This window comes from Hyla sarda, chromosome 6, assembly GCF_029499605.1.
Source record: "Hyla sarda isolate aHylSar1 chromosome 6, aHylSar1.hap1, whole genome shotgun sequence".
NCBI classification, from domain to species: Eukaryota; Metazoa; Chordata; class Amphibia; order Anura; family Hylidae; genus Hyla; species Hyla sarda.
Window position 1 is genome coordinate 117,886,127 of NC_079194.1, and position 135,405 is coordinate 118,021,531.

At 45.5% G+C, this 135,405-nt stretch overlaps 1 protein-coding gene and 1 long non-coding RNA gene across 2 annotated transcripts; one reads left to right on the plus strand and one right to left on the minus strand.

Annotated features, from left to right (window-relative positions):
• Positions 1-47,446: 47,446 nt before the first annotated feature.
• On the minus strand, positions 47,447-77,206 carry SLC25A20 (solute carrier family 25 member 20). The gene is made up of 9 exons (XM_056524814.1): positions 76,960-77,206; positions 73,550-73,642; positions 69,240-69,367; positions 62,872-62,962; positions 62,159-62,276; positions 57,946-58,018; positions 53,653-53,762; positions 51,038-51,162; positions 47,447-49,682 (listed from the first exon to the last, which is right to left on the minus strand). The coding sequence occupies exons 1-9, from the start codon at positions 77,065-77,067 to the stop codon at positions 49,620-49,622; spliced, it is 909 nt and encodes a 302-aa protein (XP_056380789.1). The 5' UTR covers positions 77,068-77,206; the 3' UTR covers positions 47,447-49,619.
• A 111-nt stretch (positions 77,207-77,317) lies between these two features.
• On the plus strand, positions 77,318-106,004 carry LOC130276021 (uncharacterized). Its single transcript, XR_008844989.1, has 3 exons — positions 77,318-77,549; positions 91,265-91,353; positions 100,410-106,004. It is a non-coding gene; the product is annotated as an uncharacterized LOC130276021 (long non-coding RNA).
• Positions 106,005-135,405: the final 29,401 nt, after the last annotated feature.

The window sequence follows — 135,405 nt, forward strand, 5'->3', positions numbered from 1 at the left end:
CAAACAGGCAATAGGGTATGCTTTCTTTCAGACAATAAGCTCTGAAGATCTGGCAGGGGGGTGTGGGAGGTGCAGGAACTTATAATGTGGTGTTCAGGTGCAAGACTAATTATGGGCGCACTGGCCCTTTAAATTTCAGAGCTCCACCGCGCGCGTGCCCTAGGAGACGGGGACAAGCGTGGCGGAGCTGTGTTACAGTGGCAGCAGAGCGGGGTAAGTGACGGGCTGGGATTCGCATGCAGGCGCATCCCGCGATGCGAATCCCCGCCGACAGACGGGGACCCCGGGACACTGCGCTCATGGCCGGCCGGAGCGCAGCGCGTGACAGTACCCCCCCCCCCCCTTTTTGGTCTCCCCTCTTCTTAGGGCTCAGAAACCTTTTAAGAAGATCTTGGTCCAGAATATTGTCTTGAGGCTCCCAAGACCTCTCCTCAGGACCGAATCCTTCCCAATCCACAAGGAAGTAGCATTTCCCTCTGACCAGCTTGGAGCCAAGAATTTCCTTTACAGCAAAGACATCAGAGGTACCAGAGATGGAGGAAGGTGTGATGTCTTTTTGAGAAAAACGGTTGTGAATGACAGGTTTCAATAGGGAGACATGGAAGGAATTTGGGATCCGGAGAGAGGCGGGAAGATGGAGGGAATACGTTTTTTTTACTTTAGAGCACGGGAGCTCAGTGCACAGGCTGGTGTAGACCTGGGCATTGTACGGCCGACATTCAGCGCGAGCCGGTCAGAGCCAATCAAAGGGCCGTATGTGGCCCGCGGGCCGTACAATGCCCAGGTCTGCTTTAGAGGGACCCAGAAAACGCGGACCTAGTTTATAAGAGGTTACCTGAAAACAGATGTACTTGGAGGACAACCACACCTTGTCCCCAGCAGAGAACTCGGGAGAAGGACGTCTTTTTCTGTCCGCTTGCGACTTCATACGATTCGTAGCAAGAAGAAGGGAGTAACGGGTCTTCTGCCAGATGGAGGCAAAATTCCGAACCAGATCGCCAGCCATAGGTACTCCGGAGGAAGAGGAAGACAAGGGAAGAGGTGGACGAGGATGAAGGGCGAAGACCACAAAGAAGGGGAAGTTCCAGTGGATTCAGAATTCCTATGGTTATAAGAAAATTCGGCCCAGGGTAGTAAATTGGTCCAGTCGTCTTGACGGACGGAGACAAAATGGCGAAGACAGTCCCCCAGGACCTGATTCCCCCTTTCGACTTCACCATTGGATTGAGAGTGGTAAGCCGAGGAGAAGTCCAATTTTACTTGGAGACGGGAACAGAGGGCCCTCCAGAACTTGGAGATGAATTGGACCCCCCGATCAGAGACAATATGGGTTGGTAATCCATGGAGACAGAAGATGTGAGCGAAGAATAGCTTGGCAAGCTGCGGTGCAGATGGCAAACCTGGCAAGGGCACAAAATGGGCCATTTTAGAAAACTGGTCAATCACAACCCAGATGACCGTGTTGCCACTGGAAGATGGAAGGTCGTGATGAAGTCCATTGTTATGTTGGTCCAGGGCAACTCAGGAACTGGCAAAGTTTATAGTAGACCAAGCGTTGGCACAAGGGGTCTTGTCCCAGGCACAGACTAAACAAGAGCGGACAAAGTCAACAACATCTTTTCTCAGAGTTGGCCACCAATAATGTCGGGAGATGAGTTGCAAGGACTTACATATAACGGCATGGCCGGCCAAAAGAGAGGAATGACCCCGTTTCAAGACAGGCTGGGATTCGCAGGGATTCGGGGACCCCGGGACACAGCGGTCACGGCCGGAGCACAGCGTGTGACAATATGGTAACACCATATAAAGAAGTTGTCATGTTTATACAAGTTCATACATTTCCAGGAGGAATAACAGTGGGACAGTATTTGCTATAGTAGACATGTCAGGCGAGCTGTGTGTTCCTCTTTAGATAACAAGCCAGCTCAGGAATACACTTTGCCATAAATTATGAAGTTCCTTCCTTGTCTACATCTTATCAAAGGAACACCCTTGCAGCTAAAGGAAGAGTATAGTATGACAGCATGTCATCCAATAATCCAGAAAGTATGAGCATTTGGTGTTGGATTCCTGCTAAATAGACTAAAAACATGGGACAGAGCAAAAAAAACTAAGAAGAAAATGAATAATAACTTCCTTTATGTTGCCATTTTGGTGTCCTACCCTTACACGCCTATTTTTTTTTTTTTACTTTTTAATGACTAATAATCCAGAATATTAGATAATCTCGCACCTATCAGGATTTTTTGATGCTGGAATAAGAACATTTTACTATAGTAAATGTAATTCTTCCTTTTTGAATTGTATAATTCGAAGTTTTGAATTGGTCAGAAAGCCCCAGCATGAGGGTTATTATCTATTAGTCATGGTAAAATATTAACAAATTCTTGGAAATGTTTTTAAGACTCTTTGAAGAAGCTAAAATCTTTACAGGATTAAGACAAGCAGTAAAACTATTACCTCTTGATCTAACAGAATTAAAGTGCACCTTTAGTTGGAAACTTTTTATATAATGTATGGTCCATATTTATCAATTAGCCTGAAACCCTAATTGTCTGTTTTTACCATAGCATCCACTCACAGCTCAACTTTCACTATACAAGAGCTCATTAATAGAGATGTCGCGAATTGTTCGCCGGCGAACAGTTCCCGGCGAATTTCGCATGTTTGCATTCACATCGCCGGGCGAACATATGTGAAGTTCGATCTGCCCCCTATACTTTAACATTGCAGTAAACTTTGACCCTGTGAGTCAGAGTCAGCAGACACATTACAGCCAATCAGCAGCCGTCCCTCCCTTCCAGACCCTCCTACCTCTTGCACGGATGCCATTTTAGCCTCATTCAGCATGCTGCAGGCTTAGGAAGTGGAGGGTTAGAGATGCTGCTCCTGCAGTATAGGGAAAGCGATAGCTAGGTTGCTGCTAGGTGGTGTATTCAGGGCCCAGTTTACTCCTAAAGCACTAGTGTAACATCTGCTTTAAGGACAGCACCCAAAAAAGCCCTTTTTAGGGCTGAAAGATGTCAGTCCTGGTTGGGAGGGAACCGCTGGTTAAAAGGGGTACTCCAGAATCAAACTTAAGTTCCTTCAAGCAACTATCTACTACAGTATTCAAAGGGCTGAAAGATATCAGTCCGTGAGTCATGCAACAGCTGGAGGCACTCTGGTTGGGAGGGAACCGCTGGTTAAAAAGGGTACTCCAGAATCAAACTTAAGTTCCTTCAAGCAACTAACTACTACAGTAGTCAAAGGGCTGAAAGATATCAGTCCGTGTGTTTTGCAACAGCTGTAGGTACCCTGGTTGGGGACCACTGCTTAAAAGGGGAACTCCGCTAGCAAGCTTTTTTTCTTTAAAGCAACTAACTACTACAGTATTCAAAGTGCTGAAATATATCAGTCCGTGTGTTTTGCAACAGCTGGAGGCACCCTGGTTGGGGACCACTGCATAAAAGGGGAACTCCGCTGGCAAGTTTTTTTGCTCATTGTCACACTAGTGCAAATCACATTAGGTGTGACAGTTGTGCAAATAAAAAAAAAGACCTTTTTTGTCTGTTAAATAAAATCAGTCGTCACTGTTAGTTCATGTCACAGTTGCCATTTTTCTTGCCTGCAGGGCAAATTGTGTCATCCTAGTGCAAATCACATTAGGTGTGACAGTTGTGCAAATTAAAAAAAAATACCTTTTTTGGCTGTTAAATAAAATCAGACGTCACTGTTAGTTCACGTCACAGTTGCCATTTTTCCTGCCTGCAGGGCAAATTGTGTCACCCTAGTGCAAATCACATTAGGTGTGACAGTTGTGCAAATTTAAAAAAAAAACTTTTTTGGCTGTTAAATAAAATCAGTCGTCACTCTTAGTTCACGTCACAGTTGCCATTTTTCTTGCCTGCAGAGCAAATTGTGTCACCCTAGTGCAAATCACATTAGGTGTGACAGTTGTGCAAATTAAAAAAAAATACCTTTTTTGGCTGTTAAATAAAATCAGTCGTCACTGTTAGTTCACGTCACAGTTTCCATTTTTCTTGCCTGCAGGGCAAATTGTGTCACCCTAGTGCAAATCACATTAGGTGTGACACTTGTGCAAATTTAACCAAAAAAATGACAGGCAGAGGAAGGCCACCCCGCAGGGGCCATCGTGGTGCTGGGATTCCCTTTGGCCCTAGAATGGCCAGTGTTCAGAGGCCACGTACCCTGAACCCCCAAAGTTCTGAGGACTTAGTTGACTGGCTATCACAAGACACCCAATCTACTACTAAAGCTTCCGCTCGGAACCTTGACACACCGTCCTTCTCCTCCTCTAGCTTTGCTTCGGGCACCTCTCATGTTACCACTTGCCCGCCTGCCGCCACCACCAACACTAGCACCACAGCAGCTTTACTTGATCCGTCAGAGAAGTTATTTACACATCAGTTTGAAGACATGAGTGATGCACAACCATTATTGCCAGAGGATGTAGTTAAGAGGGATATGTCTCAGTCAGGCAGCATTACACACATGGACGTATGGTGTGATGATGATGTTGTACCTGCTGCTGCTTCCTTTCTTGAGGTGTCAGATAGCGGTGAAGGTGTTGATGATGATGATGTGTCCGTGGATGCCACGTGGGTGCCCACTAGAAGAGAAGAAGAGGGGGAAAGTTTAGATGGGGAGACAGAGAGGAGGAGGAGACGAGTTGGAAGCAGGGGGAGGTCGTCGCAAGGAGCTAGTGGCACAGTCAGACAGCATGCATCGGCACCCGGGGTCAGCCAGACGGGACGCCAATCAATGCATGCTGTTGCCACCACCAGAATGCCGTCATCGCAGAGCTCAGCAGTGTGGCATTTTTTTGTGTGTCTGCCTCTGACAACAGCGAGGCCATGTGCAATCTGTGCCAGAAGAAACTGAGTCGTGGGAAGTCCAACACCCACCTAGGCACAACTGCTTTGCGAAGGCACATGATGTCACATCACAAACGCCTATGGAATCAACACGACAGTACAAGCAGCACACAAAAGTCAAAGCCGCCATCCTCCTCCTGGTCCAGCATCTTCAGCCAGGTCAACCACTGCTGCCCTTCTTGCCCCCTCTCAACCATCCGCCTCTCCGTCTCTCGCCTTGAGCAGTTCCTGCTCATCTGCCCACAGTCAGGTGTCTGTCAAGGAGATGTTTGAGCGCAAGAAGAAAATGTCTCAAAGTCACCCCCTAGCCCGGCGTCTGACAGCTGGCTTGTCGTAACTGCTAGCCCACCAGCTTTTACCATACAAGCTGGTGGAATCTGAGGCCTTTAAAAAATTTGTAGCCATTGGGACACCGCGGTGGAAGGTACCCGGACGAAATTTTTTTGCACAAAAAGGCAATCCCCAACCTTTACTCCATTGTGCAAAAGGAAATGATGGCATGTCTGGCACACAGTGTAGGGGCAAGGGTCCATCTGAAGACTGATAACTGGTCTGCAAAGCATGGTCAGGGCAGGTATATAACCTATACTGCTCATTGGGTAAACCTGGTGACGGCTGTCAAGCATGGAATGCGTGGCTCTGCAGAGGAGTTGGTGACACCACCACGACTTGCAGGCAGGTCTACTGCCACCTCCTCTACTCCTCCTACTCCATCCTCTTCCATAACATCCTCGGCCGAGTCCTCTTCCACTGCTGCGTCTTGCTCCACATCACCGGCACCCCCCCAGCTCCCCAGGTGCTATTCCACAATCCGGATACGGCAGTGTCACGCCATCTTGGGGATGACTTGCCTCAAAGCAGAGAGTCACACCGCACCAGCGCTCCTGTCCGCTCTGAACGCACAGGTGGACCAGTGGCTGACTCCGCACCAACTGGAGATCGGCAAGGTGGTTTGTGACAATGAAACAAATTTGTTGGCGGCATTGAGGTTGGGCAAGCTGACACATGTGCGGTGCATGGCACATGTGTGTAATCTGATTGTACAACGCTTTGTGCTCAAGTACCCAGGCTTACAGGATGTCCTGAAGCAGTCCAGGAAGGTGTGTGGCCATTTCAAGTATTCCTACACGGCCATGGCGCACTTGTCAGATATCCAGCGGGGAAACAACATGCCAGTGAGGCGCTTGATTTGCGACAGTCCGACACATTGGAATTCAACACTCCTAATGTTCGACCCTCTGCTCCAACAAGAAAAAGCCATCAACGAATATTTGTATGACCGGGGTGCTAGGACATCATCTGCGGAGCTGGGAATTTTTTTGCCACGTTACTGGAGGCTCACGCGCAATGCCTGTAGGCTCATGCGTCCTTTTGAGGAGGTGACAAACCTGGTCAGTCGCACCGAAGGCATCATCAGCGACATCATACCGTTTGTTTTCTTCCTGGAGCGTGCCCTGCGAAGAGTGCTGGATGAGGCAGTAGATGAGTGTGAAGAGGAAGAGTTGTGGACACCATCACCACCAGAAACAGCCTTATCAGCATCGCTTGCTGGACCTGCGGCAACGCTGGAAGAGGATTGTGAGGAAGAGGAGTCAGAGGAGGAATGTGGCTTTGAAGATGAGGAGGAAGACCAACCACAGCAGGCATCCCAGGGTGCTCCTTGTCACCTATCTGGTTCCCGTGGTGTTGTACGTGGCTGGGGGGAAGAAGATTATACCTTCCCTGACATCACCGAGGACGAGGAAAGGGACATGAGTAGCTCGGCATCCGTCCTTGTGCAAATGGGGTCTTTCATGCTGTCGTGCCTGTTGAAGGACCCTCGTATAAAAAGGATGAAGGAGAACGACCTGTACTGGGTGTCCACGCTAATAGACCCCCGGTATAAGCATAAAGTGCCTGACATGTTACCGCATTGCAGCAAGGCGGAAAGGATTCAGCAGGTCCAAAATAAATTAAGAAGTATGCTCTACACAGCGTATAAGGGTCATGTCACAGCACAACAGGGATCTAACAGGGGAAGAGGTGAAAGTAATCCTCCTCCTCCCACGAACACGCCGGCAAGGACAGGAAGCTGTACAGACATGCTGTTGATGGAGGACATGCAGAGCTTTTTAAGTCCTTCGGTGTCCACCATCAGAGAACGACTTGACCGACAGGTAGCAGACTACCTGGCCTTAACCGTAGATATCGACACTCTGAGGAGCGATGAACCCCTTGACTACTGGGTGTGCCGGCTTGACCTGTGCTATCCCAATTTGCACTCAAACTTCTGGCCTGTCCCGCTTCAAGTGTCCTGTCAGAAAGGACCTTCAGTGCAGCAGGAGGTATTGTCACTGAGAAGAGGAGTCGCCTTGGTCAAAAAAGTCTGGATTACCTCACCTTTCTTAAGATGAATGAGGGATAGATCCCGAAGGGACTGACACTGGGCGATACATTTGACTGAACAAGGCCTGATCAGATGAGCTGCCTTGGCCTAAAAATGGTCCACACGCTGCTGTATTTGAACTCTGAATGCCGGATGACTTGCGTGACTTATCCGCCACCAACTAGGGTTCAAGCCGCAATGTTTTAGGGCACTTTCTGCCTGGCAAAACAAACAGAAATTTTTCAGGCTGCTGCTACAGCGGCTGCGACAATACCAAATTTTCCAGACAGGTGTACATGCCTAATTTTTCTGGCCTCTGCTGCTGCACTTGTTATGGTGCTGCAATTTTTATGGCCGCTGCTACAGCTGCGGCTGCGACAATACCCAATTTTTCATCCATGTGTACATGCCTAATTTTTATGGCCTCTGCTGCTGCAATTGTTATGGTGCTGCAATTTTTATGGCCGCTGCTACAGCTGCGACAATACCAAATTTTCCAGCCAGGTGTACATGCCTAATTTTTCTGAGGACAAGCAGGGCTCTGTACACTGAGGACAAGCAGGGCTCCGTCCACTGAGGAAAAACAGGACTCCGTACACTGAGGACAAGCAGGGCTCCGTTCACTGAGGACAAGCAGGGCTCTGTACACTGAGGACAAGCAGAGCTCTGTACACTGAGGACAAGCAGAGCTCTGTACACTGAGGACAAGCAGGGCTCTGTACACTGAGGACAAGCAGGGCTCTGTACACTGAGGACAAGCAGGGCTCTTTACACTGAGGACAAGCAGGGCTCTGTACACTGAGGACAAGCAGGGCTCTGTACACTGAGGACAAGCAGGGCTCTGTACACTGAGGACAAGCAGGGCTCTGTACACTGAGGACAAGCAGGGCTCTGTACACTGAGGACAAGCAGGGCTCTGTACACTGAGGACAAGCAGGGCTCTGTACACTGAGGACAAGCAGGGCTCTATACACTGAGGACAAGCAGGGCTCTGTGCACTGAGGACAAGCAGGGCTCTGTGCACTGAGGACAAGCAGGGCTCTGTTCACTAAGGACAAGCAGGGCTCTGTACACTGAGAACAAGCAGGGCTATGTGCACTGAGGACAAGCAGGGCTCTGTACACTGAGGACAAGTAGGGCTCTCTACACTGAGGACAAGCAGGGCTCTGTGTACTGGGGACAAGCAGGGCTCTTTGACATGTTCCTGGCTCACACATCAGGATGATTGACAAGCCAGGAGCCTGCACAGAGCCCTGCTTGTCCTGCCCTCACTTCCTGTACTTCATCTCCCCACAGAGACACACAGGCAATAGCTGCAGAGACATTTTTTTCTCCCAAAAATATACAAATTTTTAACCAATGTATTTACATATAATGGGGGACATTTATCATTATGTGTCTATTGTAGACACAGATCTACCCCTTCACACTGCTTGTCTAATTTACACTCTTGCTCAAAATTTACAAAAGTTGCGCATGTCCTTTGATAAATTTTGTGCAAATATAGAAACGCCCCCCCCCCCCTCGCTCTACCGTGCGCTCCTTCTCTACCTCACACTTCATAAAGCTGTGGCATTTTTCCGCGGTACACTGCTCACATAGCTAGAAGTGCTGGAGCAGCTGTGTGTTCCGAACAAAACTCTGCACTATAGTAATATCTTTAATCTTTATAAAGTACACAGAATATCTGGGTTTAAAAAAAATATGTAATTTTGCTAAACAATCTGTCCCCTTACCTCTATATCAGTGTTTACCAACGAGAATGCCTCCAAGTGTTGCAAAACTTGGTATGCTGTGAGTTGCACTTTTGCAACAGCTGGAGGCACCCTTGTTTGTAAATACTGTGTATATGTACTAGAGCTGAGTGTGTGATCATGTACATGTAGCAGAAATAAGTGTGCGGCATGTGTATGGAGCAGAGCTAAATGTGTGATTATGTGTATGAATGACCATGCACACACTCAGCTCTGCTGCATACACACAATCACACACTCAGCTCTGCTGCATACACAGTCATACACTCAGCTCTGCTGCATACACATAGTCACACACTCAGCTCTGCTGTATACACACAATCACACACTCACCTCTGCTGCATATACATGATCATATACTCAGCTCTGCAGCTTACACATGACCACACACTCAGCTCTGCTGCATACACACAGTCACACACTCAGCTCTGCTGCATTCCCAGTCACACACTCAGCTCTGCTGCATACACATGATCACACATATACATAGACCTAACAGCCCTACCTTCTTCTCCCTCCCTGCCCATACAGTGCTATTCTTAGCTGTACGGTCACCATGGTGCAATCTCCTGCATTCATCAAGAACATTGCAAGTTTGAATTTAACACAGTTCTACAGATCTACAGTCTGTACAGATCAGAGTCTAATCTAAAGATGTATTACATATTGCTGGACTTATTCTTATAACATTTTGAGTGTCCTCCTTGATGGTGTATATTTGAGCAATAAAATCAGGACTTGCGTGTAAAGAGAAAAGACGCAGTTGATAAAACGATGTCCACCACATAATCAGTTCTACTGTACACCGTGATTTCGAATTCCACTTATAAAGTTCTATACAAAATTACGCAAAAAACATGCAAAAATCAGAATTGCACAAAAAAGATTGCACAATATAGACAGTGAAAACGATGTATATATAATGATAAATGCCCCCCCAATGGTATTATCTACATTATATAAAATGTTTTTGCTAATGACAGGTATGATTTAAGATTTCAGATTTGGCACAAAATGTTTACATCATTTAAAAAAAAGTGTTCAAATTGGACAAGTTGTGTCCCTCCCAAACCTATGTAAGACTACAAAGTTTTAAACATTTGCTCTCATAACCTGTTCATTCTATGCTAGGCTTTCTAGTTTGAGAGGTTATCGAGGATGAGGAAAAACCTAGCTGCTTTCATCCAGAAACCGCACCACCAGGAAAGGGATATTGTCACGATGCCGGCTGGCAGGTAGTGGATCCTCTGTGCCAGAGAGGGATTGGCGTGGACCGTGCTAGTGGATCGGTTCTAAGTCACTACTGGTTTTCACCAGAGCCCGCCGCAAAGCGGGATGGTCTTGCTGCGGCGGTAGTGACCAGGTCGTATCCACTAGCAACGGCTCAACCTCTCTGGCTGCTGAAGATAGGCGCGGTACAAGGGAGTAGACAGAAGCAAGGTCGGACGTAGCAGAAGGTCGGGGCAGGCAGCAAGGATCGTAGTCAGGGGCAACGGCAGGAGGTCTGGAACACAGGCTAGGAACATACAAGGAACGCTTTCACTGGCACAATGGCAACAAGATCCGGCAGGGAAGTGCAGGGGAAGTGAGGTGATATAGGGAAGTGCACAGGTGAAGACACTAATTGGAATCACTGCGCCAATCAGCGGCGCAGTGGCCCTTTAAATCGCAAAGACCCGGCGCGCGCGCGCCCTAGGGAGCGGGGCCGCGCGCGCCGGGACAGGACCGAGGGAGAGCGAGTCAGGTACGGGAGCCGGGGTGCGCATCGCGAGCGGGCGCTACCCGCATCGCGAATCGCATCCCGGCTGGCAGCAGAATCGCAGCGCCCCGGGTCAGTGGATCTGACCGGAGCGCTGCAGCGGAGAGAGTGTAGCGAGCGCTCCGGGGAGGAGCGGGGACCCGGAGCGCTCGGCGTAACAGATATAAAATAACATGGAGGATATGCGGCCTTACTATAAAGCCTGGGGTTACCAGTGCTGTATATATGTATGTCTGTGGCATTACTTTGGCCACTAATGCTGTGTTGTGACATTATCACATTATTCTTGTACTATGACATCATGTTTGCATTATTTAAAAAGTACCTGTCACCAAATAAACTTTTGTTAACTAATTCAGGCTATGTTCCCTAACTACTCTTAACACCCCTCCCACGCTTAAAATTTCAGAGTTTTAAAAAGCTCTGTATAATACCTTCATTCTTGCTCACATAGTGCAATTTCCCAGCAGGAGAAAGTGGGCGTTTCTCAGCAGGCATGACATCACTGAAGCCTGCTGGGGGACTACTTCCGCCCTCACATTGTTGCAGTGCTGTGATGAATAGAAGACCTCAAGCTCTGTGCATCTTTCAGTGATGCTCTATTCATGATTCAGTGAGGCTCTTTGCAGCTTTAAGTGAGGCTATGTGCAGTTGTCAATCAAGCTCAGAGCAGAGAAACACTTCCTGAGTTTGGACTCCTGCCAGGCCGGGAGGAGACCAAACTCACTGTATTAATTGCAGCAGGGAATAGAACAGAGCCACCTAGTGGCCATTTTTTCTATTACATTTTAAACACATCTATGTTGATAATTTTAAAAGCAAGTGAATGGGAAAGTGTCTGCTAATTACACAAGGAACACTATATTAAAAGTTTTATTTGGTGGCAGGTACTCTTTAAGCATATGGCATCACTGTGTATATCTTTCCTGTGTAGTAACATCACCCAGCTGCTTATGCTTATACTGCTATGCTTATATCATTGTGTTTATTATCTCTGTACTGTGACAAAACTTTGTAGATTATACTACTTGTACTGCAATATTACTGTGTGCATTTTGCCAGTAGACTGTGACTTGACTGTCTGCACTATCCTTGTGGGCAGAACATGTTACTGTGCACACCATGCCACTATTGGGGGGAGGGGGGTGATTACATACCTTTTTACAGTTTGTCAATTCACCCCCATTAACTCCCCTCGTTCCCCGGTCTGGAGTTATAAGATGTTTAATTTCCAACTGACAGATTCCAGAATCGGTCAAATGGGCGTGTTTAATTATGATACACTGTGGTGCTAGAAGGTATGGGCGGGCTTATCGGGCTTGGGGGTTGTGAATACCTTACATCCCTGCAGTACATGTTCCCATCGCTTTCGTCTGACATTGTCAGTATCGCAAAATCCTGATGACTACATCAGAAGAAAGCAATGGGAGCACGTACTGCACAGATGTAAGTTATTCTCGACCTGGCTTAGTTAAGCTCACCCATACCTGCTAGCACCACATTGCTTAATAGTTATGCATGGCCATCTTATGGATTCAGGAACCTGACAAATGGAAATAAAACACCCCATAACTCTAGAACAGAGGGAAGGGGGACTTTGGGAATTTTTTAACTGTATATAGGTATTTGATCAGGAGCTTATACATACCGCTACATTGTGTTTTTAGAAATGAGCACAGGCCCTCTTAAAGGGGTACTCCGCACCCCTAGACATCTTATCCCCTATCCAAAGTATAGGGGATAAGATGTCAGATCGCCGGGGTCCCGCAGCTGTGGGCCCCCGGGATCTCGGCTTCTGCACCCACCTGTACGGTTGCCACCTCACACCGGGAACGCTGGAGGCTTCGGAGACCGACCACAATGGCGGACGAGCGTGACGTCACGACTCCGCCCCTTGTGATGCCGCGCCCCGCCCCCTCAATGCAAGTCTATGGGAGGGGGCGTGACCGACCTCCCATAGACTTGCATTGAGGGAGCGGGGCGTGACATCACACTGGGCAGAGTCGTGACGTCACGCTCGTCCGCCATTGTGGTCGGTCTCCGAAGCATCCAGCATTCCCGCTGTGAGGTGGCAGCCGTACAGGTGGGTGCAGAAGCCGAGATCCCGGGGGCCCACAGCTGCGGGACCCTGGCGATCTGACATCTTATCCCCTATACTTTGGATAGGGGATAAGATGTCTAGGGGTGCGGAGTACCCCTTTAAGGCTAAGTTTGGAAAACTGTTACTGCAGCTTTTGAGCCAAAGTCAGAAGTGGATACATAAGGGAGGAGAAGTATAAGTCCTTCCTTTATATGTCCTATTCCTTTTGAATACACTTCTGACTTTGGCTCAAAAACTGCAGTAACAGTTTTCCAAAAACTGACAGAAAAAAAAACAAGTGGAAACTTAGCCTTAAGCAGATCACTATAGGCTTCTCTGAACATGCTGCTAAAGGTTGACATAGGAGGGGGCCCCACGCAGGGGCGGACTGACCGGCCTGTCGGATCGGACGTTGTCCCGGGGCCCGGCCGGGTACAGGGCCCGCCACTGCCCCCGGCAGACAGCGCTGCCTTCTCCTGTATGTGCAGTACACACATACAGGAGAAGGCGTCCCCTCTGTGTGAGCCACATCTGCCCCCAAACAGAGGAGACGTGACCTCTGCCCCCACTGCACAGTGCAGGCACCGATGACGTCACTCACCTGCGCCTGCACTTTGGAGGAACGAAGATGCGGGCCCCTGCTGGGCTCCGGAGGAGAAGATAGCTGCATGGGACATCAGGTTAGCATAATTTTTTTTTTACCTGGGATTGGGGGGGGAGGAGGGGGCGTGGGGTTATAACTCTGCTGCCGACACCTACTGTGGGGGGATGCTGCTGCTTACATCTACTGTGGGGGGACCCCGCTTCCTACACCTACTGTGGGGGGACCCTGCTGCCTACATCTACTGTGGGGGGACCCCTGCTGCCTACACCTACTGTGTGGGGGGACCCCCCGCTACCTACACCTACTGAGGGGGGACCCCGCTGCCTACATCTACTGTGGAGGGGGACCCTGCTGTCTACACCCACTGTGGGGGGACCACGCTGCCTACACCTACTTAGGGGGGAACCCTGCTGCCTACACCTACTGTGGGGGGATCCCGCTGCCTACACCTACTGTGGGGGGGACCTCGCTGCCTACACCTACTGTGGAGGGAGGGACCTCGCCGCTGCCTACACATACTGAGGGGGGACCTCGCCGCTGCCCACATCTACTGTGGTGGGACCTCGCTGCCTACACCCACTGTGGGGGGAACTCTGCTGCCTACACCCACTGCAGGGGAACTCTGCTGCCTACACCCACTATGGGGGAACTCTACTGCCTACACCTAATGTGAGGGAACTCTGCTGCCTACACCTACTGTGGGGGAAATCTGCTACCTACACCTAATGTGAGGGACTACCTAATATGGGGACAAACTACCAAACTAATAGGAGGGCTACCTACTAACTATATAGGGGGTTTTCATACAGGGGCAGCTATCTTGGGGACTTACCAACAGGGGGCATAACTACCTACCTGGGGGACAATAGCTACCTACATTACCTACCTGTAACTTCTGTAAGCAACACCTTATTTCCTGTCTGCTAACACAAAATACTCTGATAGTTTCCGTCTCGAGACTAGACTCTGGATTCGCCACTGGGTGGAGGGGGTGCTGTCTACATACTTGATTAACTACCTGGCTACCAAACTTTATACCTGGATGCCAAACTACTGACCTACATATCTGGCTATCTAACTACCTATGTACCTGGCTGCCTAACTACCTACCTACATATCTTACTACCTACCTACATACCTGGCTACCTAACTATGTACATACCTGGCCTTCATACATAGCTGCCTAGCAAGTCACCTACCTACATATCTGGCTTTCTGATCTACCTACCTAGTTTCTTACCTACCTGGCTACCTACCTACCTGCCCTTTTACTGTGCAGTACACCAAGGAGGGCATTATTACAGTTTGTGGGCCTATAGATGGGGAGATTGTGTAGAGGAGGGCACTGAAAAATGCAGAGTCTTAAATGTTTGTCCTGCAGATGAAATCGACATGGTGGTCTGATCCAGACGGAGAAGAAAAGGAAAGAGGACGCCGCCAATCAGAAAAGACGTAATTGTGAGTTCCTTTATGTAACTGTAATCACTTATATGGTATACAGATCCTGTGTACAGCTGGTATCTACTGCCATACGGTCCTGTATATAATCACTTATATTGTATACAGATCTCTGTACAGCTGGTATCCACCACTATGTATGCAATCACTTATATAGTATACAGACCCTGTATAGTATACTGGTCTGTGTATAGTGGTTTTATTTAGAATAGTTTTGTGGTATTATCCAGTTATTGTGTGGTGGTATATATATATATTTACTCATTGTATACTGGTATTATTGGTCAGGAAACGCTAGCAGAATGCTTGGATGTATAGGGAGAGGTATAAGCAGTAGAAAGAGAGAAGTGCTCATGCCGCTGTACAGAACACTGGTGAGACCTCACTTGGAGTATTGTGCACAGTACTGGAGGCCGTATCTCCAAAAGGATATAGATGCTCTAGAGAGGGTTCAAAGAAGAGCTACTAAACTAGTACATGGATTGCAGGATAAAACGTACCAGGAAAGGTTAAAGGACCTTAACATGTATAGCTTGGAAGAAAGAAGTGACAGAGGGGATATGATAGAGACTTTTAAATACATAAAGGGAATCAACACGGTAAAGGGGGAGAGCATATTTAAAAGAAGAAAAACTACCACAAGAGGGCATAGTTTTATATTAGAGGGGCAAAGGTTTATGCAGTAATATCAGGAAGTATTACTTTACTGAGAGAGTAGTGGATGCATGGAATAGCCTTCCTGCAGAAGTGGTAGCTGCAAATACAGTGAAGGAGTTTAAACATGCATGGGATAAGCATAAGGCTATCCTTCATATAAGATGGGATCAGGGACTATTGATAGTATTCAGATTATTGGGCAGACTAGATGGGCCAAATGGTTCTTATCTGCCGACACATTCTATGTTTCTATGGTCATGGAAAATTATTTTACCTACGTTAAAGTGTTTCTTATATATAAAATGTAGTTTATTTTGTGTGTAGGAGTGGTGAATTGAAAAATACACATGAAAAAAAAAACACATCAAAATCATCACCAAATTCCACGTTGATATTGAGGTGTTTTCTTTTCCAGATGGCTTTATGCTGGTGTGAACATACCCTTCCTGCTCAGATTTTTCTCTGGTCACGTGCACCCATATACACTAGGCCACAGGGTTGTTACATTCATAGTGAGAGAATGTCAATGACCATGACGTGTGCCTGGTCAAGGTATACTGTATGTACACGCTATTGTATGCCATGCATGAACAGAGCTGTTCTAGCGGAGTTTAAAAAAAAAGACTATTTTTTTTTAAAATTTACTACAGAATGTAAAAAATATATTTTTTCGAATACTTTTATTTATAAAAAAAAAAAAAAAAATTCCCTTGAAATATCCCCAGTCTTGTCTTCCTACCTCTCTACATTTTATTGGGATACCCTAGTAGAAAATCTAGGCCTAATTATTAAGACTTCATGTGCAGTGACATTTTCCTGGTTGCCATAGCAACTCCGTGTCATCATGTCTTAATATGGGCTCATGATATACTCTCAGCTTCAGCAGAACATAAAGAATACAACAGGATAACAATATGAATAAGACAAGGCAGATGTATAAGATGTATGCATGGACGCTACATGAGAAAATGTCGTGTCTAAAGGCAGCTGCTCCAGGCTGGATGTCAGAATGACTGTGGCATGCAGGCAGTGTCATACGTGAACTATAAGATACCATAAATAACAATAAAAAATGTTAAATAGATATTAAGATGGCACCAGAAGACACATTTTGTGATCTAAGATATGAAATTTATACTCCAACAATTATAAATGCATATTTCATTTTAAAATTATCACCCCCAAGATATATGCTGCAGCATATGATTGCTTGAAAAACCCCTGACAAGAAGTTGTGTAGTTTTTTCATTGTCAGTGTGGTGTTTTCTCAGCAGCTCCTTGACTCCTCCCTCTATCCCAATGTTTCCCAAGCAGGGTGACTCCAGCGGTTGCAGGACTACAACTCCCAGCATGCCCGGACAGCCATCAGGACTACAACTCCCGGCATGCCGGGAGTTGTAGTTTTACAAAAGCTGGAAGCACCCTGCTTGGGAAACATTGCTCTATTCCATGATGACGCATCCTCTGCTGTCGCAGGAGTTGTGGCTGGATCATGTCTCTGATCTGAAGCCCCGCCTCCTAAGTGATGTCACCATCTGTGACCAGCTCCTACATCACTGTCTCCCGGTCATATACACAGATACATATACACTGCTCAAAAAAAATAAAGAGAACACTAAGATAACACATCCTAGATCTGAATGAATGAACTAATCGTATTAAATACTTTCGTCTTTACCTAGTTGAATGTGCTGACAATAACATCACACAAAAATTATCAATGGAAATCAAATGTATCAACTCATGGAGGTCTGGATATGGAGTCACACTCAAAATCAAAGTTGAAAACCACACTACAGGCTGATCCAACTTTGAGGTAATGTCCTTAAAACAAGTCAAAATGAGGCTCAGTAGTGTGTGTGGCCTCCACGTGCCCGTATGACCTCCATACAATGCCTAGGCATGCTCCTGATGTGGTGGGGGATGGTCTCCTGAGGGATGTCCTCCCAGACCTGGACTAAAGCATCCGTCAACTCCTGGACAGTCTGTGGTGCAATGTGGTGTTGGTGTATGGAGAGAGACATGATGTCCTAGATGTGCTCGGATTCAGGTCTGGGGAACAGGCGGGCCAGTCCATAGCATCAATGCCTTCCTCTTGCAGGAACTGCTGACACACTCCAGCCACACGAGGTCTAGCATTGTCTTGCATTAGGAGGAACCCAGGGCCAACTGCACCAGCATATGTTCTCACAAGGGGTCTGAGGTGTTAGGGGTTGCGCTGCGGCCATGCTGGCCGAGAGCGCACCCTTGTTTTGTCCCCTGATGCTGGCGGAGCCACTGTTCGCATGTCGGGATGCAGTCGCAGGCATCCGATGGATCGTAACCTTACCTCTCCACGTTCCTGCTCCCTCTGTCTGCTGGCACGCGCATGGCCGCATCCTAGGGCGCCGCGTTCCGGCTCTCTGAGATTTAAAGGGCCAGTATGCCCTTAATTGGTTTATGCTGCTCGCTGACCTTATAAGGGTCAGCACTTCCTCTTTTACCTTGCCGGAATTTGCGCTCCTTAGCCTGAGAGAAAGCGTTCCCTAGTGTTTAGTCATGCCGTGTACCTGACCTCTTGCTGTGTGACCTGACCTTGCTCCTGTGCCACCTGCCCTCTGACTTCCTTGTTAAGTTCCAGACCATGCTCCTGTGCCGCCTGCCCTGACCTTTGCCTGTCCTGACTACGAGATGTCTCATCCTTCCTGCGTCACGTTACATCTCGGCAGCCTGTGTGGACGAGTCATATCAGGGGTAGCGACCTGGGTGCCGCCTGCCGCAGCAAGTCCATCCCGCTTCGCGGCGGGCTCTGGTGAATACCAGCAGCACCTTAGACTCCGCTCCCTGGTACAGCCCACGCCATCATCCACACAGGTCCAGCGGATCCACTTCTCCACCTCCAGTCGTTACATGAGGATCTCATCTCGGTACCTAATGGCAGTCAGGCTACCTCTGGCAAGCACATGGAGGACTGTGCGGCCCCCCCAAAGAAATGCCACCCCACACCATTATTGACCCACCATCAAACCTGTCATGCTGGAGGATGTTGCAGGCAGCAGAACGTTCTCCACGGTATATCCAGACTCTGTCACGTTTGTCACATGTGCTCAGTGTGAACCTGCTTTCATCTGTGAAGTGCACAGGCACCAGTGGTGAATTTTCCAATCTTGGGGTTCTCTGGCAAATGCAAAATGTCCTGCACGGTGTTGGGCTGTAAGCACAACCCCCACCTGTGGACATCGCGCGCTCATACCACCCTCATGGACTCTGTTTCTGACTTTTTGAGTGGACACATGCACAATTGTTGCCTGCTGGAGGTCATTTTGCAGGGCTCTGGCAGTGCTCCTCCTGCTCCTCCTTGCACAAAGGTGGAGGTAGTGGTCCTGCTGCTGGGTTGTTGTCCTCCTACGGCCTCCTCCACGTCTCCTGGTAGCACCTCCATGCTCTGGACACTACGTTGACAGAAACAGCAAACCTTCTTGCCACAGCTGGCATTGATGTGCCATCCTGGATGAGCTGCACTACCTGAGCCACTTGTGTGGGTTGTAGACTCCGTCTAGTGCTACCACTAGAGTGAAACCCCCGCCAGCATTCAAAAGTGACCAAAACATCAGCCAGGAAGCATAGGAACTTAAAAGTGGTCTGTGGTCACTACCTGCAGAACCACTCCTTTATTCAGGGTGTCTTGCTAATTGCCTATAATTTCCACCTGTTGTCTGTTCCATTTGCACAACAGCATGTGAAATTGATTGTCAATCAGTGTTGCTTCCTGAGTGGACAGTGTGATTTCACAGAAGTGTGATTGACTTGGAGTTACATTGTGTTGTTCAAGTGTTCCCTTTATTATTTTGAGCAGTGTATATCTTTATTGGGAAATGTAAAAGAGAAGATTAAGGTTCGTTTTTACAATGCTGCCTTGTGATAAACAATGCAAGAGGCAGAGGAGCAGAAAGAATTAATCCAGTAGATTACTGAAGTACCAGTTATGCTTGTTATTGAAGTTAACTACACCTTTGTCCTATTTAAATGAAAAGGACTGAGCTGCAATACCAGGCACAGCCAGGACACGTGGCATGCCAACCCCTTCAAAAATTTATGTACATGGGTGCCGGGTGTTAGATTCTTACTGATTTAATACTGATTGTAACACCTGTGCTCCGGCCGGACATGCCAGCCGTGAGCGCTCTCTGCTTATGTCCCCGCTGCCAGCGGGGCTGGGATTCACATCGCGGGACGCGCCCGCATGCGAATCCCAGTCCATCACTTATCTCCCTCATCTTCCGCCTCTCCATGTCCTCGCAACCCCGTCGCGCGTGCCTCGCCTCCTAGGGTGCGCGCACGCCGGAGCTCTTTCACTTAAAGGGCCAGTGCTCTGGTAATCAATGGTCTACACCTGTCCCCTGTCCTTAAATATCAGCTCCTCCCTTGTTTCCCTGCCGGATCTTTGGTTACCTTGTGCCATAGTGAAAGTCCTGTGTCCCTGTTACCGTGTAGCTGTTCTTTGCTACCTTACCTCCCCTGCACCTGTGTTACCTGCCCTGACCTACTGCCATCTTGCCACATCCTGCCAGTCTCCTTCTGTGTCACGCCACCTCCCAGCTACCTGTGTGGACGAGTTGTGCCAGGGGTAGCGACCTCTAACGTCATCATCCACACAGGCCCAGAGGATCCACCACCTGCTGTGATCAGTTACAGTAAGATCAGGCCATGGATCCCGCTGGGGTGCCTTTGCCAGATGTCTTGGATCTTCCCACCATCGTGGCTTAACAGTCGCAGCAGTTAGTCCGTCAGGCGCAACAACTGAACCAACTCTCAGTCATGGTGCAACAGCTTCTTAACGCTCAGCAGCAACAAAAAAACAGCAGCAGCCACCTGTTCCTGAGCCTCCTCCTTAGTTTGCAGCTTCTCCCGGGACCAAGCTCCATTGTCCTTGCCTTCTAAGTATGATGGAGATCCCAAGCTGTGTTGAGGCTTTGTGACACAGTGTTCTATCCATCTTGAACTCATGGCAGATCTTTTCCCGACGGAGCGTGCTAAAGTGGCGTTTGTGTTCAGTCTAATGTCTGGAAAAGCTTTGGCCTGGGCTACTCCTCTATGGGATCATAGAGATCCGGTCTCCTTGAACCTGTCGGCCTTCCTTGCAGAATTCCGCAATGCATTTCAAGAACCCGTGCCTCTGCCAAGATAGCTCTACTGAACCTCTGCCAAGGGAACTCCTCCGTTTGCGACTACGCGGTTCAGTTCCGCACTCTTGCCTCTGAACTTTCTTGAAGGACTTTCCCCTCGAATCAAGGATGCTCTCGCTGCATGAGATTCTCCTGCTAACCTAAGCGAACTTATCCATTTAGCCACTCGAATTGATGTGCGCTTTGCCGAGAGGCAGGAGGAACTTCCTTCCTCGTCTGGCCCCCGTGTTCCAACATCCACCTCTACTGTCTACTTTGCCTATTGCTGAAGATGCTATGGAAGTGGGCTGTTTTCATTTAACGCAGCAGGAAAAATCCCGTCGACGCAATGAGAATTTGTGCCTATATTGTGCCAGTCCAGAGCACTTTCTCAAAGACTGTTCTATACATCCTCCGTGTCCAGGAGAATGCTCTCAACTTGGACAAGTAGGAGTGGCTTCCCTAGATGTTAATATTACCTCTCCTCGCTTGACCACCCCGATTCAAGTATTTCCCCGATTCAAGCTTTTATCGCTTCTGCTCTTTTGGACTCCAGTTCCGCTGGTAACTTCATTGGTGTCTCCCAGGTCCATAAACACAGTCTTCCAGTGTCTTGTCTTGCCAAGTCCTTCTACATCTCTTTTGTTAATTGACAAAATCTGAACTGTAAGGTGCAATTTCGCACGGAACCCCTCATTATGCAAGTAGGAAATTTGCATAAGGAAAACATTTTGTTCTATGTTCTTCTTGTTCTTCTTGGCTTCAACGTCATTCTCCACAACTTGACTGGAAATCTGGTGAAATCACTTGTTGGGGAGAATATTGCCAAGATCACTGTCTTGTTCTCCCTGTGATATATTCTGTGCCTGTTAAACTCAGATGTAAAGTCTTGAATTGGGAACATTCTTCCTTGTCAGTTGGTCACCTTAGAAGACGGAAGACTCTACAACAGAAGCCTGCAAATTCCTTACAGCCTTTGCCCATTCCAGAAATCCCTTGGTCTCATGTAGTGAGGAACTCTCTGACTTCCAAAGAAGGGGAGACCAAAGGGGGGAGAGTACTGTAACACCTGCCGGCCGTGAGCGCTCTCTGCTTATGTCCTCGCTGCCGGCAGGGCTGGGATTCGCATCGCGGGACGCCCCTGCATGCGAATAACAGCCTGTCACTCACCTCCCTCATCTTCTGCCTCTCCGTGTCCTTGCAGCCCCAGCGCGCATGCCCCCACCTCCAAGGGCGCGCACGCCGTAGCTCTTACACCTGTCCCCTGTCCTTAAATATCAGCTCCTCCCTTTTTTCCCCTCCCTCCTCCCTTGTTTGGTTACCATGTGCCATAGTGAAATTCCTGTGTCCCTGTTACTGTTTACCTGTTCCTCCCCTGCACCTGTATTACCTGCCCTGACCTACTGCCATCTTGCCACGTCCTGCCAGTCTCCTTCTGTGCCATGCCACCTCCCAGCTACCTGTGTGGACGAGTCGTGCCAGGGGTAGCGACCTGGGTGCTGCCTGCCACAGCAAGACCATCCCGCTTTGCGGCGGGCTCTGGTGAAAACCAGTGGCACCTTAGACTCCGCTCCCTGGCACGGCTCACGTCATCATCCACACAGGCCCAGAGGATCCACCACCTGCAGTGACCCGTTACACTGATGGTCTATCCTAAGAAAAAACATTAATTTTAATGAATTGGATAACCCGTTTAATACCGGCATGGGTAATGTTTTTTAAGGGTGAATACCTCTATAATCCAGCATCTATTGCTGGGCATGCAGGAAGCTGTTGTTCTGCCACATTTGGAGGTCCACAGTTTGGAGACCACTGCCCTATACTGATGACAGATAACAAGTCTGTTCTGAATACAAATCCATATTACCTGGATCTACCACAAAAGCCTTAAATAGGCACTGTTATTTGAACAAACATTTCATAAATCAATAGTACAATTGCATATAAGAAACATTGTAATATATCTTACTAGACAAAAAATGTTCTTTCTCCTGTTATCAAGTTTCCTACCTCCCCCAACTTCCTGCTTAAATCTTCTTTGAAAATCAGCTCAGCTTTGTTCTGTGTCTACAAGACAGGCCAATACAAGTCTATGGAGGGGGTGCTCTTCCCACCAGCTCTGGAAGAACTGCAAATTGGAGATGAAGCCTGCGGAATCAGAAATCTGTTGAAAAATACCATATACTAGTTATATAACGGCCATAAATAGTGCTGCTCCTTGTGTGTACACACAGGGCAGCTTATCCTGAAAAGTCATCTGAACTGACAAGTACGCTTTAACCTTTCATGAAGATTTATTTTACTCTTGCATATTTTTTACTGTCTATTTTTCCTATGACGTCTGTTGAATTTAAACTGTAAGCGAGAACAATGTGCGGATTCATCTTCCTGCACCTAATTCAGCCCAGACTCACAGGCTTAATGTATGTAATTTTTTTTCTTTCTCTTTCGTATTTTTCCTCTCTTTGAATGAATTGTATTTCATCTGGCAATGAGCTTACGCTATAGGAGTAAGGTTTCCATGGAGACCCCGGAAAGGAACAGGGGCTCTTAACTAAATTGAATGAAGAACAAAGGTGTAGATGGGGTGATAGATCGCATTCCAGGCACTTCACACACTGGAGCCTCTTATGCGCTGCATGGCGGACAAATAAGTGACGCTCATTCAGAAAATGTCCTTTAATAGGAGGTTGATGTGTGAAGGCTGGAATTGTAAACCATGATATCGGCCCCATATAGCACATAGAATGAGGCTGGGGTCACACAGGGTGATGGTGAGGTGGTACATACATGCAAAATATATGTGCCGGGTATTGAGGTCCGGGATAGAAAAACTTCTGATTATCTGCCCGGGCCGGCTCCTGTGTACGGCTGCAGGCGGGGGCCGGCCAGAGCAAGTAAAAACTAATACTGTATACTAAAAACTAGGGTGCCTTCAGCTGTTGTGAAACTACAACTCCCAGCACGGCAAAGGCTGTCCGGGCATGCTGGGAGTTGTGGTTTTACAACAGCTGGAGGCCCCCTGGTTTTAAGTATACAATATTAGTTTTTACTTGCTCTGGCCGGCCCCCACCTGCAGCCACACACGGGAGCCGGCCCAGGCAGATAATCATAGGTATTCCTATGCCGGACATCCCTGTGTCCCGAAAAATCTTTTCGGGACATAAGGATGTCCGCCGGTCACTTACCATTCCCCGGCGTCCTCCTGCGATCCTCCTTCGGTCCTCCTGTGGTCCGGTCCTCCGTCTCTATGGTTGTACGCACGGGACGTTAGTGACGTCACGTGCCTACAACCATAGAGGCAGAGGAGCGCAGGACCAGGAGGACCGCAGGAGGACACGCCGGCCGGGGCCTGGTGAGTGACCGGCCGTGCTATCTTAAGTGATCCGGTCACCGCTCCCCGGTCCCGACACCTACTGCTATGGTCCATAGGCCATAGCAGTAGATGGTGACCCGGGCCAGAGGAGTGGTGATCGGAACACTGTGGGGGCAGACCAGTACAGACATGCAGCCTGCAGCCATACACTTTATATGACTGGAAGCTGTATGTCTGTTGGGGGGAGCTACCAATCTAATGTGGGAGAGCTGCCTACTATTGTGGGGGAACTGCTGACCTAATGTGGGGGGAGCTGCCTACAAATGTGGGGGGAGCTGCCTACTATTGTGGGGGAACTGCCTACTATTGTGGGGGAAATGCTGACCTAATGTGGGGGAATTGCCTACAAATGTGGGGGGAGCTGCCTACTATTGTGGGGGAACTGCTGACCTAATGTGGGGGGAGCTGCCTACAAATGTGGGGGGAGCTGCCTACAAATGTGGGGGGAGCTGCCTACTATTGTGGGGGAACTGCCTACTATTGTGGGGGAAATGCTGACCTAATGTGGGGGAATTGCCTACAAATGTGGGGGGAGCTGCCTACTATTGTGGGGGAACTGCTGACCTAATGTGGGGGGAGCTGCCTACAAATGTGGGGGGAGCTGCCTACAAATGTGGGGGGAGCTGCCTACTATTGTGGGGGAATTGCCTACAAATGTGGGGGAGCTGCCTACTATTGTGGGGGAACTGCTGACCTAATGTGGGGGGAGCTGCCTACAAATGTGGGGGAACTGCTACTAATGTGGAGGAGCTGCCTACTAATGTGGGGTAACTGCTGACCTAATGTGGGGAACTCCCGACCTAATGTGGGGGAGCTGCCTACTATTGTGGGGGAACTATACTGCCTACCTAATGTGGGGGAACATGATGCCTACCTAATGTGGGGGGGAACTACAAGGTACCGTACATCGCGGTAGGAGGGGTAGTCTTATATGGCGAGTATATCCCAAACTCTATATTTTAACTGTAAAAGTTGGGGGTCGTCCTTTCCGCCAAGTCGTCTTATACGCCGGCATATACGGTATACAAATATAGTGTCTGCTGGAATAATTTAGGTAAAAAAAACAAAACCCTATTGTAGGGTAAGGAGATGAACGGGTTAGCAAAATGTGGCCTGACCCTTTAGTCATTGTGTGAGATAGTTCCTGGAAGTGACCTCCATTACTCCACATTCCCAACCACCCTTTCTCTGCCTATCTGTCACAGCATTTCCCTTATATTCATGAACTAGGTAGATCTGGATGGACAGTTACTTACAAACATGGAAAAGGTGGTAAAACATAAAATAGCAGAAGATGTTGAAATGAATAAAACTGCGGGCTTAGATAAGATGTGGGTCATATGTGGCAACCTTGAAGGGGTTAATCACTGGGGGACGTTTCCTTACAAGGCGCCATTCTTAGCAGACAGCACGTGGCTTTCACAATTCATACACTGGAGACAAATATTTGCTGTCATGAAAGCAAACCACCATTGTCAGCTGTCTCCCCAGGACTGAGCATGACATAAAACATAACCAAAGAGGGATATATTACTAACAGGCAGGGCTGCCCCCCACTTCCTCAACGGCAAAGGGGGATGGGCTATGCAAAGTGCAAGGCTAACTTTGCAGAGCCATTTCAGGGGTCTTAGTATATTGCTCAATAATGTATAAAGGCGACATAAACTGATTTGATATTCTTTTAGTTGTACATTATTAGTAATCCTTATGTAATTTACACATTTAAAAAATCAGGAAAATTCTAATTAGCTGTTACTCAGTCATCTCAGTCTTTGGTAAAGCTGCGTGACAAGTCATACGACTATTTCTGTGCTGCTATATGATAGGTCACCCAACTTTTCCAGAGTCCTGAAAAGCTGTGTAGCAAGGGCCTACTAAAAGAAATGATTCCACTTTCCAGTCATTCAGAGAACTCTGGTGTGGGTGTGGGGAGGGCGATAAAATCATCTACTGATAGACAACAGTGTCAGCACATACAGTCCTAGCATCTGGACCCAGTTTACTTTAAAGGGGTACTCCGGTGGGGAAAAAAATCAACAGGCTCTATAAAGTTAAACAGATTTGTAAATTACTTCTATTAAAAGTAGCTGCTGTATACTACAGAGAAAGTTGAATTGTTCTTTTTCTGTCTGACACCAGTGCTCTCCGCTGACACCTCTGTTTGGGTCAGGAACTGTCCAGAGTAGGTGCAAATTCAAAACCAACCAAAATAGCTAAAATTTAACAACTTTTATTTAATCCAGTTAAAACCTATATTGACTATAAAATGGATACAGAGTCATCGGTCTACAGTATATAAAGACTCAAAACAGGGTAAATTCCCTCCAGGGTCAATCCCCTATTTAACACCCTTGTCAAAACCCAACGCGTTTCCCCGTGGGTTAGATAAGTCCACGGTTCATCAGGGGTTATACTTAAACCCCGGATACACAGTGGAGAAATATATCTTATTCTATTCAATGTGTAACAGACAGGATAGGCACATAAAACATATAGCATATAGCAAGCAGGGTTAGTTAGTGTGCAATATAGTTTCTGTGGGATTCCTCTTCGTATCTAGTCTCCAAAGATGTATTTGATAAACAATAGAGCCAAGGTCCTTGATATGACCTCCAGATTTAGTTCCACTTCCTGAATATCAAAATACAGCAAGGAATACCCATATGATATGAAGTGGGCTAATAAATACAATTATCTTCTTCCTCAACGATGGCCCCTTTTAACTCCGTGTGTATACATTGATGATAGCCATGGTACTGTTATGGTTCCCACAAAATCCACACTTTAAAGATAGGTTTCCTCCATGTGAGGGACTAAATAGCCCATAATAATTCTCACACTTCCTATCCTTCACTGCAGAAAGGCTCAATATATCCCTGACTGCCACAAATCCACACAGGTCAAACTCCTCTGCTTACTTGGGGTCTACCCTGTCTCCACTATGATCCGGGTGCAGATAATGACCATACCAGACTCCGATCCAGGCCGCCAGCCTGGATCGGAGTCTGGTATGGTCATTATCTGCACCCGGATCATAGTGGAGACAGGGTAGACCCCAAGTAAGCAGAGGAGTTTGACCTGTGTGGATTTGTGGCAGTCCGGGATATATTGAGCCTTTCTGCAGTGAAGGATAGGAAGTGTGAGAATTATTATGGGCTATTTAGTCCCTCACATGGAGGAAACCTATCTTTAAAGTGTGGATTTTGTGGGAACCATAACAGTACCATGGCTATCATCAATGTATACACACGGAGTTAAAAGGGGCCATCGTTGAGGAAGAAGATAATTGTATTTATTAGCCCACTTCATATCATATGGGTATTCCTTGCTGTATTTTGATATTCAGGAAGTGGAACTAAATCTGGAGGTCATATCAAGGACCTTGGCTCTATTGTTTATCAAATACATCTTTGGAGACTAGATACGAAGAGGAATCCCACAGAAACTATATTGCACACTAACTAACCCTGCTTGCTATATGCTATATGTTTTATGTGCCTATCCTGTCTGTTACACATTGAATAGAATAAGATATATTTCTCCACTGTGTATCCGGGGTTTAAGTATAACCCCTGATGAACCGTGGACTTATCTAATCCACGGGGAAACGCGTTGGGTTTTGACAAGGGTGTTAAATAGGGGATTGACCCTGGAGGGAATTTACCCTGTTTTGAGTCTTTATATACTGTAGACCGATGACTCTGTATCCATTTTATAGTCAATATAGGTTTTAACTGGATTAAATAAAAGTTGTTAAATTTTAGCTATTTTGGTTGGTTTTGAGTTAGTAATTAGCTAAATTGGATTCATGTTCCATATATCAGTGATTTGTTAGGTGCAAATTCCCATAGCAAACATCTCCTGCTCTGGACAGTTCCTGATACGGACAGAGATGTCAGCAGAGAGCACTGTGGTCAGGCAGTAAAGAACTACACAACTTCCTCTGGAGCATACAGCAGCTGATAAGTACTGGAAGTATTAAAATTATTTAATAAAAGTAATTTACAAATCTGTATAACTGTCTGGCACCAGTTGATTTAAAAAAAATTTTTTCCACCGGAGTACCCATTTAAACGGAACTTGTCACCGTTATTCTGCCCAAACCATGGGCAGCATAAAACTGGTGCAGGCAGGGTGATCCCGACACACTTTGATCAACTCTGGAACACTAGAGCGTTTCAGAGAAATCATAGTTTAAAGAAGCTTCTCTCCATTCTGCAAGCGTGGGGGTGACGCATCTCTACCTGTCTTTTATAGAGAAAGAAATGTCACTCAGCGATTGCAGGACAGAGAGCGCAGTCGCTGGGACCCTCCACAATGACTAGCTACTGGATCCCAGCACTATTATTTTACTATGATTTCCCTTAAAAGCATGAGCCTTTAAGAGTGAATCAAAGTGTGTCGGGATTGTGCTGCCTGCATCAGTTTTATGCTGCCTGTGGTTTGAGCAACTTAAAACAGGTGACAGGTTCCCGTTAATAGGGTTACCCAGGGATAGAAACACAGAGCTAACTTCTTTAAAAAAACAGCACCACCTTTGTCCTCAGGTAGTGTGTGGTATTGCAGCTTCGTTCTATTGAGGTGAAAAGAGCAAAGTTGTAATACCACATACACAGCCTGAGGACAGACATGATGCTGTTTTTGGAAGAAATTAGCTCTAGTGTTTCTATCCGTGAATAACCCCTTTATCTACAGAGAAGCTGAGAGTGGAGAGAAGAAGGTACTTACCAGTTCTGATAAGAAGTCTGAAGTAATGTGGAGGATCTAGAGTTCTGTAGTAATGAAAATTGTAGACCAAACTATCAGCAAACCACCAAAATGATGGGAATGTAAAAAAACTATTATGTTGGTGCTTATTTAAAGCAGTTTCGGCATCCATTTAGCATTTTGTATGGACTAGCAAACGACAAAGGATAACTAAATAAATTATGCTGGCCCCTATGGCCCTATTCACACGGAAGAATTTCTGAGTGGAATCGGCAGAAAACCTCTGCTTGGAAATGTTGTTCCAACAGAGTACCATTGTTTCCAAAGGGATTCTGCTGCACTGTGCACACAGCAGACACTGCGCAAACATCTGGTGCGAAAATAAAAATCCTGGGCTCCATAGAAAGAATAAACATGTCAATTATTTCCGCGGAATCCGCTTGGAAAAGCATTGCCGCCTATGGAGATGACGCATTTCCAAGTGGTCCTAGTGCAGGCTTGTTCTACTGGAGACTACCGCCTGTGGAATGGCACTGCCGGATGTCCTAAAGTACTACTGGGCTGCTCATTTACAGCATATACCTGCTTTGTCCATGCTACCTGCCTATCAAAATGGATGAAGGTGGAAAAATTGTGGCTTGCATCTGTCTATCCGAACTCCCTCTTGTGGCCAACATACTAGATAGAATTAGAATTTGTCCCCCAGGGACTCATTCCCTTTACTAGGGATGTATGGCAAATTTACTTTAAAAAATTCCCCATGTCGTCCAGGTTTTCTCCTATAACTTACTGGTCACGGACCTAAAGGTGTCAGCAGAGAGCACTGTGGTCAGACAGAAAAGAATAACTAAACTTCCTGTGGAGTATACAGCAGCTGATAAGTACTGGAAGGATTAAGATTTTTTTATAGAAGTAATTTACAAATCTGTTTAACTTTCTGGAACCAGTTGATTGGAAAAATATTTTTTCCCCCGGAGTACCCCTTTAATCCTGGTTTGACAGCTAAATATTTTTTTTGTACTGAGGAAGAGACTCCCCCACATACTTTATAGTTTTGCCCAATCGCTTCTTTCTAGGGAATGGGACAGTCCAATATATACGTCCTCTTGACCTCTTGACGTCTCTGAGGATCGCTTGGGACACAAAATTTTAAAACTGCTTTTGCAACTTCTTACAGATGTTCATTGCTTACCATTGGAAGCAATATATTCCTGCAGATTTCTATTTATGTATGAAAGATGTCCACAGCATGGAATATTTGTCTGCTTTGGTAAATGCGTCTGCAGCAATGCGAGTGTGGTCATGTGGTTGTCCAGGCTGCAGAGAGACCCATAGAGCAGTGCACACACTCACATCTTAAAGGAGTATTCCAGGCCAAAACTTTTTTTATATATCAACTGGCTCCGGAAAGTTAAACAGATTTGTAAATTACTTCTATTAAAAAATCTTAATCCTTCCAATAGTTATTAGCTTCTGAAGTTGAGTTGTTGTTTTCTGTCTAAGTGCTCTCTGATGACTCACGTTCCGGTAGCTGTGCAGTTACTATGGGGATATTCTCCCATCATGCACAGCTCCCGGGACGTGACATCATCATTGAGCAGTTAGAGAGAAAACCTCAGAAGCTAATAACTATTGGAAGGATTAAGATTTTTTAATAGAAGTAATTTACAAATCTGTTTAACTTTCCGGAGCCAGTTGATATATATTAAAAAAGGTTTTGCCTGGAATAACCCGATTTTTTACTTCCCTAGTTATTTATGAATGTGTCGCATTTCAATGTCGCATGTGCATTTTTTTGTCGCACGAGCGTAATAATGTCGCAGGTGCGTTTCGGCAGCCTAGGGGTTAAATTTTGTGTTAAAGTTTGTGAGGTGATTTGGTTGTCCATTAGTGATGAAATCTTCGTGACGAAATCCAGATTAATTTGGAACAGAACTTTGCAGCTGACAATGCAGGTCAGCTTTTGAGGCAACAGCTCACCAATCAATTTTTTGGATGTCATTAAGTAGTTTGTTTGATATTTCAGAAATTTGTGAATGTGACAAAGTTGTAAATGTAGTTTAATTAATTTCAAAATGTTAATTTGCAATTACATTTTGAAGTCATTGTTATTTTAATTTACAGTAAAAAAAATGTGAAAACAGCATAAATTTGGTTCTGTCTTCTATATAAGAGCCTACATTGTGAAAAAAATAAAAATAAAAAAAAAATAAAAATAAATAAATAAAAAATATCCTACTGCTGCAAGCTGTAGGGAAAATAGACACTGAAAACCCAATTTTTCGGGTCGGGAAACCTGTTAAATCATGGGGAAAAGACCATTTTGTCGGGTTACGCCCCTTTTCGGGTTTCTGGAAAGCCGAGTCGGGTTATTAGCGAAAAAATGTTGCAGACTGTCGCACATGCGCCACAAAACCCCCAGAAAAGCAGTCGGGTTTACAATAGTAAATGAGGGCCACAGTGTACAGAGGAGGTAATAGGGAAAAGCATGGGAAGGAGGGCTGTAAGGAAGGTGAAGAGACCAGGGTATGTGAGGGGTTGGGGTGCTTAGTATCAGTAAATGAGATAGGGGGCCATAGAGAACAGTATATGTGAGATATTGGGCCATAGGGAACAGTATATGTGAGATAGGGGGCCATAGGGATCAGTATATGTGAGATAGGGGGCCATAGAGACCAGTATATGTGAGATAGGGGGCCATAGAGACCAGTATATGTGAGATAGGGGGCCATAGAGACCAGTATATGTGAGATAGGGGGCCATAGAGACCAGTATATGTGAGATAGGTGGCCATAGGGAACAGTATATGTGAGATAGGGGGCCATAGAGACCAGTATATGTGAGATAGGGGGCCATAGAGACCAGTATATGTGAGATAGGGGGCCATAGAGACCAGTATATGTGAGATAGGTGGCCATAGGGAACAGTATATGTGAGATAGGGGGCCATAGAGACCAGTATATGTGAGATAGGGGGCCATAGAGACCAGTATATGGGAGATAGGGGGCCATAGAGACCAGTATATGGGAGATAGGGGGCCATAGAGACCAGTGGGTGGAGAAGAGGTGGTGGTCTTTTGATCTGATCTGTGGACTCTACACCAAGATTCAAACTCATCCTCTTCACATGGCACAGATGATAAGTATCATTAGAACAGGTCTTGTGTCGTCAACAAGGTGAATGCTCCCTTCATTCTATATGGGACCTATGGACACTGAACTCATAAATGTAAGGAGATCCCATGGAGAATTTTTGGAGACGTGATCTGCTGCTCAATTCACCTTGTGAACAAGGGGCCTCCATTCTTATGATCGGTGGAGTCCTAGTGGTTGGCTTCCACTATTCAGATATTTTCATCTTCACCTAGGCATGATGTAAGCATGGAAATGGGGGCACATGGGGCGGCAGCAGGCACAATATTAGTGGTAATAGGTACTGTATAAGTGGCAGCAGAATGGCAATGTAAAGGATGGGGGTTGGTTGCTATAGAGTTTGGGGATGGTTGCAGAAGTGAGGGGCCACAGATGTCTTGGTATAGTCTAAAATTATCAGAAGACATTGTCATATTGGTCTGGGCCACGTGGAGAAGAGAAGAGAACATCTACAAGACGCTCCTTGTCAGTCATCGGATGCAATAGTCATGTATTCAGCAATTGCCTAAGAACCACTCTAAATTTGTACCCTTTTGTGTTATGGCCTTAGATGCATTTCTCATCATTGGGGCATTAGGCTGTATTCACATGGTTGGATGAACATTAACTGAGTGCTGTATATTCTGTATCACATAATAGTTCCCATGAGAGAAAACCATGAAAAGGTTGTCTTGCTGATGGTGTTTGATCATTTTTTTTCCCCATAAAGTATACAGCACACAGGTTGAGAACAAAACTGTAGTATGAATACAGGCGTAAAGAGGAGTCAGGTGTAGGGGGCAATATAATGCTGTAAGAGGCTGTGCGAGTTTCCGGCTGCAGGTTTAGGCCATGGTGGATTTTCCCCATCTGAATATCCGCACTAGATTACATTGACTTCAATAGGGTCTGCTGCTGAAAACTTGCCGCAGCTTAAATCTGCAGAGGGGAAACTCACAGAAGATCATGATGTGTAAATGTACCCTTTAGGCTATGAAGGAATTTATGAGAAAAACCGCCGGAAAAATTCAGCTCTGAAATTCTGATGCAGCAGAGTCCCATTGTGCACAGGAGGGAACAAGGTCAATGTATCATGGATTCTGATTGGAAAATGCATTGCTGACTATTAAGATGGCATGTTTCCCATTGCGAGGTTAAATGGGGATGGGCTTTCCCTGGCAAATTTTCGGTAGGTTTCGAGGTTTTAGCTCCCCCCAGCCGTATGCGCTCCCGTATGGGAGAAAACGTGATGTGAACCCAGCCTGATGCAGAAATCCAAACCAATTACATCTGAGTAAAACTATCCTATGGCTTGGTTCACACTATAATAATAAGGTCATATTCTGCATTTGTAGTAGGGCCACAAGTCCAAGCCTACTGACAGCCACTGGGTCATCAGACCCACAGTCAGGCAAGAATGCAACCTTACTATCTTAAAGGGGTTATCCTCAGCCACCAATTGTGCAAGTTCTCCCACTTAAAAAGAGGAGAAGCCTGTAATTTTCATCATAGTTATACCTCAACTATGAGAGACATAATGAGAAAAAAAAATCCATAAAATCACATTGTCTGATTTTTAAAGAATGTATTAGCAAATTATGGTGGAAAATAAGTATTTGGTCACCTACAAACAAGCAAGATTTCTGCCTCTCACAGACCTGTAACTTCTTTAAGAGTCTCCTCTGTCGTCCACTCGTTACCTGTATTAATGGCACCTGTTTGAACTTATTATTAGTGTAAAAGACACCTGTCCACAACCTCAAACAGTCATACTCCAAACTCCACTATGGCCAAGACCAAAGAGCTGTCGAAGGACACCAGAAACTAAATTGTAGACCTCCACTAGGCGGGGAAGACTGAATGCTTGGTGTGAAGAAATCAACTGTGGGAGCAATTATTAGAAAATGGTAGACACATAAGACCACTGATAATCTCCCTTGATAAGTTTTTATCGGTATGATTTTTGTTTTGATCACTTTTTATTCATTTTTTAAATGGTATAAAAAGTGACCAAAAATACGCTTTTTATGACTTTGGAATTTTTTTGCGCGTATGCCATTGACCGTGCGGTTTAATTAATGATATATTTTTATAGTTCGGACACTTACGCACGCGGCGATACCACATATGTTTCTTTATTTTTTTTTATTTACACTGTTTTATTTTTTTTTATGGGAAAAGGGGGCTTGACAATCCGGTTCTAAACGAACACTGGGTGCTGCACATAGATCACGGGGGTTCCAGCAGTGGGACCCCCCCGGTCAGACATCTTATCCCCTACCTGCTGCAGACAGTATTGTCAGGGGGTATACAAAAGAGACTGCAGTATCAGACTGCACTCAGGGTAACCATAGAGGAAAAGAGTTCTGTTGCTGCGTACAGAAAACAGTTGGACACTTTTAATCAAAACTAGTTGTAAATTTCCTACATTTTTAATTAACATGCATTAAAGTAAGAAGTAAAACTGTTAGCAAAAGTATTCTTACTCTTTATGCATTCCTTAGTGAAGCCAATAGAGTATATTCAGCAGGTCAGGTAGGTGTCAGGGTCTGACGTTTTCGGTACACCTCATTGTGTGCACAGCTGGCAACTTTGCAGCCAAACTGGCCTTGAAATAGTTTTCTATTTGTGTCCTTTAATGAACACATATTGATTCAAGGAATCTTGACCATAGATTGTCCTCCCCCTCGACAATAATGGCAACTAATAAGGTCCTAGAGATACAGCACAACTTGTGACGTCACGAGTTCATTCCATAGCTGTCTCTCCATGTTATTTCTACAGAAGGAGATAAGCGGTTACCAGACACATATGGCAACACACATTATAATTCAATGAATTCATCTTTTTATGTTTGATTTACAGCAGTGCTCTCCAGCCTATAACGGTTCAGTTGCTGCAAAACTACAATTCCCAGCATGCCATGACATATGGAGAGGCAGGAGTCAGAGTCACTGCTTTTCAGGATCCTGAAAGCTACATCTGCATCTTGAGTATCATATTTTATACTCACAACTCATTGAGTCAATGGGTTTCCATTTTTAACTCTCGCCCTACTAATCCCATGCTCCAAACACCCTCTTAAGCTATTAATCGCCTTTACTCCACGTATTTTACCCTCCGTAATCCAGACCTCAGTCCAAAAAGGCTACACAGTGAAGAACTACATTAAATGAACACTGTCATTAGGATAGGACAGTTATTTCCAAATTGTGGTGGTTGAAAATTTGCTGAACTAACAACCTTTTATTTCAGTCCTTTGGCCCCTCAAATAGCATAGGTCTGGAGGCATAACTATAGGGTGTGCACTCCAAAGGTCTTCTGTCCCGGAAGAGATTAGTATTAAAGGGGTACTCCGGTGGAAAACTTTTTTTTTTTTTTTTAAATCAACTGGTGCCAGAAAGTTAAACAGATTTGTAAATTACTTCTATTCAAAAAAAAATCTTAATCCTTCTAGTACTTATTAGCTGCTGAATACTACTGCCTGAGGAAGCGGGTAACCGTAAATCGCGTTGCATGATGGGAAATAAACCATTTTAACTTCTATCTTGTCTCAGCGCTCCTATCCATCCCGCCTTGCTGTCTGGAGATTGTTTGTTTTTATTGTGTCTTTACCCCAGCGGGAAGAAGCTGCAGAAATACCTTGATGAAATCCCATGTTCCATTGTTGTACTTGGCTGTAGTACAACTTCATGCGGTAAGCGCAGTTTACATTTAGCGTTACCGATCACACATTGGTGTTACACTACGGAGCGCATCCGTTTGTGCTTTTTTATTTCATTTTAGGAACTGTCCAGAGCAGCATATGTTTGCTATGGGAATTTTTTTTCCTACTCTGGATAGTTCCTAAAATGGACAGAGATGTCAGCAGAGAGCACTGTGGTAAATGACCCCCAAGTAAATGACTTTCATTACCTGTCTGATTATACAGCCATAAACATTTATAGCTGTAGTATCGTACAGTTCTCTATCGCTGCACAGCTGTATGAGCGTCCTGACTAGGGATCGACCGATATCGATTTTTTAGGGCCAATACCGATAATCTGTGACCTTTCAGGCCGATAGCTTATCGGTATAAGTTATCGGCTATTTCAACCCCCCCCGGCGGGGCAGAAGCCGTTGCAGATCAATGATTTAAAGCGGGCGCTTTAAATCAATGAACTGCAGCGGCTTTTGCGGTGCCAGAGACCGCCACCACTGCCCGCTTCTCTCCCCCTGCCTGTCCTGAATCTAACCACCACAGTTGCCCCATTGCCTCCCCCCGATCCTCTGCCCATATGCTGCTGCCCCATCGCCCGCCCCCCCCCCCCCCCCATCCTCTGCCCACGTACCGCTGCCCCATTGTCTCCCCCCATCCTCTGGCAACATGCCGATGCCCCATTGCCTCCCCCCCATCCTCTGCCCACATACCGCCACTGCCCCATTGCCTCCCCCCCATCCCCGTTGTTATAATTACCTTACCTGTTCCCGGGGGTCCGCGATCCTTCTGGCTCAGTCGGCGTCCTGCGCTGCCATTGTGTGTACTGATGGTGACGTCGCGTTGGGGACGTCACTAGTCATTACGCAGCACACAGCAACAGCGCAGGAGACAGAAGGATCACTGACCCCCGGGAACAGGTAATTATAACACCGGGGATGGGGAGAGCCCATGGGGCAGTGGCGGTATGTGGGCAGAGGATGGGGGGAGGCAATGGGGCAGCGGCGGCGATGGTCGGGGCATTATCGGCAAGGTAATTACCGATACCGATAATGTCCAAAATCGCGATTATCGGCCAAACCAATAATCGGTCGATCCCTAGTACTGACACTAATTTTCATCCTGTGGAAGTAAACAATAAAAATGTCCTTTCAATGACTACAAAGATCTTGGAAACCATATTGAACTGATGAACTAGTGTACCAGTATATTAGAAAATAGTATAATATTTCCACAGGTTACGAGCATGTCTGTTGGATCGCTATTACATAAATACTGGAGCACCTTCTCGTACAATGCTGCATTGTATTCTGCTTTTTGGAAATGCGTAAATATCTTGACAAGTAGATGTTACCATTCTTTGTCAATAATAAGCATAAACTGTGCTTGACATCTCCACTAGATCAGAACTGGCAGAGAAATTAGGGAAAGCACACAGCCTGAGGCACAGGGATTTATGTAGTGCCGCACGCCTCTTCATTAATCCTGCGAGCTTGTGCACTTGCAGGACATTCATTTAGACCGGCAGCAGAGATGCCATTCTTAATAAATGCCCGCCTAGAATTTAGACTAAAGAGGTAAAAAAGATCCTCTTTAACACCTTAATAGAGGAGCTCCAAAACTCTTCTTCTTAAACCCTATTCACAGGATAGGGGATAAGTGTCTGATCGCTCACGTATCTCTGGCTCTGCCATAGACAATGCATAGAGGGAGTGTGTCTACCACTGCCGATCTGTGCACAAGGATACCTGGGGTTCTAAACATAAATCTTCAGAACACCAGGGTGCCAGGCAGGAGATTGTGGGGCGTCTCAGCAGTTGGAACCCCCATGATCAAACATTTATCCCCTAAGTCGTGAATAAGGGAGAAGTAAGGGAGTTCTCCTTTAACCCCTTAAGGACTCAGACCATTTTGGCCTCAAGCATAATTTTACTTTAGCATTTTCGTTTTTTTCCTCCTCTCCTTCTAACTTTTTAAGATTTTTATCCACAGACAAAGTATGAGTGTTTGTTTTTTGCACGACCAGTTGTCCTTTGTAATGACATCACTCATTTTACCATAAAATGTATGGCACAACCAAAAAATACTATTTTTTGGGGGTAATTTATAAGGAAACCGCACTTTAGCAAATTTTGGAAGGTTTCATTTTCACACTGTACAATTTACGGTAAAAATGAAATGTTTTCTTTATTCTGTGGGTCAATATAATTAAAATGATACCCATAATAACATACTTTTCTATTATTGTACTGATCTAAAAAAATCTCAAACTTTTTAACCAAATTAGTACATTTAAAATCCCTTTATTTTTTTCCATATAAGGGCTAATTTTTTGCACCGTGATCTGTACTTTTTATTGCTACCACATTTGCGAATATAAAACTTTTAGTAAAAATGTTTGACTTTTTTTTATTTACATTTACACCATTCACCGTACAGGATCATTAACATTATATTTTGATATATTTTGATTTACCCACGTGGCGATACCAAATAGGTTTTTGAATTATAATTTTTTTAAATTTATTTATGACACTTTTTGGGGTAAAATGGGAAAAAGGGACAATTTACATTTTTATTGGGGAGGGGATTTTTCGAATTTTTTTCCTTTTATTTTTAACTTTCTTTTTAATATTTTATTTTTATTTATTTATTTTTTTATACTTTTTATTTCCCCATAGGGGACTATTTCTTGCAATCACTTGATTGCAGATACTGAACAGTGCTATGCATAGGGCATAGCACTGATCAGTGTTATTGGTCGTCATCTGCTCTGGTCTGCTCGATCGCAGACCAGAAGACCCAAGGAAAGCAGCGGAGGCAGATGAGGGGACCTCCTTCTGCTCTTCTGGATGACCGGATCCTCGCGGTAGCGCTGCGGGTGATCCGATCATCTATTTCAGTGACCGCACTGGCGCAGATGCCGTGATCTATATTGATCACGGCATCTGAGGGGTTAATGGCACACATCTACGCGATCGCCGATGTGCGCCGTTACCGGGCTGATAGTAGCCGGGACCTGTCGCGCATGAGGAGAGCATCCCCCCGCTGCTCGCAGTCATGTACAGGATGTAAATGTACGTCCTGGTGAGTTAAGTACCAATGCACCAGGATGTACATTTGCGTTCTATGCTATTAAGTGGTTAAAGGGGTACTCCCACCCTAGACATCTTATCCCCTATCCAAATGATAGGGGATAAGATGTCTGATCGTGGGGGTCCCGCCGCTGGGGACCCTGCATTATTGCATGCAGCACCCACCTCTTTTTACACAGGAACCGCTGGAGGCTCTGCGTCGAGAGTCCGGGACGGAAGTCCGTGACGTCAGGACTCCGCCCCCGTGTGACGTCACGCCCGTCCCCTCAATGCAAGTCTATGGGACTCGCGACTCAGAGCCTCCAGCGGTTCCAGTGTAAAAAAAGAGTTGGGTGCGGCGGGACCCCCGCGATCAGACAGCTTATCCCCTATCCTTTGGATAGGGGATAAGATGTCTAGGGTGGGAGTACCCCTTTAAGGACCTTGGACGTCCTGGTGCCCTGGTACTTAAAGCACCAGAACGTACATTTATGGCTGGCATCACTAACCCTTTACTTCAAAATTTTGGTTATTTTTTATTCTGAATGATTTTGCTTGGTACTAGTTAAAATTTGTGCACAATTTCTCATTTGGAATTCAATTTAGATTTATGTTTTTTTCAGTTAGTGCTTAAAAATCCAGTGTGCACCAAAATTGCACCAAGAAACCCACGCAAATGCAAAGAATAGTAAATAAATGGAAAACAACATGTGCAATATTAAACCTACAACGAACACCGTTAGTAAATGAGGATCAATGTGTATGATTCCATACAGTGAATGGCATACATGTAAAAAATATATCAGATAAAAAGTAATCAAAGTCCCAAATAAACAAATATGAAAACAGATAAAAACTACGAATCACAGTGCAAAAAAATGTGCCCTCAAATAGCCCTGTATACTAAAAAAAATGTATTAAGAAAGTCAGAATAGGGCATTTTAAGCATGCTTGCTTTGTTAAAACAGTAACTTTTTTTTTAAAGCTACATAAATATAGGTATTGATCCACAGAAAATAGATAACATGTCAGTTTTACTGTTAAATGCACTGTGCAATAACAACCCCTGCCCACCCAAAAAGGCAAAGTTGCGTTTTTTTTTTCTCATTTCACAAAAAGGAGATTTTTTTTGTATTCACCATAAACTCTTTCTCCTAGCCTTCATTGAGGAACACCTATACTGATGGGTATATGCTCTTGCCATTAGGGGAAAAAAAAAAAAGTCGGCTCCTCCCTGGCATGATATATCCACCCACTGGAAGTAAGGTAACCAGTTTTGACACAAAGCAGCAGGAGAAGCCCACAAAGAAATATGTCCGAAGGACCCTAGAAAAGAATCCTGGATAAAAACAACAACAAGAATGGGAAAAGATTATCCATACAAAAAATATGAATAATTGGGTGGGTGCAGTGTCCCCAAATGAAGGCTACGAGAAAGAGATTTTACGGAGAGTACAAAAAAAAAAATCTCCTTTTCTCGATCGCTCTTCATTGAGGTACACCTATACTGATGGGATGTACAAAAGCAGTCCCTGGGGTGGGAAAGAACCACCACCAGAGGAAGGGAATCAGCCCGGAGACTGAACCTCAGACTCCATAAGGCTCACAGACGAGACCCTGGGCCAAAAGGCAACCGAGGCCTGGAACTGCGGGTCCGGCAGTTCCCACCAGCCATGGAGATGGACTAGGATGCCAAAGGAAGGGACAGTCCTCCAAACAAATATGCCACATGGAGAGATAAGAAAGTGTTGCTTTCGTAACATGATGGGCCGTAAACAACCTGGAATGAGGTAGCAAACCAACTCCAAGAAGCACAGAACCAGCCAGAGGGTGAGCCCTGCTGATAAACAAAGGAAATAGGAATGACAAGAGAACCCCATACATATAACCAACCGAAACCAGAGAACAAGGCGAGAAAACACTAGGGAGAGCTGCGGACGTCTGGGTCGAAGGCGGGCACAATCAAGGTAAAGACCAGCACCTCAGGATGAAAAAAAAAAAAAAGAAGAGAGATGAGAACCATCTCCGGAGAGGCATGGTGCAGAAGATCGAAGACCTGAAGCAAAAATCTGTAGGCTCCAAAAAAAATAAATAAAAGGAGTGGAAAGCCCCGAGAAGGATCATCCTGGCAAAACGGAGCAGCCGACCTGGGAACATCGTAGGAAAAGCCACCCCAACATCCGCTAAACACTCCGGGAGACATACGTCTATGAAAAGAATAAGAGTGGTACAGAAAGACCACCCCACAAAAGGGATCACCGAGAACTCTGGGCAGGCTCACCACATATGCTCGAGACCGCAACCATATGTGGTGAGTGCCCAAGACAAGGAGACTAACCAGTCTTGGACCCAGTGGTCCGAATGGAGCAAAGTACTCTGAAGCAACATCTCAACAGGACGGGAACGGAGGGAGAGAAAGAGGGAATCCAGCTGTGTCCCCCGGATCCTGGCCACATGAAGGTTACCCAGAAAACTGTTGCATCAGCCTAGCACAACTGATCTTGACAAAGGGAAGGATGAACACACCCCGTCAGGGAGACTGCGCCAAGGAAAGAGGAAAGCAATGTCAGTACCAAGACAACAGATGGTGGCCAAATTGGCTGTCGCTGAGTCATACATGAATGCATAAACTCCTCCAGCAGAGGAGAGAGCCCAGGCAGCATGAGCAGCAGAAATTAACTAAGAAACGGGGGAGTGCCAGGCCACAAGAGTGGGCAGAGCACACAGGCAAAGCAGGCGAACGTTCTTCTGATTGCGTTCAGCAAACCAAAGCACCCAACCTATGTAGGGGGGGGAGAGATGGCTCCAGCTTGGTCGTAAAAAAATGCTCCGCAAAATAGACCCACTACTGGAGGGGGAAAAAACAGGGGCAGTCTAGATGGAAAACACATTCACAGACTGTTCCAAGCCCCCTGATTACTGTACCCCCTGAGGAAGGGGGCTTGCCAAGTACGCCAGGTACTGTAGGAGCCTGAAAACACTGCCTGTGGTGAAGCAAACACAGCCCTGCGGCATGGGTTAAAGAACTGGGTGAACATAGCAACCGAGGAATCCTGTGACAACAAAACGAAGCATGGAGGAGCTATCTGTAGCCTCGGAGGGATCAGAGCCCTGGACACTGGTGCTGGGTAAAGAAACAAAAATGTGAGCAGGAATGCAAGTAAGGAGCATATGTATCAACATACAACCTTGGTAGGTACGCCCCAATTGGGGCGAAACCCTGGACCCTGTGAATAAAAAGGCCTAAAGCTGTGGTAACTGAGCCATCCTGGCCACAGTCTAAGGCAGTAGAGCAGACAACTGAGGCACCCTGCATAGGAAAATCAGGTAGGAGACCTGAAGGCATGGGGGGGGGGGGGGGTTGCAGAACATACCGAGTTGCCCCATTAGGCCCCATGGTGGGACAGAGGTGCTAGACCGCAGGAGACCTGTGGAAACAGGACCACAGGAAGGCCCGAGGTACACCCCAATGAAGGAAGCGAGTCTAACATATTTAGGGACACAAGACTGCTACCTCACAATAGTAGTGAGGTACCAAGCCCGCGGCCACGAAAAAACAGACATAGCAAGAAGTCTGACGGTATGGAAATTAGGCATAGCACCTATGGTGAGCCATAACCATGCCCCTAGCAGACTAACATCACGCCCTTAGAAAGGGGAACAGAGACTGCTGCTGTTTCTGTGAAGGTCTAGTGAACGCGCAGGAAACGCCCACACTCTATCTGCTATTGGTGCTACACACCAAGACTGGTGTCGCAGACACAAGATGAAGGATGCATGTGGTGCAGGAAACCATACAGACACAGTGGACTTACTGGTAAAAGGTCCAATGAGCCACCGAGACACTGTTGCCAGACTGCACATCGAAAGTGGATTACCGGACTGCAGCCGGGGAGCGACATGCATGGTAGGAGGCCTGGTGGATTAGAAAACCATGCAGACACGGTCTGCTAATTGGCCAAGGGACCAAGGAACACACCAGGTCCCTGCGATCAGAACCACCCACTGAAAGAGGGTTACCAGCCTTCGGCCGTGAGAGCGGAAGGCATGTGGTGAGGGACCCGCGAACCACCAGGTGGTGCATTGTATAGGGCCCATAGAACCCGATTGAGTAGAAAACTAGGCAGACAGACTGGCTGACTGGTATAGGATCCCTGAACATGCAGGGTCACTCTTTCAAACCCTCCCACTGAAAATGGGGTACTGGAGTGCGGACGCTCTGATGGGGACCTGGTGGTGTAGGAGACCCTACAAACCAATGTCTGGCCAACTGGCATACAGTCCCTGGAATTTTGGGGACACTCTTCCAGATTTCGCACACCGGCAGCAAGGTATGGGAAACCCCAGCCATAGGCGGAACAGCCCGTAATGGAAGACTGTCCATGGCAGAAACCGTGCAGACCATAGTCTAGCCTATCGCTAGGGTACACCTCCAGGAGCTGGCTGGTAGCGATAAGGGGACAGAACGGATAGGTGAGCACTGTACCCTTTATCGCATGCGGGAGAATGGGGAGGCCAGGAGGCCATGGATAGTATCCCTGTCTTCCTAGGAGATCGGGGGACACTGAAAAGCCGTGGATTGAATCGCCGTCGCACTGCAGATGATCCATTGGACACGCCGGGTCACTTCTTCAGACACCTTGCACTAGCAGTGGGGTATTGAAACTCCAGCCGCTGATGCGACAGCCATGTGATGAATGACAGGCGGCAGAGGAAACCACGCAGACAACTGTCTGGCTTACTGGTATCCCGGTCCATTCTGTGTCCACCTAGGTTCACTCCCTCGGAAGCCTCTCACTAAAAGTGGGGATCCGAAACTACATCCAGGGATGCGGCAGGCATGTGATTGGTGCCCAGTGGTGGAGGAAACCCTGCAGCCACTAGTCAGGCTGATTGCATGCACACTTCAAGATCACTCCTTGATGGGTGACTGGTGGGAGAGACCACTACAGGTTTTCTAGTACCCTCCAGTGAACAAGGGGGCCGCATGGCGGACTGTTCAGGCATGGGGCAGACGAAGGCTTAGGCATGAAAGAAGGGACACTCCGGAAGGGCACCCAGCTTCCGCCAGGAATGCATATGTGCCAGCAGGGGCACCCCATTGACATCATGATCCGGAGGGAGCAACAGGAATTTGGCCACAGGAGCGGCAGACAAGGCATGGCACCCAGGGTAGGGGAAAATCAGTCACTGAATGTATCCCCAGAATTTTCCAAAGGATCGAGAAAGCATTGTCAACGACCCGCCACGGGGGTTCACATATGTTCCCTCACAGAGTGAGAAATCTGTAGGCATGCCTCAAGAGGCATAAACTATTTTGTCATACTAGGCACCATGTAGGGGACACCAACCAAAGCAGCCCCCAGAACGAAAACACATATAATATATGGTCCCCAGACAGGGAACCTAGCAAATCTAAAGCAGAATAAAACAGAGAAAACAGACCAAAGGTTGTAATAGCTGTTGGTCGCCACTAGCTTTTTTTTTTGTAATAAACATGGCAGGAAAAGGGGGGCACAGGGATGCGATGTATCAGCGCCGCACAAGCCACTGAGTGCTCGCCATGGTAGGGTCACATTTTCCTACTGCAAGGACACTAACATTGATATGAACAATGTAGCCACTGGAGCAGCAACGGCTCAGACCATCGCGCTATAGGAGCGCCTGGAAGCCGCAGCATACGGTCCAAGATTAGGGGGAGGCAGAAAGCTAACCCGCGCTTGGCGCGCTGCGAAGGAGAAGAAGGTGGGCAGAGCTAACCACTCCGCTGAGAGCATAATGGCACCAGAGAAACAGAGGGCACCCCAATGAAAATCGCTTCCGGCGTAATGAATTGCCCGGTGGCTAAAGGTAAGGGCAGGCTGCTGCGCTATGGAGCTGAGATCAGCTCCCTTAGAGTCCATCAGCAAGCGCACTCTCTGCTCGTCTGATCCTGCGGATGAAAGTGAATGCGACATGGGGAATCTATAGAAGGCCCCTGCAGACAATAAAATTAATGCTTCCAATAAGCGCCCTTGTACCACATGCAAGTGATTCAAGTCCTGCAAGGGGGGGGGGGGGGGGGCAGAAGAGGGGGATTGCTCCCCTCATTAATAGAGTCCATAGCCCATGAAAAGGTAGGGTTAACCCCTGAGTGCCAGCCATGCCAGGGACCTCAACCTGGACATACTCACCCTGAAATCTTCAGTCTTCAATCAGCTTATAGCCACGCTGCATCATACCAGGCTAAGATAGCGGGTCGAGCTGTGGCAAGTGGGGGACCCAGACCCAGGGTGCAATCTCCAGGCACTGGGCATTGGCGAGAAGGGGTTAACAGTATATACTCTATGCCTGTGCCCCTTCATCGCATATGGGGAAACAGGTAACACCATGCTCCTGAACCCCCACCTGAAAAAAGGAAACAAAAGGGAGTAAAGAACCTAACTAAACAGCCCTTACTATAAAATAATAAAAAGACCAGGTCTGGAGAGCACCAGACATGTGTCTTGCCTCCTACTGACACTAGCTAAATCTAATTACCTCACTTCCAGTGGACGGCTATATCCTGCCAGGGAGGAGACTCATTTTTTCCCCCTAGTGTCAGCACCTCCTAGTGGCAAGAGTATATACCCATCCGTATAGGTGTCCCACAATGAAGAGCGACCGAGAAAATAATGCTTTTTTTCTCGTTTCACCATACATATTATTTGTGCAAAAAACAACAAGCCCTCATATGGCGGTGTGTATGGAAAAAAAAGTTACAGCTCTAAGAAGGTGAGGGGGGAAAAAAAAAAGACGGAAACACAAATTAAAATTGGCTGTGTTCTCAAGGCCAAAGTCTGTTGTATTTTTAAAGGGGTTAAAGATCTATCAACCGTGCAGTGTCCCTTTATGACCTTAAAAATATTTGGAATTCCTAAACAGCTATGATAGCATGCACATGGCTTTAGAATACTATATATGTATTTATAGCATATATACAAAAGTACAACCCTATGCAGTGTCGCTGTGACAATGCTGTTGCCTTGTTATTAAATCAGGTCTGCATTCATCACAGGATGGAATCCGCTTTATACGTACATTCTTGTTGCCTAGAGAAACAATTGTAATTGGGATATCATCCAGCTGGGTTAATTAACCCTGTCATGTAATTGCCCCCCTTTCATTCTCCACAAAGTGCTCTGACGTCACCTGCCACTTCTTAGCAGTTTATGTAATCCCGTAATACATTAATCCCGCTACAAGCTGTCAGTTTGTCCTCCACCCTCAAGGTCCTTTGTTTTGCAGTCTGGGAGTGCGTTCTGCATTATTAATCAGGCCTTGGAAATGGTTCATTCCAATCACTGCTGGGTGACACGAGTGGCACTACAGTCACCTGCCCTGATCTACTACAACTCACTAAACACTTCATTGGATTCCATTTATTGCTTTAATCCTCTTTTCGGCAGCTTAAATATTTGGGAAACATTTCCGAGGCCGAGAGAGCGTGCCCCGTGTGTTTCCTAAACCTTATGTTTCACAACAGAAGACTTTGTTTACACAATACCCTCTGGAGGAAATTAATCCAGGTTCCACAAAACGTTTTCTGGCATCATTTTGGTGCAAATTTTTGTACAACTCTTTTGGAAAGTATCTGAAAAATAATCTCTCTTACATCAGACACTTTGAAGCTAAGGACAAATCTATGAATTGTGAGACTTTGGCTTGGGCACAATAAATAGACTCAAGTCTAGAGCCGACTTACATAGAGGCCTGCTGTCAGCCATTAGAAATGTTGTTACTGTGAAGTTGTGAAGATGCACCTAAGTTTATGAAAATCCATGCGAAAATTTTAAAAGTACCTGTCATTTGGAAAAAAGTTTTGACGTGTCCCAGAGACAAATGTAAAGTTTTTATCAGCGGGGTCTGAGTTGTTCATAGACTTACATTGGCACAGAGGCAGGAGAGCACATGCTAAGCGTGATCTACTTGATGCTCATTCTGCTGATCAGTGAAGGTCTGAACACTCAGACCCCTGCTGATCTAAACTTGGGGGTGGTGATGTGATGTCATGACTCCAGTCCCGGAAACAACGAGGTTTCTGAGACTGGAGATGCAGCCCCGAAAAGAATGCAGGTGCTGCACAGAGATCACGGGGGGTCCCTGCGGCGGGCCCCCCGCAATCAGACATATTATAGGATAGGGGATAAGATTTATTTGGCCGGAATACCCCTTTAATATCACTAGGTTTTCCTCATGCTTACATGGGTTTCCTCCGGGTACTCCAGTTACCACCCACACTCAAAAACATACCGATCTGTGAATTTAGATTGTGAGCCCCAATGGGGACAGGGAGCAATTTCATTGTACAGTGCGGCTGAATCTGTGTGCGCTATGTACACACGTGTTTTCATAAATCCACAAGTAAACATTAGTGGTGATAGTTCTTCATGAACCATGGACTGGTTCATGAATCATGAACCAACAATCACTGTGGCCAAGATAATGCAGCAGAAAACAGCTAAGGGACGGATGGGGGAGCAGTGAGACCCCTCTTATGTTCTCTGATCAGCATCTATACATGGCTATCGACTAACGCTCCACATCAGTAAAAGGCAAGATAAGAAAACCATTACAGGTGAGTGCAGATTTACAGTGTAAAGGGCAAGGAGGGAAAGAGAGATTAGACAGAGATGTGAAAGAGATAGATAGATGTAAGACAAACTGACAGATTAGACAGCTAGAGAGATAGCTAGACAGAATGGTTTCTCTGGTCCTGTGCTGTAGAATTTCATCTTACTTTAGAAATACCTTTCCTTGCCGCCCACTCACACCTACAGAACTGTGCATTACTCACTGCACTGTCACCCTACGCAGATCCTTTCTCACCAGCAAGGGGCGATCTGCTTCTCAGCAAGTTCCTCACATATTAATTATGCTCCAATATGACATTCTGAACGGGAAATTCATATCCTAAATAAATGAAATTAATAAAGCATGTAAAAGCCTTAAAGGGTGATCTTTTTTAATTCACCCCTTGTTTTGGCTACAAAAACTGCAAAATGGCACGTGAAAGCATCCTTAGATAGCAGATCTGCACCATTCATTAATTAGACTACAATATTAACCCCAGTAATGCTGCTGCATTAACAAAGCAGAGGGTATCTATCCTATAAAATGTTCTGTGAGCTAAATACATCTGTAACACAAATCTCTATTCTGTCCTGTCCTCATGCCAGGCTTGGGGCAGAGGGGAATAATCTTTTGTTAGGCTGTCCCTTCATTTTAGACATGTGTCTGCCAATTTTGGGAGGACCAGTCGACAATCTTAAAGGAGTACTGCAGCCATAGAACACTTATGCCCTATCCGCAAGCTAAGGGATAAGTGTCTGATTGCAGGGGTCCGACTGCCGGGAACCCCCCGCAATGTCCCATACAGGGCTCCGGAACTGCTGCAGTTCTGCACGGCTAATGTTTGTGTCGTTGACCTCACTAAGAGGTCAGACACACCCCCTCCATTCAGGTCTATGGGAGAGAAGGGGATGCTGGAATGGAGGGGGCCAGGGCCCTGTACAGAAGATCACGGGACCTGGGGGTGGGGGGGGCCCGGTTTGGGAAGGGGGCTGATGTTACTACTGAATCCTACATAATATCCCAACATAATGCTGATGTCCCTACATAACGTCCCTGCTGATCAACGCTTCCTTGTTAGGTCTCAATATGCAGGAAATGCCCATGAATTAAGTTACAGGCTGAGCTGGCATTTCCTTGTGTTGAGACATAACCAAGAAATGCTGATAAGCATGGACCAGGCACAGTCAGGTGACAGCAATGGGGGAATCATACTGGAGAGCTTATTTTTAATTTTTCCAGAAAACCCCTTTAAGATTTGGGACTGCACAGCTATGGCACAATGCAACACAGTTGTACCCTTATTCATTTCAATTAATTCTTATCTGACTTTTCATGTTTTTATACAGGGAAAAAAAAAATGTTGCATGACAAAGTTGAAAAGTTTGAGAACTTTGCAAAAAAAAAAAAAAAAATGTTATAATAATTATAAATCAGTCCTTGCATAAAAGCACAGCCTGATGACTTCATCCACATACATTGTAATGGCCGCCTCCACCGCCTACTGGTAACCATATTGCTCCACCTATAATCACTCATTTTAATGATCATCATCCATCAACATGGAAGGAACACATTACAAATATCTGATAAGGCAAAGATTTACTGCTGATAGAAATGTCTGTAGAAAATAAAATCTCTTCCCCTTCCCCCAAGTGCAGGGATCCAGCGTCAGGATCGGCAAACAATTCATAGGCTACGAGGAGCCAAGTTGATATGTACAGGAAACACTGTGCAATCCTCTGGCCCATGTGTCAGATATTTAATACGTGCAGCTGTATACGTTTAGAGGTCGCGCTGCTCAGGTTACCCACAGTATTGATGCAAGGAAAGAATGTGCCCACATATGGGGAAGGAGAGCAGCACTGGGCACAGGGTGTTGCTGAACAGTGGGTTAAGGCCAGGTGCCAGGACAGGTACAAGTCTTCTCTTTCTATGGCTTATGGTTTGGCAGCTGCAGATTGCTGGACCCTGCAATACAATCTACGATAAGGAAAGAGATATACTGTGTTCCATGTCCTGTGGCGCCAACACTAGTAGAGATTAAGACAGAGGTCAGCAGCGCCAGATCATTGCCTTATTGATCTACTAGATAAAAATAAATTGCCTGTAAATGAAGATCTAATTCATCGCAGTCCATAAAAATCAGAGCAGCTTGTTACAATTACTTGGAGGATTCTAAATATCTGTGTTTCAAGTTTTTCCGCTTCGGTACCTGGCAGGTGCCAGTTATTGTGGGAGTTAAGGCAAGTTGTTACTCCAAGAACAGTTCATTTCTACCCGAAGGTGGCAGCAACTAGAGATGCCTAGAAGTCAGCTGTTTTTCCTATGAAGGTTTTTGGAACTTTCACAAGTTTGGAGCAATCCAGTTTAGGAACTTCATGGCGACTTCAAATCCAAGGAAACATGCCTAAGGATGGGGAGAGAAACAGCCATTTAGCTGAAGAGCAATAAGCCCTTAAAGGGGTACTCCCACCCTAGACATCTTATCCCCTGTCCAAAGGATAGGAGATAAGATGTCTGATCGCCAGGGTCCCGCCGCTGGGGACCCCCGCAATATTGCATGCGGCACCCACGTGTTTCTTGTCCGGAAGTGCTGGAAAGTCTGGGTCGCGACCACGGGAACGGAAATCTGTGACATCAGGACTCCGCTCCCGTGTGACATCATGCCCCTAACCCCTCAATGCAAGTCTATGGGAGGGGGCGTGACGCCCCCTCCCATAGACTTGCATTGAGGGGACGGGGTGTGATGTCACATGGGGGCGGAGTCCTGACATCACGAACTTCCGTTCCCGTGGTCGCGACCCAGACCCTCCAGCACTTCCGAACAAGAAACAGGTGGGTGCCGCATGCAATATTGCGGGGGTCCCCAGCGGCGGGACCCCCGCGATCAGACATCTTATCCCCTATCCTTTGGGATAAGATGTCTAGGGTGGGAGTACCCCTTTAAGTTGTCCTACACTGAAAAACTGTTCAAATCTGCATGTGGCTGCATAAATCTATCTGATTCTGGTAAAGCTGGGTAACAAGATTCAAGGCCGCCAGACTTCAACTATGTTGAAGCTAGTACTACTGTGTAACTTCCCACAGAGATTGCCAGTAGAACTTTATGATACCCAGCTTTCCCAAAAATAAATAGAAAATAAGAGATTATTTTCTATTAGAGCACATGACATTCTGGTTATTTACAGTGTATTGATTAACAGATGAGTCTTCATGCTGCACTGACCATCTAGGATTTAAAGATTATTTTCAGCATGGTCATACTGGGAAATCCAATAATCCAGGATTATGAATGGTCTTTTGGGATTGGTCTGGAAATCCCTAATGATTTTCAAACTCAAATATATTAATGGTAGAAACATCAAATATTTAGGTCCTGTGTTAGAATACTAAAGGGCCGATAAACCTGACCTGACCATCTGCTTATGTAAATCTTATAAACAGGAGTGGCTGATAACCCTCACACATGTATATAGGATCTCAGCACTGGCCATATGTAACATAATATGTGATCTTCCCCTGGAATAACAGTACAGTTGGATTCTCCTATTCATGAAATGGCTGATAAAATGAAGCAATCTCCATATTATCAGCCATTTTATGAAAAGGAGAATCAGACTTTACTGTAAATCAATAGGATGATCACATCATTATGTTACATACCTCCAGTGCCGAGATCCTACATCCTACAATAAACTGCATTAAACAGCACAACACAGACATTGGGTTTTCAGTCCCTTTAAAAGGCAGGCTGCTACTTACAGCATTGGCTGGGAAGGCCCGGAGCATGACTGGGGTGAAGCCTTTATATAATGATCTGATTCCCTCCTCACGGATCAATTCACGCAACACATCCCGGAACCCATTGGGATATTTTCCTGCAGGAGCTGTGGGAAAGATGCAGAAATAAATTAAATTGTTAGTTATAAGCTTAACTTCTTTAAAAGGGGTACTCTGGTGGAAAACTTTTTCTTTTAAAATCAACTGGTGCCAGAAAGTTAAACAGATTTGTAAATTACTTCTATTAAAAAAATCTTAATCCTACCAGTACTTATTAGCTGCTGAATACTACAGAGGAAGTTATTTTCTTTTTGAAACACAGTGCTCTAAGATTTTTTTTAAAGAAGTAATTTACAAATCTGTTTAACTTTCTGGCACCAGTTGATTTAAAAAAAAAAAAAAAATTATATATATAAGTTTTCCACCGGAGTACCCCTTTAAGGGATCGTCCATGGTGGTTCATCATCATTTCCTCTGCTGAGCTCAGACATCCCTTTATTATTTGTTATATTATCTAGAATTGGCCATAGATTTAGCATCTCACCTTTTCTAAACAAGTCAATGCAGGAACGCAATGGCCCTTACCTATAACCAAGAGCCAATAGCAAACAACCAGAGTGAAGGCATTACTGTCATTTAACTAAACATTTGACTTGTCATGGAGACAAAAGTTTAGATCGATTGGTGTTCAGACCCCCACCATCTTTAAGACGAGACACGAGGAGCACCAGCAGAGCACTTTTTCCCAGTATCGATTCCAGACAATAGGCTCCGTACACTTGGCACAGAAATAGTCTCTGAAATGTGAAACGTTTTTTGCTAAATGACAGTAATGCTTTCTTTTAAACTGAAAAATTTAGGCTGCCTTGTCGCTGGTTGCTATCTGAAACAATGACAGCCTGATCTGCACCATATCCACGAATTGTATACATTAGGTATTTTAAAAGGGGTTTTCTGGATAGCTGAAAATGCAGCCCTTTGTTCCACAGCAGATCACTTCAAGCTTCATGCTGTCTCAGCCCTATAGCTCCCTTGATACTTAAAGTGGTATTCCTGCCTCAGACATGTTATCCCCTATCCAAAGATGTCTGTCACTTAGAACCCCCGTGATCTCTGTGCAGCACCCGCATTCTATGCGGGGCTGCTGCTCCAGTCTCCGAGACCTCTGTGTTTCCGGAATTGGAGACATGATGTCACGCCACGCCCCTTCATGATGTCACTCCCCTTTGTGATGTCACACCACGCCCCCTCCATTCAGGTCTATGGGAGGGGGGGTGGCATCTCCAGTCCTGGAACACGTTTTAGAGACTGGAGCAGAAACCCCGCATAGAATGCGGGTGCTGCAAGGAGCACCCGCATTTTTTCTTTTTATCAACATTTATGTTTGCATTTCAATTAACTTGATTTGTTTGACAAAGAAGAGATCAGATATCTGCTCTCCTGACATGTCTAGCCGTCACGCCTCCTCCCATAGACATGAATGTAGGGGGTGTGGTCACCAGTCATCCGGCGCGGAACACAGTTTGCTCCGTGCACGGATGCCCGGGGTGCCGCGGTGGAGATCGGGGAGGTCCCCATTGGCAGGACCCCTACAATTAGGGGATAAGATGTTTTTCACCGGAGAACCCCATTAAAGAGAATCTGACACCCTGTTCACCCACACTAAATCCAATATACTGGGCTATGGTGCGGGGAACAGCTTTACAAAGAAGGGTCAAATCCATTGAGTATATGCAGAGTTCTAACACTGTAAACTTCCTGCTGAATTGTTAACTATTGCACAATGGAAGCAGGGAGCCAGCTCACCCAGCTCTCCTGCTTCCTCTATGTTCTTCCTCTGCCCCGCCCCCTTCATTAATATGCTCATGAATGCCACAGGTGATCGCTTTGCTCTCTGCATGCTCATCCGCTGACTTTATTAGCATAATATTGAAGGGGGCAGGGCAGATGAAGAATATGGAAGAGGCAGAGGACCTGGGTGAACCAGCTCCCTGCCTCCATTGCGCACTGGATAGCAATGCAGCAGGAAGTTTACAGTGCCAGAAATCTGCATACACTCAACAGATTTAAGTAAGTGACCCCTGTTTGTAAAGCTTTTCACATGCACAATAACTCAGTATACTGGGTTTAGTGCGGGTGAACAGGGTGTCAGATTCTCTTTAAACAGGCATGCCAGAAAAAAAAAGTTGTACCATAAGTGGTTGATGTTGTATAATTACATCATTTTTAGTCTAATGCATTTAAAAGTATTAACATTCTGTAATGCTGGGAGTCGCTGAAAAGCCAAAGTATGAACACCACTAAGCTTTGGCCTGAACAGTTCAACTCCATATTCTGCAGCTCTGCATCGTCCGCACTGCATATAAATCTGGAGTGCTTTACTTTTTTTTTGGAAGCAGCCCAGCTCTGCTGCATCCGCCATGATCAGCACGCAGCCCTGCGGTGTCTAATTCAATTCACAAGAGGCTTGGAAATTATTAGCACTTCAAGAGGTGGAAGAGAAGGAAGAAAGGAAGAATATAACAGGGATTTAATGAAATACAACTCTCCCATTAACACGCCTGCCTGCAGATCCTCACAGCCAGCCGATCACCCACCTGTCTGGAAACGAGATTTTAGCACGTCTGGGGGAATTGCGACAGCCCAGTTAAAGATTCCAGCCATTCCTCCAGCGAAAAGAATTCGAGGAACACTCAGCTCGCTTACACTGTCAGGAGAGGGGGAGGAGGGGAGAAAAAGGAAAAAATTAATTATTAATTAACTTATAGTGTGAACCTGTAATATGGCAAATGGGTGATTGTGCTAAGCATGGCATACACAGAAGGAGGTCACTCTAGTAACACCAGGATGGGGATGGCTAGTAGTTTGCTCCAATGTATCTAAGCAGGTATAACGTAGATGACATGGGTATAAATTTTACATCCATGCCTGGCCTATGCAGTGCCCATCAGTAAACTTGCAAATAGGTAATGAGACATATAGACGTAATGCAACTGGTGACCAGTCTAGATAAACACTACTGAACTGGCTCATCCAGCGCCAAGGGAACTGTACCACTAAACTAAGGCACATAACAGCCCACAAACGTTACACGTAATTCATACATCGTATACGCAACAGATTTCACGCACTGAAATCTGCATCATGTAATGTCAAGTCGCATAAAGCCTGCACCCAATGCTGTGGATTTGATGCAGAGGATTTTATGCTAATGAACTATATACTTTATACTGTGTCCAATGATCGAAAGAAGAATACGCTACCTGTGAACATAAAGTTAGGGCAGTGGTCTCCAGACTGTGTACCTCCAGATGTTGACGTTGGCTGTCCGGCCATGCTGAGAGTTGTTGTTTTGCAACATATGGGAGGTTCGCAGTTTGGAGACCACTGCCGTAGGGTTTTCATTCACAGTCCCTATTGCAGTGTTTCCCAACCAGGGTGCCTCCAGCTGTTGCAAAACTACAACTCCCAGTATGCCCGGACAGCCTTTGGCTGTCCGGGCATGCTGGGAGTTGTAGTTTTACAACAGCTGGAGGCACCCTGGTTGGGAAACACTGCCCTATTGAAACATTCAGTACAGGGTCAGCTGTATAATAACTGCTTTTACGAATGGCCCCTTTTTAGAAGGAAATCCCCCCTAACAGAATGTCTCCAGCTGTGCCGGACGTCACCTAGAAACTCTGTTGATCAAACTTGTTTGGCTACTCAGCTGGTCCATAGAGAAGAAGGGGCGTTGTGGTTATGGGGAGACAATCTAAAATAATCCCCGCAGCAGCCGCACAGCTTGTGTGGTTACTAAACAGATTTTCCTGACTATTTTCTTGGGTCTGGTAACCAACCCCTTGTGGTATTGCACATATACACAAGTCTTGTGTGTATACCAATACACAGGACTCTATTTGTTATACGTTTCTAGTACATTATTAACGTAACCCAAAAGCATTATTTGCAATCCTGTAAACCCACAGAGAACATAGTGATCCTATGACCCTTCCCGCCACACGATCTCAGCTCTGCTGCGTCTGTATCCTTAGTTCTCAATTCTCTTGTCCCCTCCCCTCCTTTCCTAAATAAACATTATACATTGACATAGGAGGTTATGTACTATGATGGATTGCCTGTAATACTGGCCTGATTATAGGGATTTACTTTATTTACACCAATTATATCTGTGCACACAACAAACCGAGACAGTCCCTTCCCACACTGCGCCGTGTACTTGTCAGACCAGATATTCTGGGTTGGCCCATCCGCTCCACGGGATAAGAAACAAACTGCACTAAATCTCAGTAATTCAAGAACAATCCGTTTTGCCGTAGGCAATGTCCCAGAGGCGGGGAAGGATGACATGAAACTGGCTCTATGGTTTATATGCGGTCACCTCAGCAGCAGGGACAGATCAAATACTGTATAAATGGTGAAAGTCAGTTACCACCCTGTACCCCAACAACTCCCAAAATGAAAGGGGATAAGCCTCAATGTGCATTCAACCCCTTGTATTTGTTAGTACACTCATAATGGACCCATAGGCTATAATAGGCTAATCGTGTGTCTCCCTGGGGCCAACAGGACTTATAGGGGTACCCCAGATAGTAAAAAGTATTCATATTTTTTCCCCACATGGCTAGACCAACTGTAGTCATGTACTCCTATTACCTGTATTGGGCAGTCCCTCCCCCCCAAAACAGAGAGATCATGTGACACTTTGTCCCGCGTTTTAAGCATCCACACCTTGTAAGCCATGCCACTTTCTGATGTTCTATGGATAAGCCACGCCTCTTTCTAACATCGTCCAACCAAGCCACCCCTCGATTACAGTTCATCAAGCCACGCCTCCTTCTGACATCATACAAGCTTACCACACACCTTTCTACCAGTCTCGGCAGTGAGGACTGTTGGGAAATGTAGTTTAAGGTGTGCAGGAGGAAGGAGTAGAGAATAAATGGAGCAGTGGGCAGAGGAGGACGGCGCATCGGGGAGCAGTAAATGGTGCCAATGGATCAAAGTACATTTCATATTATGTGTTTTTTTATTTTATTTTAAGGTCCCCAGATAACCCCCTTAAAAAAGGCATTTTAACCACATGATAGGTGATAAGAATGATCAGCGGGGGGGGGGGGGGGGGGGGGGGCAGCTGGTAAGACCCCCTTCACCAACCATCAAAGAACAGAGGTTGCCAATTGCTTCTTGTAAATGAAGCAGCAGGGCACTTGTGTGATCACATTTAATGCTATGGGACTGACGGAGACTGTGCTCGTCAATCTGCATCAGTGGTGAATAGAACAGCAATCACACAAGCACACTGCTGCTCCATTTACAATGGGCTCTTGGGAACCTCTGTTCTTACAAATGGTAGAGGTCCAAGTGGCCAGATCCCCAGTGCTCACACATTTATCAACTATCCTGTGGCTAGATAAAAGATTTTACTGGTAAAACCCCTAAAGGGTCGAATTTAGAAAATGATTGGGCTAGACCCTTCCGATTCATCCACGTTTTCTGCATGGTGGATGGTCAGTGCAGGGAAAGTCTGTGGAGTGGCAGTAGCCTTTAAAGGGAACCTGTCATATTAATACTGCAGCCCAATCTGCAGGCAACATGAAATAGAGCAGGAGGAAATATAGTTTTATGGGAAAAGTAAGTTCCAGGATAATTTGTCATTTATTCATGTAAATCTCTGGTCATTTTGGGCTCAGTAGTCATGTGGGCCGTCCTACATGACTACAGCCATCTTTAAAAAAAAAAAGTGCACATAGAGGAGTAGGCCTGCCCACATGACTATTGAGCCCAGAAGAAGCAGAGATTCACATGAATAAATGACAAGTTATCCTGGAATGTTTCCAAGCAAACTATATATCAATCTGCTCAGCCTGCTTAATAACATGATGCCTTACAATTCCCATTTTTTTCTCTTGAAGAAGCAGTTTTTCTTCCAAAAAGTCAATGGAATAAGACACATGTTGTATGCTCCCAAGCTTTTCCTGCAGATGATGATGCCTAGATGTAGTCTCATTTAGAGGTTACTCTCCCCTCTGCAGGCCCCTTTCACAGCTTCCTTGTATAAGTAATGTCCATCCCTAGTATGGGTAACTATAATTACTGGAACAGGGTTGGCCTTGATTTCAAAGTGCAGGGCAGGTCAGCAGTTGATGTGCCAGATTTATTATGAGGCGTGCACCTCTTAATGTATCTAGTGCATTATCTAGCGCAGGCATAGGCAACCTTCGGCACTGCAGATATTTTGGACTACATCTCCCATGATGCTCTTACAACCAAAATGCTAACAAAGCATCATGGCAGATGTCGTCCAAAACATCTGCAGTGCCGAACGTTGAATATGCCTGATCTAGTGCATCTTGCAAAAGAGGACTTTTACCTATTGTTGACGTGTAAAGCACTGGTTTAAAGGGGTACTCCGGCGCTAAGACATCTTATCCCCTATCCAAAGGATAGGGGATAAGATGCCTGATCGGGGGGGTCCCGCTGCTGGGGACCCCGTGATCTTGCACGCAGCACCCCATTACAATCAGTCCCCGGAGCACGTTCGCTCTGGGTCTGATTACTGGCGATCACAGGGGCTGGAGCATTGTGTCGTCCGCCCCCGCCCCGTGTGAGGTCACGCTCCACCCCCTCAATGAAAGCCTATGGGAAGGGGCGAAGCGTGACATCACAGGGGGGGGGGGGGCAGGACCCCTCCGCGATCAGGCATCTTATCCCCTATCCTTTGGATAGGGGATAAGATGTCTTAGCGCCGGAGTACCCCTTTAAGTAAATTCCCCTTTATAATTTTTGTAAAAGTGACTGCAGATCAGTCCAGTCTTGTGATTACAAATTATCCTGCCAGAAATCCCCTGCAGACATTGCTATACACTAGGATATTCCCAGCAGATTACCTGTGACCCTCTGGTGTGAGGATGGTCTTCAGCCATTCATAGGTCATAAAGTACATTCCACTGGCAGGCACATCTAAGACACAAACAAAGTTGACCTTACAATCATCAACCTATGGTACACAATATAAGTCACATGTTGCAGCACAAACATGGCTGCTTGTACATCTCCCACAGGGATTGTCACTCAGCTTTCCAATAGCCCTGAAAGACAAATCTGCATAGTTGTGCACCAACACAATATAAGTGGAGGTTTCATTTCCTAAAAACATACACTTGCTCTTCAGGGGTCCTGAAAATCCAGATCATAACTGTTGCAGGATCTGAAACATAACCACACAGCTTTCACAGACAAAGATATAGCAAAGAGAATCTTTAATAGATCTGACTGCAAAGAAGGGCAAATATTTTAGCTGTGGTGTGAAATGCACTTCTAAGATTTTGAGTAATCAACAATGGCTGCAATGTTGTTTGCACATTAAACACTCATTGTCAACGATGATGTCAAAGAGCCTTAGGGTATACAATGCCTCAGTGAAGTCACTGATTTTTAGTATTCTTATTATACAGCATTAATTATATAGAGCATCAATTATGCCAATGGGTGCTACCACAGACCCACCTTACGAGTAGCTGCCTACACTGGTTGTTAAAGTGACAATGCATCTATAAAAGAAATAATCAGAAAATAAAAAACTGAGCTAATTTCCTCTAAAAACAGCACCAACCCTGTTGTGTGTGGTATTACTTAACTTGGTTTCAGTCAATTAAAGGGTTACTTCGGAGGAAAAATTTTTTTTCCAATCAACTGGTGCCAGAAAGTTGGAGCATACAGCAGCTGATAAGTACAGGAAGGACTAAGAAGGAGATTTATCATTCTTTTCAAACGTATGGCTTTTATATGACAATTTCTTTTTTAACTTACTTTTGTTTACATGCGACCTATTTATCAAATAGTCATACGACCTTGATAAATAAATCACACGTAAGAAAAACCCAGGGAACCCGCTTAAAAAAGCATTTTTTAAAGCAGAAAAGTTTTCCCTTATTACCAGTAGCGTTGCTAGAGAGTGACGGGTAGGGGGCGTACCGCATCGGGTGACACCCTGACTGGCCTGCCTGGCACCAAATAGCTGCACTACAACTATCCTGCAACAACCCATTCACCCTCCTCAGAAATAAAAAAAATATTAGTAACACACTATGCCGCACCATGAACATCCATCTGGAGGCTTTTTTGTTTAATTTTGAGCCCGCATTTTGTAAGGTTAGTGGGCGGAGTCTTGCATTGCTGCGCTGAGGCCAGAGTTTACGTCAGGAAGGAAGACAGCGCAGCACCAACAGGCACATAAACAATAGTGAAGCCACAAGAAAAAAGCCCCGGTACGTTACCCACCCAAAATGTGCATGAAGCTGTATTACTATGGATGTTATTTTTTGGGGGGGGGGGGGGTTTTTTAAAGGAAAATTTTTTATTTTGTGCCTTATTCTATTTTAACATCACATTAATTATGAAATGTATTAGGTACGCCAGCATGTACGTGTCCTAAAATTAACAAGTTGTGCAGTGTGTATTTTCAACCTTAAAATTAATAGAGTTATTAGTTATATAATAAATTTTTTTCTTTGTTTCATGATGCAGAATCAGAACAGTTGTTAAAGTGGGTGTTAATGTCCTTTTCTGCAGACGTATGCACTTTCTATAAGCCAGGTTGGACCTGGAATACATATGTGACTTTTAAATGGAGATGTGACTTTTTTTTTTCATAAATAGCTACTATCTCATTTGATAAATACATGACCAAAAAAAAAGTAAAATAAACAATCACTACGTGAGCAGATTTCAAAAATGTGCTTTGGAATAAGCATAAATCAAAAAGCTGCAGCATGTTTAGAAAAGTCGCACATGCGCAAGTACGTGCAACATTTTTACGCAAAAAAAAATTAATAAATACAACGGAGCATGATAAATCTCCTAAGATTTTTAAATAGAAGTAAACCACTTGATTTGGAATAATATCTCTTTCCTCTGGGATACCCCTTAAAAGGAACAGAGCTGTAATACCACAACTAAGGACAGGTGTAATGCTGTTTTTTTTATTTTCTAATCAGTTCTGTTTTTCTAATCTTTTAAATGTTTACAATTATACACTGATCAAAAAAATAAAAAGGAACACCAAGATAACACATCCTAGATCTGAATGAGTGAACTAATTGTATGAAATACTTTCCTCTTTACATAGTTGAATGTGCTGACAACAAAATCACACAAAAATTATCAATGGAAATCAAATTTATCAACCCCTGGAGATCTGGATATGGAGTCACACTCAAAATCAAAATGAAAAACCACACTACAGGCTGATCCAACTTTGATGTAATGTCCTTAAAACAAGTCAAAATGAGGCTCAGTAGTGTGTGTGTGTGTGGCCTCCACGTGCCCGTATGACCTCCCTACAATGCCTAGGCATGCTCCTGATGAGGTGGTAGATGGTCTCCTGAGGGATGTCCTCCCAGACCTGGACACAGACTGTCCAATAACTCCTGGACAGTCTGTGGTGCAACGTAATGTTAGTGGATGGAGCGAGACATGATGTCCCAGATGTGCTCAATCGGATTCAGGTCTGGGGAACGGGCGGGACAGTCCATAGCATCAATGCCTTCCTCTTGCAGGAACTGATGACACTCCAGCCACATGAGGTCTAGCATTGTCTTGCATTAGGAGGAACCCAGGCCCAACCGCACCAGCATATGGTCTCACAAGGGGTCTGAGGATCTCATCTCGGTATTAATGGCAGTCAGGCTACCTCTGGCAAGCACATTGAGGGCTGTGCAGCCCCCCCCACCCCCCCAAAGAAATGCCACTCCACACCATTACTGACCCATCGCCAAACCGGTCATGCTGGAGGATGTTGCAGGCAGCAGAATGTTCTCCACGGCGTCTCCAGATTCTATCACATCTGTCACATGTGCTCAGTGTGAACCTGCTTTCATCTGTGAAGAGCACAGGGCACCCGTGGCGAATTTGACAATCTTGGCGTTCTATGGCAAATGGCAAACGTCCTGCACGGTGTTGGGCTCTAAGCATAACCCCCACCTGTGGACATCGGGCCCTCATACCACCCTCATGGAGTCTGTTTCTGACCGTTTAAGTGGACAAATGCACATTTGTGGCCTTCTGGAGGTCATTTTGCAGGGCTCTGGCAGTGCTCCTTCTTGCACAAAGGCGGAGGTAGCGGGTCCTGCTGCTGGGTTGTTGCCCTCCTACGGCCTCCTCCACATCTCCTGATGTACTGGCCTGTCTCCTGGTAAAGCCTCCATGCTCTGGACACTACGCTGACAGACACAGCAAACCTTCTTGCCACAGCTCGCATTGATGTGCCATCCTGGATGAGCTGCACTACCTGAGCCACTTGTGTGGGTTGTAGACTCCGTCTCATGCTACCACTAGCGTGAAAGCACCGCCAGCTTTCAAAAGTGACCAAAACATCAGCCAGGAAGCATAGGAACTGAGAAGTGATCTGTGGTCACCACCTGAAGAACCACTCCTTTATTGGGGGTGTCTTGCTAATTGCCTATAATTTCCACCTGTTGTCTGTTCCATTTGCACAACAGCATGTGAAATTGATTGTCAATCAGTGTTGCTTCCTGAGTGGACAGTGGGATTTCACAGAAGTGTCATTGACTTGGAGTTACATTGTGTTGTTTAAGTGTTCCCTTTATTTTTTTGAGCAGTGTATAATTGCTTCCATAAAAAGTAACTATCCAGAAATTGTTATAGATCTGGAAAGAAGGGTCAGGTCCTGGAAGGTGTTTAGATCAGCATGCAGAATACAATTGGTTAAAGGGGCTGGTCTGACCTTGAGTCAATTCCTTTACGTCTCCAGTGTCTGTTTTTACAGACTTGTTGAGCAGGGAGTCTGATTAAGATGTGAAATGTAATCAACAAAGATTACACATGGCTCCTGATTATCTACAAGAGGGACTTTAATTATCTGATCCACCAACACGCCGTGGGCTAGAGTACCCCCACGGTGACGGAAGCAGGCAGGATTAGAAGACGGGTCCCTTTAAATCGCTGTATATTTCATCTTTGTTGCAATATCCCCTATTATATACCTGAATAATGAGTCCCCTGTACTATCTCCCCCTAGTGTCATTTACTAAAATATACAGTGTGAAATTCCCCATGCATCTTCCATGGGACGATATATACCTCTCATGAGAGTCAGCACCGTTCCTTTGTATATTCCTCTAATCCCAGCTTCACTATAGATTTGCTTGGCGCAGTCCATGGGGCCAGCATATTTCACTCCTCCAGTGGCTGCCTGGATCTAGAAAATGAAATCACATGATGATCAGATAACCGTAAACAATGAGCTACAGTGTATGATCCACTCCATTGGGAGGGGGGGGGTGATTATGGACTTCCCCTTCAGGTTGTTATCTCCCTTGTGGGATGTGGCAGGGTTGATAATCAATAAAGAATCACATGGCATTCTTCATTTTAATTTTAGACCTCAAAAAGACATTTAAGGGGTCAAGCCAAATGTAGGGAATGGTCCAGGGATGTCATGTATGTATACAGCTTTCAAGTACGGTATGAACGGGTGGCTGCAGAAGTTCTTTTTCTTCTCATTTTTGTTTGCAACAGCACCATCTACTGGCCAATAATTGCACATTGGCATATTAAAAAAATAAATAAATAAGGGACAAATGGTTTCAAACACTACACTACCCATAATGCACTACAGATGTGACACGTCTAAGGCAGTGTTTCCCAAATGGAGTGCCTCCAGCTGATGCAAAACTACAACCCCCAGCATGCCCGAACAGCCGGAGGCACTCTAGTTGGCAAACACTGGTCTATGGTTTAATTTATTGCAGACACTTTGCTCTTGCATTCTGTTCCCCCTGTGGGCAGCATACCTGTAACAAACACTTTATTCTCTCACCAGGTGCCATGATCGCCGTAGTAAAGACCCCAGATAACATACCTGCTGCAAACAGCTGGGGATACCTTAAAACAAGAAAAGAACATTAAATATATATACGGTAACTATCAGGAACTAGTATCACAATGCACCTAAACTGCAGAAGACTGGATTTGTACTGGGCAAAGGTGGAATGGTTGGTGAATATACAAAACAATAAACAGACCAACACAAAATATGTACACCGAGGGCCAGGCACACATACCTTATACAGGCCAGACGGAGGTAGGGGTGGCAGGGACATGCCCCTCTCCAGTATCCAATGCCTGAAAGAGCAGCAATTAACATGGAGGGGCCACCGAAAGAGAACTGCATTACGGTTATTAACAGTATAAAAGGGTCCCAAAAGCTAAAGTATATTTTATTGTCATCTGGAGTGCAGTCTACTGTTCTCTGTTATCAGCCACATAAGGCTGGAAAGGCTGGCTGTAGCAGGGGTGTGGAAATTAAAATAAAATAATAAATAAAAAAAGCCCTACTTGCCCAAGGGACTAAAACGGAGCGCAATCCACTTGTCCCTCATGACAATCCCCTTATCCGGGACAATTTTGAACTCTCGTTTTTTTCCTCCTCTTCCAATAATAACCAAAACTCTTATTTTTACATCTACAGAAGCATATGAGGGCTTGTTTTTTGTGGGACCAACTGCACATTGTAATGACACCTTTTATTTTTCAATGTTTATTTTTCCATAACATATGGAAAGTTTATATATATATATATGTATATATATATATATATATTTATTATCTCCAGCAGAAAGAAAACTGCGGCAGCTCACCGGATGGATTTCAGGCTATTTATTCAGAGCGGATGTGTACATATAGGTGCAAATTCACAAGAGCGACGTCCGTTTCACACTTAGCGTGCTTCTTCTGGCTCGACTGACATTGTCTGCGCTTCCCCAGGTTTTATACAGGTGTGTGCAGGGACGTATACCGGAGCAGAGGCGCTGGATGATGACATCATCATCCACCTGTGCACTAAATGGCAAACTAACACTTGCAGGTGAGTAAGAGACTGGATCTCCCCGGCAACGGGAGGACGCCGGCGCAGTGGCAGGTGCCAGCGTACAAGCTGCTATCAAACGACATTGGCATTTAATAGTAAACGATGAGGATTTGGGAGATACAGCGAGAGGTCAGCCATTATTCTCTTATCGGAAAAATAGGACATTAGACAGTCTCCTTGGCACCAGCCAATTTTCCAATCCCTCCACTAACTGGTTACGTCAACTTAAAATACAGGGTAATTTTAAATGTAAGCAATGTGCGTTTTGTCACCATAATTTAGAATCTAAGTTTCCTAAAATTGGTGGAGTAGAGTGGGAGGTTAGACACTATTTCATGTAAAACAAAATTTGTTGTGTACGTCCTGACATACCCTTGTGGCAGATTTTATTTGGTCTGTCACTACGGGGTTAGGATGTCCACGACTAATTGAGCATATCAGAAAAGGAGATGGAGGAGTTTTAAAATGTTCTAGTCTAGAAGTAGTTAATACCCCAAAAAATGGAGGGGATCGAGATAAGTTTCTTCTGCAACGAGAAGCAAAGTGGATCCTGAAGACGGATGCCATGGGTCCACTTGGTCTTAATGATAAACTGGATATGAGTGTCTTTTTTGTAATTTTTAATATTTGTATTAATGTATCACGTGTATTTGCACTTTTGATTTTTGTAATGTCTTGCGCTTCCTGCATTACGGTTTCAGAGTGAAATGGTGAGATAAAGCTTTCTAGTTGTATATTCCAGAAACCGCAGTGTTGGCTGTTGTTCACACTGGGGGTAGGGGTTACTCTATGTCCACGGCTGTTTTCATCCGCTGACTGTAGTTCTCCTGCTCGCGTGGAGATGCACAGCCGGCGGAAGGAAATTCCGGATAGCGGGGCTGTTTCTCCCCGGCGATGGGGTGGCGGCGGTCCCAGCTCAGGGCAGGTAAACACATGTGGATGATGATGTCATCATCCAGCTCCTCTGCTCCGGTATAAGTCACTGCACACACCTGAAAAAAACCCGGGGTAGCACAGACAATGTCAGTCGAGCCAGAAGAAGCACGCTAAGTGTGAAACGGACGTCGCTCTTGTGAATTTGCACCTATATGAACACACCGGCTCTGAATAAAAAGCCTGAAATCCATCCGGTGAGCTGCCGCAGTTTTCTTTCTTTTCTGCTGGATAACTTATGTGTGTTACCACTGAGCCCCACCTAACAAGGCAGCTGTACTGAGTGACTGTGCTGTGAGCTTCAGAACAAGGGATTATTCACTAGTTTAGGATTATTCACAGAACAAGGGATTATTCATAAGTTCTCAGCGATTGCTAGTAGAGATGAGCGAATTTACAGTAAATTAGATTCGTCACGAACTTCTCGGCTCAGCAGTTGATGACTTATCCTGCATAAATGAGTTCAGCTTTTAGATGCTTTGGTGGGCTGGAAAAGGTGGACACAGTCCTAGGAAAGAGTCAGTCCTAGGAAAGAGTCTCCTAGGACTGTATCCACCTTTCTCCAAGCCCACGGGAGCACCTGAAAGCTGAACTAATTACGCAGGGAGAAGTCATCAACTGCCGAGCCGAGAAGTTCGTGACGAATCGAATTTACTGTAAGTTTCGCCTCATCTCTAATTGCTAGTAGTGCCAGTTGGACATTTTCTATTGTTGAAATAAATATAAATATATATATATAGGGAAATTGAAGGAAAAAAAAAAAAAAAGACAGTTTAGCAAATTTGGTGGTTTTCTTTTTTATGCCATTTGTCAAGCTAACATGTTATTTCTGATACTTTAGGTCGGCCTGATTACAAACAATATCAAAATTGTATAGTTTTCATCACATTTTCTACTAAAAAAATAAATAAATATTCGGAGCTTTACAATTTTTTTTTTTTTATTGCCATTTTTCTGACCTCTGTAGCTTTTTAATTTTTTCATATATCAGACTGTATGAGGGCTCATTTTTTTCACTATAATCTGTTTGTAATTGGTACCATTTTGGTATTGACCTGACTTTTTTAATCGCTTTTCACTTTTTTTCTGTGATGTTATAAAAAAAATTGCAATTCTGGGGTTTTGTATTTTTCTTACATTTACAGCAATACCAAATAGCTTTATGTTTACATTTTTTTTACATAGGAAAAGGGGATGATTTAAAAACTTTTAATATGGAAGGGGTTAATTCGTGCCTTTTAAACTTTTTTAAAAAAAATTTGACACTCAGAAGACTTTTAGGAGGAATCATTAGATTCCTCATACAGATCAATGCAGTTCTATTGAACTCCATTGATCGGTGTGCTCCGCTTTCATTTATCAATGATTAAGGTTGGCCCAGCCAGCCTCTATCAATGACAGAGCCACGGACATCAGGGAACACAAGGCAAGGCCTCCAGCTACCTCTACAGCGGATCATGCTCCGGGGGGGGGGGGGGGGGAGGCGGGGGGGTAGATATCCACCCCACTAGCCCACCAGGGAGCATTTACAAGTCCCTCTAGATGCCGACTGTCAGCTTTGATCTAAAGGGTTTAATAGCCGGCCGCGGTGATCGGTCGCTCCCCGGCTAATATAACCATCTAGGGGGCCTGCCGGATATGGAGCAGGCTCGAGGCAGCACATGCACCCTGAGTCTCGCCATACTTGTTGGGGGGCTTTCAGGTCTGGACATACTTGCCTGAAGCAGGGCTAGAGGCCTGAAAAAATTCACCTGCCCGGCACCCGCAATTGCATGTCCTGGTCGTCGGGTGATAGGATTTCCCCACATCCCTGCTGTAGTGTTCTATACGTTGACACGTAAAAACCATTCTATTTATATCCAATTTTTGCACACCTCATGCAGAACTAATACTTCCAACACAAAGTTTGCTACAGTAGTATCCAGTGTAGACAGTCATCTGCGCTAAACACAAAAAGGAGAAATAAATAAAAAGTGTCTTATTAAAGGTTTTCTGTGCCCCTAGCATTTTATCCCCTATCCAAAGGATAAGAATGTCTGATTGCAGGGGTCCCCCCGCTCGGGACCCCCCGGGATCTCGGCTGCAGCCCCCCCGCTATCATTACTGCACAGAGCAAAACTCTCTCTGTGCGTAATGACACGGCGATACAGGGGCTGGAGCCCTCAATACAAGTCTATGGGAGGGGGCATGGCTCCCATAGACTTGCATTAAGGGGGTGGGCCCGTGATGTCACGAGGGGGCGGGGCCGTGACGGTCACGATGCTCCGGCCCCCTGTATCGACGGTCATTACGCACAGAGCGAGTTTGCTCTGTGCAGTAATGATAGCGGGGTGCTGCTGCAGCGGTGATCCCTTATCTGACATCTTATCCCCTATCCTTTGGATAGGTGATAAGATGCTAGGGGCGGAGTACCCCTTTAAGAGCCTTTTCACACTGTAGAATTTTGTTGTGTGAATTGAGCAATAGAATCCGATTGAGATCAATGGGGGGTCTGCTGCAAGCGGAATCTCCTCGTGGAAATACTGGGCTTAGGCCTCTTTTACATTGCCGTTAGGCTCAGCTATGTGGAGCTCTGCAGGCAAATACAGCAATTTAAGGGTAGAAAAAAAATAATAATAATAAATAAATAAAAAAAATAAAAAAGAGTGCAAAATCTATGGTGCATTTAAACCACACCCCTTTCTGGTGAGGCCACTCCCACTTTCTTATTAATAACCCCTCTGTCAGATGAAGTGCAATAAGGTCTATATTGCTGTTTCAATGTGGTTTAAGTCTGGTAAGCCAGCTTTTATCTTCCCCCACTGAGGCTGGGTTCACACTACGTTTTTCAACTACGGTTCCCGCATACGTTTTCTATCAAAAACCGTATGGAAAAAAAACAGATGGAACAGTATGGGAAAAAGTAAACCGTATGGGTTTTTAAACAGTATACTGTTTTTAAAAGTGCATACTGTTCCGTCCGTTTTTATATAAAAAAAAAAAAATATACGTTTTTGAAAATTCTGTCCATTTTTAATGGGAGGGGTCTTGGGTGGGGACTTTAGGATGCAAATGCGCATGTGCAAAGAAAAAACGCATACGGTTTTGCTGTATTGAACCGTATACATGTGCGTTTCCCATTGACGTCAATGTTAAAAAATAAATAAATAAAAAAAAAAAAAATTAAAAAAAAAAAGGTATGCGGTTGCAATACGGTTTTTAAACTGGAGTCAAAACCGTGGTGAAACACGGTTTGGAGTACTGTTTATAAACGTATTGCAAGCAAACCGTACGCAACCGTATGCATCAGGGTGCATACGGATTTGCAATGCTTTGCCTATGTATACGGTTTTCAATACCGTTCCATACGTTTTCACTAATGAAAACACATGGGGGAACCGTAGTTGAAAAACGTAGTGTGAACCCAGCCTTACTGAGCTTTTCCTCTACATAAACACAGAAGACCCTTTAAATCTCAACCTACAGCCCCCCCCCCAGTACCACAAAAAAAATGTAACCCCATTATTTCTTTCTCAAATCAGATTGGTTCTTGTGGCAACAAGTACTGCATAATTTTAGGGTTTTCTTGCAGTGTTTTCCCCTAGAACTTTTTCCTGTTTTTTTCCTCTCTCCCTTCAAAAAAAATATTGCTGCAAGCGGAAAGACTAGTGAAATATACAATGCACTGTAAACCAGGTTTATTTGTACAAGCATTTATCTTTTCCTTCACTTTTGGTACAACACCCCCCCCCCCCCCCCCCCCCCGTTTATTTTATTTTTATTTTTTTTAATGCTCCATGCTCCAAGTATGGCATGTCTCCATAGACATCTCAATAGGACATGAAAGATGCCAGAAAAAAATGCATGTTAAGTCTAAGAATAAAAATTGCAGCCAAAATAGGCATTGCAGCCCATGAATTCAAGGTCAGTTAGTGACATTTAGGTAATTTTCCTGACATATAGCTGTGGGTCCAAGACGAAACATGTATATGGTAAGAAAATGACCCAAACATATTCACTATCCAACTACATTCAAGTTACTGAAGTCAATGAGGCTTGAGCCTGTCCATGCATGTATACACAGGCAAATCATGGCATGTACAAAGCCTTACTACAGGGGGGAAAAAAGTGCACATGAAGACTTAGGTTAGGATTAGATGTAGTATTTAGGTCAGTAGGAAAAAAATAGGAGAGGAATATACACAGAAAAACTACAATAGTTTAATAATTTAGGACAGACTCCTGGTTTTGGACTGACTCCTGAGCAGACGCTGTATAGTGCGGACTCCTGTGTACATGGGATCACTTATTTTTGGAAGAAATTCATTACTAGACAGTTATCTCCCTCTTACACAAACAATAGAGGAATTGGTGTCTTACGTGAGAACATCTTCCGGATGTTTCTGCTGAAGTTTCTTCCCAAGACCAAAGCCAAAGAAGCAAACTGCAAACATTGGGGTTACCCCAATGATGGGAGCTGCCATCCCCTTGTAAAGACCTTTGATGCCCTGCAGCAAAGAAAGCAAGAAGCAATGTTACCTCCTTGGATTTCTCCTCCAGCCATGCATGGCTAAGATGACAATTGCCCAGTATAAGGAATCATAAATCATGGTCACCTTGTAGCCTCAGGGCAGGTTGGGTTTTTCCCAGTCACCCACATAGATAAGCAGAGCAATTATTACAGTTTCCTTTAAAGGGCTTGTCTACCCAAAACATTCTGTTTAAAATCTTGCCCGGGGGGGGGGGGGGGGTGCCAAATGGAAGCTGTAGGTGAAGTCATCAGCTATGCTTACTTATTATTATTCTTTGGGAAAGTTTGCTGTCGTCTCTTTTACATGCTAATTACTCTTTTAACTGGTCTCCCTCTGCAATTAGCTATCTAGGGGGTTCTCCTTACTCCCCACTACTCCTCTCTTTATTCTGCTAATTTTTACCCTATTTTCCGGAATCTTCGTTCTCTCCTGGAGAAGTGGCAATCCCAATATATATCAATCATTTTTTGTCCGTATTGCGGCAGTGAAGATGACAATCCTCCCTAAGATACTTTATTTATTTAAAACACTGCCGGTATGCCTCCCCTTGTCTGCTCTCCGCTCCTTTCAAACTACTCTCTTTTGCTTTATTTGGGATGGCAAGAGACACCGTTTGTCTATGACTGTGATGATGGCTAGTCAGTCTATGGGTGGGTTATTTGTTCCAGATGTAGTTAAATATTATTGGGCTGCTAATCTGAGACATCTAGCCGCGTGGTCTACCTATCACACTTATAGCTGCTGGATGGAGCTTGAGAAGTTGTGGTTAGCTCCCATCCACCCTAACGCTTTTCTTTGGAGTCCCTCTTCCTCTCATATTTCTTTATGGCCCTCTATTGGGTCCCATGTCTTTTTCTCACTATGTCTAACTATTGCTCTAGGAAATTCTGGCTTTTCTCCTCAACCTCTCCTTTACAATCTTTTCTTTATCATCCTGACTTTTGCTCTGACTTTTCCTCCTGACAACGCTCCTCCTGATGGGGATGCCCCTTCTCATCGTTATATGAGCCGTTGGGAGGAGGCTTTGAACACCACTATAACCCTTCCTCAGTAGAAGATCATTTGGGAACGGGCTTCCAAGGCTTCTTTATGTACAGCATATAAGGAAATCCAATTGAAGATGTTGATGGGCTGGTAACATACACCTGAATTGTTGAATAAACTAAACCCTAGTATCCCCCCTCAGTGTTGGCGTTGTGGAGTGGGTCTTCGGACAGTCTTTCACATCTTTTGGTCATGTCTGCTTATTGTAGACTAGTGGAGGTTGGTGGGCCGCCTGATTTACAATGTCTTGGGGGTCTCTGTCCCCTTGGATCCCTTAGTTTACCGTCTGCATCTTTCTCACAAGGTCTTTTCCAAAAAAAAACTTTTAATCTGTTTCTGCATATTTTGCTTGCAGGCAAGACCCTAGTAGCTAAATATTGGTAACGCCCTCTCCCTCCTTCTGAAGCAGATCTTTTGGCCCGGGTGCGGGAGATACGGTCCCTCGAGTCACTTACTGCTTCTCTGAATAACTCTGTGCCCCTTTTCCTATCCGTGTGTGAGCCATGGGATAGATTCTCTGACAGACAACCTCCCTGATTTGCTGGACCCCTCTTTTTCCACTTATCTTGCTCAACTCCCTGTTCTTTTTCCTTCCCATCCCCTTCTCTACCCTCCCCCCCCCCCAACTTCTTTTTTGTTTGGTGTTGTCTTGTCTCTTGTTCTTGTTGTGATGTGTCTTGTCGTGGACAGTGTCTTTGCTTTTCTCTTAATTTTTGGTGGTGCCTATTGGGCTTCTTTTTTTGTATTGGTTGCTCTGTTTCCCTCCCCCTCCCCTCCATTCCTGGTGTCGAGCAATTATGTCCACCTTTTAGTGAGGGGGCAAGTGGTGCAGGGGTTATTCCATGTATTGCTCTGAGCCATGGTATACCACGGTTCCACTTAATGTGTATTATGACCTGTGTTTTTCTTTGGATATTTGTGTTTGTTTGCCACATGTGTTGGTGTACCTCCACACCTTTTTGTATTGTATCAAAAATGTATAAAACATTTCAATAAGTATTTACAGTTAGAAAAAAAAGGGGAAGTTTGGAAAAGGTCCGCTGTACCGGCTTCTACAGGAGTTATTACACTGGAAAAGCAAAGTTAGATTACGTAAGGATTGTTTAGCCAAAATGTCCTGTTTAAAGAGTACCTATCATAAACTAATCTCTGTCCCTGAATCCCTTCAGCATCTGTCCCCGACTGATCCTGACACTAATCCTGCCTTTTGTTAAAAAAAAAAAAGCTCAGTCATCAGTGTTCCAGTGAGGGAGGAAGTGCGCGTGGCCCAGTAGGCGCGACGTCATCTGATGCCTGCCAGGGCCGGCTTCCGCCCTTCTTCCTGGCTGTGCAGATTATATGGTCCTCTCTCCACGCCTGCTCGCGCTGCACTGGGGTTGCGCGCAGCGGGACAAATAATACAGGAGGAGAACGGGGGTGATGCACGGGGAAGGCATATGTAAATTAGATGCGCTCCGTAGCACTGCGCTTGCTCTCTGCCTGATTCATTTGCAGGCAGAAAGTGAGCTGCGTGGACGTGACTTCCTGCAGTGGCAAGCAGTGGTCCGAACGTACATTACATGAGGGGGGGGAAATGCCATCCTGGACCAAGTAGGGTGACACCTAGTGGCCAGGATTTCAAAGGACAAAAAATATGGTAAAAGTACTTTTTTTTTTTAGAAATATATTAGAAAGATATGAATTTTTTTAAAGATCTATATTATATAAAAAGTTTACTTTAATGAGAGTGCCCATTAAATATATGGTCAGAGAAAAAAAAACACAACAAAAAAAAAAAAAAAAAAAAAAGAAATACTCCCTTGCTTTATGGTGTTTCTGGGTTTGGGGATGTGATGTCATACACCCGCTAACCCAATCAGCATTCACATGGTTGTACTGTCCCTAACTGGGTGAGAAGAGACATGACATTAGGTCCCTGAACCCGGAAGCACCAGACAGAGGGGTGTGGAGCTCCATTATACCAGGGTGTGAAAGCGAGGAAAGTAAAGAGTGTTGTTTTTACTCACCCCACCCCACCCCCCCCCCCGCCTATCCTAGGATAAGGGATAAGTTTCAAATTGCTATCACCCGTTCGGGGCCCTGGTAGTCCGCAGAAAGGCGTCGGCACGCCCCCTCAATACAACTTTATGGGAGAGCTGGAGTGCTGCCTTCGGCAATCTCCGGCTTTGCCATAGCGTTGTATTGAGGGGGCGTGTCAGCCGCCAGTTCGCGCAATGGTCGACACATGCTATCTGGCCCCATATGGGAGATCCCCCGCGCCCCCCCATGATCTGAAAATTATCCCCTAGGAAAATTATCCTTAGGATAGGGGATAAGTTTTCCAATACTGGACTACTCCTTTAAGTGACAGTGTAAGGTGATGGGAAGTGTCACAGCTTTTTCAGTGCGCTGGGACAGCTGGGTGAAAACCTCAGAGAAAGGCCTAACAGCAGCAGAATGTGCAGGTGAACCGGTGCATGGGAAGAGGAATGCAAAACTGGTCTGCAGACTAGTAGCTCAAGAAAGACTGGTCAGTCTCTGTAGCATATATCACAGTGACAACTCCAATGTCAGGTATGACAGCAAATCTGCAGCATGTCAACTCACCCTTAGTTTCCAGACTATTGGAGTTTTAATGGAATATATAACCCCAGAAGACGTAGACATAGTGGTGTAGACATAGTCCGAAATATGCCTGCCACAGCTCCATGTATCGCTACTCAACCCTATTGGTAGTGAAAGGGCCCAGTAAAAATGGGGGTGGGGGTCAAGTGATCACAAATAGGGTAAAGACAAAGGAAACCAGGGATCCCTTCCGCTAACAACTGATAGAAAGACCTTGCTACCCGAGTGGAGCAGTAACAGCAGGGAATCTACTAGTGTCCATTTAATTCATGTAAGATGTCAGTCATTATAGCAGTGTTTTACAACCAGTGTGTCTCCAGCTGTTGCAAAACTACAACTCCAAGCATGCCCGGACAGCCGCTGGCTGTCCGGGCATGCTGAGAGTTTAGTTTTGCAACAGCTGTAGGCACCCTGGCTGGAAAACACAACATTAGGATCTACGACAAGAGCCCCCGCAAGATACAGCATGGCCCCGTACCCTTAAAAGTCTCAGTATCTGGATGACAATACCTCATGTACTAATGTCTTCTTAAAGCAGTCGAAGGTTCCTGAATAAAAGGGAATCTGCCCCGGGCCTGGCTTTGTTTGTGTTTGAATCCGAACCTACAATACAGAATACACAAAAAAATTAATAAATAAGAATATTTATGAGGAGGTAGATTATGAAAGGGATCGTAACCTGAGGTCAACGTCTGCCAAGGTAAACCCATAGACTTCCATGATGTAAAAGTTGCCAAAAGTATGTCAGTTTGGACCTGTTTTTGTGCACTATTTTTTTGTGGGATAGAAAAGTTACACATGCACAACTTTTCCGTACCCCAAAAAAATAAAAAAATAAAATAAAATTAAAATAATTTGTATGATGTATAACTTGTGTGGTAAACATTTTTATTGATATTTTACATAGTTTAACATAAAAAAAAATAAAAAAAATAAACACACAACAGGACACACTAGGACCCCTGTGGTATACAATTGACACCAGGATCCTAGCTGTGAGATCTTCGGGGCTTTCAGCCTCTAGTGACGGTACCTTTGGCCACTAGAGGCAGGAAAAGTCACTTCTTCTGGGACACGCACGATGATGTCATTATGCACATTTAGTAGGTAGAGAAGCTTTTGGCTTCTAGTGGCCACGAGAAGAAGGTGAAGGTGTCAGTGACTGCAGGGGAACCGGGGGGGGGGGGCACAAGGTACCTACCGAGAGGCTCTTTTTACCAGGAGGGATTTTGCTGCAGATTTAAAAACACATCACTGTATATAGAACCTGTGAGAAAGTACCCTAAGGTGACAAACAGACAACTGTTGCCTGACGTATTATTTTTTTCTGTTTGGCCTGAAAAAAACAAAAGAAAACTCACCACAAAAAACTGCCCCCTTATTTATATCTGCCACACTTGGGCTTAATGGGCTACTGCTGCGTCTCTCTTGCCATTGTGGACTTTATGCTGTTACTTGCCAACCACTATTTTCGGGATTTTACAGTAGTGGGCCTAAGGTTCACCAGTTAATTATTATAAACAGGCATTTTTTGTTAAAAAAAAAAAAACTGGGGAAAAAAATGCCAATATGCATGGTGTTTTTCCACCTATAGGGGTCTGTGGAAGGCAAAGCCAGTGTTTTTCTGCTGATCCTACAAACTCCAACAAAAAGGTGAATAAATAGCAACACCAATATCTTGAAAGTGGCAAGGAATGAAAACATGTATACAAAAAAGCTTTACTATATGAAACTGTTTTAGATAAATTAAGTATTATAACATGAAAACAATAATACACCATAGAATGTAACAGCAGTGTCTATAACCCTGCCCTTTACCACTGTAACCTTTTACCTACAAAAAAAAAAAAAAAAAAAATCTATTACTGAACATGAGCTCCCCCTACAGGTCACAATGTAGGAGTCACCTTTATGTAAGTTCTCTCAAGGCCACGGTGCAGAGACTAGTCAGCTGTCTGTGTGACCAAATGTTGTCACCACACTTGGGTGCACTGTCACCATGAGGACCCTCAACCACATTCACTCTCATTTTTTATTTAAAACTCTAAAGTCTACTAAAATTCTTGAGGTGAAGCCCACTTCCAACAGGTCCCATCCTAAACCGGCAAAGTAAACAGCTGAGCTTCACAGCAGAGCATCCCACACTGGCTGAGCACTCCCCCCCGTCTGCAGAGCGTCCCACACTCGCTGAGCACTCCCTCCGTCTGCAGAGCGACCCACACTCGCTGAGCACTCCCTCCGTCTGCAGAGCGACCCACACTCGCTGAGCACTCCCTCCGTCTGCAGAGCGACCCACACTCGCTGAGCACTCCCTCCGTCTGCAGAGCGACCCACACTCTCTGAGCACTCCCTCCGTCTGCAGAGCGACCCACACTCGCTGAGCACTCCCTCCGTCTGCAGAGCGACCCACACTCGCTGAGCACTCCCTCCGTCTGCAGAGCGACCCACACTCGCTGAGCACTCCCTCCGTCTGCAGAGCGACCCACACTCGCTGAGCACTCCCTCCGTCTGCAGAGCGACCCACACTCGCTGAGCACTCCCTCCGTCTGCAGAGCGACCCACACTCGCTGAGCACTCCCTCCGTCTGCAGAGCGACCCACACTCGCTGAGCACTCCCTCCGTCTGCAGAGCGACCCACACTCGCTGAGCACTCCCTCCGTCTGCAGAGCGACCCACACTCGCTGAGCACTCCCTCCGTCTGCAGAGCGACCCACACTCGCTGAGCACTCCCTCCGTCTGCAGAGCGACCCACACTCGCTGAGCACTCCCTCCGTCTGCAGAGCGACCCACACTCGCTGAGCACTCCCTCCGTCTGCAGAGCGACCCACACTCGCTGAGCACTCCCTCCGTCTGCAGAGCGACCCACACTCGGTGAGCACTCCTTCCGTCTGCAGAGCGACCCACACTCGCTGAGCACTCCCTCCGTCTGCAGAGCACCCCTTACCCGCTGAGCACTCCCTCCGTCTGCAGAGTACCCCTTAGGCTAGGTTCAGACTACGGAATCTCAGGGCAGAAAATTTCTGGACGGAGATTCCGAGTTCCGCCTGCGCCGACTGAATTAGACGGCGCTAGGACCGCGCGGACACTGCAGTCTCCTATAGACTGCTATGTGTTCCGCTAGGATTTCCGCCTGAAGAAAGAGCAACCCCTTTCTTCAGGCGGAAATTTTCTAGCGTATTTTTCATCCGGATTTTCCGGTTCACAAATTACAAAGTGTGAATTTGTGAACGGAAAACCATTCACTACACTATACATTATAGTAAGCGGAATTTCTGCCGGAAATTTTAAAGCGAAAATTCCGGCAGAAATTCCGTGGTCTGAACCTAGCCTTATTCGCTGAGCACTCCCGCCGTCTGCAGAGTACCCCTTACTCGCTGAGCACTCCCGCCGTCTGCAGAGTACCCCTTACTCGCTGAGCACTCCCGCCGTCTGCAGAGTACCCCTTACTCGCTGAGCACTCCCGCCGTCTGCAGAGTACCCCTTACTCGCTGAGCACTCCCGCCGTCTGCAGAGTACCCCTTACTCGCTGAGCACTCCCGCCGTCTGCAGAGTACCCCTTACTCGCTGAGCACTCCCGCCGTCTGCAGAGTACCCCTTACTCGCTGAGCACTCCCGCCGTCTGCAGAGTACCCCTTACTCGCTGAGCACTCCCGCCGTCTGCAGAGTACCCCTTACTCGCTGAGCACTCCCGCCGTCTGCAGAGTACCCCTTACTCGCTGAGCACTCCCTCCATCTGCAGAGTACCCTCAACTATTGTAGAGCACCCCAAAGCCAGTGTACCTTACACAGCACACCACTCTGACTTTACCCCAATGACTCACTTATACTAACTGGCACCATACTTTGCACCCCATTTTGTAGCCCTATTCAATTAGGTAAGAAACCTCCCGGGGGTCCCAAAGAGTCTCCGCAGCTCTCACCTTTATAGTGTCCAGCGGATGGCCAGCAAATACCAGACACACTCCCCCGAAGCCACCGGCGAAGAAGTTCTTCAGGGGGCTGATCGCTTGCTGCTTCTTCTCGGACATGATGACTGCAGAGTAGCCCGGGACACCAGCGGTGACAGCCGCCTCTAACTCTTCGGCCAAGGTTTACAGGCGCGACCTTTGCCCTACTTTGCCATACAGATAAACTGACCAATCACAACACTTACTGCAGCAGCTCCCAGCCAATGGCTTGCCTCTCCCTCAACAACTTCCGCCATCACTTGCTGACTGACAGTCCTCTCCACCAATCATCAAGCTCATTTTTCACATCTCCCGCCCTTCCTCAGCACCATGAAGGTGACGTCCGCCCAAACTGGATGAATGACAGTTAGGTTCACCAATCAGCGAGCGGATTTTGGTTTTTAGAAACTCCGCCTCCTTAAAGTGAACCTACACTAATAATCTCTAGTATCACAAGAGGTAGAACAATTCCATGTTCTCTGTCGCCATTGGATACTTAAGGTTCAGGGCAAAGAGCTTTCCCACCATGAAGAAAATGGACGACCTGCAGCTGACGTCATAGGGTAATTCCCGGTTTACATTTGAAGCCTTGTTCAACAGAAATTGAACACGTGTTGCGGAGGTATATGTGTCCTTCCTGAGGATAGAATATAGCTTGTTCAATTTAGGGAGTTGTTTTCTACCCTGTAAAAGACCTTTTTGCCCCCTAGTGGTCAGTTCTTGTATAGAGACTGAAACTATCCGACTCTGAGAAAGCTAGTGTCTATCCTGCTAAAGGACCTTTTGCTTCATAGTGATTATGTCCGGGCATGCTGGGAGTTGTAGTTTTGTAACAGCTGGAGGCAATCTGGTTGGGAAACACTGTATTGAAGGACTGGAATTATTCAGGCCACAGCTAGTTCCTATCCAGCTTCACCCTAAGGCACTTTAGACCCCAGGTAACAGTGGTCCTTTAGGGTATGCTCACACAGCAACATGCCCGTACTGAATTTTCCGCATGGCTATTCAGCTGCAGCAGAGTCCCATTGATTTCAATGGGATTCTGCTGCACTGTTCACACAGAAAAATGTCCATACCAGATGTTTCTGCCGCAAAAACTCTGATTACGGCGTCTCTTCTTTTCTGCAGATACCGCAAGTCAATGCATTGCAGTCTATGAGATGGCACATTTCAGATTGGTCCTAGCGCCTGCCGAATGGGGCAAATGTGTGGAATGGCCAGACTTGTTTTCCATGTGGACATTCCGCACAAATTCCACCATGTTAGCCTGACCTTACAAGGGTAGGAGCTAGGCAGCTCCCAGTGAGAAATCTAGTTCCTATCCAGCAGCAGGACTTTTAGACCCCAAGCTAAGGATGGTCCTTTACAGCAGAGGTCCTCCTCAAAGCCCATCGGCAGTCCAGGATTTGACTATTTCAATAGGTAACTGGGGGAAAAAAATAACAGAATGTTGGTGGGCCTTGAGGACTGTGTTGGGGACCACTCACTACCTTACAGGTAAAGAAATCCCTAGTTCTTCTACTGCTAAGGCTATAATCCGTATATCCACACCATTTCCGCATTCATTTGAGTGGTTTCTGGCTTGTGCAGAATAGATGCGGAATCCTGAAGTGTGAATGAAAGTGCAGAATCCCATTAAAGTCTATTGAGCTTTTACTTGATGCAGAATCCGTGTACAATTCTGCATGTGGAAATTCTGCCGTGTGAATACGCCCTTAGAGACCAGTATACCTCAAATTCACACCGTTCCTTTACAGGCCGGAACTACAGTGCTCAGTGTAATCTAGGAGGGAATTTATCATTGGGTTTACCATGTTTTTGTGGTGGTGTTGTGTCTCACAATTTGTGTCAGTTGCAGTTTAGAGACCCTTCATTGCGACTATAGAATTGTGTAGTCCTGCCATAGTCTGGGTAACTTCTTGCAGTGGCCATGAATCCTGCCTTACAAAACTGACTGTGGAGTGTATTTTTCAAAAAGTCACACGTTTTGGTAGTGCTGGGTGGTATACCGGTTCATACCGAATACCCACATTTTTTTACTGCACGATATCAATGTTGCCCATACCGCAATACCGTTTCGTGGCATGACGTATGGGGCATTACTCGTCAGCGCTAGCAACCGTGGCACCACTGATTTAACCCCTTAAGGACATCTACTTTTTTTTTTTTTTTTGTCATTTTTTCCTCCTCACCTTATAAAAATCAAAACACTTTTTATTTTCCTCCTACAGACCCATATGAGGGCCACCAACTTTACCTGTTTATAATGACATCAATAATTTCACCACAAAATCTATGGTGAAAACCAAAAAAAAATGTTTTACCTTTTGGGGGCTTCCGTTTGTACGAAAATTAGCATGTTCTAAAATGTCCTCTTCTGACCCCAATAACTTTTTATTTTTCTGTATACAGGGCTATATGAAGTCTCCTTTTTTGAGCAGTGATCTCTAGTTTTTATCAGTACCATTTTTGTTTTGATGGGACTTTTTGATCACTTTTTATACATTTAAATTTTTTTAGGGTATACAAAGTGACCAAAAATAAACAATTTTGGGCTGTGGTATTTTTTTATTTATACACCATTGCCAGTTCGAGTTTGTTTGCATCTGAGGCCTATGCATATCAGTAGCTGACGGTTATATATATACATGTGACCCCCATTCCACACAGTACATCCCCTGGGGAAGGTGTATAGGGGGGAACTGGACATTTGGAATGGACATATGTGCCCTAAATTTATTTTCCAGGAATGGATGAAGTGTACCATTTTGGGGTGGGGGAATGAAAATTACTATGTTACTACTGATATGCCAATTATGTTCCCAGAGTATAGTCAAAAGAATCATCGTTCTGTGAGTGTGTGTTTTGTGTGTGTGGTCGTCCCTAACCTGTTGCCTCAAATGTGCACACCGCTCAGGTGGAGAGAGAGAGCTGTGCATTTGAGGCAACATAAAAAAGACCCCGATGCTAGAGACTCAATGACCCATTTTTGGAAAAAATACCCCCAGAGGTCTTATCAGGTTTGTTTTTCATAAAAAAAAAAAAAAAAAAAAAAAAAATTTGGCGGCAATTTAGTGGTTTATGGGGTTGGAAAATTTGGAAAGTACTCTGGACTTGGTACATTGGGGTCAAATTATGGGAAATTAAAATGAAAAGGGTAAAAATGTCACATGAGTGGCGGTGTCCTTCCGTATCCCCCTCTTGTGACACACTCTACATTTTTTCTGGGATCGCCCCTTCTTTACAGTGTGGGGGACCTCACCTGGAAAGTGCTGGCCTGGGTGTTCCTGGCACCTACATTTCCAGTTCCTGGGAACTCCGGCCTGCTCTATCCCGGTTGCCAAAAATCAGGGCCCTAAGGACTTCTTGGAACTGGAGGTATGTCCCTGTGTTGCCAGCGTACTGGGACATTACAAAAGAGTTGTACATGGCAACCTGTACCAAGTAGACTGCAACTTTTTGTACCATACCTGTATCTTGCGCATGGTGTTATATGGCTTGAAGATTTGATCAGAGAGCTCAACTCCCCCCCACCGTATACTGATTGTAGTCCAGAATACAATCTGGCTTGAGGACCGTTGTTGTGGTACCTCGCACAGGGACAGGTGAGCTGCTGTTACCATGAATTGTGGTCAGCATAAGGACATCCTTCTTATCCTTGTACCTGACCATCAACAGGTTTTCATGGTTAAGGGCACGGGACTCACCCTTGGGCATAGGTGCCTGGAGAAAATTTTCAGGGAGGCCCCTCTGGTTCCACAAGCGGACGTGGATCTGGCGGCAAGGGATGTGAACAGAGGGATGCTGGTATAAAAGTTGTCCACGTACACGTGGTAACCCTTATCCAGCAATGGGTGCACAAATTCCCAAACGATTTTCCCGCTAACACCCAGAGTGGGGGGACATTCTGGGGGTTCAATATGGGAATCTTGTCCCTCATATACTCTAAACTTGTAAGTGTACCCTGAGGTACTCTCACAAAGTTTGTAGCGTTTCACACCATACCGTGCCCGCTTCGAGGGAATATACTGGAGGAGTCTCCCCTTAAAACTGATAAGAGACTCATTTACAGAGAGCTCCCTTAGGGATATGTAAGGCCTCCAAAAATTTGGCCCCAAGTGATCTATGACCTGCCTCACTTTGTAAAGCCGGTCATAGGCAGGATCACTGGGGGGGGGATGCTGCATTATCAGCATAATGCGCGCATTTCCAAATGGCCTCGAACCGCCTCCGAATCATGGCCATACTGTACAATGGGGTCTGGTAGAGGACATCCCCACTCCAGTACTACCCGACACTGAGTTTTTTGGATTAGGCCCATATGCAGCATGAGGCCCCAAAATGTCTTCATTTCGGCTGCATTGATGGCATACCATTCATTGGGCCTAGTCAAAAATGAATCAGGGTGGTGGGCAATGAACTGTTGGGCATACAGATTTGTCTGCTCCACCATATGATTGACAAAGTCGTCACTGAAATAATAACAAAAAATTGTCTATTTCAGTGAATCCAGCCATGTCAATCCGGATTCTTGAGTCGCCAACAAACTCAGGAATCCGTAGCTGATATCCCTCTGGGGGTCTCCAGACAGGTTCACTGGAAGGGAGCTCCGGTAAACTTGTCTGGGGGGGCAGGCTCCTATTACGAGCGGCATGGATGCTTGTACTAGTGTCGGCCGGTCACTATCGTGTGTCGGCCGTGCAGGGGGCTCATCATCAGAACTAGATGATGATGATGAGGAGAACGAGGAAGAACACAGAAAAGTAAGATCTTCCTCGTCTTCACTGGCAGATTCGGTGTCTGAGGCAAAAGAAGGTGTGTGTTTGGGGACGGGTAGGGAAGTGTGTATGTATGTGTGCTTGGTGAAGACTTTATAGAACGGTGTATGATAAAATATTACACACCGTTATAAAAAAAAAAAAAATAATAAAAAAAAAAAAGTGGCCAAATGCAATGCTCTGAATCTCTCTAATAGGGCCCTGGGTAGGGCTGGGTGGTATGAGCAAAAACGTGTATCACGGTACTTTTTTAAGTGATGGCGGTTTCACGGTATTTAACGGTATTCCCCCCCCCCATGTGACCTGGGCGCCGCTTCTCTCCCAACACCCCCCCCCCTCACAATTAATTATCGGCTGCGCTATCCCCACATCATGTCACCCGCGTGCGCTCCTCTGCTCATCCTCCTATGAGTTGCGGGCCGCAGCCCTAGAAATCTGTACTACAAATAACGTTTCCCAGGCTGCAAAAAATAAACAAAATAAACTTTAAAGGCTTCTCCGGTGCTAACACATCTTTTCCCCTATCCAAAGGATAGGATAGGGAATAAGATGCCTGATCGCGGGAGTCCCGCACCCCTGGGAACATGCACGCGGCACCCCGTTTGTAATCAGTCCCTGGAGCGTGTTCGCTCCGGGACTGATTACAGGCGACCACCAGGCCTGCGGCATGTGACGTCACGCCTCCGCCCCATGTGACGTCGCGCTCCGCCCCTCAATGCAAGCCTATGGGAGGGGGTGTGACAGCTATCACGCCCCCTCCGGTAGGCTTGCATTGAGGGGCGGAGGCGTGACGGCACACGCCGCCGGCCGGGTGGTCGCCTGTAATCAGTCCCGGAGCGAACACTCTCCGGGGACTGATTACAAACGGGGTGCCGCGTGCATGATCCCGGGGGTCCCCAGCAGCGGGACTCCCGCGATCAGGCATCTTATCCCCTATCCTTTGGATAGGGGAAAAGATGTGTAAGCACCGGAGAACCCCTTTAACTAACCTGCCTACGTTCTGCCGTTGCTCTGCTACTGTTTTCACTGTCCTGCGTTGTGGTCCTCTTGCAGTTTCCTTGGGACGGGAAAGTCACAGAGCCTCCAGCCTATCGGCCGGGGCGGGACATCGCTGCGGCCGGTGATAGGCTAACAGTTCTGTGACGTTCCCATCCCCAGGACCGCAGCAGAGGGACCACGTAGGAAGGTAAGTTAAAGTTGGTTTTGTTTATTTTTGCAGCGTTATTTGTAGTACTGATTTCTAGCGCCAGCAGCCCACAACTCGTATGAGGATGAGCAGAGTAGCGCACGCCGGTGACAGATTATGGGGACAGATTATCTGCGCTCATAATTCGGGTGGGGGGGGGGAGCAGGATAGCGCTTGCGGGTCAAATATTAGTTCCCCGATGTGGGACAGCGCGCTGTGGCAGATAATTCACTCATTCGAGGGGGGGAGGGGCCCAACCGGTATTGCGGTATGGGCAAAATTCATATCGTGAGGGGGGAAAAAAAAACTGTATTCGGTATGAACCGGTATACCGCCCAGCCCTAGCCCTGGGCATGCTGCAAAATGTGCGGAGGAACTATTAGAGGTTTTGTTTTTCCTTTTTCTTTTTTGTCCAAACTCCTACCTGTTCCTCCACACAAATTCACCCTGAGCTACAGGTGGCAGGTAGAGATGAGCCAAGTTACAGTGATTCGATTCATCACGAACTTCTCGGCTCGGCAGTTGCTGACTTTAGCCTGCATAAATGAGTTCAGCTTTCAGGTTCTCCAGTGGGCTGGAAAAGGTGGATACAGTCCTAAGTTTGCTCATCTCTAGTGGCACTTTTTCTGTCCTGAGGGGCACACATCTCGTCAGAGGGGGGGGGGGGTCCCTGGCTCATTCTCTCTAGCAGAGCTGAGAGAAGGGGACATTAACCCCTCCTCTGTCAGCTGCTATTGGTCTGACCAATAGCAGCTCATCTGAGGAGGTGACGTGATCGCCACGTCCCCCAGCAACAGGAGGTGATTGGCGGTGTATAGTACACTGCCAATCGCCTTCTAATTCCGGGTCATCCCGTATGACCGGAATCGCCGCAGATTGTCGGTGTGAATTTGCCGGCAATGAAAAACTTCTTTTTGCTCCAGTTTGAGGATGCAGCACTGTACAGATCTGCATCCAGATGATTCAGAGTGCATATAAGTCCAGTGTGTGGCCTTTTTAAAGGGGGTTCCCGTCTGAAAAATCTGCCAAAGAAAGTAATGGTCAGATAAAGGGGAGGTTGGTCTATAGAGGGGAACCTTCCATAGACTAGAATAGGAGAAAAATCATTCCGTTATTGTATGTTGAAAACAGGAAACAAAAACTGAATTTAGCAGTAAATTGCAGTAAAATGATGTATGGGTTAGATTTACATTCTTGGGGTGTCTCTATACCGAATAAAGAAGAAAACAAACCTTGAAGATGATCTGAAATAAGTATATAATATATACATCCAGACACCACTCAGCAGACCAAGTCGTCAGCGACCAGGCCAAATGTAGGTCTGGTGGACGGTGTTGCCTACAGTCCATGTCCCATTGTCCCCTGGCTGCCCACATCCCCCATTGCTGTGATTGGCTGCTTCCTCTTCTGCTGTCTGACCCCATTGTACTATGCCACGGGCTATGGCAGATGCCCCAGGGCTATGGCAGATCATCATCATTTTTTTTTTATTATTATTATTTATTTATAAAATTATTATTATATATATATATTTTTTATAGTTCCCTGTTGTGTAAACTTCTTGTCACTTGCGGTAGAGAACCAGGAGCTGCTGATGATCGGCAAGAGCTTCTTCTGCTGCTTCTGGCTATACTCTGTAATAGAATAAACCATTCATGAGGTCAGGAAAGACAACCTCTGGTCTGGTAAAGCTGGATGACCATCAGTAAAGCTCCTTCACGGGTATCTGCTGCAAACTCTAATGTTCTTTGCTGGCAGCACAGTGCCCGTTCTACTCAAGTCATGTCTGACAGTCTTGTTACTATGGATTACATGGTCTAACAACCACAGCTTTTTTTTTTGTTTCTGCATTTGTAATCGGGTAATGGTAGGGACCACGGCACAGAGACCCCATTGACTTATAAGATGTTACTTGTAGCTTGAGGTTCACTGTAAGGTTTGAGACATTTAGCTATGGGATACAGATAAGGGCCCAACCCTTGGCTCCATCCCAGGCCCTGTAGACTGACTGATACTATATGTTGTTAGTTGGACCAAACCATAGGTGTTTTCCTGACCCTTGTCTTCTCTTTCTAGCTTTCTTTACAGGAAGTTCTTTTCTTTTTGAATTTCCTTTGTCTGACCACAGTGCTCTCTGCTGACACCTCTGTCCATTTTAGGAACTGTCCAGAGCAGGAGCAAATCCCCATAAAGGAAACTCAAAAAGAAAGGAACTTCCTGTGGAGTATACAGCAGCTTATTAGTACTGGAAGGATTACGATTTTTAAATAGAAGTAATTTACAAATCTGTTTTTAACTTTCTGGCACCGGTTGATTTAAAAAAGAAATGTTTTCCAGCGGAGTACCCCTTTAAGCATCTGGTTTGGGATGTGGTGAACTTAGGGGTCTGAATGAGTGCTAAAAAGTGAATGGGCACTCCTTATAGTGAGGAAAATACACAGAATATTTAGAAAAAAGGGATATTTTTAGGGCTGGGCGGTATGGCCAAATATGTGGATCACATTTTTTTTTTTAAACTTTTGGTGGTTCCACTGTATATAACGGTATTTCCTAGCCCCCCATATTAATTATCAGCCCACATCCCCATCAGGGTAAATACTCACATATCACCCGCAAGCGCTGCCTTCCTCATCCTTTTTGTTGCGGCCGTCGGCGCTGACACTCTATACTGGGTCCCTATGTCTGGGCTGCAAAAGGTAAACAAAATAAACTTTAACTTACCTACGTCGGCCTTACGCTGGGGACGGGAATGTCGGAGAGCTATCAGCCTATCACCAGCTGCAGCGAAGTTCCGCCTCGGCTGGTGATAGGCTGAGCCCACTGTCATGTAAGAAGCCGGCTTCTTACATGACAGTGGGCTCAGCCTATCACCGGCCGAGGCGGAACATCGCTGCGGCTGGTGATAGGCTGACGGCTGTCCGACGTTCCCGTCCCCAGGAAACAAGTGAGGCCGGTACCGGACCAACGGGAGGTAAGTTAAAGTTTATTTAGTTAATTTTTTTTAATTTTTTTTTTTTGCAGCCCGGGCATAGGGATAGCGCATAGTGTAGACCAGTGGTCTCCAACCTGCGGACCTCCAGATGTTGCAAAACTACAACTCCCAGCATGCGACTGTCCGGGCATGCTGGGAGTTGTAGTTTTGCAACATCTGGAGGTTCGCAGGTTGGAGACCACTGGTATAGAATGTCAGCGCCGGCGGTAGCAACAAACAGGACGAGGAAGGCAGCGCATGCAGGTGACATGTGAGTAGTACCCTGATGGGGACAGCGCTGGGCTGGGCTAATAATTGGGGGGGGGGAGCAGAACAGCACTCACAGGTCACATAGGATTAGTTCCCTGATGTGGGGACAGTGCAGCGCTGGACTGACTCATTCATTCCCGAGGGGGAGGGGCCAAACCGGTGTTGCGGTATGGGTTAAAATTCATATCGTGCAGCACAAAAATTTCGGTATTCGGTATGAACCGGTATACTGCCCTGGCCCTAGATATTTTAGCAAGCTGCACCCCAATAAACCCTGCCCTGTAACAAACCACACCCCAATGAGCCACATCCTGTCAAAACAGCACCTATGCACCTGCCCTGGCTACCCAAGGCTTGACATGCTGTATTATACTCCAGAGCTGCACTCTCTATTCTGCTCATGGAGTTCCTGTGTACTTGCATTATCTTGTACTGAGCCTGAGTAACAGTTTGTATTATACTCCACAGCTGAAATTCACCAGAATTTCTTGCCGGTTCAGTGCCTGCAAAGAAGGGTCTTAATATCACTGTGCATGAAAAACAAAATGCTCTTCACCATGATAGGAGCTCAAGAAGCAAAGAAATGTAACTATAGCTCTGTGGTAAAATACAGGCTGTAATGTATATTTGTGTATGTACTTGGTGACGCCACCAGCAGAATAATCTGGAGTAATTCTTCTTTAGGTCAGTAGGGGGCAACCTTGCCTAGCGTAAAGGGGTTCCCATTCCATAATTTGTATTAATAATTCTTGTTGCTAATATGCAAATGTATTTTAACCCCTTAATGACCAAGCCCATTTTCACCTCAAGGACAAGGCCAATTTTATTTATGCGCTTTTGTTTTTTCCTCCTCGCCTTCTAAAATCCATAACTCCTTTATATTTCCATCTACAGACCCATATAAGGGCTTGTTTTTTGCGTGACCAATTGTACTTTGTAATGAAACCTCTAATTTTACCATAAAATGTACGGCAAACCCCCCCCCCCCAAAAAAATTTTTAGGGAGGAAATTTAAATGAAAACCAAAAATTTGCACATTTTGGAGGGTTGTTTTCACACTGTACACTTTACAGTACAAATTACTTGTTCTTTATTCTGTGGGTCAATACGATTAAAATGATACCCATGGCTAGATACTTTTATATTTTTGTACCGCTTAAAAAAAATCTAAAACTTTTTGTACAAAATCAGTAATCTAAAATCGCCCTATTTTGACCACCTATAACTTTTTCATTTTTCCGTATATAGGGCGGTATGAGAGCTCATTTTTTGCGCTTTTTACTTTTTTAGATACCACATTTGCATATATAAAACTTTTAGATCATTTTTTATTAATTTTTTTTAAAAAAGAAAATGTGACAAAAGCAGCATTTGTGGACTTTTTTAATCGTTTACGCCATTCACCGTACGGGATCATTAACATTATATTTTGATAGTTCGGACATTTACGCACGCGGCGATACCAAATATGTTTATTAAAAAAACTTTTTACGCTTTATGGGGGTAAAATGGGGAAAAACTGACAATTTTCATTTTTATTGGGGGAGGGGACTTTCACTTTTTTTTTTTTTTGACATTTTTTTTACACTTTTTATGTCCCCATAGGGGACTATCTATAGCAGTCATTTGATTGCTAATACTGTGCAGTGCTATGTATAGGACACAGCACTGCTCAGTATTATCAGTGATCTTCTGCTCTGGTCTGCGCGATCGCAGAGCAGAAGACCCGGGAGACGGCTGGAGCTAGGTAAGGGGACCTCCGGCTGTCATGCTGGATGATCAGATCCCTGCGGCTGCGCTGTGGGCGATCCGATCATCCAATCAAAGTGCCGCAATGCCGCGATCTCTATTGATCACGGCATCGGAGGGGTTAATGGACATTACAGGTGGGTCCCCGGCTGCTAGCAGCCGGAACCTGCCGTGTATGATGCGAACACCCTTCCGATGCTCGCGGTCATACACAGGTTGTAAATGTACGTCCTGGTGCGGGAAGTCCCGCCAAACCAGGACGTACATTTACATCCGTGGTCGTTAAGGGGTTAAGCACAATAGTTGCAGTATCCAGTTGTGTAAGCAATTCTATTCCTATCCCCTCCCCCATCATAAATATTTATCTCTACTTTACTCTCACATGCATGACGTCAGAGTGATTGCCCACGTCACCGCTCTGTCTACCTAGCAGAGTGCATGCTCCGCTGACTCGCTGTTAGGCTGGGTTCACACCACGTTTTTGCAATACTGTTCCCGTATACATTTTCAATTTTAAAACCGTACGGAACTGTAATGAAAACCGTATGCATTGACTCTCCAATGAAAACCGTATGCCAAAAGATGCATCCAGTTGTGTCCATTTTGTATCCTGTACGGTTTTCTCAGTTTATTTTTTTTTTCTGTACCCAAAACCATAGCCTACCACAGGTTTTGGTCTGGTTGAAAAACTGTATTGAAACGTATATGTATAAATATAATCCGTATGTGCGTACGGTTCCATCCAGTCTTTGACTTTGCACCGTTTGTTTTTTTTTCTAGGCATTTCAATCAAACAAGTAAAACTTTATTCATAATGGAGTGAAAAGTTAAAAACTTATACTTTTTTTTTTCTTAAAGGGTACCTCTCATCAAATAAACTTTTGATATATTTTAGATTAATGAATGTTGAATAACTTTCCAATAGCATGTTAATGAAAAATATGCTTCTGTCTATTGTATGTTTCCCGATCAGTCTTTTCCGCAAGCATTTCTGACTCATGCTGGAGTCCTAAACACTCAGAGCTGCCAGCCTGCTTTGTTCACAGCCAAACAGGCTGTGAACAAAGCAGGCTGGCAGCTCTGAGTGTTCTCCTTTGTGAACAAAGCAGACTGGCAGCTCGTAGCGTTTAGGACTCCAGCATGAGTCTGAAATGCTTTCTGCCAGGACTGGTAGGGAGACCCCTAGTGGTCATTTCTTCAAAGTGGAAAATTAAATAGAAAGAAGCATATTTTTTAATAACATGCAATTGTAAAGTTATTCTGCATACATTAATCTATAATATATCAAATTTTTTTTTTTTTGATGAGAGGTACCCTTTAAAAACGGATGCAACCGGACATTATTATTATTATTATTATTTTTTTTTTGTTAAACCGTATACGGATTAAAATTTGTACACAAGTTTTGATAGTTTAGTCCGGTTTTGAGGAATCCATTTTTCATCAAAAACCTGAAATGGAAACTGTATTGCAAAAATGTAATGTGAACCCAGCCTAATTCAGGTGCATAGTGGCCATCTTGGGTGAAGTAATGTCATATGATCAGTTATTACTGTCCCCTCATCTCCCCCTGTGTCTCCTCTCATCTTAAAACAATGCCTGTTTTACTTCCGTTCCCATGCTGATCCCCGTTCTGCCTCTGGTGTTCAGCATCTAATGTCTTTGGATTGCATTCTGGTATCACATGACTGCCACATGACATGATGCTCCGTACTCCTGAGTACAGAGGTGACCACTGAGGCCACAGATTGGCTTTGGCAGTCACGTGACATTTGCTGCTCACATAACACCATAGTGCTGACCGCAAGCATACATAGACAGACAAATACATAAATATTATACCTCTGTATTTTAATGCAGCACACACTATACATATTTGCATGTACCACACACAAAATGTTCACATTACACATGTATACACATTAAATCTACATACTAGATATAACTATATTTGCTTCTATTAAAAGCTTGCTGGGTAGAGTAAATAGTTTAGCAGCTTGATGTTCCAGGCAGGTCTCTGAACTCCCTGGTGCCTGCAAACTACCTCCTCAGCTGGAGGAAGGAATGGATGTTATAGAAGTCCAGCATCTTCCTGCCAGCACTATGTAAATGGGCTCTGCTAAACTCCAAATATTGTAGCAGCCGCAGGGGGCCCCCTGAAGTATGGGGGCCTTGGGCAGTTGCCCTGCACATAACCTTATTACTATTACATCCACCGACAATCACGTGAATATAATATGGTTGGAAATTCTCACTGAGAAAAATATTGCCAAACTTTTTCGGACAATAGTAAACAGAGTGAAATCATGAAAGTCTGAAACAACATTTTACACACACACAAAAACACACTTAGTAAATCAAGGCTATTGTTTCAATAATACATTTGTTTTTTACATATTGATCATAAGAAAATAATGAAATGTGCTTAGTTACATCTGTAATTAAAAAAAAAAAGTGGACCACTTGCCCATAGCAGCCACTCAGATTGCTTCTTTTATTTTTCAGAGGTCTTTTTAACACTTCGATGGATATAAATTTGTCCATTGCCGGCTCCCGCTGTATAAAGCGCGCTCAGGAGCCGGGACCCACAGCTAATGGCAGATTCTCCAATCAGGGCGATGCCCGTCATTAACCCTTTAGACAATGCAATCAAAGTTAATCGCAGTGTCTAAAACATCAATCTGGGGTAGTTCAGTGAAGCTGATCAGGACAGCTGCAAAATCGTGAGGTCCCGATCAGCTTAGAGGACGGTGGAAGGGCACTTACCTGTCTCCTCACCGTCCGATCGGTGTTCCTATGCTCCAGGAAGCCGTAGCAGGCTGGAGCAATGGCGCGCTGATATCACTGATCAATTCTGTTCTATGGAGCAGCAATGTTTAGTGTTTGCGATCCAAAGATTGCATGTAATAGTCCCCTATGGGGACTTTAAGAAAAGTTAATAAATAGGAATTAATGTCTGAACTACTAAAAAAAAAGTTATTTAAACAATGGCGTAAACAAAACAAAAATCCCAAATTGCGCATTTTTGGACACTTTTAAATTTGCCCAGTCCCTGAGTGGGTAAAAATAAAGAAGTGATCTGATTGGTTGCTATGGGCAACTGGTCAACTTGTGTTTGACCAATACTGTAGATTATTATAATAAAAATATCTATAATTCCTTTTTACTTTTATTTTTGGTCTGCATCTAACTATATTTTAAATATTAGAAAGGTAATACGGATATGTTATTTGTACCACTATACCTCTATTAATCTATTTTTATTTTCTATTTGATCTGATCTAAATTGTTTGCTTTTCTTTTGTTTGTTTGTTTTTATTGTAGAAAAGACTGCCACTAGCTGTACATTGCAAAAGTTCCTGAATTCTCAAACACCAGACTATATTTCAGGATTAAAATAAAGTCTGATCAAGGTAATTGTAATATTAAAATAAATAACGCTAAAATGACAAGTGTCACTTTCATAATAATATTCTTTTAGATGGATAATAGTGCTGTAGTAGCCAAATCAAATTTTGTGTTTGTTTATTTTATTTTTTTTATTTTACATATGTTTGTATGTGCTGCTGATCCTTATATTTGCCCTAATAGGCTATAATGTAATTTAATGTCTTGGTTGTACTCGTTTTATTCCTTAGCCTTGAAAATGAAGTATTTCTCACAGAAAATGAATGCATTAACACATGTTTTGCTATACGCATGTTTACTCCCTTTTGTGAGTATTGGAACTAAACCAAAAAAGGAGGGGGAAAAAAAGCAAATTGGACATAATGTCACTCCAAAAATGGGCTGGACAAAATTATTGGCACCCTTAACTTAATATTTGGTTGCACACCCTTTGGAAAAAAATGACGACTGAAATCAGTGGCTTCCTTTAACTATCAATAAGTTTCTTGCACCTCTCAGCCGGAATGTTGGGCCACTCTTCCTTTGAAAACTGCTGCAGGTCTCTCTTATTGGAAGGGCGCCTCTTCCCAACAGAAATTTTAACTTGTTGGGGACAGCGATCACCGCAAATCACCGGTGAAATCACACCGGTGATTTGCGGCGATTCCGTTTCACACCGTTCTCCGGTGACCCGATAAATAAGGGGGATCGGGGGTGTCCAAGACACTCCTGGTCCCCCTGAAGGGATAGGAGTTAGGTGGCAGGGGTGCCACCCCTCCGATCCCTGCTATTGGTGGGTCAGGCGCGACCAACCAATAGCAGATCGGGGGTGGGGGGGCAGAACAGGGGAACCGTAGGTGACCGGCCCCGGAGGTCACTTACCATCGGCGGCGGAGGCAGCGGGCGATGATCGGCGGCAGCGGGCGGCAATGACGCGTGGCTTGCTCCCTGGTGCAGACTAAGGATGCCGGTAAGTTGCCTAGCAAGATCTGGAGGGCTACAGTTTGAGACCACTATACAGTGGTCTCTAAACTGTAGCCCTCCAGCAGTTGCAAAACTACAAATCCCAGCATGCCCAAACAGCTGTCTCGGCATGCTGGGAGTTGTAGTTGTGCACCTCCAGCTGTTGCATAACTAAATCGGCGATCAGTACATGCTGGTAGTTGTAGTTTTGCAACAGCTGGAGGCACACTGGTTGGAAAATACTAGTTAGGTAACAGAACTTAACTGAAGGTTTTCCAACCAGTGTGCCTCCAGCTGTTGCAGAAGTACAACTCCCAGCATGCACGGTCTGTCTGTACATGCTGGGAATTGTACTTTTGAAACAACTAGAGGTTTGATCCCCCATGTGAATGTACACAGGCAGGTTTACAGTGAGTTTCCTGCTTCAAGTCTGAGCTGCGGCAGAAAATTTTCTGCCGCAGCTCAAACTCCTAGCGGGAAACTCACCGTAAACTGCCGCCAGTGGGAATGTACCCTAAAAACACTACACTAACACATAATAAAGGATAAAACACTACATATACACACCCTTACACTGTTGGGTGTTTAGCAACAGCTGGAGGCACCCTGTTTGGGAATCACTGGAATAGAATACCCTTATGCAATCCTTAATTTAGTCCTCAAATGCGCATGGCACTCTCTCACTTTGGAGCCCTGTCGTATTTCAAGGAAACAGTTTAGGGCCACATATGGGGTATTTTCAAATTTATAAGTAAAATCATCCCAGAGTTATTAATGCTTAAAGTGACATTGTGCAAAAAATGCTCCCGTCCTTAGGGTCAAAATGGGCTCCGTCCCCAAGGGGTTAAGATCTCTGCACAGGTGTTCAATTGGATTTAGATCTGGACTCATTGCTGGCCACTTCAGAACTCTCCAGCACTTTGTTGCCATCCGTTTCTTGGTGCTTTTTGACGTATGTTTGGGGTCATTGTCCTGCTGGAAGACCCAAGATCTCGGATGAAACCCAGCTTTCTGACACTGGGCTGTACAGTCCGTTGGCAATCCTCAGATTTCATGATGCCTTGCACACATTCAAGGCACCCAGTGCCAGAGGCAACAAAACAACCCCAAAACATCATAGTACCTACAGTGAAATATGTTGGAGGTTCAGTGTTCTTTTCTTTGTAGGCCTCATTCCATTTTCGGTAAACAGCAGAATGATGTGCTATACCAAAAAACTTTCAAAAGTTCATTTTGTCAAAATGTAGTCTTGCTTTTTTTTTTTTTTTTTTTTTAATGGCTCTGTGTCAGCAGTAGGTCCTCCTGGGTCTCCTGCCATAACATTTTGTTTCATTTAAATGTCGACGGATAGTTTGCGCTAACACTGCTCCCTGAGCCTGCAGGACAGCTTGAATATTTTTGGAACTTGTTTGGGGCTGCTTATCCACCATCCGGACTATCCTGCGTTTACACCTTTCATCAATTTTTCTCTTCCATCCACGCCCAGGTAGATTAGCTACAGTGCCATGGGTTGCAAAGTTATTGATAATGTTGCACACTGTGGACAAAGGCAAATCTAGATCTCTGGAGTTGGACTTGTAACCTTGAGATTGTTGATTTTTTTCCACAATTTTGGTTCACAAGTCCTCATACAGTTCTCTTCTCCTATTTCTGTTGTCCATGCTTAGTGTGGCACACAGACACACAATGCAAAGACTAAGTGAACTTCTCTCCTTATCTTTATCTGCTTTCAGGTGTGATTTTTATATTGCCCACACCTGTTACTTGCCCCTTGAGTTTAAAGGAGCGTGAAATGCTTGAAACAATCTTATTTTTCCACAATTTTGAAAGGGTGCCAATCATTTTGTCCAACCCATTTTTTTAAATCTGGCGTGACATTGTTACCGTGAGCATATGGTCCCGTTACCTGCTGCTGCTGGCGGGGCTGGGATTCTCATCGCGGGACGCGTCCGCATGCGAATCCCAGCCCATTACTCACCTGGTGCTTCTCCTGCCCCCGCCTCTGCCTCTCTGCTCCGGCGCGCGCGTGTCCCCATCTGCTCGGGCGCATGCGCACTGAAACTTTGAGATTTAAAGAGCCAGTGCGCCCATTAGTAAAGTAACACCTTTGGCTCATTGATAAATTCCTCCACCTCCCACACTTCCCTGCCTTTGTTGCCCTAGAGCCTGAGAGAAATCATTCCTGTGACTGTCTTGCCGTGTATTATACCCTTTGCTCCGTGACCTAATCTTGCTCCTTTGCCACCTGCTACTGACCATTTGCTACGTTCCTGACTATGCTACTCTGCCGCCTGCCCTGACCTCCTGCTATCCTGACCACAAGCTTCCTTATTCCTTCTGTGCCTCGAATTTCTCATCCGCCTGTGTGGTCGAGCAGTGCCAGGGGTAGCAACCTGGGTGCCGCCTGCCCAGCAAGTCCATCCCGTTTTGCGGCGGGCTCTGGTGAAAACCAGCGGCACCTTAGACTCCGCTCCCTAGTACGGTCCGAGTCATCTGCCACACAGGTAGCGGATCCACAAAGCGGTGTGCCTGTCTTCTGAAACATGAGTGTTACAGTAAGATCCGGTCATGGCTCCTGCTGAGGTATCCGTGCATGAAATCGTGGATCATCTCTTGGTTGTGGTATGTCAGTCTCAGCAATTGGCACGACAGGCGCAGCAACTTACCCAACTGTCTGCTATGATGCAACAGCTATTGGCCTTCATCCTCCATCTTCTTTGACTGAACTTATCCACTTGGCCACACGCATTGATGTGCGTTTTGCAGAGAGACAAGAGGAACTGCGCTTAGAGAGGGAACCAGCCCGAACACAGAGATAGCCTCGTCTGGCACCCGTATTTCAACATGTGCCTCTTGCCGAAGAGGCTATAAAAGTGGATCGTTCTCGTCTTATGCAACAGGAGAGGTCACGACGACGCAGTGAGAGTTTGTGCTTGTATTGTGCTAGCTTGGAGCACTTCCTCAAGGACTGTACAGTTCGCCCACAGCGTCCGGGAAACGGCAGCATGTAACTCAACCTGACCCACTCCCACACCAGTTCCTGCAGTCCCTTCTGGCTCCCAGCTATGTCTGCCTTTACCTTTTTAAGTATGATGGTGATTCCAAGTTTATGCAAAGGCTTCGTTACACGGTGCTCCATGCACTTGAAGCTCTTGTCTGAACAGTTTCCGACGGAATGTGCGAAGGTGGCCTTTGTCATTAGTCTGCTGTCCGAAAAAGCCCTGGCCTGGGCTACACCCCTTTTGGGATGGTGATCAGGTATCCTCCAATTTGTTGGCTTTCTTGGCAGAATTTCGCAATGCGGAACCCGCATGTGCTTCTTCTGCTGAGATGGCTTTGCTGAACCTCTGTCAAGGGAATTCTTCTGTTTGTGACTACGCCGTTCAATTCCGCACTCTAGCCTCAGAACTTGCATGGAATGATGAGGCCTTGTGTGCCACATTCAAAAAAAGGACTGTCAAGCAGGATTAAAGATGTCCTCGCAGCACGTGTTCCTCCATCTTCTTTGACTGAACTTATCCACTTGGCCACACGCATTGATGTGCGTTTTTGCTGAGAGACAAGAGGAACTGCGCTTAGAGAGGTAACCAGCCCTAACACGGAGATATCCTCACCTGGCACCCATGTTTCAATGTCCACCTCTTCAGTTTCCTGCACCTCTTGCCAAAGAGGCTATGCAAGTGGATCGTTCTCATCTTAAGCAACGGGAGTGGTCATGACGACGCAGTGAGAATTTGTGCTTGTATTGGGCTAGCCTGGAGCAATTCCTCAATAACTGTACAGTTTGCCCATAGCGTTCGGGAAAGCCCGCACCTAGGGTACGTGGGAGAGGTGTCCTTAGGTGTGAATACTACCTCTCCATGCTTAACTATTTCTGTACAAGTCTTCGCTTCAGCCAAGTCTTCCTTTATCGCTACAGCATTTTTGGATTCTGGATCAGCAGGTGACTTTATTGATGCTTCTTTGGTCCACAAGTATCATCTTCCCCCTTACTCTGCTTGCCAAGCCCTTTGTTCATCTCATCTGTTAATGGACAAAATCTGGACTGTATGGTTCACTTCTGTACTGAATCTCTCGTCATGCAAGTGGGAGTATTGCATAAAGAAAACATTGAATTATGTTCTGCCATACTGTACTTCAGAGATTCTTCTAGGCATTCCTTGGCTGCAACACCATTCTCAGCAACTGGATTGGAGAACTGGAGAAATAATTTGCTGGGGACAATCCTGTCAAAATCTTTGCCTCCAACCAGTTGAGCCTAAAGTTGTTTCTCATCTTCCTCCTTTACCTGGCCTTCCACCACCTTACCAAGATTTGTCTGACGTATTCTGCAAGAAACAGGCTATGCCTCCACATAGTCCTTACAACTGCCCTATAAATCTTTTCCCTGGTACCACTCAAGAATTTACCCTCTATTGGTTCCTGAGACAAAAGATACGGCTGAGTTTATCCAGGAGAATCTCCAAAAGGGATTTATCCGTAAGTCCTCTTCTCCTGCTGATTTCTTCTTTGTAGGAAAGAAGGCTCACTCCGTCCATGCATTGACTACAGGGGACTTAACAAAATCACGGTCAAGAACTACCTCTTATCTCAGAACTTTTTGACCGTCTCCGTGGTGCCAATGTTTTCTTGAAGTTGGACTTATATGGAGCGTATAACCTCATTCGTATGTGCAAAGGAGATGAATAGAAAACGTCCTTCAATACTCGTGATGGACATTTTGAGTATCTCTTAATGCCTTTTGATCTCTACAATGCTTCAGCCATTTTTCAAGAGTTTGTCATTGATGTCTTCCATGATCTTCTCTACACCTGTGATACTTAGATGGCATCCTGATCTTCTCTTCCAATTTAGAGGAACATCGTACTCATTTTCGTCTGGTTCTTCAGCGACTATGGAAGAATCATCTCTATGCCAAACTGGAGAAATGCCTGTTCAAGAAGTCTAGTCTTCTTCTGTTTCTTGGCTACATTGTCTCTCATCAGGGCCTGCAGATGGATCCAGATAAATTGTCTGCAGTATTGGATTGGCCTCGTCCTTCAGGCCTACGTGCTATTCAACGCTTTCTGTGATTCGCTAACTATTATCGTCAATTCATCCCACATTTTTCATCCTTGGTTGCTCCAATCGTGGCTCTCACTAAGAAGACTTCTAATTCTAAGTCTTGGCCTCAAGAGGCTGAAGAGGCCTTCTCCCGTTTAAAGTCTGCGTTTGCCTCTGCTCCTGTGCTTACAAGACCAGATCCGGAGAGGCCCTTTGCTTTGGATATTAATGCCTCATCTATTGGAGCGGGTGCTGTTCTTACTCAGAAAAAACGCCAAGGGCAAGAGTGTTACTTGTGGGTTCTTCTCCAAGACCTTCTCTCCTGCTGAGAGGAATTACTCCATATCAGATCGGGAACTCCTCGCTATCAAGCTAGCTTTGGAGGAATGGCAACATTTATTGGAGGGTTCTTCTCATCCAGTCAGCATCTACTCCGACCATAGGAATCTTCTATACCTTCAGTCTGCTCAGCGTTTAAACCCTCACCAGGCAAGCTGGTCACTGTTCTTGTCTAGGTTCAACTTCTTCATCAACTTCCATCCGGCAGATAAGAACATCAGGGCAGATGCTCTCTCTCCAGGTCCTCTGATGTCATTGGTTTGGACTCCACGCCTAGGCATATTATTCCTCCTGACCGTTTGATTCCTGCCGCTCCTGCTGAAATTCAGCTAGTTCCTCTGGGAAAATCCTTTGTGCCCGCCAGATTGAGACGCAAGGTACTGAAATGGGGTAATTCCTCCTTGACAGCAGATCATCCTGGAATACGCAAGACTCTACTTCTTATCTCCCGGCACTACTGGTGGCCCCATCTTGAACGTGATGTTTCTGATCTTGTTCCTTCCTGTGAAACTTCTGCCCGTGACAAAACTCCTGCAGGACTCTTACATCCTTTACCCGTTCCGGAGACTCCCTGGTCCCATATCGCCTTGGATTTCATCACCGATTTGCCACCATCTCATTATAACACTTTCATTTGGATCGTTGTAGATCAGTTTTCCAAGATGGCCCATTTCATTCCTCAACCAGGTCTTCCTTCTGCCCCACAGCTGGCGAAGTACTTCTTGTTGCATGTCTTTCTTTTACATGGACTTCCTCAGCATATCGTTTCCGTGGTGTGCGGTTTGTCTCTAAGTTCTGGCGAGTCCTTTGTAACTGTCTGGACATCAATCTGGACTTCTCTGCCTACCACCCTCAATCCAACGTGGAGAGGGTTAATCAAATTCTTGAGACTTATCTCTGGCATTTTGTTTCAGCTCGCAAAGGCGATTGGGTCGACCTTCTCTCCTGGGCTGAATTCTCATATAATCATATAAGGACTTCGAGTCCACGATGTTGTCTCCCCTTTTTTGTTGTTGTTGTTGTCTACAGACTCCATCTCCGGTCTCCTCTTCCTCTCCCAGTTTCCTCCGGTGTGCCTGCTGTTGATGAACTGGTCCGTGACTTCTCCACCATCTGGCAACAGACCGGACAGTCGTTATCCCAGGCTTTTTCTCCCATGAAGGTGCAAGCTGATAAGAGTAGAAGACCTCCTCCATCCTTCTCCTGGTTACATGGTCTGGCTTTCATCCAAGTACATCCGCTTCAAGATACCCTGTTACAAGCTTGGTCCCTTCTAGATTCTACCAAAAAAATGAATCCTGTCTCCTACAAACTCCATCTACCTGCAACGTTACGTATTCCCAATTCCTTCCACGTCTCTCCTCAAGCCTCTTGTCAAACCGGTTTTCTCAAAAGATTCTTGTCCCCACACCTTTCTCCGGCTCTTCTGATGTCTACAAAGTTAAACAGATTAACCACTAAAACCGTGAGAGGTAAACAATTTTTTTCTGGTTGACTGGGAGGATTACAGTCCTGAGGAGAGATCTTGGGCGCCTGAGGAGAATATCCTGGACCGTGACCTTTTCAGGAGTTTTCTGAATTGTAAAAGGATGGGGAGATCAAAGGAAGGGGGGTACTTTTGCGTTATGCGCTCTGGCCGCACACGCTGGCCATGAGCGCATGGTCCCGTTAACCTGCTGCTGCCGGCGGGGCTGGGATTCGCATCGCAGGACGTGCCCGCATGCGAATCCCAGCCTGTCACTCGCCTGGTGCTTCTCCTGCCCCTGCCTCTGCCTCTCTGCTCTGGCGCACCTGTCCGCGTCCCCTAGGGCATGAGCTTGCACCGGAACTTTAATATTTAAAGGGCCAGTGTGCCCATTAGTGAAGTAACACCTGTGGCTCATTGATAAATTCCTCCACCTCCCACACTTCCCTGCTGGATCTTTGTTGCCTTAGAGCTTAGAGAAAGCATTCCTGTGATTGTCTTGCCTTGTATTATACCCTTTGCACCGTGACCTGACCTTGCTCCTTTGCCACCTGCCTACTGACCATTTGCTACGTTCCTTACTATGCTACTGTGACGCCTGCCCTGACCTTCTTCTATCCTGACCACGAGCTGCCTTATTCCTTCTGTGCCTCGAATTCCTCAGCCATGCCAGGGGTAGCGACCTGGGTGCTGCCTGCTGCAGCAAGTCCATCCAGCTTTGTGGCTGGCTCTGGTGAAAACCATTGGTACCTTAGACTCCGCTCCCTGGTACGGTCTGAGTCATATGCGAAACAGGTCCAGCGGATCCACATCCACCGGTGTTCCTGTCTTCTGAAACATGAGTGTTACAGATATTATGTCCAATTTGCTTTTTTCCCTCCCTTTATTTTGGTTTAGTTCCAATACACACAAAGGGAATAAACATGTATATAGCAAAACATGTGTTAATGCAATCCTTTTCTGTGAGAAATACTTCATTTTCTAGAAAAATTTCAGGGGTGCCAACATTCACAGCCATGACTGTAATTACTAAGGCAATTTGCAATGACAGATTTCGCATGATCGAAACATCAATGTCCAAGTGCCCTTTTCCAAAAGCGGCAGGTGCATACTGTGTGCCAGCGGAGGGTAGTCTTCATCTGCTGCACCCAGTTTAATTTGGGGAGCTCCACGTGGCTCCAGCCCAGTAGTGATGGAGATCTTACTTTGCACTTTAAATTATTATTTTATGAATGTTGTTAGATTAAAATGTCTTTATTTTTTGCTTTGTAGGATAAATAATGCCTTCGTGCCTGGTGAACAGATGCAAAAGTAGTTCTGGCAGAAAAGGACAAAGCCGAGGCATAAAAATGCACAAATTTCCAAATGATCCCCGAAGAATCAGAATTTGGCTCAAACAGACTGAGCAGAACTTTGCTAATATAGAAGAATTAGTCGAAACAATACAAGAGGGACAAAAGCGTAACAAATATTTTCTTTGTTCACTCCACTTCTTGAGGGAGTCATACCTTCAAACTCCAAACGGACCAGTGTTAAGACCTGATGCCATTCCTGTTTTTCCTGCTATAGAGGAAGGACAGAGTATAATCGAAGAAAGTTTGAAAAAAAAACGCCATCGTGCTAATAAACCGACAACAATGCCGTCCTCATCAATTGCCAGTGTGGAGGTTGAATTGTCTGCTTCCTCCTCTGACAATTTAACTCAAGACACTGATAACACTCCAGACTCTTATATATCTGAGCCGAAATTTCGTACTATTGCAACACAAACTCAATATAACTTAACTAACTCTAAAGTAGATTTTTTGGATCCTAAAGAGGAACCTGGTGATTATTTGATAACCCCTGAAGCTCCATCCTTTTGCCAAATGGGTCCATGTTTGTCAACAATCATTAAAAAAGAGCAAAACGAACCCTAATGGATATACAAGATTTATTTTTTATTTTTTTTTTTTCCTCTTCATTAGCCAAATACCACATGTTCAAACTTTTGTTTCAAGAAATGGAACCAGATATTTCTGAGCAGCTTGGGGTTTTATTTTCCATCTTTTTCAAAAAAAATAAAAAAAGATAACAAGCGGAGTGATTTGATTTTCAGGAAGATGACTCTCGTGAAGGTGACACAAAATACAATAAGAGCTATATTTCAGGTAACTCCAGCCTTAAAACTACAGACTGATCAGGGAGTTAGGACTGCAAATTGAACTACTGGGTCAACACCAGAACTTATCTGATTGAAAGTTGGGTGATGACAATTGTAATTCCAAGGTAAAGAATTACAAAAAAACATTTTGTGGCTCTTACTGTAAAATTACAGGGTTATGTTAAAATTACCACAGATTTTTGTTGTTAGAAACTCAACATCCCGGTGGCATCCGTTATCCATTTTAATTAGCTTAAAGGAGTACTCTGAAATAAACGTATCCTCAAGCCACATGATAGGGGGAAAAGTAGCTGATTGGGGCGTGTCTGACCACTGGGACCCCCTTGGATCTCCAGGACAGGACTCCGCTGCTCTGTGAGGAGCGGGTGTAGTCTGCCGGTAGACGGCACGCGCTTTATTTATTTCTATAGGAGCGCCGATGATGCCAGACAACTGTACTCGGGTCTTTTCAGCGCTCCCATAGAAATGTATGGAGTGCGTGCCAGAGATCTTCCTCTTTTTTATGAGGGTAAAAAAAAATAAAAAATGCTTTGACATCCTAGGTCTTGTCGGAATTAGTGGAAGAGCCTACTACCATTACCAATCAAAAAAAAAAGCCAGTGATGGTCATTTTGACAGCCAGAGCTATAGTCTTAAGTACTGCATTTACACTGTAATTGACATGGTTACTGACTAAATATTGGACTTTGAGGTGGAGTAACGCTTCCAATGTAAACAGCAATGGAAAAGTGGGGTTTCAAAGTTGAAATGGAAAGATTAATAGATAACAGATATAATATACATATATTTGCTTTTGACATGCTTGTTGGAATCCGAAAAAGGGACACTGAGTATGCACAAACTTAGTGTGTGGCATTACTCACCAGTGTGTGGCATTACTCTAAATCAGTGCTCTTAAACTGTGGCCCTCCAGATTTTGCAAAACTTCAACTCCCAGCATGCCTGAACAACCGTTGGCTGCTGCCAACGGCTGTCCGGGCATGTTTGGAGTTGTAGTTTTGCAACATCTGGAGGGCCACAGTTTGAGTCCATTGCTCTAAATGGATAAAAAAAAAATATATAATAATAATATGCCAGCCGTTTGCAACTTAGTCGTGAAAATACTTTGGATAGAACGGATTGAACTTGGTGGAGTATACAAACATGCGGCAGAAAGAAAGATCTGGCAAAAGAACTGTTTGCCAGTGTTAAAATATGTTGACTGCCATGAGTGGGACAGAAATTTGTCTTAAAAAATAAAATAATGCAGTCATGACCCTATTGGCAATGCTGACCGAGAGAAAGTGTGGCTCAAACAAGGTATTCCACCATTCAGAGAGCGTTTCTAGCAAACAACTAATAAAGGAACTTGTTACTCAACTGCCATGCTGAAATTTGCTAGAAAACGACCGTAGTCTGGTGCTTAAAGGGTAAACTGTCAGCCTGTTCACCCACACTGAACCCAATACACTGGGTTATATTGTGGGTGAGCAGGAGTCCTACGAGGGGTCACTTACTTAAATATGTCCAATAGGTCTTGAGATATGTCCCCCAGAAGGTCCTCTGCTAAATTCAGTGAATCGTGCGCAGGGGGCGGGGCTCTACCCACTCAATTTGCTTATGCATTGTCTGTGACTCCACAGTTTTTTCCTTTTTGAATACCATACAAAACTAATACCATTTTGGTATAGACACAGTGAAGGTCAGGAATAAAGTATCTGCCCTGAGTCATGACTAAAATGTTGGATGTGAGCAAGTAATTGTATACAGATCCAATTGGAACGAAGAGAACTACAGTGGTGGCACCTAAAGGGAAGTACCAATGCATCATAAGAAATGTATACAATAAAATGGGTGTTGGATATCTGAAATAAATATTTGTTCATGTTTTTATAAATTGCAAGAGCATAAATAACACGTTATTGGATTTCAAGAGCACCGCATTTGTGTAGTTGTTTCAGTATAGCGATCTTTAAAAAAAAAAAGTGCTAAATGTAAAGTGTTAAGCTAGGTTCATGAAAAAAAGATTTCAGTGTATGTTGCATTTTTGCAGCACATAAAATTTGCACGGAAATTTACTCAGTGTGAACCCAGCCTTATGGTTCAATAGTAGGATTGACAAATTAAAGGGGTATTCCAGGAAAGTTAAACAGATTTGTAAATTACTTCTATTTAAAAAAAATCTTTAATCCTTCCAATAATTATCAGCTGTTGAAGTTGAGTTCTTTTCTGTCTGGCAACAGTGCTCTCTGCTGACATCTCTGCTTGTCTCGGGAACTGCACAGAGAAGAGGTTTGCTATGGGGATTTGCTTCTACTCTGGACAGTTCCTGAGACAGCTGTCATCAGAGAGCACTTAGACAGAAAAGAACAACTTAACTTCAGCAGCTCATAAGTACTGGAAGGATTAAGATTTTTTTTAATAGAAAAAATTTACAAATCTGTTTAACTTTCTTTCTGGAGCCGGTTGATATATATAACAAAAAAAGTTCCTGGATAACCGCTTTAAATCTTACTTTTTTTCCATATTTAAAGTGAGAATTATTAGGTGATAATGCGTTTTTATGTGTTAATTTTTCATGATGTTAATTAAACCTAGTTTTTTTTTTTTTTTTTTTTGTCTCAGTCTTTATTAGTAATTTAAAATAATTAGTATGTTTTTAATAACACACTTCAATTTGTCCTTACAATACAAGTGGCCTACTACAAATGCCATTTGTCCTGGAAGAGTTCACACTACCAAATTTCGGAGCAAATAATTGGGCTAGAGCATGCGGACGAAAGCATTGGTTTAATAAACAGGAAGAGACCACCTCCATGGGTCATAAAAAAAAATAAAAATAAAAAAACAGCAGATGGGATATTTTTCTTATTCAAATTATTATTATAATTAATTTTTTATTTTTTACACAGCATCACCTGCACTATTAACCTATATCCTCTGGATAGTGTGTGTGTGTGTTGGGGGGAGGGGGGGGTGATCCTGCTGCCTGTTTCTCTTTAGTAACCACACACCAACTACTGCAGGGCTTGTCCACTCGGGCAAGCGTGTAAAAATAATTGTATTAAATTAACAGAATTCATAAAAGTTTGTTTTGAGGAGGTAAGATATGAAAACCTGTGAATTTAATGCGGTTTGTCGTTGGACTTTTTCAACTGCACGGAGGACTTGGGTGGAGATAGATCATTGTATTTAAAGCTTTTCTTTTTTTTTTCTGACCACTTTCTTTCTGCGTTGTTTTTGTCATCCTTGCGCAAAATTTATCAAAGGCGCACAGACTTGATAAATATTGCAATTTTATTTTTTTTTACCTCAGAACGCGCAGGAAGCCGCCAAAACCAGTTTGTCTTGCACAGTGAGTTTCAACGGAGTAACAGCTTTGCACATTCCTCTTTGGATTTAGAGAGCAATTAATTATTTTATAATTATAAATCCCTATTATCTTCATTTAGTTGTTTTATTTTAACAATATTTGTTTTAAAAGTTAAAAAATCTAACTTTTGAACAATTTTCTATTTTAAATTTGAAAAAAATTGATTTTCGATTTGCAGTTTTACATGATAATTAAAAATTGAGTAAGGGTAGCTAAAGTCAACCAAATTAATCAATTGAAAAATATATTCATTTGACTTGGGTACACAATCAACTATGTTGTTTAGCTAACCTTTCTTTGTTATTTAGCAAATTTTTCTATGCGGTAAGCAAAAATTTAATCAGTATCTAATTTAAAAATTGACTTAGTATTTTACAAAGGTTAAAGGCTATTCTTAGCACATTTAAAGAGTAAAAGGGGTTAATGAACTTTGCTTATGGAGAATATAAACCCCTTTTTTTTTAAATGTTTAAACAACCAAGCAAGAGTAAAAAATCTAAAATTCACATTACAGTAAAGGAAATGCAAGAATGGGACAAAATTACATTATATTGAAGTTAAAATATGAACAGTCTGGGATCATTTGTAAGTTTGTTTAATTTCCAAATTTTAACATGTATATCTGTACATCATAAATTTAGTTAAAAATGTAAATTAGTTTAATGAAAAAAAAATGTAGATAAAACAAATGTATTTTCATCTAAAATTAACAAAAAAACTAATTTAAATAAAAAAAAAAACACACACACACACACAAACCTAGGGTAATTACAGAATATCAATGCACTAAACTGTGTCCAATGGTTTTGGCGATGTTTTGGAAAGGTTGCCTCAACCCAGCTCTAGATCTGCGCATTTTTTTTAAGGATATGCGCCAAAATTAAAAAGACGCATATAGTAATTATCTTCCACGGCCTAAGTCTAAACGGAATTTGGCTTCTCAGTCATTTTTGCTAAAATGGCATATACGAAAAAGGCGCAAAATAAATGCGCAAATGACAAAAAATGCGCAACAATGCACCTTTTTAAAGCAAAAATAATGACAGGAACAGCTTGATAAATCTCCCCCTATGTCCATAGTAATACGATCCCAAAATTTGATGATCCAGGCATAAAGGAAATACTTTTCACTATAGAACAGCCCGCACCAAAATAACAGTTCCTCAATAAATAGAAATGTAGAAGGACCAGAGATATGGAAAGGCAATTAATCAAGGAGCTGCAGAGCTCCCAGAGTGTCCCCCAAAGCACCCAGGCAATACCATTGCCTCAAATGGAAGGGCTTGACTATGTCCTATATTTCTGAAGCTGTGTAATGTGCTGTAATAAACACCTGCCATATATGATTGAATTTCTGCGTGTGTGTGGTTTTGTGCCGTTCAGGATCCAGTTTGTCTGGTACAGAATATTTTGAGCTGTGCTATGAGCATAGACAGAGTAGGCGTGGAGGAGGACAACCAAGTAGCAAAAAGACAGAAAAAGAGCTACTAGGAGGACAATATGAACCATTTGAGGCACTCTGGGAAGCTGCGGCTGACCTTGTTCTGGAAGTCTGAGTTTGTGAAAAAGGACTGCCTAAGGTGTAAAAGCTAATGTAAGGCCCCAGGTGTCATGACCATAGAAAAGCACCATTAGCTTCTGTAAATGGGCACATCCAGACACTGTGCTACAGGTTCGTCAGGGGGGTAGAGCACTTGGGGCATTCTTTAATTCTGTCAGGGAAGTAGGGAGAGGGGAGTATATTGAACCCATAGAGTGCTTTATGTGCCAGTTTGTAATAGGTTTCACACCATCTCTCATTAATAACACAATGACGGACAGTATACCAGCCGTGAATATCTTCCGAAATATTGTTGGTAGCTAGGTCAACCATGCTGAGAAAAGGGTGGTAGGGTCTACTTTCAGTACAACTCATCTCAGGGCAGGGTATATGGTTGAAATCGATACCTTGCGTGGCCAGATCCCATTAAGGTCATCCAGCTAATGAGTTACTGCCTCTTTGCCCAGGTTACGTAGTCTGTCTTTACAGAAGGAATATAATTGGTTTACCTGTAGGACATGGGTGGCAGGGTGGACATCCAGTGCTTGTCAGCCTTGTTTATAAGGTCACCCACTACACTGAGTCCCTTAACATTACAGATAGATAACACATTGGGAGAGATACCCTGGGGGAATTCAGGATGACTACATATGGGCATGCGCTTAGAGATCAGAAAGGGAAGGCGGTAGAGTGTCTGGACCTCCTTCCACACAATCACAATATCCCACAACAACACAATGTTTAATATAGGGGGGCAACTTTGCATAAGAGGTGTGTAAAAGAGTTGTGAGATTCAATGGCATTGCCAACTCCCTTTCCAGCTCAGTGATTGCATGGAAGGAGGAACCGTGGATCCAGTCCACTATAAATCTAAATAGACAAGCTAAGTTACAACCCTGTATGTTAGGGAAATTAAGACCCCCCCCCCCCCCCCTCCTGTTTGCTTCTGGAGCGCTATCCTTGGTCTCTTACCCACCCATATGAATTCAGTATATGGAATGGGTACAGGAGACGATAAAAACTAATCATTTTAATAAGATGACATCTGCCCATAAAAGTGAGTGGGAGTCCATTCAGGTAATACAGCCTATCAGCTGTTTTCCCTATTGTGACCCCTAAATATGTGACCGAGGAGGAGGCCAGTCTGATTCCCAAGTCACCAATGCAGGTCAACCATCTCTGAGGGGTGGTGCCCACAGGGAGAATTTCCAACTAAGTAACGTTCACCTTTTATACCCGGAAAAAAACAACCAAAATGCAGAAAAACTAGCACACTCCGAAGGGTACGGCTTGGGTTATTCAGAAAAGTAAGACATTATCTGAGAAAATCTGGACTTTCCAACGTCTTGACAGCTGGATCTATGCAGATTACCATATTGTAACCTGGTCTTGTTAATATGTAATGACCTTTGTTTATTATTCTATGTACTTACAGTGGGGCAAAAAAGTATTTAGTCAGCCACCAATTGTGCAAGTTCTCCCACTTAAAAAGAGGAGAGGCCTGTAATTTTCATCATAGGTATACCTCAATTATGAGCGACATAATGAGAAAAAAAAATCGATAGAATCACATTTGTCTGATTTGTAAATAATTTTATTTGCAAATTATGGTGGAAAATAAGTATTTTTTCACCAACAAGCAAGATTTCTGTCTCTCTGCCGACACCTCTGTCCATTTTAAGAACTGTCCAGAGTAGGAGAAAATCCCCATAGAAAACATATGCGGCTCTTGACAGTTCCTAAAATGGACAGAGGTGTCAGCAGAGAGCACTGTGTTCCAAAAAGAAAATAATTTCCTCTGTAGTATTCAGCAGCTAATAAGTACTGGAAGGATTAAGATTTTTTTAATAGTAGTAATTTACAAATCTGTTTAACTTTCTTGCACCAGTTGATTAAAAAAAAAAAAAAAAAAAAGTTTTCCACCGGAGTACTCCTTTAAGAGTCTCCTCTGTCCTCCACTCATTACCTGTATTAATGGCACCTGTTTGAACTTATCAGTATAAAAGACTCCAGTCCACAACCTCAGTCACACTCCAAACTCCACTATGGCCAAGACCAAAGGACACCAGAAACAAAATTGTGGATCTGCACCAGGCTGGGAAGGCTGAATCTGCAATAGGCAAGGAGCTTGGTGTGAAGAAATTAACTGTGGGAGCAATTATGAGGAAATGGAAATCATACAAGACCACTGATAATCTCCCTCAATCTGGGGCTCCACGCAAGATCTCACCCCTTGGTGTCAAAATGATCACAAAAACGGTGAGCAAAAATCCCAGAACCACAGGGACCTAGTGAATGACCTGCAGAGAGCTGGGACCAAAGTAAAAATGGCTACCATCAGAAACCCACTATGCCACCAGGGACTCAAATCATGTCCCTCTGCTTAAACCAGTACATGTCCGGGTCCGTCTGAAGTTTGCCAGAGAGCATTTGGATGATCCAGAAGAGTACTTCGAGAATGTCATGGTTAGATGAAACCCAAGTAGAACTTTTTGGTAAAAACTCCACTCATCGTGTTTGGAGGAGAAAGAATGCTGAGTTGCGTCCAAAGAACACCATACCTACTGTGAAGCATGGGGGTGGAAACATCATGCTTTGGGGATGTTTTTCTGCTAAGGGACCAGGACGACTGATCCGTGTAAAGGAAAGAATGAATTGGGCCATGTATCGTGAGAGTTTGAGTGAAAACCTCCTTCCATCAGCAAGGACATTGAAGATGAAACGTGACTGGGTCTTTCAGCATGACAATGATCCCAAACACACTTCCCGGGCAACGAAGGAGTGGCTTTGTAAGAAGCATTTCAAGGTCCGGGAGTTGCCTAGCCAGTCTCCAGATCTCAACCCCATAGAAAACCTTTGGAGGGAGTTGAAAGTCCGTGTTGCTCAGCGACAGCCCCAAAACATCACTGCTCTAGAGGAGATCTGCGTGGAGGAATGGGCCAAAATACCAGCAACAGTGCATGAAAACCTTGGGAAGACTTACAGAAAACGTTTGACCATTGCCAACAAAGGGAATATAACAAAGTATTGAGATGAACTTTTGTTATTGACTAAATACTTTTTTCCACCTTAATTTGCAAATAAATTCTTTAAAAATCAGACTGTGATTTTATGTTTTTTTTTTTTTTTTCACATTCTGTCTCACATAATTGAGGTACACCTATGATGAAAATTAAAATTACAGGCCTCTCTTTTTAAGTGGGAGAACTTGCACAATTGGTGGCTGACTAAATACTTTTTTGCCCCACTGTATATTTATCTTTGCTGTCGAAAATATCTGTCTGAAAGAAGAATTCTTTAATAAACAGTAAAAAAAAAAAAAGAAAATAAGACATCATCTGCAAACATAGTGCGGGACATTTATCAATGTTTGCTTATGTTTTCCTTTTTTTTAGTAATTTTTTTCTTAATATTTTTTTGCTTATGTGCGACTTATTTATCAACTGCTTTCAGCCTGTTGATAAATTTCTTTCACTTAAGCACTTCTTTTTTTGCTTTGGTAGTGGCTTTTTCTGCTCCATGTCTGAGCTGGAGTAAATTTAGTAGGTTTTTTCATGCGATGCGACTTTTTTGCACCTTTTGCACTTGATAAATCTCTGACCACTGCAAGTCAAAAATCACTTTTTGCTTTGGTAAGCAAGATTTTTATTTTTTGCTTAGGACAATGAACATGCAAAAAGTCGCAGAAAAAGACTGTAGTCGCACGTGCGACTTTTTTGCAACAATTTTAAGCAAAAAAAACCTACTAAATGCTTTGATAAATGTCCCCCAGTGAGTTTAACTGTCTCCACACCCATCCTTGTACAAGTCCAAGTACAGGAGATGTTTGACTAGGGGTTCTATCGCTGGGTCAAAGAGAAGGAGTGAGAGTGGGCACCCCTGCCTGGTACCCTTAAAGAGTGGGAAGAGAGACGAAAGGATGCCAGGTGTATAAACCCGAGCCATCGGTTCATTGTAAACTCCGGTTATGTAATCTCTAAAAGGGCCACTAATCCCAAAGCGATCCAAAACGAGCCCCAGCCAGTCCCAACGAACATGTTCAAAGGTACTTTTTCAGCATCTAAGGCCAAAAGAACAGGCTGATCTTCTGGATGAGGCTGGTGTCGTAATCGGTCCAGGACTGACACAACTGTACATATGTTCATGGTGGCCGAACAATTTCTAATTAACCCCACCTGGTGTTTCCCGATCAAGGCAGGCATAAAACAAGACAAACAACAAGCTAAGAGTTTCAACAGAATTCTAATATCCTGTTTAATCAAGGAGATGGAGCAATAAGAGCTCGGGTCATGCAGGTCTTTGCCTGGTTTGGATAGGTGCTTGATATAGGCTAGGCTTCCTTGAAAGCTGAGCCTGTAGTCATGAATTCCCGAAAGACATCCGAGAGTACTGGGGCAATATGTGGTGAAAGGTCCTTATAGAATTCCCCAGGATAACTGTTTGGCTCCAGGGCTTTACGGTTATGCAAGTTCTTAACAACATAGTGGATTTCCTTCTCTGTCACTGGTGCATTTAAGGTGTCCCTCTGTTCATCTGTCAACTTAGGAAGAACAATAATTTGCAAGAAAGTGGCGCTGGCAGATAAATCAGGGAGAATCCTTGTAAGGTCCTCATAAAAACAAGCTAAAATGTTGTGAACAAAATGAGGGACCGAGTGTAATGTACCTGAAACATCTTTTATGGCAAGAACGTGCAATGGCATGTGTCGGCCCTTGGCCAATCTAGCCATGAGACGACCTGTTTTATTACCGTGGCAAAAAGGTTGTTTTCAAAATGAGAACCGTACAACCGTTCATGGCTTTCAAGCCAGAGCTCAAAGTTAGCTCTCTGAGCCTTCTACTCTTCTCCATGGGTTTCAGTAGGGGAATGAACATAAAGGGCATAAGCTGGATGAAGTCATGCGCTAGCCAACTCATATTGTGTCTGGGATGTGCGCTTGAGTGCCACTAGGTGAGCCATCAAACGACCCCTTAATATGGCCTTCCCCGTCTCCCAGTATAATAGAGAGTCAGAACGGTGCTCTTCATTATTCCCCGAGAATTCCAACCACCAATCTTGGAGCTTTTCCTTTAAAGGAGTCATCCTTAAATAAGAAGGAAGGGAACTTTGGGTAAGTCAGCTGAAGAGTCCGGATCTCCGGGGCACAATCCGAAATCCACAGGTCTCCAATGCTCACTGAGAACTAGCAAAAAAAAAAAAAAAACAATACACGACCACGATCGATGAGCACTTGAGAAATGGGTAAACGCCCTGTCGTCCGGATGAGTAAGTCACCATGCATCCTGTAAGCCTAGCTGGTTATAGAAGGGAGGAAGAACACAGTCGTGGGCTCTTGGAGTTGCACAGATGGTAGTAAGCCCTTCCTATCCACTAAGGGATCTAAGACAGTGTTAAGTCCCCACACAGTAACTTCCTTGAGGTAGTGTCAGCGTCAACCTCAACTGCTAACTCCTTAAAAAAAATGCCTATTTTTCCCATTGGGTGCATAGATGTTATGAATACTAAGGGTTTTGCTGTCATGTTCTATTTGCAGATGAGATACCCTGTCGTCTGCATCCTTAGTATGGAGAGCAGCATAAAGGTGAAATGTTTATGTTTAAGTGTCAGAACCCCCACTTTGGACAGATGATTTAAAGGGGTATTCCAAGAATTTTTTTTATTTGACTATGCTACAGTGGCTGTACAGTTAGTGTAGTTCATAATATAGTGTCTGTATCTGTGTGTGATGGTTTTCTCACAATTCTTCTGTGATTTTCACCCCAATATTTATTTTTTAACAGCATACAAAATTACTCTTGTCTCAGATTTTTCCCAGGTTGCAATGCGGCCGAGACCTGACTCCCTAGTCAGCTGATGACAGGGAGCCTGTCTGCTTCAATGGGTGGAGTGATCGCTTGGTGGGAGAGAGATCAATCTGCAACTAATGCAACAGCTGTAGGCACCTTGATTGAAAACCACGGGTCTTTTGATTGGATGCAGCTCATTTATGTTTACATGGGTGGGGTGGATGATGTGTGGGAGGGAGGAAAACGGAATTCTGGGATTTGTAGGCAAAAGAAAAAACTCAAACGGGAACTACCAGTTCACAAAAAGCTAGCCACAGTGTAATGGTAATCTCATGACAAAGCCATTTAGACAAAGACAAGCTCAGATCCTTCCTAAGCATGTCCATTACTGTCTGCCAGGCACATACTAAAATCACCTTATGGTGGCTAACCCCTTTTAATACAGGTAACAAGCGGAAATTAGGATCACTTCTTTTTGAGAGTACTTTTAATCTTAGCTCTTTACCTGTATAAAAGACACCTGGGAGCCAGAAATCTTACTGATAGGGGATGAAATATTTAATTCACAAAGTAAAATACAAATTAATTTATAACGAATTTGAAATGTGTTTTCTTTGATTTTATTTGTTCTGTCTCTCACTGTACAAATTAATCTTCCATTAACCCCTTAAGGACTAGGCCCATTTTGGCCTTAAGGACAAGAGCATTTTTTGCACATCTGACCACTGTCACTTTAAGCATTAATAACTCTGGGATGCTTTTACCTTTCATTCTGATTCCAAGATTGTCTTTTTGTGACATATTCTACTTTATGTTAGTGGTAAAATTTCATTGATACTTGCATCATTTCTTGGTGAAAAATTCAAAAATTTGATGAAAAATTTGCATTTTATAACTTTGAAGCTGTCACGATTCGGCTGGCTGGAGGTGGATCCTCTGTGCCAGAGAGGGATTGGCGTGGACCGTGCTGGTGGACCGGTTCTAAGTTGCTACTGGTATTCACCAGAGCCCGCCGCAAAGCGGGATGGTCTTGCAGCGGCGGTAGCAACCAGGTCGTATCCACCAGCAACGGCTCAACCTCTCTGACTGCTGAAGATAGGCGCGGTACAAGGGAGTAGACAAGAGCAAGGTCGGACGTAGCAGAAGGTCAGGGCAGGCAGCAAGGATCGTAGTCAGGGGCAACGGCAGGAGGTCTGGAACACAGGCTAGGAACACACAAGGAACGCTTTCACTGGCACAATGGCAACAAGATCCGGCGAGGGAGTGCAGGGGAAGTGAGGTATAAATAAGGAGTGCACAGGTGAGAATATTGATTAGGCCTGCTGCTCCAATCAGTGGCGCAGCGGCCCTTTAAATGGCAGAGACCCGGCGCGCGCGCGCCCTAAGGAGCGGGGCCGCGCGCGCCGGGACAACACAGACGGGGAATGGGTCAGGTACGGGAGCCGAGATGCGCATCGCGAGCGGGCGCGTCCCGCATCGCGAATCGCATCCCGGCTGGGAGTAATATCGCAGCGCACCCGGTCAGCAGGTCTGACCGGGGCGCTGCGAATGAGAGAACGCTGCGAGCGCTCCGGGGAGGAGCGGGGACCCGGAGCGCTCGGCGTAACAGTACCCCCCTCCCTTGGGTCTCCCCCTCTTTTTGGAGCCTGAGAACCTGAGGATAAGACTTTTGTCCAGGATGTTGTCCTCAGGTTCCCAGGATCTCTCTTCTGGGCCACAGCCCTCCCAATCCACCAAAAACAATTTTTTCCCTCTGACCGTCTTGGAGGCCAAAATCTCCTTCACGGAGAAGACGTCAGAAGAACCGGAAACAGGAGTGGGAGAAACAAGTTTGGGAGAGAAGCGGTTAATGATGAGTGGTTTAAGGAGAGAGACATGGAAGGCATTGGGGATACGAAGAGAAGGAGGAAGAAGGAGTTTGTAAGAGACAGGGTTAATCTGGCACAAGACTTTGAAAGGACCAAGATAGCGTGGTCCCAGTTTGTAACTGGGGACACGAAAGCGGACATATTTAGCGGAGAGCCATACCTTGTCTCCGGGAGCAAAAATGGGGGGAGTTCTTCTTTTCTTATCAGCAAATTTTTTCATCCGGGATGAAGCCTGTAAAAGAGAATTTTGGGTCTCTTTCCATATGGTGGAAAGATCCCGAGTCACTTTATCCACAGCGGGTAAACCAGAGGGCAAGGGGGTAGGGAGGGGGGGAAGAGGGTGACGGCCGTACACCACGAAAAATGGGGACTTAGCAGAAGACTCGGAGATTCTGAAGTTGTATGAGAATTCGGCCCATGGTAGAAGATCTGCCCAGTCATCCTGGCGGGAGGAAACAAAATGCCGTAAATAGTCACCCAGGACCTGATTAACTCTTTCTACTTGCCCATTGGATTGGGGATGATAAGAAGAAGAGAAGTTTAGTTTAATCTTGAGCTGTTTACAGAGAGCCCTCCAGAATTTAGACACGAATTGGATGCCTCTATCCGAGACGATCTGCGTGGGCAAACCGTGAAGACGAAAAATGTGTACAAAAAATTGTTTTGCCAACTGAGGCGCTGAAGGAAGACCAGGAAGAGGAATAAAATGTGCCATCTTGGAAAATCGATCAACGACCACCCAAACAACTGTGTTGCCACGGGATGGGGGTAAGTCTGTGATAAAGTCCATACCAATCAGTGACCAAGGCTGTTCGGGGACAGGCAGAGGATGAAGGAGACCAGCAGGCTTCTGGCGAGGAGTCTTATCCCGGGCACAGACAGTACAGGCCCGCACAAAATCAACAACATCCGTCTCCAGAGTCGGCCACCAATAAAAACGAGAGATGAGTTGCAAGGATTTTTTGATGCCCGCATGGCCTGCGAGGTGGGAGGAGTGTCCCCATTTGAGAATCCCGAGACGCTGGCGTGGAGAAACAAAGGTCTTCCCTGGAGGAGTTTGCCTGATGGAGGCTGGAGAAGTGGAGATCAGACAGTCCGGAGGAATGATGTGTTGCGGAGAGACCTCTACTTCAGAGGCATCAGAAGAACGAGAGAGGGCATCGGCCCTAATGTTCTTGTCAGCAGGGCGAAAATGAATTTCAAAGTTAAAACGGGCAAAGAACAACGACCACCTGGCCTGGCGAGGGTTCAGTCGTTGGGCAGACTGGAGATAGGAGAGATTCTTGTGATCAGTGTATATGATAACTGGAAATTTTGATCCCTCCAGCAGATGCCTCCATTCCTCAAGCGCCAATTTAATGGCCAGTAATTCTCGATCCCCGATGGAATAGTTTCTCTCCGCCGGGGAGAAGGTCCTAGAAAAAAACCCACAAGTCACAGCATGCCCGGAAGAATTTTTTTGTAGAAGGACAGCTCCAGCTCCCACTGAGGAGGCATCTACCTCCAATAGGAAGGGTTTAGATGGGTCAGGTCTGGAGAGCACGGGAGCAGAAGAAAAGGCAGACTTGAGATGTTTAAATGCGTCTTCCGCTTGTGGGGACCAGGACTTGGGATTGGCATTTTTCTTGGTTAAAGCCACGATAGGAGCCACAATAGTGGAAAAGTGTGGAATAAATTGTCTGTAATAATTGGCAAACCCCAAAAAACGTTGGATAGCACGGAGTCCGGAGGGGCGTGGCCAATCTAAGACGGCAGAGAGTTTATCTGGGTCCATTTGAAGTCCCTGGCCAGAGACCAAGTATCCTAGGAAAGGAAGAGATTGACATTCAAAGAGACATTTCTCCATTTTGGCATAAAGTTGATTGTCCCGAAGTCTCTGAAGAACCATGCGGACATGCTGGCGGTGTTCTTCTAAGTTGGCAGAAAAAATCAGAATATCGTCCAGATAAACCACAACACAGGAATATAAGAGATCACGAAAAATTTCATTAACAAAGTCTTGGAAGACGGCAGGGGCGTTGCACAGGCCAAAGGGCATGACCAGATACTCAAAGTGTCCATCTCTGGTGTTAAATGCAGTCTTCCATTCGTCCCCCTCCCTAATGCGGATGAGATTATAAGCCCCCCTTAAGTCCAGTTTGGTAAAGATGTGGGCGCCTTGTAGGCGATCAAAGAGTTCCGAGATAAGAGGTAAGGGGTAGCGTTTTTTTACCGTGATTTTATTAAGTCCGCGGTAGTCAATGCAAGGGCGTAGGGAGCCATCTTTTTTGGACACAAAAAAAAATCCAGCTCCGGCAGGAGAGGAGGATTTGCGGATAAACCCCTTTTTTTAATTTTCCTGGATGTACTCCGACATGGCAAGAGTCTCTGGAGCAGACAGAGGATAGATTCTGCCCCGGGGTGGAGTAGTACCCGGGAGGAGGTCAATAGGACAGTCATAAGGCCTGTGAGGGGGTAAAGTCTCCGCTTACTTCTTGCAAAAGACGTCAGCATAGTCCATATAAGCCTTAGGAAGACCGGTTACAGGGGGAACCACAGGGTCCCGGCAGGGAGTACTGGGAACCGGTTTAAGACAGTCCTTGAGACAAGAAGTACCCCAGTTCTTGATTTCTCCTGTGGACCAATCAAGGGTTGGGGAATGGCGTTGAAGCCACGGTAATCCAAGAAGAATTTCAGAAGTGCAGTTGGAAAGGACCAAAAATTCAATTTTTTCGTGATGAGGTCCGATGCACATTAGGAGAGGTTCCGTGCGGTAACGCACGGTACAGTCCAATCTTTCATTGTTAACAGAATTGATGTAGAGGGGTCTGGCGAGACTGGTCACTGGGATGTTGAACCTGTTGATGAGAGAGGCCAAAATAAAATTTCCTGCAGATCCGGAATCCAGAAAGGCCATAGCAGAGAAGGAGAGGGTAGAGGAAGATATCCGCACAGGCACAGTAAGGCGTGGAGAAGCAGAGTTGACATCAAAAACTGTCTCACCCTTGTGCGGAGTCAGCGTACGTCTTTCCAGGCGGGGAGGACGGATAGGACAATCCTTCAAGAAGTGTTCGGTACTGGCGCAGTACAGGCACAGATTCTCCATGCGGCGTCGTGACCTCTCTTGAGGTGTCAAGCGAGACCGGTCAACTTGCATAGCCTCCACGGCGGAAGGCACAGGAACGGATTGCAGAGGACCAGAGGAGAGAGGAGCCAGGGAGAGAAACCGCCTCGTGCAAACAAAGTCCATATCCTGGCGGAGCTCCTGACGCCTTTCTGAAAAACGTATGTCAATGCGGGTGGCCAGATGAATAAGTTCATGCAGGTTAGCAGGAATTTCTCGTGCAGCCAGCACATCTTTAATGTTGCTGGATAGGCCTTTTTTTAAAGGTCGTGCAGAGGGCCTCATTATTCCAGGATAATTCGGAGGCAAGAGTACGGAATTGGATGGCGTACTCGCCAACAGAAGAATTACCCTGGACCAGGTTCAACAGGGCAGTCTCAGCAGAAGAGGCTCGGGCAGGTTCCTCAAAGACACTTCGAATCTCCGTGAAGAAGGAGTGTACAGAGGCAGTGACAGGGTCATTGCGGTCCCAGAGCGGTGTGGCCCATGACAGAGCTTTCCCAGACAGAAGGCTGACTACGAAAGCCACCTTAGACCTTTCAGTAGGAAACTGGTCCGACATCATCTCCAAGTGCAGGGAACATTGTGAAAGAAAGCCACGGCAAAACTTAGAGTCCCCATCAAATTTATCCGGCAAGGATAAACGTAGGCCGGAAGCGGCCACTCGCTGCGGAGGAGGTGCAGGAGCTGGCGAAGGAGATTGTTGCTGGAGTTGCGGTAATAGCTGCTGTAGCATCACGGTCAGTTGAGACAGCTGGTGGCCTTGTTGCGCTATCTGTTGCGACTGCTGGGCGACCACCGTGGTGAGGTCGGCGACAACTGGCAGTGGGACTTCAGCGGGATCCATGGCCGGATCTACTGTCACGATTCGGCTGGCTGGAGGTGGATCCTCTGTGCCAGAGAGGGATTGGCGTGGACCGTGCTGGTGGACCGGTTCTAAGTTGCTACTGGTATTCACCAGAGCCCGCCGCAAAGCGGGATGGTCCTGCAGCGGCGGTAGCAACCAGGTCGTATCCACCAGCAACGGCTCAACCTCTCTGACTGCTGAAGATAGGCGCGGTACAAGGGAGTAGACAAGAGCAAGGTCGGACGTAGCAGAAGGTCAGGGCAGGCAGCAAGGATCGTAGTCAGGGGCAACGGCAGGAGGTCTGGAACACAGGCTAGGAACACACAAGGAACGCTTTCACTGGCACAATGGCAACAAGATCCGGCGAGGGAGTGCAGGGGAAGTGAGGTATAAATAAGGAGTGCACAGGTGAGAATACTGATTAGGCCTGCTGCTCCAATCAGTGGCGCAGCGGCCCTTTAAATGGCAGAGACCCGGCGCGCGCGCGCCCTAAGGAGCGGGGCCGCGCGCGCCGGGACAACACAGACGGGGAACGGGTCAGGTACGGGAGCCGAGATGCGCATCGCGAGCGGGCGCGTCCCGCATCGCGAATCGCATCCCGGCTGGGAGTAATATCGCAGCGCACCCGGTCAGCAGGTCTGACCGGGGCGCTGCGAATGAGAGAACGCTGCGAGCGCTCCGGGGAGGAGTGGGGACCCGGAGCGCTCGGCGTAACAGAAGCTCTCTGCTTGTAAGGAAATCAGACATTCCAAATAAATTATATTTTGATTCACCAATACAATATGTCTACTTTATGTTTGCATCATAAAGTTGAAATGTTTTTACTTTTGGAAGACATCAGAGGGCTTCAAAGTTCAGCAGCAATTTTCAAATTTTTCACAAAATTTTCAAAATCGGATTTTTTCATGGACTAGTTCAGGTTTGAAGTAGATTTGAAGGGCTTTCTTATTAGAAATACCCCATAAATGACCCCATTATAAAAACTGCACCCCTCAAAGTATTCAAAATTAGATTCAGTAAGTGTGTTAACCCTTTAGGTGTTTCACAGAAATAGCAGCAAAGTGAAGGAGAAAATTCAAAATCTTCATTTTTTACATTTGCATGTTCTTGTAGACCCAGTTTTTGAATTTTTACAAGGGGTAAAAGGAGAAAATTCCTCTCAAAATTTGTAACCCAATTTCCCTCGAGTAAGGAAATACCTCATATGTGTATGTCAAGTGTTCGGCGGGCACAGTAGAGGGCTCAGAAGGGAAGGAGCGATAATGGAATTTTGGAGTGTGAGTTTTTCTGAAATGGTTTTGGGGGGGCATGTCACATTTAGGAAGCCCCTATGGTGCCAGAACAGCAGAAAAAACCCCACATGGCATACCATTTTGGCAACTACACCCCTCAAGTCACGTAACAAGGGGTCCAGTGAGCCTTAATACCCCACAGGTGTTTGACGACATTTCGTTAAAGTCGGATGTGCAGTTTTTTCCCCAAATTTACCATTTTTACAAAGGGTAATGGGAGAAAATTTGTACTTCATCTCTTCTGAGTATGGAAATACCCCATGTTAGGACGTAAAATGCTCTGCGGGCGAACTACAATGCTCAGAAGAGAAGGAGTCACATTTGGCTTTTGGAAAGCAGATTTTTTTTTAAATGGTTTTTGGGGGGCATGTCACATTTAGGAAGCCCCTATGGTGCCAGAACAGCAAAAAAAACAAATGGCATACTATATTTGGAAAACTATACCCCTCAAGGAACATAACAAAGGCTACAGGGAGCCTTAACCTGTTCAGGACCCTGGGCGTAAAGGTATGTCCTTACACCCTGGTACTTAAGGACCCAGGACGCACATTTACGTCCGTGGGAATTTAGGTTCCCACCGTGCACCAGGCGGGGACCGGACCGGGGTGACTTATGATATCGATCAGTAGGCACGCCGCGCAAATGCCCATCAGACCCCCCATGTCAGCGATCGCGGCAAATCACAAGTGAATTCACACTTGCGAATTGCGCGATTCTGGGTCATTACGGGTCTATGGTGACCCGATGACCCGGAATATAAGGAGGATCACGGTTGTCCAAGACACCGACGATCCCCCTGAAGGGATCGGAGTGAGGTGGCAGGGGTGCCACCCCTCCTATGCCTGCTATTGATCGTATAGACGTGATGACCAATAGCAGATCGGAGGCGGGGGGTTACTTTCGGTTTCCTCATTCTGCCCACCCACAATAGGCGGGGCAGGCCGGGGAAACCGACAGGGACCGGCGCCGAAGGTCACTTACCGATCTGCGGAGGCTGCGGGCGACCGTGATCGGCGGGCGGCAATGTGGTGCGGCTGGCTCCCTAGATCCTACGGAAGCCGGTGAGTTGCCTAGCAACATCTGGAGGGCTACAGTCTGAGACCACTATACAGTGGTCTCTAAACTATAGCCCTCCAGATGTTGCAAAACTACAACTACCAGCATGCCCAGTGGCCTCCTACTCTAGCCCTCCAGGTGTTCCAAAACTGCATATCCCAGCATGCCCAAACAGCTGTCTCGGCATGCTGGGAGTTGTAGTTACGTACTTCCAGCTGTTGCATAACTACATCTCCCAGTATGCCCTTCAGCGATCAGTACATGCTGGGAGTTGTAGCTTTGCAACAGCTGGAGACACACTGGTTGGTTTTCCAACGAGTGTGCCTCCAGCTTTTGCAAAACTACAACTCCCAGCATGCACGGTCTGTTAGTACATGCTGGGAGTTGAAATTTTGAAACAGCTGGAGTTCCCCCCCCCCCCCCCACATGTGAATGTAACCATAACCCGCCAGTGCGAATGTACCCTAAAAACACTTCACTACACTAACACATAATAAAGGGTAAAACACAACATATACACCCCCTTACACTGTCTCCCCCCCCCCCCCCAATAAAAATGAAAAACCTATTGTATGGCAGCGTTTCCAAAACAGAGCCTCCAACTGTTGCAAAACAACAACTCCCAGCATTTCCAGACAGCCACTGACTCAACGGATGTTGGGAGTTTAGCAACAGCTGGAGGCACCTTGTTTGGGAATCACTGGCGTAGAATACCCCTATGTCCACCCCTATGCAATCACCATGTAGTCCTCAAATGCGGATGGCGATCTCTCACTTCAGAGCCCTGTCACATTTCAAGGAAACAGTTTAGGGCCACATATGGGGTATCTCTGTACTCGGGAGAAATTGCACTACAAATTTTGGGGGGCTTTTTCTCCTTTTACCCTTTATGAAAAAGAAAAGTTGGCGGCTACACCAGCTTGTTAGTGTAAAAAAAAGAATTTTTACACTAACATGCTGGTGCTGCCCCATACTTTTTGTTTTCACAAGCTGTAAAAGCAAAAAAAAGACCTCGAAAAGGTGTAACACAATTTCTCCTGAAAACGGAAATACCCCATATGTGGACGTAAAATGCTCAGGTGTGAGAGTGCACTATGTACATTTGAGGCCTAAATTGGTGATTTGCACAGGGGTGGCTGATTTTACAGTGGTTCTGACATAAACGCAAAAAAAGAAATACCCACATGTGACCCCATTTTGGAAACTACACCCCTCACGGAACGTAACAAGGGATATAGTGAGCCTTAACACCCCACAGGTGTTTGACGAACTTTCATTTAAGTTGGATGGGAAAAATGCTGGTGTTAACCAAAATTTTTCATTTTCACAAGGGAAAATAGGAAAAAAGCCCCCTAAAATTTGGAATCCCATTTCTTCTTGTTACGCCGAGCGCTCCGGGTCCCCGCTCCTCCCCGGAGCGCTCGCTTCACTCCCTCCGCTGCAGCGCTCCGGTCACGTCCTCTGACCCGGGGCGCTGCGATCCTGCTGCCAGCCGGGATGCGATTCGCGATGCGGGTAGCGCCCGCTCGCGATGCGCACCCCGGCTCCCCTACCTGACTCGCTCCCCGTCTGTTCTGTCCCGGCGCGCGCGGCCCCGCTCCCTAGGGCGCGCGCGCGCCGGGTCTCTGCGATTTAAAGGGCCACTGCGCCGCTGATTGGCGCAGTGGTTCCAATTAGGGTTTTCACCTGTGCACTTCCCTATATTACCTCACTTCCCTTGCACTCCCTTGCCGGATCTTGTTGCCTTAGTGCCAGTGAAAGCGTTCCTTGTGTGTTCCTTGCCTGTGTTTCCAGACCTTCTGCCGTTGCCCCTGACTACGATCCTTGCTGCCTGCCCCGACCTTCTGCTACGTCCGACCTTGCTTCTGCCTACTCCCTTGTACCGCGCCTATCTTCAGCAGCCAGAGAGGTGAGCCGTTGCTAGTGGATACGACCTGGTCACTACCGCCGCAGCAAGACCATCCCGCTTTGCGGCGGGCTCTGGTGAAAACCAGTAGTGGCTTAGAACCGGTCCACTAGCACGGTCCACGCCAATCCCTCTCTGGCACAGAGGGTCCACTACCTGCCAGCCGGCATCGTGACAGTAGATCCGGCCATGGATCCCGCTGAAGTTCCTCTGCCAGTTGTCGCTGACCTCACCACGGTGGTCGCCCAGCAGTCACAACAGATAGCGCAACAAGGCCAACAGCTGTCTCAACTGACCGTTATGCTACAACAGTTGCTACCACAGCTTCAGCAGTCATCTCCTCCGCCAGCTCCTGCACCTCCTCCGCAGCGAGTGGCCGCTCCTGGGATACGCTTATCCTTGCCGGATAAATTTGATGGGGACTCTAAGTTTTGCCGTGGCTTTCTTTCCCAATGTTCCCTGCATCTGGAGATGATGTCGGACCTGTTTCCCACTGAAAGGTCTAAGGTGGCTTTCGTAGTCAGTCTTCTGTCCGGAAAAGCCCTGTCATGGGCCACACCGCTCTGGGACCGCAATGACCCCGTCACTGCCTCTGTACACTCCTTCTTCTCGGAAATCCGAAGTGTCTTTGAGGAACCTGCCCGAGCCTCTTCTGCTGAGACTGCCCTGTTGAACCTGGTCCAGGGTAATTCTTCCGTTGGCGAGTATGCCGTACAATTCCGTACACTTGCTTCAGAATTGTCCTGGAATAATGAGGCCCTCTGCGCGACCTTCAAAAAAGGCCTATCCAGCAACATTAAAGATGTTCTGGCCGCACGAGAAATTCCTGCTAATCTACATGAACTTATTCACCTAGCCACTCGCATTGACATGCGTTTTTCTGAAAGGCGTCAGGAACTCCGCCAAGATATGGACTCTGTTCGCACGAGGCGTTTCGTCTCCTCGGCTCCTCTCTCCTCTGGTCCCCTGCAATCTGTTCCTGTGCCTCCCGCCGTGGAGGCTATGCAGGTCGACCGGTCTCGCCTGACACCTCAAGAGAGGACACGACGCCGTATGGAGAACCTCTGCCTGTACTGTGCTAGTACCGAACACTTCCTGAGGGATTGTCCTATCCGTCCTCCCCGCCTGGAAAGACGTACGCTGACTCCGCACAAAGGTGAGACAGTCCTTGATGTCTACTCTGCTTCTCCACGTCTTACTGTGCCTGTGCGGATGTCTGCCTCTGCCTTCTCCTTCTCTACAGTGGCCTTCTTGGACTCTGGATCTGCAGGAAATTTTATTTTGGCCTCTCTCGTCAACAGGTTCAACATCCCAGTGACCAGTCTCGCCAGACCCCTCTACATCAATTGTGTAAATAATGAAAGACTGGACTGTACCATACGTTTCCGCACGGAGCCCCTTCTTATGAGCATCGGATCTCATCATGAGAGGATTGAACTTTTGGTCCTCCCCAATTGCACCTCGGAGATTCTTCTTGGACTTCCCTGGCTTCAACTTCATTCCCCAACCCTGGATTGGTCCACTGGGGAGATCAAGAGTTGGGGGTCCTCTTGTTCCAAGAACTGTCTAAAACCGGTTCCCAGTAACCCTTGCCGTAACTCTGTGGTTCCTCCAGTAACCGGTCTCCCTAAGGCCTATATGGACTTCGCGGATGTTTTCTGCAAAAAACAAGCTGAGACTCTACCTCCTCACAGGCCTTATGATTGCCCTATCGACCTCCTCCCGGGTACTACTCCACCCCGGGGCAGAATTTATCCTCTCTCTGCCCCAGAGACTCTTGCCATGTCCGAATACGTCCAGGAGAATCAAAAAAAGGGCTTTATCCGTAAATCCTCCTCTCCTGCCGGAGCCGGATTTTTCTTTGTGTCCAAAAAAGATGGCTCCCTACGTCCTTGCATTGACTACCGCGGTCTTAATAAAATCACGGTTAAGAACCGCTACCCCTTACCCCTCATCTCTGAACTCTTTGATCGCCTCCAAGGTGCCCACATCTTCACTAAATTGGACTTAAGAGGCGCCTATAACCTCATCCGCATCAGAGAGGGGGACGAGTGGAAAACGGCATTTAACACCAGAGATGGACACTTTGAGTATCTGGTCATGCCCTTTGGACTGTGCAATGCCCCTGCCGTCTTCCAAGACTTTGTCAATGAAATTTTTCGTGATCTGTTATACTCCTGTGTTGTGGTATATCTGGACGATATCCTAATTTTTTCTGCCAATCTAGAAGAACACCGCCAGCATGTCCGTATGGTTCTTCAGAGACTTCGTGACAACCAACTCTATGCCAAAATTGAGAAATGTCTGTTTGAATGCCAATCTCTTCCTTTTCTAGGATATTTGGTCTCTGGCCAGGGACTACAGATGGATCCAGACAAACTCTCTGCCGTCTTAAATTGGCCACGCCCCTCCGGACTCCGTGCTATCCAACGCTTTTTGGGGTTCGCCAATTATTACAGGCAATTTATTCCACATTTTTCTACCATTGTGGCTCCTATCGTGGCTTTAACCAAGAAAAATGCTGATCCCAAGTCCTGGCCTCCTCAAGAAGAAGAGCTCCCCCCGTTTTTTCCCCTGGAGACAAGGTATGGCTCTCCGCTAAATATGTCCGCTTCCGTGTCCCTAGCTACAAGTTGGGACCACGCTATCTTGGTCCTTTCAAAATTTTGTGTCAAATTAATCCTGTCTCTTATAAACTTCTTCTTCCTCCTTCTCTTCGTATCCCTAATGCCTTTCACGTCTCTCTTCTCAAACCACTCATCCTCAACCGTTTTTCTCCCAAATCTGTTCCTCCCACTCCTGTTTCCGGCTCCTCGGACGTCTTCTCGGTCAAGGAAATTTTGGCTGCCAAAAAGGTCAGAGGGAAAAATTTTTTTTTAGTAGACTGGGAGGGTTGTGGTCCTGAAGAGAGATCCTGGGAACCTGAGGACAACATCCTTGACAAAAGTCTGCTCCTCAGGTTCTCAGGCTCCAAGAAGAGGGGGAGACCCAAGGGGGGGGGTACTGTTACGCCGAGCGCTCCGGGTCCCCGCTCCTCCCCGGAGCGCTCGCTTCACTCCCTCCGCTGCAGCGCTCCGGTCACGTCCTCTGACCCGGGGCGCTGCGATCCTGCTGCCAGCCGGGATGCGATTCGCGATGCGGGTAGCGCCCGCTCGCGATGCGCACCCCGGCTCCCCTACCTGACTCGCTCCCCGTCTGTTCTGTCCCGGCGCGCGCGGCCCCGCTCCCTAGGGCGCGCGCGCGCCGGGTCTCTGCGATTTAAAGGGCCACTGCGCCGCTGATTGGCGCAGTGGTTCCAATTAGGGTTTTCACCTGTGCACTTCCCTATATTACCTCACTTCCCTTGCACTCCCTTGCCGGATCTTGTTGCCTTAGTGCCAGTGAAAGCGTTCCTTGTGTGTTCCTTGCCTGTGTTTCCAGACCTTCTGCCGTTGCCCCTGACTACGATCCTTGCTGCCTGCCCCGACCTTCTGCTACGTCCGACCTTGCTTCTGCCTACTCCCTTGTACCGCGCCTATCTTCAGCAGCCAGAGAGGTGAGCCGTTGCTAGTGGATACGACCTGGTCACTACCGCCGCAGCAAGACCATCCCGCTTTGCGGCGGGCTCTGGTGAAAACCAGTAGTGGCTTAGAACCGGTCCACTAGCACGGTCCACGCCAATCCCTCTCTGGCACAGAGGGTCCACTACCTGCCAGCCGGCATCGTGACACTTCTGAGTAAGAACATACCCCATATGTGGATGTAAAGTGCTCTGCGGGCGAACTACAATGCTCAGAAGAGAAGCAGTGCCATTGGGCTTTTGGAGAGAAAATTTGTCGTGAATTTAAGGCCACTTGTGTTTACAAAGCCCCCATAGTACAATACAGAAATTTAGGTGCACTACTGTGATAGATGTATACAATGACATTGGCTAATCCCTCAACACTGATGTTAAAATTGAGACATTCGCCAGTGTATCCTTATATAAAGGACACACCAGAGCCCGCACACCAACGCCAAGGTTTCTCAGATCGCACGGGACCTAACGCTAACCTACCTGTGCGTATGAAGCAAAAACCAGGGGCCAGTGGGCAATTACAGCAGCACTAGGTCGACATGCAGCCTACTCCCAGTTCCCTCCAGCGTGACTAGGCACACATACAATGGGAGGTGGGAGAGAGGCTACAAGCCCCACCCAAGTTGGCTGATATAGGTGCATGGCCTCACAGGTGCAACCCTAATGCTGCCTGGAAAATGTTCAAGGCGCATTAACATATGGAGAACTGGGAACTGGGAGTAGGCTGCATGTCGACCAAGTGCTGCTGTAATTGCCCACTGGCCCCTGGTTTTTGCTTTATACGCACAGGTAGGTTAGCGTTAGGTCCCGTGCCATCTGAGAAATCTTGGCGTTGGTGTGCGGGCTCTGGTGTGTCCTTTATATAAGGATACACTGGCGAATGTCTCAATTTTAACATCAGTGTTGAGGGATTAGCCAATGTCATTGTATACATCTACCACAGTAGTGCACCTAAATTTCTGTATTGTATTATTCTAATTGTTACACATCCACACCGTTTATCTGGTGTAGGATTCTATTGTGGCACTTGTAGTCCGCTGCAGGCATCCTCCATTGTATGCATTTTTATGCTGGGGATCGCCCCTAGCAACGGACTACAAGGGCAGGATCTGCTTCCCCAGTATATATGCACAACTGCATTTGGGGTTGAGCACCTCCAGCCATTTGAGACCACATTTTTTGTTGTTGTTTGTAAAGCCCCCATAGTGCCAAAACAATGGACCCCCCAAATGTGGAAATTACACCCCTCACGTAATGTAATAAGGGGTACAGTGAGCATTTACGCCCCACAGGTGTCTGACAGATTTTTGGAACAGTGCTCCGTGAAAATGAAAAATTAAATTTTTCATTTGCACAGCCCACTGTTCCAAAGATCTATCAAACGCCAGTGGGGTGTAAATACTCACTGCACCCCCTATCAAATTCTGTGAGGGGTGTAGTTTCCATAATTGGGGTTACATGTGGGGGGGGGGTCCACTGTTCTGGCACCACGGGGGGCTTTGTAAATGCACATGGCCCCCGACTTCCATTCCAAACAAATTATCTTTCAAAAAGCTCAATGGTGCTCCTTCTCTTCTGAGCATTGTAGTTCGCCAGCAGAGCACTTGACGTCCACACATGGGGTATTTCCATACTCAGAAGAGATGGGGTTACAAATTTTGGGGGACATTTTGTCCTATTAACCTAGCATTTTAGTGAAAAAAAATCATTTACACATTCAACTTAAACGAAAAGTCATCAAACACCTGTGGGGTGTTAAGGCTCACTGGACCCCTTGATATGTGCCTTAAGGGGTGTAGTTTCCAAAATAGTATGCAATGTGTTTTTTTTTTTATTTTTTTTTTTTTTGCTGTTCTGGCACCATAGGGGCTCTTAAATGTGTCATGCCCCCAAAAAAACATTTCAGCTAAATTTGCTTGTCAAAAGCCAAATGTGACTCCTTCTCTTCTGAGCATTGTAGTGCGCCAGCAGAGCACTTAACGTCCACACATGGGGTATTTCCATACTCAGAAGAGGTGGGGTTACAAATTTTGGGGGGCATTTTGTCCTATTATGCCTTGTAAAAATTTTAGTGAAAAAATATTGAAAAAATAAATAAATAATCATTTACACATCCAACTTTAATGAAAAGTCGTCAAACACCTGTGGGGTGTTAAGGCTCACTGAACCCCTTGTTATGTGCCTTGAGGGGGTGTAGTTTCCAAAATAGTATGCCATGTGTTTTTTTGTTTTTTTTTTGCTGTTCTGGCACCATATGGGCTTCCTAAATGTGACATGTCCCCCAAAAACCATTTCAGAAAAACTCACTCTCCAAAATCCCACTGTCGCTCCTTCCCTTCTGAGCCCTCTACTGCGCCCGCCGAACACTTGACATACACATATGAGGCATTTTCTTACTCGAGAGAAATTTGGTTACACATTTTAGGATGATTTCTCTCCTTTTACTACTTGTAAAAATTCAATAACTGGGTGTACAAGAACATGCCAGTGTAAAAAATGAAGATTTTGAATTTTCTCCTTCAATTTGCTGCTATTCCTGTGAAACACCTAAAGGGTTAACAAACCTTTTGAATGTCATTTTGAATACTTTGAGGGGTGCGGTTTTTATAATCCACTTAAAAACTGAACTGGTCCCTGAAAAATCTCGATTTTGAATTTTTTTTTTTTTAAATTGGAAAATTGCTGCTATACTTTGAAGCCCTCTGATGTCTTCCAAAAGTAAAAACATGTCAACTTTATGATGCAAATTTTGTGTATGTGAATCAATATATAATTTATTTAGAATATTCATTTTCCTTATTAGCAGAGAGCTTCAAAGTTAAAAAAAAATGCAAAATTTTAAATTTTTTAATCAAATTTTGGAATTTTTCACCAAAAAATGATGCAAGTATTGACAAAATCTTACCTCTAACATAAAGTAGAATATGTCACGAAAAAACAGTCTCGGATTTAGAATGAAAGGTAAAAGCATCCCAGAGTTATTAAAGCTTAGTGACAGTGGTTAGATGTGCAAAAAATGGCCGGGTCCTACAGTGAAAATTGGCTGGGTCCTTAAGGGGTTAACACCTCACAGGTGTTTGACGACTTTTTGTTAACCTCTTAAGGACGCAGGGCGTATGGATACGCCCTGCATCCCGAGTCCTTAAGGACGCAGGGCGTATCCATACGCCCGTGGGAATTCCGGTCCCCACTGCTAGCCGGTTGGGGACCGGAGCCGGATGCCTGCTGAAATCATTCAGCAGGCATCCTGGCATATCGCCCAAGGGGGTCATTATGCCCCCCCATGTCGGCGATCGCCGCAGATCGCTGGACAATTCAGTCCAGCGATCTGCGGCGATTCCGGGTCAATCGGGTCTCCAGTGACCCGGTGACCCGGAATTACTGGCTGTTCGGGGCCGTCTCTGACGGTCCCGAACAGCCAGAGCCTGCAGGGGTGAGGTGGCACTGGTGCCACCTCACGATCGCCCTGATTCGTCGGCCGGATTACCGGCCGACCAATCAGGGCGCCTGCTGCGGGTGTCACTCCCGCACCCCCTCCGCCCCTCTTCCGGAGGGCGTGAGCGGGTGTGGGAAGACGACCCCGGGTGCTGGGGACCCCGATCCCCGGCGTCCATGTTGGGATCGGGGCCCCAGGAGCGACGGCGGCGGCGAGGGACAGCCTGCGATGGAGCAGCAGCAGGAGGTGAGTTACAGCCTCCTGCTGTTGCTTAGCAACAGCTCCCAGCATGCAAAAAGGGCATGCTGGGAGCTGTAGTTATGCAACAGCAGGAGGCAGACCACCACAACTCCCAGCATTCCCTTATGGGCATGCTGGGACTTATGGTTTTGCAACAGCTGGAGGCACATTTTTTCTATGGAAAAGTGTACCTTCAGCTGTTGTATAACTACAACTCCCAGCTTGCACAAACAGCTAAAGTGCATGCTGGGAGTTGTAGTGGTGCATCTGCTGGTTGCATAACTACAACTCCCAGCATGCCCGTTGGCTGTCGGTGACTGCTGAGAGTTGTAGTTTTGCAACAGCTGAAGGCACACTGGTTGTGAAACTTAGAGTTTTTTTTTAACCTAACTCAGTGTTTCACGACCGGTGTGCCTCCAGCTGTTGCAAACTACAACTCCCAGCAGTCACCTTACACCATGCACCGTACATGCTGGGAGTTGTAGTTTTGCAACAGCTGGAGGCACACTGGTTTTGAAACACTGAGTAAGGTCACAAACTCCGTGATACATAACCAGTGTGCCTACAGCTGTTGCAAAACTAAAACTCTCAGCATGTACAGTCTGTCAGCGCATGCTGGGAGTTGTAGTTTTGCAACAGCTGGATGTCCCCCCCAATGTGAATGTACAGGGTACACTCACATGGGCGGAGGCTTACAGTAAGTATTGGGCTGCAAGTTTGAGCTGCAGCAAATTTTCTGCAACAGCTCAAACTGCCAGCGAGTGCGACTGTACCCTAAAAACACTACACTACACTACCACAAAAAATAAAATAAAAGGAAAAAACACTACATATACACATACCCCTACACAGCCCCCCTCCCCTCCCCAATAAAAATGAAAAATGTCTGGTACGCCACGGTTTCCAAAACGGAGCCTCCAGCTGTTGCAAAACAACAACTCCCAGTATTGTCGGACAGCCGTTGACTGTCCAGGCTTGCTGGGAGTTTTGCAACAGCTGGAGGCACCCTGTTTGGGAATCACTGGCGTAGAATACCCCTATGTCCACCCCTATGCAATCCCTAATTTAGGCCTCAAATGCGCATGGCGCTCTCACTTTGGAGCCCTGTTGTATTTCAAGGCAACAGTTAAGGGTCACATATGGGGTATCGCCGTACTCGGGAAAAATTGGGCTTCAAATTTTGGGGGGTATTTTCTGCTTTTACCCTTTTTAAAAATGTAAAGTTTTTGGGAAAAGAAGCATTTTAGGTAAAAAAATTTTTTTTTTTTTTACATATGCAATAGTCGTGAAACGCCTGTGGGGTATTAAGGTTCACTTAACCCCTTGTTACATTCCCCGAGGGCTCTAGTTTCCAAAATGGTATGCCATGTGGGTTTTTTTTTTTGCTGTTCTGGCACCATAGGGGCTTCCTAAATGCGGCATGCCCCCAGAGCAAAATTTCCTTCAAAAAAGCCAAATGTGACTCCTTCTCTTCTGAGACCTGTAGTGCACCAGCAGAGCACTTTTCACCCCCATATGGGGTGTTTTCTGAATCGGGAGAAATTGGGCTTCAAATTTTGGGGGGTATTTTCTGCTTTAACCCTTTGTATAAATGTAAATTTTTTGGGAAACCAAGCATTTTAGGTAAATTTTTTAATTTTTTTTTACATATGCAAAAGTCGTGAATCACCTGTAGGGTATTAAGGTTCACTTTACCCCTTGTTACGTTCCCCGAGGGGTCTAGTTTCCAAAATGGTATGCCATGTGTTTTTTTTTTTTGCTGTCCTGGCACCATAGGGGCTTCCTAAATGCGGCATACCCCCAGAGCAAAATTTCCTTCAAAAAAGCCAAATGTGACTCCTTCTCTTCTGAGACCTGTAGTGCGCCAGCAGAGCACTTTTCACCCCCATATGGGGTGTTTTCTGAATCGGGAGAAATTGGGCTTCAAATTTTGGGGGGTATTTTCTGCTAAATTTTTTTATTTTTTTTTACATATGCAAAAGTCGTGAATCACCTGTGGGGTATTAAGGTTCACATTACCCCTTGTTACGTTCCCCGAGGGGTCTAGTTTCCAAAATGGTATGCCATGTGGTTTTTTTTTGCTGTTCTGGCACCATAGGGGCTTCCTAAAGGTGACATGCCCCCCAAAAACCATTTGACGCTCCTTCCCTTCTGAGCCCTCTACTGCGCCCGCCGAACACTTTACATAGACATATGAGGTATGTGCTTACTCGAGAGAAATTGGGTTTCAAATACAAGTAAAAATTTTCTCCTTTTTACCCCTTGCAAAAATTCAAAAATTGGGTCTACAAGAACATGCGAGTGTAAAAAATGAAGATTGTGAATTTTTCACTTTGCTGCTATTCCTGTGAAACCCGTAAAGGGTTAAAACGCTTACTGAATGTCATTTTGAATACTTTCGGGGGTGCAGTTTTTATAATGGGGTCATTTATGGGGTATTTCTAATATGAAGACCCTTCAAATCCACTTCAAACCTGAACTGGTCCCTGAAAAAAAGCGAGTTTCAAAATTTTGTGAAAAATTGGAAAATTGCTGCGGAACTTTGAAGCCCTCTGGTGTCTTCCAAAAGTAAAAACTCATCAATTTTATGATGCAAATATAAAGTAGACATATTGTATATGTGAATTAAAAAAAATTATTTTGAATATCCATTTTCCTTACAAGCAGAGAGCTTCAAAGTTAGAAAAATGCAAAATTTTCCAAATTTTCATCAAATTTTGGGATTTTTCACCAAGAAAGGATGCAAGTTACCAAAAAATTTTACCACTACGTTAAAGTAGAATATGTCACGAAAAAACAATCTCGGAATCAGAATGATAACTAAAAGCATTCCAGAGTTATTAATGTTTAAAGTGACAGTGGTCAGATTTGCAAAAAATGGCCGAGTCCTTAAGGTGAAAAAGGGCTCAGTCCTTAAGGGGTTAAAGTTGGATGTGTAAATGAAAAAAACTTTTTTTTTTTACAAAAATGCAGTTTTTTCTCCAAATTTTACATTTTTACAAGGAGTAATAGGAGTAAATTAGGCCCAAAATTTGTAACCCAATTTCTTCTGAGTATGGAAATATCCCATGTGTGGACATCAAGTGCTCTACTGGCACACTACAATGCTCAGAAGAGATCGAGCGTCATTGAGCTTTTGGAGAGTGAATTTGTTTGGAATGGAAGTCAGGGGCCATGTGCGTTTACAAAGCACCCCGTGGTGCCAGAACAGTGGACCCCCCCCCCACATGTGACCCCATTTTGGAAACTACACCCCTAACAGAATTTAATAAGGGGAGTATTTACACCCCACTGGCGTTTGGCAGATCTTTGGAACAGTGGGCTGAGCAAATGAAAAATTACATTTTTCATTTTCACGGACCACTGTTCCAAAAATCTGTCAGACACCTGTGGGGCGTAAATTCTCACTGTACCCCTTATTATATTACATGAGGGGTGTAGTTTCCAAAATGGGGTCACATGTGGGGGGAGTTCATTGTTCTGGCACTATGTGGGCTTTGTAAACAAGTGTGCTTCACAGAAGGGGTATAACAACTTAAAACTTAACATTTAATGTGCTAGTTAAAAAACAGGACCCCACTGACAACAATACAACAGAAAAAGTAGTCACACCGGACCCAGAGGCCATAGATTGTGGACAGCAATCTGAGTCAGTCACAAGGCCAAGGTGATGGTCAGGGAGTGATAGGGGATAAACAATCAGAGACCAGGGAGGGTAGGGCTGTGGCCCTAGTATACCCTATCAGGGAGATGTCGTGCCACTACCCCTGCTCGCTCAGGGAACTGTCGGGGCACTCGTCCTAGAAAGGATGACCCCTGCCCCGGTCTACCCCTTTGTCAATCCCTGTAATAAGAAAAAGTCAGCCCGCCCGCCCAACGCGTTTCCCCCAAATCACTGGGTTCGTCAGGGGCTACAGAGCATCAACAGCCAATGTCACAGATATAAACTCAAACTTAGTGATACAGAGTGTAAGATACAAGCCGAGGCCAAAAAGGTGCAACAATTACAATAAAGTGCACCATATAAAGTAAACAAAATAAAACACACCGCAATTACATCCCATCCGTTTAGGCACCCCTCAAAAACAAGTAATAGTGCAGGGAGTAGCGATGTGCTAATGACCCAGAGCAGAGCCCTGCTCCTGGGTATTGACTCACGTGACCCACAGTGGCGGTCTGCGAGATGCTGGCATCTGTAGTGGCAGAATGCACAGCTATGGCGTCTGTTTTCCGCTGGTTTGATCAGCGAAAGAGGAGCCCTCTTATAGCACTTACTTAGTCAGACGCTGCTACGCTCGAATCGCGCGCCACTACCGGATGCTGACGTCACGCTGGTGAGTCTGCATCACTTCCGGGGGCGCGTCAACAATACAGAGCGGAGCGTCTGCCGTTGCCTGGCGACACCATAATGATAAGTGCAGGCGTCGTCCGCAACTATGTAAACAATGACAGAATGAGTATTTTGGGGGCTGGATCTGGGACATCAGTGGTAAGTAAAACATAGAGGTAGTACAATCCTACTAATTGGGGACATGTTAGTCAGTGTCGGGCAACTGAAAAAAGCATCAAGCGCAACTGCTCTACAGATTCGGAGTTCAAAAAGCAGGCTGCTGACTTACGGAAGAGGTTCAGAGAACGGGGGTACCCCGATTGGGTGTTAAAGAAAGCATATCAGGAGGCTAGGAACAAAGAACGCAATTCACTCCTTGCACCCCGACAAAAAACATCAGGTAAAGACATTACACGGATAGTGGCTACTTTTGACAGTGGCACCCCGCAGGTCAGAGCCATTATTGAAAAGTATTGGCATGTCCTACTGATGGATAAAGATCTCCAGGAGGTCTTGGACACTCGCCCACAGATTTCATTCCGGCGGGGTCGGAATCTGCGAGACAGACTTGTTCGCAGCCATTTCTCCAGACCCAATCAAGGACATACTTGGCTAGACCGCAGAATCAAGGGCTGCTTTAGATGCAGTGGGTGTATTGCATGTAACCACATTGCAGTGACCAAGACCTTCAGGAGTTCCATCACAGGGGGCATATTCAATATCCGTGATTTCATAAATTGTCGGAGCAAGGGGGTGGTATACAAGGCCAACTGTATATGTGGTCTTGAGTATATCGGCAAAACCAAGCGTGAACTGAGAAGGAGGATAGGGGAGCATTTGAGGGATATCGCAAATCAAGCAGATAAACCCTTGGCAAGACATGTTTGTGACAGCCACGGGGGGGACCCAAAAGTGGTGACCTTTGTGGGGATTGAGCTGGTAAGACCCCCCCTTAGGGGAGGGGACTGGGACAAATTGATTTTGCAAAAAGATGCCCAGTGGATTTTTCGTCTCCAGACTCAGTCCCCGAAAGGCTTAAATGAGAAATTAAGTTACGCATGTTTTTTATAGCTGAGATAGGTATATGGTTATTTTTGAACCTATACCCTCTTGCCCTGTTACTCCATCACTTGGCCTATCTCTATGGTTCCTCCGCCATTCACACCCGTGCAATTATTATGTTTTATTTCTACTACAATGACTTACTCACTCGGTACTCTGAACCTACCTGTCTGAAGGTAAATATTTTTTCAGTTGCCCGACACTGACTAACATGTCCCCAATTAGTAGGATTGTACTACCTCTATGTTTTACTTACCACTGATGTCCCAGATCCAGCCCCCAAAATACTCATTCTGTCATTGTTTACATAGTTGCGGACGACGCCTGCACTTATCATTATGGTGTCGCCAGGCAACGGCAGACGCTCCGCTCTGTATTGTTGACGCGCCCCCGGAAGTGATGCAGACTCACCAGCGTGACGTCAGCATCCGGTAGTGGCGCGCGATTCGAGCGTAGCAGCGTCTGACTAAGTAAGTGCTATAAGAGGGCTCCTCTTTCGCTGATCAAACCAGCGGAAAACAGACGCCATAGCTGTGCATTCTGCCACTACAGATGCCAGCATCTCGCAGACCGCCACTGTGGGTCACGTGAGTCAATACCCAGGAGCAGGGCTCTGCTCTGGGTCATTAGCACATCGCTACTCCCTGCACTATTACTTGTTTTTGAGGGGTGCCTAAACGGATGGGATGTAATTGCGGTGTGTTTTATTTTGTTTACTTTATATGGTGCA

Excerpts from the sequence above, each read along its gene's own strand:
- SLC25A20 (XM_056524814.1), bottom strand. The coding sequence starts at position 77,067 with ATGTCCGAGAAGAAGCAGCAAGCGATCAGCCCCCTGAAGAACTTCTTC. Across the intron at positions 69,368-73,549 it reads AGAAGACATTAGTACATGAG|GGCATCAAAGGTCTTTACAA; the intron begins GTATTGTCATCC and ends TCTTTGCTGCAG. Across the intron at positions 62,277-62,871 it reads GAATAAAGTGTTTGTTACAG|ATCCAGGCAGCCACTGGAGG; the intron begins GTATGCTGCCCA and ends TTCATTTTCTAG.